Source organism: Varanus komodoensis, unplaced genomic scaffold (assembly GCF_004798865.1).
Source record: "Varanus komodoensis strain SLA01 unplaced genomic scaffold, ASM479886v1 scaffold56, whole genome shotgun sequence".
Classification (NCBI taxonomy): Eukaryota; Metazoa; Chordata; class Lepidosauria; order Squamata; family Varanidae; genus Varanus; species Varanus komodoensis.
The window spans coordinates 4,117,984-4,236,630 of NW_025336169.1; the positions used below are offsets into that span (position 1 = coordinate 4,117,984).

At 49.5% G+C, this 118,647-nt stretch overlaps 1 protein-coding gene across 5 annotated transcripts; it reads right to left on the reverse strand.

Annotated features, from left to right (window-relative positions):
• Nucleotides 1-6,280: 6,280 nt before the first annotated feature.
• NF2 (NF2, moesin-ezrin-radixin like (MERLIN) tumor suppressor) lies at nt 6,281-106,928 on the reverse strand. 5 transcript variants are annotated; one of them, XM_044449000.1, is made up of 17 exons: nt 106,892-106,928; nt 105,148-105,271; nt 86,037-86,162; nt 80,170-80,292; nt 78,599-78,682; nt 66,955-67,023; nt 65,240-65,322; nt 63,385-63,460; nt 62,834-62,968; nt 60,701-60,775; nt 58,621-58,734; nt 55,776-55,898; nt 51,877-52,094; nt 49,897-50,002; nt 42,433-42,563; nt 41,337-41,496; nt 6,281-7,424 (listed from the first exon to the last, which is right to left on the reverse strand). In XM_044449000.1, the coding sequence occupies exons 2-17, from the start codon at nt 105,259-105,261 to the stop codon at nt 7,356-7,358; spliced, it is 1,806 nt and encodes a 601-aa protein (XP_044304935.1). In that variant the 5' UTR covers nt 105,262-105,271; nt 106,892-106,928; the 3' UTR covers nt 6,281-7,355. The 5 variants fall into 5 exon arrangements, with proteins under 5 accessions (XP_044304935.1, XP_044304936.1, XP_044304939.1 ...); XM_044449004.1 differs by lacking the exons at nt 6,281-7,424; nt 106,892-106,928 and adding exons at nt 8,959-12,271; nt 35,279-35,323 and having other exon boundaries at nt 42,433-42,560; nt 105,148-105,749; XM_044449003.1 differs by lacking the exons at nt 6,281-7,424; nt 106,892-106,928 and adding exons at nt 8,959-12,271; nt 35,279-35,323 and having other exon boundaries at nt 105,148-105,748.
• Between the last annotated feature and the right edge of the window lie 11,719 nt (nt 106,929-118,647).

The following is a 118,647-nucleotide window of genomic DNA, read 5'->3' on the forward strand; positions in this document are numbered from 1 at the left end:
CGTGTCATCTGTGACCGGGAAAGACACATGCCTGATGGTGCTGCAGCTGCTGAAGATCCTCCTGCCGTGGCGTGGGCATCTTCAGCGGCATCTAAGCACCCGCCTCCCATCATGTCTCTGTGGCCCCCCAGCACCCAGGAAGGGCTGCTTTCACCTCCAGGTTTTCCCGCAGTTTCCACCATCGCATCCAGGGGGCCAGTTCTGGTTTGGACCACGGAGCTACGCATCTCCTCTCAGGGACAGCACCAACGGCACGTGCCGTCAGTCAATTTCTTGGTGAGACTCTCTGTCACTTTCGACATTGCACTGCATAAATGTTTCATGGGCATGTGGAGTCAAGCACTGCAAATCTTCCTCGGTCCCACATACCAATTCTGTGCCGTCACAGGAAGAAACGGGGTGTCTTACAACAACTCTTGCAGGAAATGAATTCATGCTGGGAGCCAGTTTCTCTGCAGCTCCATCAGAGTACGAGAGGAGCACTGCAATTTTTTCCTTGGCCTTGGATATTGCTTTTCCCATCAAGGAAATCTGTGCTTCTTCCACAGGTGTCATCGCTGACAGCTGGAGTGCTTTAATGCATTCACTGCTTCTGAGTTGTCTTATTTCTGCAAATGCTCCCGCTCTCTCCCGAGATGGGGTTGCATTTCAGCAAGCTCCAAAAGTGATTTTGCCAAGTCTGGAACCTCAAAACATGCTCTGCACTTAACATGGCATCGGCCATTTTGATGACGGAGCTGTTCAACAGCGTGGCCTTTTATCTTGGGGTTGATTAATTTAGAAGCTGGCTTCTTGAACACGGTTCTGCCCGGATGCTGCACCAGATGTGCTTGGCTCAGAGGTGGTGCTTTCGGCATTTGCAGCAGCAGGAGCTTCCCCCATTTCCCCCACAACTGCTGGCAGAGTCAGGGGCATTTATGGGCGCAACAGAAGGTTTTGCACTGGGATCAACAGAAAGCTGCAGAGGAGCGCATGGCTGTGAATGATTTCTTGGTCGCGGCACATGGCGCATGTCAGTGGGACTAGTGCCTTACCGGAGAGCAAAGCTGTCGTAGATCGGGATGCCGCGGCACTGCTAGACTGCAGTGTTGGGTCAGACTAGATGGCCTGGGAGGCCCCTTCTGACTTGCTCTGTTTCTGTGTTGCGGGGAGCCTCGCTTCGCACAGGCAGCCTTACACCAGTGCTCCTCGGTCAGGCCGGAAGCGGTTTGCTCATTCCACTACAATTGATTTACCAAAGCCATCTTTAGGTAGGATGGATCCAGAAGGGATTAACAACTGCCCGGCCATGTGGGTTAAAAGAAAACCAGATAACTGTTGCCACTGCTGTTTTCCTTCTGTCTAAAAATATCCCCCAGACACAGACCTTGTTCTTGCCCTCGCACAAGACGCTCCTTCTGAAGGCCAAGCGGCTGAGTGAAGGCAGCCCTGCTCCGAGCCCCGTCCGGCAGTCACTGCTCTCCACAGCAGCCCCTGAGCCGACTCTGTGGAGGCTCCTTGCCCTCTCCCTCCAAGTCCAACTCTTCTTCAACCTTCAATTACAACAGCAGCAACAATACAAGACACACATTTCCACTGCATTGTCCCCCAGTCTCCAGGGTTCTTTGGAGCTGTGTTCCTCCAGGTTGCCAGGATTCATCCTTTGCTGTTCTGAAGAATGTTCAGGTTACAAGCCTGGCCTTCAGCTCCTCCAGAGAGATTCCCAAGTTGAGTCAAGGCCTCAGCTCAGCCCAGCCAACGGCCAGTTCTTACAGAACGAGCATAACCGACGAGTTCAAGACATGCAGACAAGATTTAGGCCAGTCTGTGTGAGAAAGACAGGTGGGCGGACTCCATGCATTTCCTAGGAGTGCTGCCAACGAGACGCGAGGTTCTTGTTACTCTGCAGGATTGCCTGTTTTGTTCTTCTGGGAAAGGGAGTCCCCATTTCCTGTACTTAGAGGCCCTCCACCCCATGTGTTAGTGGTGGGCTTCAAAAGGCTCTCTGGTGATTCCCGGTGCATCCGATTCCAGACGTCTCACCAAGTGGCACGTACAATCGAGAAGACGCCTCCCTCCCACCCACGGCAGTGCTGCCTCCCAGGAGCATCCCGCCCTGACGTGCCCGTGGCCGTGGCCAGCCCCATCTGCTGCCGCCCGCGGAAGGATTTCCCTTGCTGAAAAGGCTGCCCTGGGCTGCAACCGAGGTTCCATTTGGGAGGGCAGCTGGGATCAGGGCCAGCATTCGGGGGGACATGGTCAGCCACCTGCCTGGGACCACAGTACCTGTTGCAAAGGCAGGCCTTGCCCACAGCCCCGGGGTCAGGAGTTGCACCAGCCCGGCCTGGCTGCTGGGGCTCCCCCTCCACACCCCCTCCTGGCAGCTGCAGATCCTGGCCCACCTGGACACCTGGAGAAGGTAGCCTTGAGAGAGCCCCTCCGCTTTGCCCATCTCAGTGCCTGAAGCTCCACTTTCCAAGCCTCCTCCTCCTCCTCCTCCTCCTCCTCCTCCTCCTCCTCCTCCGACCTGGGAACACTCAGCGAGATCTAGTGCCCCTCTCATTCCCAGCTGTGCCCCCTGACTTGTTCTCCTGCTGCACAGGTAAGAAGAGGAGGAAAGCCCTGCTGGACTGACCCCAGGGCCACCCAGTCCAGCATCCTGTTCACCCTGTGGCCAGCCCATGTGCCTGGGCAGCACCGTTTGCCTCCAGGCAAACACGATGACACACAGAAGCAGCCGAGAGGAATTTCAGCCCTTCAGAATGAGGCCAGAGCTGCCAGGCTAGGCAGCTGCCCAACACTGGGCGTCCAGGGAAGCGAGTGAGTTAGTGGCCCAAGACAGCCCGGGCCGTGCTGGTTGGGGCTAGTGGAAGCGGGAATCTAACGCGGGAATTCCCAGTCTGCCCATTTCTGGGAGTGGCAGCTCAAGTGCTGACTCTGTAACTTCTGTTCAGAGCTGACGGGAGAAGAAGGACCCGGTGGCTTCGGGGGTCCTGGGCCCTCCCACACTGGAGGCACTCGGCATGTGGCTGCAGCACCTTCTGTTTGGGACGATTTAACCTGGAGCCCTGCGTCTGGCAAGAGGTTGGACCCCCGGACGTAGTGGCCCCTTTCAACTCTCCTATTCTATGATTCTCAGAGAACCGGTCTGGTGTCGGGGTTAAAAGTGCAGGGCTGGGACCCAGGCGATCCGGGTTCGAGTCCCCGCTCTGCCATGGAGCCAACGGGGTGACTTTGGGCCAGTCACAGACTCTCAGCTCAGCCTACCTTGCAGGGCTGTTGTTGCTCCAGCAGAAGGAAAATGTTGTAAGCTGCTGTGAGTTCTTTGTAAGGAAAAAAACAGGATATAAATCTAATAAATAAATCTTCCCTCCAGCCTTTCCCATCTTGGTGTCCAAAGAACTCTCTCACCTAGCCATTCATTTGTCTTGCACAAATGAATGGCTTCCCAGCAGGGAGCAAACAGCACAGCATCTGCACACAAGCTGTTTCAACCGAAGGTCCAGGATCAGCCCTGGCTGGTCTTCTGAGCATATTCCCGAAAGAGGTGTGGCATGTTGGTATAAATTATTCCCTTCTCAGCTGCTGGGCATGCGTCATTTGTCGCAGTGGCCGTGTTGTCCAGATGTGAAAGCATCTGCCGGAGGCCTCTTCCCCTAACCGTGTTTCCTCCCTTCCGTTTGGTCCATCCCCACCCCTTCCCAGCAGCATCTGTGTGGCATCACACTGTATCAGCAAGCACAGCTGGACTGGGCAGGGGCCCATCCCTGCCTGCTTGCACCTGGAAGGCCCTGCCAAGGTTGTGTTCAGATACAGACGGATATATTAGGCTGTCTTTAAGGTGAGAACTCTCTCCAAGTCACATAAAATATGTTTTTAAAAAATAGAAAAATATACAGATGGGCAATGAATAAACATAGAATGAAATACCATAAAACCCCATATTTAAACAGAAAGGACCAATAATACCAGATTATAGCAAGACCTTCAAAGCTTTCCTGAAGACCTGCAAAGAGGAGGCCTAGCAAAATACAGATGGAAGGTGATCCCAGGGGGGTATGAGCCACCACTAAAAAGGCCCTCTCCCTTGTGCTCGCCAGCCAAGCCCTTTGCAGGGGTCGAGCGAGGTGGCTGAGCTGGGAGTGCAGGCAACTTGGGCCCAAAGCTTTTAAGGCCTGATCAGCTAAAACCAGCACTTTAAACTGGGCTCAGCATGCACTGGAAGCCAAAGCCGCTCCTCTTGTTATGGATGCAATCAGCTTATGCCCACCCACCGATATTCAGGCAGCTGCATTCTTTACCACTAAAATTTCCAAATGGTCTTCAAAGGCATACTCACGCAGAGGACAGGATGGTAATCCCAAATGGATGCCACTGGAGCATGGATGACAGAAGCACGCCAGGGGCATCCTCTGCCCTGAGGGAGACCACGAAGCTGGGAGTCAGAGGCAAGCAGAGGGAACGCACGGGCCTGCTGCCGATACACTGCCCTTCCTAGGAGATGGAAGCATAGGCAGAGCAGTGCCCCCAGCCCTGTTGAAAGGGGCCTGAGGTTTTTCCTCTTCCTTCCACATCCCTTTTTCCTTGTGTGCTGTGGCTTTTTGTAGCTGAAGGAGGCTCAGTGCCCCCACCAGATAGAATTATTTAAAATCATTGGCCATAGTAGAACCAAGGCACTCAGGAAATCCCATCAGAGTCATTTTCCCATTGCAAATGTCACTTAATCCATTAACTTCCACCTGCATCCAGGGAGGCCAGCCCTCTCCCCACTTTCTCAGCCACTAGATTTTAAATAATAAGGACTAGCAACATAGGAAGCTGCTATCTCCTGAGCCATCCATTGGTCCATCCAGCCCAGCCATGGTGACATGGCCTGGCAGGGCTTCAGGCCAGACCTGAAAAGCAAAGCTGGAACTTTCGGCAAGCAAAAGCAGCACTCAACTGCTGAGTTGCAGCCCATCTCAAACGCACCCCCTATGCACCGAAAGTACCTCTTGAGCAGAGAACCAACAGAAGCAGCCCTGCCTTTGCTTAGGAGCGAATTCCCTGGGAACCAGAGCCCAACTTCCCCGTGTGTTTTCCACCACACAGACACAAATGCAGAAAACTGCATTATTTATAACATGGAGGCTTCCTCGCTATGCTTGATGCTGAAATTAGGTCAGCATTTCGTGTTTAATCTTTTTATTTTTCCAAGCTTGCTCTCAACGGAGAACAAGGCATCTCCCTTCCTTCTCTCCACCCTCGCCTGTCACCAAAACAGAGTAAATTCCCTCTTTGCCTCCGCTCTTCTGTATTTCCTATCAGGTTTGCTAAGCAAGAGAAAAAGCCAGGTCATCCCATCTACTTTTCCTGAGCCAATTATTGAACGGCAGGGTTTGTACATAAAATATGACAAACAGAACCATCATCCTCATCAAAAGTTAAATTTAATCTCTGGGGGATTTTGTTTTCCCAAGTAGCTGGGACTGTGCAAACATGGAGAAGATAAACAACTCTGCTGGTGCATTCATTAAGTGACACCAGTAAGTCTGGAACTCGGAGTGCGGGTTGCTTGGCTTAGCGCAAACGCAGCAGAGAAGGCTGTTGGCTGTCAAGGCGAAAGGCCTCGAACAACCCTCAACAGCCGGCAGGAGCCTGTTGGTTAAATACAAATATTCAAAGTGTCCTTTCCAGCTCAGGCATGACTGCAAGCCACATGGGTCACATAAAATACAAAATGCAGGTGTGCAACAGTTTTGGGGAAGGAGATGATCAGTTGGAAGAGGCCTCTTCCATCAAGAGACTCTGGGCAGGGTCGGGAAACGGGGTCGGCACGGCCAGGCCTCCCCTGCAGGTCCGAAGTCCAACGGGGGCCCCTGGCAAGAGCCCCCACAGCTGCTGCTCCTCTTCCCCGCTGGAACCAGCTTGTTCACCCACTCCTCGCTCTGGCCCAGGTGAAGCTGGTGGAGAAGAGGCGGAGATGCCACGGCCCCCTCGCATCCTGGCTCTCCACCGATCAAGCGCGCAAGTGCGAGGAAGAGGATGGTCAGTTGGAGACAGTGGGGTGGGGAGACCCCCTAGGGATGGGGCCCATGGAGGGCACCTTGCCCAGGGGCCACCAACCCCTGGAGCTGGCACTGAGCGGCCTCCTCCGCTGCTTCTGCATCTTGGCTCGGAGGCCAGGGGGGCCCCGCGGCGAGGGGCAGCCCATCCCGATCCCTGCCTGGCTGGCAAGTGAGAGGCAGCGCAGGCACGTGGGGCCGACACAACGCATTCCCCCCCCCCCCCGCCCAGCGCCTCTCTTCGCCCTAATGCGCAGAGCTTTTGAGTGACATGGCTCCACATCCCCGAGGAGACGCAGCACTTCAAAACTCGAAGGGGACTATCCAGGGATCATATTATCTGGCAGAGAAACGCAGCTGCCTTCCCTGAGCAAAGGGGCAGGCGCCTGACAGGAAAAACAAGATTACGTAAGTATTGGGGGCAAGCAACGAGGAGCTCAGGCATTTGAGGAAAGGTTTGGAGACAAGAGAGATAATGAAACGAGTGCAGGGCCTGACGGGAAAGGCGCCGAAGCCGGCAAGCAGGACAGCGAGAGCTTGCAGCTGGAGAGGGCTTGTGCCGCGGCCGTCAAAGGAACGGGTGATGGCGGCATTTGTGTGCACGAGAAAGGGACAAGCGCCAGTGCCACTATTCACCTGGCATTGGGATACCTGCCGGAGCTGGCCAAGGTTGGCACGAGCTTTCAGGGATTGGAAAAGAACCTACCTGGGCAGGTGCAGCCAGCTTTTCTAGTCGAAACCGTCTTTTCAGGTCCATAAAACCTTGCCTGGGGTTTTTAAAGCCTCTCGGTGCACTTCTGCTGCAGCGGGCGAACACGGCCACCCCTTCACACCTGAAGGCTGGCTGACATGTCCCTGCTCACTCCTTAATGACAGCAGCTTCGGCTAAGCAACTTGCACATATGAAAGTCTTCATGGCAGACGAAATGTTGGGACCCGAAAGGAACTGAACTCTCGAGTGAGCGGATGCGGCCCAAGGGGCACGATCCACACTTGGACACTTTGCAGAAGTACGAATACTTTGGGGAGGGGGAACCAAGTAGAGGGATCAGCTCAACAAGAGCAGATCGTGCTCAGCACAGAATGCTGATCGACAGAGGGGCAGGATAGAAAATGGGGAGGTGTAATGGAGTCTCCTGGAGAAGGGCTTGGCCGGCTGCTACCCAAAACCACAAGCACTCCATTATGTTGCAGGCTACACTGGTTTCCCTAAGCAGGGCTTTCCAACTGCTGCCATCCACACATTCAGCTGGGAGCCGGGGGAGGGGGGATAGTTCACACACCTAAAGAGCAGTAACGTCTTGCGTGTGCAAATGAATCCCCGCAGATTTTTCAGTACAGGCAGAACTTTTCTCTCTTCTGAAGGTTGTGACTTCTGTGCCCCACGGATTGCAGGTGGGCCTAAAACAGAAGCAACAGTTGCATTAACACTATTTTCACGTGGCGGGGGGGGGGGTTGTTTTGAAAAGGTCTTCCTGCTTTATTGGTTAGGTAGAAGAGATCCAGAGTCGTGCAGTGGTTGTGTTCCAGAACAGGGCTGAAAGGATCCAGGTTCTGGTTTCTCACTCAGCCATAAAGTTCGCTGAGTAACTTTGGTCCACTCACTGATGCTCAACCTCACAGGGTTGTTGTGAGGATAAAACGGGACAGGGAAAGTCAGTGTGGTCGAGTGGTTAGAGCAATGGACTGGACTCAGGAGATCTGGGTTTTACTCCTTCTCTCAGCCATGAAGCTCAGTGGGTGACTTTGGGCCAGTCTCAGCCCAACCTCCCTCCTGGGATCATTGCAAGGGGAAAAATGGGAGAGGGGATCCTATCCAGGGCCGTGGGCAACTTGGAAGGAGAATGCGATGCATTTCTAGAAACAAATAGGAATTGTACCAGGCACATAAATAATCCATTTGCTCAGCTCAGTCTCAATGCATCTACCCAAACTTGCTGTTTATGCAACTACTACAAAGAGGAAAGGCTGCATCCCTGAGAAAGAAAATCAAAAATCAAAAGCCAATCTCATGTTGCAGGTTGGAGTTACTGGTGGGGTCTGGGAGAGCAAAAAGATGAAGGAAGGCCGCGGACTCCAATGCAGTACTTTTCAAGGAAGGCAGGTCACTGCAGCCAAGGGAAAAGCCGTCAGAAATCCTGGGTCAGAGCCAGCGTTTCTGTGGCATGAGATCAATGCAGCAAAAGGCTTCTTCCCCAAAGAGGGGGAGCAGAATTTCACCCTTGGAGACCCGCAGCGCTGGATTTCTGTCTCCATCTTACTTTCTATGAGGGAACAGGGAAGGGACAGAGAGGGGGAAGCCCATTCCGGTTGTGGCTTTTCATGAACTGACTTCTGGCCAAGCCACAGCCTGAAAGACCTCTGCAAAACTCTGATCTCAGATAAATGCAGATGAGCAGCTTGGAGCAGCCTCCTCCAATGCAAGATCAATTCCAGGCAACCTGGCAAGCCCCCCCCCCCCACCCAATCACACCTGGAATGCCTTGTGCGCTTTAGGAGAGACCAAGCAGTAAGCCTGGCGACCGGGAAGCGGCTGGCCGGCGCACGGGCAGCAGGGCGGCATTGATCTGCAGTGATGCTTGTTCACGCGCATCCGCTTTGGTGCTCCGGGACGGATCGTGCTGCTTGACGATTCGGGCCACCTCACCATGTTGTGCAACAGCTGACTAATTAAAATGTGTGCATGTTTTTGGAACAAATGAAGAGACAAGAGAAAGAACCACCTGCAAGCGCTCCCTCTCGAATGCTTGGAATTTTTATTTAAACTAAAACGAGAAACAATCAGTTCTGCAGAGCATTTAACAATACGCTGAAATAGAAGAAAGGGCTAGCAAGACCCTGCAGAGGGGAGCCATCAGCACCCCAAAAAGGGTGTGAGGGGAGCTTCTGATACCTGAATTTCAGACAGACTTAAAAAACGAGGTGTGGACACAGATCCATTCATTCCTTTATTTAAAAAAAATTAACAAGAGAACACAAGCATTAAAACAAGTCAAGGTGGGGGCTCATTGCACACAATCCTGGCTGGAACACCTGGGACAAGGGCAGGCAGTGGGTTCAAGGCCAGGTCCTGGGCCTCCAACACGCCTGAGGAGGGGCCTTCCATCCCGAGATCTTGCCCTGTAAGCCAGACCAGGCCAGGGGCCACTTCACACCTGAAGCGCCAAACAGGCCCACGGGTCTTTTCCACATGGCAGCCCCACTGCACCCCGGCTGCCCATCTACAGCCCAGGAGGTGCAAGGAGGGAGGGGGAAGGACGTGGCGGGAGGCGCTCCTTCGGAGGAGCCCAGGAGACCCGTGGCAGCCGGCCACGCCGCACACTCGCTCGCTCCCAAGCGCAACGGCCTCAAGCAGTGGTGGGAGCACTGACCGGGGTGGGGGGGGGCAGAGAAAAGAAAAGGGGTTGCCTTTGGTGAAGTGAGTCCCGCTAGCGGTGGGGCAGAAGGAGCGGCCTCCACCCTGCCCTGCCCTGCCCTGCCCCGCCTTGTGAGCAGGGTCTCAGCCCTTTGCCGAGCCCAGGCAAAGGATGGGCCCAGGGCAGTTTCTCAGGGTGCCAACTGTGCCTCCCGTGGGTGCCCAGCCTTAGCCTAACCGGCCGGCCAGCTGAGGGAGTGTGCAGGAATGGCACTGAATCGGTCCCTGCACCAAGGTTTCTGGTGTGCCCGTTCCAAGGAAACGGGCAATCAGGCAGCAATCCCAAGCCAGCCAGGACCAGCCACAGCTCCTTTCCGCAGCTTGTTTTCCGCTTACGGGTACAAACCCTGCCCCGCTTTTTGGAACTTGGGCATGAAATGTGAAGCTCCCCTCACTGGCAAGGGAAACCCTTCCCATGCATGCTCAGAGGCACGTCATTATGGCCAGGCTGCAGGCCACAGGGAGATGGCAAGGCCCGCTCCGTGGGTTAAAGGCAGCATAATGCTCCTTTCCAGGACCGAGATCTTCCCTGCTGGAAACTGTCTTCGAAAGCACAGCACGAAGGATGAGGCTCAGAATTAACTGCTGTCTAGCAGGGCTGTCTGGACTGAATGCCGGCTACCAGGGTCGTCTGGATCCAGTCCAACCACAGCTGAGAATACAAGCGCTGCAAGTTTAATCATCTGCATTGAAGCCTCAGGGGAAGTCGCAACTCCTGCCTGAAGCGCTGCTTATCTTGCCTTAGGAGTGGAGAGACACCCTGGTCAACGGCCAGTCCATGCGCCCATACAAATGTGCAGGATTTGGGCCCGGGTTCACGCAAGACACCGGCGGGAGGGAAAGAATGCCGGCACCCAGAAACTGTCCGACACCTAACCGTGTTGCTGCAGTCTGGCAGAGGGGCAGAGATGTGGCCCCAGCTCCCATCAGCTCCAGCCAGCGTGGCCAGCACTGGCCATCTGCACTGGCGGAGGCACTCCTGGACTCATCCGAGAGGTGGCTCGCTTTTACTAGCGAGAGAGAGGGAGCTCCCAGGCGTAGTTCCCTTGCTCACTCAACAAGGCCAACCGCCTCTCCTTCCAACTATCTAGAAAACTCAGCTGGTGGTTTTTCAAGCTATTTTTGAGCTACTGTGGATACAAGAGGGAAGCCAAGCCAGTGCCTGAATCTGGCAGGAGCCTCAAGCGCACCTTGGACAGCCCCTTCTTTGAACGGGGCTCTGCTCAGCAGATTGCCGGATGCTGACTGGCTCAGGCTGCTGTCACTCAGAGCAGCCGGCTATCCCGGACTCCCGGCCACGCACACACTCGCCACTGCGGCTCCTGCTTGTTCGCTCATGTTGATGACCCCAACATTTGATAAATAGATTATACGATTATAGGGGAGAAACTAGGAGCATCTGCAATGCTGGTGGAAAACCGGAGCTGCTGCAAGTTCTGGCAAGAATGCAGCTTTGAAAACAACAGTAACTCTACCTGGGGGTGGGAAATCAACCTGCAAAGTGCCCCCTTCTTATTATTCCCACTGCTATGACACAAAGAGGCTGAGAAAGGAGGCAACGCAAATGAGAAAATGATAAAGAGGCACGTCTCATGGTGGTGTTGCGATGCATGCGCTTTAAATGGCCAAAGACTGAAATACTAGAAGCTGAGAAGGCAGGGGGGATGGTGAAGGAAGGAAAAGTATGCCTATTTTGATCTCTTGGCAGGCATCCCGTCAGAGTTAAGGCTTGTGTGTTTCTGCACAAGTTTTACATTTTCCAGGCAGTATGAAGCCACTGTATAGTGTTCTTAGTTTTAAAAAGCAAGATTCCAGCCCTTATGGTTGTACTGAAAATATTTAAAAAGACATGCCAGCATTGTCCATTAAAAATTCCAACTTCACAGAGGATGCAAAAGTCAGTGGTGAAGTACATATGTGCATATATAGAGAGTCCGCGTTTTCCACAACTCCTGCGTTGCAGCTCCCTGGGCCTTTGAATCTTCCGTATTTCTACTAGGTCTTCCACTATCTCGGTTTTGTTAAAACCAACACTAACATTCTGGAAAATCCCATTTCCTGGCATTAGAACCATGATGCAAACTGATGGGGGTTTTTTTACGTGGGTATTTTAATATGCTGAGCACCAGCCAAGAGGAGAATCTGACCTTCTGTGCAAGCCACAAAGATCGAAAGCGGAGCGCATTCCAGGTCCAGGTCCAGGTCCAGGTCCAGGTCCAGGTCCAGGTCCAGGTCCAGCCAGCCACTTTTCTCAGACTGGCTCCGTAAGCGGGAGCCGGCGGTCGCTGCAAGCCACCTTCCGGCAACGCGGCGGCTTCGCTCTGGTGGCCACACGGCACGGGCATTTCCTGGGCTGCCCGGGACGGAGGCTGAAACCCACAGAGGAGCAGTTCAGGCAGGAGCTGCCCCGCTTGGGCTGCAGGAGGGAGCTGCATTCACAGTGTCCCTAAATGGGGGCAAGTTGGGAAAGAGCAATGCTGATGTCCCTCACGTGGGAATATAACACAAGTCGCAATCGATACAAAAGCGTTTTTGGAAAAGGAAAAGGAAGGCTGCATAAGAGGGTATCATGGTTCTGCGCCATACAAAGGCTATTAAAAACTACGAAGGACGAAGCTAGAGAAGGTCATGTGGAGCTCTTCCGGCGGCCGACGCCGGGCTGCACCGGACAGAGGGAAGGTGGCGGTGCGGGTGGTGCCCCGCGGCCGGCTATGGCTGAGTCCTCAAGAGGAGGTTCCGCTGGGCGAGGGCTGGCTCAGGGACAGCAGTGCTGGCTCGCTTCCTAGAGCTCCTCGAAGAAGGCCACGCGGGACTTTGTGCTCTGCAAGGTAAGCTGGAGAGGCCGGCGGGGGGGGGGGGGGGGGGACACAAGAACAGACACACATCGTGAGAAACGGGGCCACGTTTCAGTTGCCAGCGCTTCCTGCGAGAAGACAGCCTGTGAAGCAGCAGCCAGGCCGGTGGGCAAAAGGCTGGCACGGGATGGAATGTGGTTTGGGCCGGCTGGTCCAGAACCACGAGGTCCAGCTGGTTCAGGGCCCCCGTCTCCACGGTGGCGGACCCCATGCACCCGGCAAGCCCACGAGCAAAGCGGGAAAGCTGAGGACTCTCCCCTGCCCCCTCAGCAACTATGCTCCGATGCACAGCCTCTTCCCCGCTTTTTATTTTTTTAGACAGAAAAAAGCCATAAATACAAACACAACAATAATAATATAACATAACAAGAACACAATAATTAAAAAAAGAATAAATGAAAGAGTGCACCCACTACCCTGGAGACCAATACTACCATCGTACACATACTATAACAATTAGTAACATACAACGTGCTTCAATTATACCCACATCCCCTGCAGAAATTCATATAATCTTGATTGGGTTTACAGCCTTTGCCTTCTATCAGTACTGCTTTTACAAAATCTTCCCAAATTTCATTATACTCATTTGCTTTCATTAACCCTTTTCAAATTTTTATTTCTGTCGTCAGTTTATCACAGATGCACAGCCTCCTGACAGGGAGGATGCATTGAGCCACCAATGGCTCCTGCCTCCCCCTCCCCATGAATCCACTGCCCCCCACCTCTCTAAAGCCACCTTGGCCAGTGGTGGCTGTGCCCTTGGGACTCATGGCCTGGCGAGGAGGAGGATGCTAGAAAAGCCGTCCTTGGGTGGAACCCAGGATTCCAGCAAGCCCATGAGAGTGATATGGGGTCAAAGGGGCTTCAGAGCAGCCACCTCCAACCTGGTGCCCATCAGAGCTGAGGAAGGCTGCCTCAGAGCGCACAGGGCACGGCCCAGGCATCAGCACAGCAATCTTCACAACACACCTGTGAGAAAAGCCCCCTTGGGTCCCCCCGAATGCCAGACTGGTGAGCGCAAGGCTGAAAGGGAAAGTGGCTTGCCCAAGCCTTGCAGGTGAGGTTCTGGTGGATGTGATCCTTGACCTTCAGGGGCTCAGCCCCTGCACCTCCTCAGCTCCCACTGCACAACACGGAGAATGGGAATGCGACCCCCACTGGCCGTGCCGGCCAGGGATCATAGGAGTCGTAGTCCCCCCATCTGGAGCAGCTCTGGCTGGGGAAGACTGGCCCAATCACGAAGTGCAGGGTCGGGTCTTGGGAGGGGCGAGGGCGTGGCTGCAGAGCATCCAAAGACAAACACCAGCGCCAGACTCCTCCCTCTGACACCCAAGAACTGCCCCCAGCCTGCAGTGTGATGCGGGCCGTCCCTGGGCTTCCCGCAAGCACATGGCTGGCGCACTGCGGGGCGTGGGAGAGAGAAGGCGGGACAGAAAAGTAGGCCCAGTCAGCCCTGGAAGGCCCCCACGGCCCCCTCAGGCTCGAAATCAGAGGCGCAAGGACCACAGAAAGACGCCAAGCGCCGCAACCCACAGAGTCCCGGCTCCATCACAGGAACTGCAGCCTTCCCACGTGCGTCAAGCCCCCTTCCCGCTCTCTGTCTGAGCCAGGCTCAGCAACCTGTCTAGGGAAAAATGAGTCACCCTGGACAGGGGGAAAACGCACTGAAATATGCATGGTACTGGAGAGGGGACGGTGTGACACATCTCGACAGAAGCTGCAGCCATTTCATACGAATGCCAGGAATTCTGAACTGCGAATCCTCGGGGGGGTGGGGGGAGGAAGCTGCCTGACTCGGTTTGGTCTGCTAGTTCGTCCTTCTAGCCCCTGCTCGAAGTGACAGCAGCTCTCCAAGGTATGGGGAAGAGAAGTGGCTTTCTGACCACCACCTGCTACCTGGCAGCCTTTTGACCAGAGAGGAACCCGCGGCCTTGTGCAGGCAAAAGCCGTGCTCTGCCATGGAGCGACGGTTCTCCCCGTTTCTCACGAGAAGGAGTTGATGCCAAGCTCACGAATGACGAGCAGGGACAAGGGAGAGAGGCTGCCGTCTCGTCCTGCAGCCAGGCGACACCAAAGGCAGCCCCCTGCGGACCCTGACATCTTCAGCCTTGCCCTCTCCATCAGGAATGGAGGTGGTCCAAACGAGCCACAGGCGCAAGCTGGAGGGTTCATCAGGCCCTCCAAGGAAGGCACGAACGGCAGCTGCAGGCTGGACCCCTCCGTTCGGAGGCTGTGGGAGTGCCCTGCACATGATCAGCTTTCTCCTTGCAAGTCGGCAAGGGGCGGCATAGAAATGTTTTAATAAATAAATAAAATAAATAAGTCTGGTCTCCTGTCACTGTATCAATTAATCCAGACCGTGGGGAATTTCCATCATATCCTCTTGGTTAAACTTTCCCAGCCCTGACTTAGATCCAGTCCTGCCTAGGGATTTGGGAGAAATCCTCAATGGATTCAAGTGAGTCCAGATTCCTCAGAATGTGAGCCATAGATTCTGGAACAGACCAGCTCTTCCCTAGTGATGTGGACAAAGAAAATTTACCCAGCCTTCATCAGAAAATGCACAATCATCTGTCCAAAAATGTGCATTGTCCCATAGACTAAAGTATGAAAACATGCATTTTGGAGGGATTTGCACAAAATCTGATTCTGCCAAGGAACAGAGAACGGAACGAATGGCACCAGGCAATCCCCAAGACTCAGATGGAACAGAGTTCACAGCATCCATAGATCCTTAACTGTACCTTGCCTCCTGCCACGGGGTTTTCATTCCAAGCCAAGTGTTGGGGCCAAGTCAACAGGGACTGGCCTTTCTGTCACTATCCTAAACATCTGGAGGAGGGGCACTGCTCCAAAACCATACCCTTGCTGCAGTGCTTCCGGATATTTTGCGAGCCCTCTGAGCTGAGCCTGGAAGCAGCACCCTCTGGATGTGCAGCTCCCAGCACGCCCCAGCCCTCTTGCATCCTGTAGAGAACTGCAGCCTGGAACATCTGGAGGGCACCGGATTGGGGAAGGTGGCTCTGATCAGTCGCTCTTCTAGCAAGAGGGGTCAATTACAATGGGGAGGAGCCCCACCCAGAAGCAAGGCTGTATCCAAACAGAGAGGATCTGCACAAACAACCGGCAAGATCACTTTGGTCTCCCCAGATCTTTTCATTCCTGGGGGATGAAGCTCGGAGGCTCTTTCATTAGCCACGAATAGAAGCGTCGGGCAATTGCGGCTCCTTCTCCCGCAGGGCATCAGGGAGACAGAGACCTTCGCAGTGAACATGCCTCCCAGGCCCTCCAAGACTCCTGCCTTGCGCAAAAGGGCCTGGGCGGGCACAGGGCAGCGCCTCACGCCACACGAGTGCCTTCGCCCACAAAGACAGCAGCCCCCTCAGTCTTGCCCTGAAAGGCTTTCCTGCCACTCTCCCCACCCCCCAGGGGCCAGGCTTCCTTGGAAGACGTGGCCGGCTCTCCAAGGCGGCTGCTCTGAATCGGCAAAAAGCGCCTCCTCTTCCATCAATATGAGAGGAGCTCTTGGGAACAGCCTTGCAGAAGGCGCCAGCAGCCGAGTGAAACACCATACGGGGCCGGAAGGATTTGGGCTCCACTAGCAACTGCTAAGGCAGCCATGGAGTGTCCGCTGCACCCGTGAGCACTTTGTGCTTGAGGTGTGTGTGTTTTAAAAGACCTGTTGCCACCTGGTAGTGTTGCAAAGCAAAGCAAAGCAAAGCAAAGCAAAGCAAAGCAAAGCAAAGCAAAGCAAAGCAAAGCAAAAGCAAGACTGCCTGAAAAGCCAGGCGCTCAGGAGGCGCTACAAGGCTCTTTGCCTAGCCCGAAAGCTTGGACCAGCCTCAGCTGCTCTGCCTCTGCTCACTTTTCCTAATCCAGTATTAATGGTACTTTCTAAACCACCCCCAAAGCCCCAACCCCGGGCAAGCAGCAACGCTTGAAGCTCCGTGAAGCCCTCCGGAAGCAACTCCGACGCAGGCGCAGCCCACTGAAACGCCGCCATGCCTGGCCGGCCCTGGCTGTGGGAGCTCTCTCCCCTGCACGCAGAGAAGGTGACCAGGCTCAGCGGCAGGTGTGTGGGCCGGTGCTGGGAAACATGTGCCTCCTCCAGGCCCTTCAGTCTCATCCCAAGAGAGTGCCTGGCCAGCAGTCACGACGACCGACCGTGGCGAGGTGGGAGGGGAATGACGCAGCCCGCCTCGGTCCAGGTGCGCAAGGGAAAGATGACGGGGACAAGGGAGCAGGTGCAGGTGGGAGGGACCCCGGGGTCCCTCCACTGCTCCGCAGGGGCAACTGGATCAGGATCGGGCAGGCAGCGCCTCCTCCCCTGGCGCCCTCTCCTCTGCCAGCCAGGTGGGCTTCAGCACAGGGGCAGCCATTGCAGTGCCAGCACAGGGGGTCACATGCCGTCCCGTCTTGGCTCCTTCCAGCAAAGAATCCGGTGCGTCAGCCTCTGCTCACTGTATCCTTGCCACAACCACCCTGTGAGGTAGGCGAGGCTGGAAGTCACCTGGTGAGCCTCCAGGCCAAGTGGGAGCAGATCCGCGGCCTCCTGAGTCCCAGGCCAGCACTATGGCCTGGCTTGTCCTCGTGCAAATGCACCAGTTCCTTCGGGGCAAAGGGGTCGCCCCACCCACCAGGGAGGCACTTCACTGGCAGCACAGCGGAGGGTGAAAGGAAAGGGAAACGCAGCCCCTAGGAGGACGCTCAGGTGGATGTGAGAGGAAATGACGGCGGGCCTTATGAGATAATTATCTGATCTGATTACCGCCTCTGTAATAGGCATCCTGGGATTTAGGATGTTTTTCAGATTAGCGAATGAGGAGCGGTGCATCTGAAAGGAGTTTCATTAACGGAGAACGCTTTGGCACAGGCAGTCAGACGAAGCGGAGCGTGGCGCCGGGTGAGGGACTGGCGTTTTGCTCCAGAGGATGGAGTCCCGGAAGTCACGCGGCAGCCCCCCCGGCCCCCCCGCTGCTTCGGAGCCCTTTGCAGATGACCTGCTCCTGAGAGGCGCAGGCTGCAGGTAGTCGAAAGGGCTTTTCCTCTGGCCCAGAGCCAGAGAGCTGCCGGCACTCAGAGCAGAAACACTGGGCCAGACAGACCCCGAGCTGACCTGCCATGAAGCAGCTTCCCGTTACCCGTTTGCAGAGGGAAACCCGGACCGAAGGCGAGGCTCGCGCAGAGGCTTAATGCCCTCTGCTGGCACCCAGTCAGCTGCTCTCGGCTGACCCGGCTCTCACTCAGCTCGGCGTTACGCACGGCCTTGGGCAGCGAGGGCCTGCGATCCCTGCCGCGTTGGGCACCCGCCTAAAGCACAAAGCAAGTGAAGAAGAGGGGGCACGGGCACGAGGAGCACGGCGGGCAGCCTTCGCCTCCTGTCCTCCGGCTCTTCAGAGGATGAGGAACCAAAACACCCCCTTTCCTCTTCCTTCAAGGTTGCCTGTCCGAGGAGAGAGAGGCAGCTGGCTCTGCACCAGCCGCAAGGCGACAGAGGCTCACGGAGAACCCCCAATGCCAGCTCTGAGGCCAGTGCACGACCCCCAGGCCTGGAGGGGGTTTCTGAGCCTTCGCGCAGTCGGGGACGCAAAGGGGCCCATCGCGAGCAAGGCCGTAGCAGGCACGCGTTCCCTTTGGGGGTGCCCCACGTGGGGGCATCGCCCCAAGCCTGCCTGGCATTTCGCCCCTCAGCCTTCCTCTCGCACGCCTGCCCATCGCCCCCCGCAGAGCTGCGCTAGGACCCACCGGGCCGCATCCGGGCAAAGGCCGGCCTGTGGAGTTCAGGAAAAGGAAAGACAATGAGAGGAACCCCGGGAAAGGCAAAGCCACCCACAAAGCTACATCACCGGGAGAGGAGGTGGGGGAACAGGCGCACGGGGCGCTTTTCAACAGCAATGAAGTCTGCCCCGGGACAACCCTCCAGCCTTCTGGAGAGGACCACTCAGCCTTCTCTGCATGAGGCTGGCAGCTCACGCACCTCAGTGGCCTGTGTCGGGCGGGCTGCTGCCTGCAAGGCAAGGCAAGGCAAGGCAAGGCAAGGCAAGGCAAGGCAAGGCTGCCCCTGAACAGGCTCCCAGGGACTCACACCCTCACTCGGCATTTCCTTCCCAAACCACCCGGCAGTTGCCGTGGATGCTGGTCCACGTCCCCTTCCACGTTCCTCTCCACACACCGCCAAACACTGGGTGGCCACATGCCGCTCCCAGGCAACTACTGGCTGGGCTGGGCTGAGCGAAGATGAAGGGAAGGGATGTGTGTGATTCCTTTCACCACGGATGCAAGGACAATGTGTGTGTGTGTGTGTGTGTGTGTTCCTGTGCGTGCGTGCGGCGAGATTGTGAAAGCAAGTCGGTGTGATTAAGAGCAAATTACATTTTTGTCACAGAGAGAAAATTGATTTTACAAGGTGGTATTGTGTGATGATCTTCCTGCAGGGAGCGAGGGAGGGAGGATAGAAAATGGACTCTACAATGCATCACCAGGAAAAATCAAAGAAAATATAAATAAAAAGAGATGTCAGGAGGAAGAGGAAGGCAATTCAGCAGCCGGGACTCAACGGGGATCGGGAGGTAAAGCAAGCAGAGGCAGGCAAGCCTTGGTCCTTCCAGCTGGAGTGCCTGCTTGCTTTCCAAGAGGCTCCCTTTCTGTTACGTGGTTTTACCTAACCTACAGCTCCACCGCATTCAAGCCAGTTTTACAGCAGCCAGCGCCATAAGGGCAGGTACGGAACTTGCGCCGGCCTTGCAAAATGGCACAGCATTGAAATGAGACCACCGAATGCCTCTGGACTCCTTTCCCCAAAAAGCTGAAGCAGAAGGAGAGAAAGCGCCAGGGAGAGGCTAGCAAGCCACCTCCGATCCTCCAGAATCAGGAGCTGGTGTCAAGAACCTCAGAGGGGGCTGCCTTTGATCCAAAGCAGGAGCAAGTAACTGGAGCCTTCACAGCTAACTGACCCAGGTGGGCTTCAAAAAGAGAAGCCGGGAAAGACAGCCGTGTGAAGGAGGTGCGTTTGAAGCACCCCACAACGCATCCTGTACTACATGGCCCTGTCTGAAGCAGCTAGTCTCAAAAGAAAAGCTAAAAGGAGAGGCTGACATCAGGCTGCAGTAGCATAGATTTGCACGCAACATTTACTTGGGCCTTACGAAATATAAACATTCAATCTTCCACCTTTTTTTCAAGTGTGCCACCAGCCTCGCCTCAAATTTCAGCAGCATAAAAAGTTAACGGCATCTCATTTACCTGTCACTGGCAAACTATTCAGAGACCGTCTTTTGTACCGAAGGTCACCCTGATGTCTCTGCCTTCTCCTTTTAACACCACTTTTATCTTCCCAGGGTTCCCCTTGCAAATGAGGCTTTTCATGGGTGTGCTTCTGCACTATAATTGGAAGGAAAGTCAAATTCCTCTGTGCAGCACGGAGCTGAAATTCGGCATTCAGGAAGCTTCCTCTAGTGAGGGAACAGCCAACCTTTAACCAGGGTTTCAAAGCAACATCAAGCCAGAGGAGCGCGGGAGACGCACAGCTGGGGTGGAGCATGAATGGCTTTCCAACCTCCACATCCATTCGCTCCGGGAGTGAAGAGCCCTTGACGCATAGGCCAGCAGCAGGGCAAGCAGCGAGCCCTGTGTGGGCCGCAGCATGGCCTGTTCGAACCGCAGGCCCAATGCCCCCCTCCCCCACTGCCCTTATGGGGCCAGAAGGGTCTGTGGGATCGTGCTGCGTTGTCATCCCCGTGCCCCAGCATCTCCAGCGTGTGTAGGGGCTCCCCTCGCCTTGCCCCACCAGACATGGTTTAAGGCTTGAAATGATGCCTGGGGCGGAGAAAGTGGGAGGGGGCCTTTTCCCCTCTCCCGTAACACCTGGACCCAGGCTCGTCCCGTGAAGCGGACTGGTGGGAGGTTTGGGACAGATCAAAGGAAGGACTTCTTCCCATGGCGTCTAGTTGAGCCATGGGATTCACTGCCATGGGGCGGTGGCCGCCTGTCTGGATGGGACCATTCATGAGGGAGGAGGCTATCGGAGGCTACCAGCCTTGCCGGCCACGTGCTCCCCCTTCCCCAGAGGGGGCCTGCCTGCAAACACCCGCTGCTGAGGAGCTTGGGGGAGGGGCGTCTTGCACGCACCCTGCTTGGGGGATCCGGTGGGTTTGCCACAGGTGTACGGAGTGCTGGACTGGATGCACCTTTGCTCTGATCCAGCAGGGCTGTTCTTACGTTCTGATGTTCTAAGATCTGCTATCATCTGATGTACTAGCAGGACCCTTATGGCTAATGGCAGAACCAGGGAAGCAGCCTTACACAGAGTCAGAGCAGTGATCCTCTAGCCCAGGATTCTCTACCCCAAACTTCTCCAACCCAGTGCCCTCCAAATATTTTGGAACGCCTTCCAAAATATGAAACTTTCATCAGGGTTGGGCAGCAAGGCAACTGATCAAGGATACTGGGCACCCAGGCAACAGGCCTACATAGAGCACTTCAGCTGTGAGGCAGTACAGGAATAAATACATACATGCATTGAGATGTGAACACCTGAGGGAACAGGAAAAATGAATGGGGACCTGTTTTCCCTCTAGCCTCTTTTTAATTTTTTTCTGAATTTTTTTGGGTTGGGAAGTTAATTTCTTTTAAAATGATGAATGAAGACTTTTAAGACAAGGTATTAATAAATGTTATTCAGCACTTGCTTCCCCCAGTAATTTCTAAAAACAATGTAATAAAACTTTTACAGAAGGACTAGAGATGTAAAATTTCTGGAAATAACGATGCCGGGGGGCACGTATAATTTAGATTCCAAAAAATTTGGATTCCTCCCATTCCTTATTAAAATTGATATAATGTATGTTTTGCTAACAGACATTTAAGAAACCCTCCAAGTTGTGCTCAGTTTCCCAGTTTGTGACTATTAGAGTCACCATAACAAAATATGGAATATTATCTGGAGGGCACCTGACTGGGGAAGGCTGTCCTAAAGCAAGAAAGAGACTTTAGATCTGCTAAGAGCAACTGCAAAGACCCACCGCACATTTGGTATTATCTCCCTAATTTCAGAGTGTCCTTCCCCACCCTGGAAAGAAAGTCTTTTTTTCCTCAGGGCGTTACGATTTCTGGAAATGTTACATCTCCTGGTCCATACAGACTGGCACAGGATGTTTGAAAAAGCCCCTTCCCAAGAAGGATGCTGGGGATAGAGTCTGGACTCTGTGTGGCTGCCCGTGGCTGCTCAGAAGCAAATGCAGCCACGACTTCCTCATGCGACGCATCTCGCCACTTCCACATATCTCCCTTTTGCTATCGAGCCAGATTTAAGACTTTAATGCTCAGCTAATAAAGCCCTAACCAACCAGGACGGGACCAGGATATCCGAGTGAACACCTCCCCACATATAAATTGGCCCAGCTGTTGCAATATTCCTCGGAAGCCTTCCTGGTCTTGCCACTGGCCTGCAGAGGTCCATCCAGAGACAACCAGGGACAGAGCCTTGGTGGTGGTGGCACCCGCTCTCTGGAATACCCTCCTCCAGAAACAAAGCATGCATGTCGGCATGTTCGTGGGCATTACTGCAAAACGGCAAAGGGCTCATTAAACCAGTGGTGCCTCCTTTGGGTGCTCCAAGCATTTTCGTCTTTCTATTGTTTTTAAATTTGTTCAGGCACCATCCTGCACCCTCCAGTCTCACTGCACTCAGTGGCTACTCTTAGTTGTTCCATAGAGTGCCAGACAGGGGAACAACGGGAACCACGCTGGGTCGCCCTGTCCCTTATCTGCTTGCCTGAGGTGCATTCGAGAAGAGGCTGAACCATGGCGCCCTTGGTGGGGGGTCTCCGAACAATTAGGCGGACCACCCAGTGATGCTGGGAAGCCATAGGACTGTGTCCTCATTGCATTTTTAAACCTTCACACAGCTATTGGTTTTTACTCCGGTTTTATACGGTCATTTTAAACTGGAAGGTTTTATATTATGTTCCATCATGCCATATTTTATGGTTTTAATTGCTGTGAACCACCCAGAGGGCTTTGGCTATGGGGCAGTACAGAAAGAGTATAATTAAAAATAAAATAATAAATTACAGTTTAGACACAAGTTGCAGTCCTTTTTGTCTAAGATTTGCCTGGACAGTTTGCAATTGTATAGCAACTGCTTTATGATTGTCTTTAATTCATGGCCACCTGTTTTAGTATAATTTATATTTGCAATGCAATTTTAATACTGAAAATCGCCTGGATGTATTAAAATAAATTAGCTAATATTCTGAATCTGGGGCTTTCTACATGCGGTCCCTACAGTCTACCACCTGATAAATCACAGGGTGCCGCTTTTCCCCGGGTCAAGCCACGAGTCCACAGAGCCACATGCTGCCTATGAGGTCTGCTCCAGTCCCCCGCACGAGTCCTTCCCGCCCTGGTCTTAAGCGGAAGGGTGCCGTAAAAACCAGCCGCAGAAATAATGCATTATTAAATCATAAACATGCAGATGGCACTTCAGAACGCTCAAATCACTCCATGAACATTATCCGAGTAGCTCTTAAAACCGGCCATATATACTCTTGATGTTATTATCCCATATTACAGATGCGAAGCCTGAGGCAGCTCCCCTGAGACAGCCAAATGGGTTTAACAAGAACCGGATCGTGCTCTCGGCTCCTCAGCCATGCCAATTATGTCTGACATTTGTCTCGCACCTTCCTTTAAAAATCAAAAATGTACTAAGGACAGCTGGCAAACATACAAAACGTAAAATAACCACTAAAGCCTAATCAAAAGGCACTGCACATGAAGAACAGCGATTGGAAAGGCGACCTCAGCGCAGAGAATGACAGCAGAGGGAACGGCTGCTTCCAAGTGAGCCTTTAACCCGGCAATTGCTTTTGCCCATTCACAGAATTTCTCAGTGGCTGCAGACATCTTCGAATCACAACCCACCAGTGTCTTCCAGTGCATCTTCAGTCTTTTTTTTCTTACTGAAGAGAATCAGTTCATGAAGAACAGACAGAGCAGCTGCATTGTGCCTCGTGATGGGAGCCTCGGGGCTCTCTGCCTGAAAGCGCCCAACCTTTCCAAAGCAAAAGGCAAGGCAAGCAGTGATAGAGGCAGGAAAGCTGCTACAGGTCTGCTGTTTCGGTGCCAGTGCATAAAAGGCCCTGCCCCTCGCATCCACCCACCATGCTTCGGGCAGTGTGGCAGGAGAAGGCGACAGAACAGGTGATCCCTAAGGGATACCAATCATGGGCCATTTGTCTGCACTGGAACTGCAGATTGCACTCAGCAATCTGGGGAGTGCACCAGCGCCAATCATAGGAACGCCAGCATAAACCACAAGGTAACGGCTGGTGCACACTGGTCCCCTGCTTTTTCAGGAGATGCTGAAATGCATATAAGGGCCAGCAAAAGATGGGGCTGACCCAAGACATGCTGCACCCTGAGCCAATCCCACATTCACAGGCCAGCTGGAGCCATTTGATCTCATTATAGCTATGGCCACTATTTATTTTCTGTACTTATAGCCAAAAAGGCTCCCAAGGTGGCTCACAAAGTAGCCTGAGAGTTCCTGCCCACCGTTCCGGAAGCAAATACGGGGCATTGCGGCAGCATCCCCTACAGGGTCTGGAGGCAACACAGGGGAAACACAGCCCTGCGCTCCAGCACAGGGCCACCACTGCCCACCCTCTGGCAGGCGCTGTCCGGGGGGGCTGTCTCCCTTTGCCTAATGGCAGGGATGGCCCCGCTGCAGAACATGCGCAACGGCCTCCAGGACCACGTGTGCCTGGAAACACAGAGTTCTTAGAATTCCTGAAGCCAGGGAACAAAACTGCTTCCCAATTTTCGGAGAAACCAATGGGGTGGGAGAAAAGACGTGAACTACCCAATGCCCGCTTTTAAACCAACAAAGCACTTACTTTAGGAACACAGTGTGGGTCATGTGACTGGCACGTAAAATGGGCCACTTGGTGGCTGGGAGACATACAGCCTTCGGTGTGGGCATCGCATGGAGCAATAAAAGTATGAATGCTCAGGTTTTGTGCAATTCATAACAGAAAGTCCATACAGGCTGGAGTTTGACATGCAACCCAAAGTAGTTTAGTAGATTTTTCATTCTGGCCAGCTGGGGAAATGGGGGTTGGATTGCATGACATTCAGAAGTCAAACCATCAGTACGGACATTTTTATCATCTGAGTTTGGATACTGTATATTGGCCTCAGCATTATGATGCAAAAGTTTAGAAACCCATAAAAGGGTTGTCGTGAGTTTTATAGTAGAATGTGAGTGCCTGGCACAGAAAGTTTGCACGCCTGTGCACAACTGAGTGGCGTTTGCTTCTGAGTAAATACACTGAGGAGGAGGCTGACGCTGCCACAGCAACTCTGCAGAAAGCAGACTTTCACGGCTCCATGTCCTTCATGGCCGTGTTTTGAAAATACTTGTACAAACTCCACTTTGTGCTTCAAATCGCTATCAGAAAGATGCAGTGTCTGATGCCAAGCTTCCACGTCAAGCTTTACAAATTTCAGAAAAGGAGAACGTAAGAGCAGCTCCCCTGGACCAGGCCAGGATTCCATCACGTTTGGCACTGTCTTCACGGAGTGGCCAACCAGCTGCTCACAGGATCCCACAGGAATTTAACAGCACCCTCTCGCCCATGCTCCCCAGCCACTGGCATACAAAGGCGGTCTCTGCTCCTGGAGGTCACTTACAGCCAGCATGGCTAGCAGCCACTGAGTGTCTTCTCCTCCGTGAACCCGCCCTATCCCCTTTTGGAGCCACCCAGGCGGGTGGCATCTCAACTTCTCGTGCAAGGCAATGCCATACTTTAACTCTGTACTTGCCCTTCTCTGTCCTGAATCTCCACCAATCAGCTTCACGGGATGAGCCCTTTGAGTTCCAGTATTATGGGAAAGGGAGGAAAATGCCTTCTTACCCGCTTCTGCAGCCCAGGCATCATTCCGCACATCTTTCCCTCCTTGCCTTTTTTCCAAGCCAAACAATCTCAGCGGCTGAATTCTTTCCTCATATGACATTGCTCGAGCCCCTAAAGCATCTCAATTGCCGTTTTCTGCATTTCTTCCAAGTACAGTGACCAGAACTGCACACAGTTTTCTAACTGCAGGGAGACCACCAGTTGTTTGGGGGCAGTATAATTCTGGCACTCTGAGCTTCTTCATTACGCACAAGAGGAGTTTGCCGCCTTCACTGCAGCTGGATGCAGGATCGGCATTTTCACCCAGCTGTCCGCTACAAGCGCCACTTCCCTTTTTTGGTCAGTCACTCTTAGCTTAGAGCTCATCCGCTTCTATTTGACCCTGTGAGTTTTTGCCCCAACTTGCTTAGTCTAAACTGCACTTGCTGCTTTGATGCCCATCCTCCCAGTTTGGAGAGACACTTTTGGGGCTCCTCACCACCCCTTTTGGTTTTTCCCACCTGAAGAACCTGCTGCCATCTGCACACCTTGCTGCTTCTCTGCTCACTCTGCATGGGCTCTCTGGGCAATGTACAGTTCCCATCATGTGTGAATTTGAGATCATGTACAAATAAACTTCACCCAGGTCCTCTCACTTCCTGGCAAATAGATGGGGAAGAGATGGAGGCAGTGACAGATTTTACCTTCCTGGGCTCCAAGATCACCGCAGATGGGGACTGCAGCCAAGAAATTAAAAGATGCTTGCTCCTGAGGAGGAAAGCTATGGCAAATCTAGACAGCATACTAAAAAGCAGAGTCATCACCCGGCCAACAAAAGTGTGTATAGTCAAGGCCATGGTTTTCCCAGTTGCAATGTATGGCTGTGAAAGCTGGACCCTAAGGAAGGCTGAGTGCAAAAGGATTGAGGCCTTTGAATTGTGGTGCTGGAGGAGACTCCTGCAAGTCCCTTGGACTGCAAGGCGATCAAACTGGTCAGTCCTAGAGGAGATCAGCCCTGACTGCTCTTTAGAAGGCCAGATCCTGAAGATGAAACTCAAATACTTTGGCCACCTAATGAGAAGGAAGGACTCCCTGGAGAAGAGCCTAATGCTGGGAACAATGGATGGCAAAAGAAGAAGGGGACAGCAGAAAATGAGGTGGCTGGATGGAGTCACTGAAGCAGTGGGTGTGAGCTTGGGTGGACTCCGGGGGATGGTGGACAGGAAGGCCTGGAGGAATGTTGTCCATGGGGTTGCAGTGGGTCGGACGCGACTTCGCAACAAGCAGCAGCAGCATGAATAAACTGAAATCACTGGTTCCAATACAGATTTCTAGTTACATCCCTTCACAGGGAGAACTTCCCATTTATTCCTACTCTCAGCAAAACAACCTGAAGGTTTCTATGAGCTGAAGAAGTCTCTCAGTTCACTCCAGGTGTCAGTTTGTGCCTCGACTGCATGGCTGCATTTCCAAGCTCTCATCTGTTTTTCTTTGTTGCAGAAGATGGAGAAATTGGAGGCAGAGTGAGAGGCCGAGTCAAAGGCTCTGGGGCCTGAAGGGTCAGCCACAGAAACGGCATGCCTGGCAGGCCCCTCTTCGGACCTGAAGATGTTCTACTCGTGCGAGTACTTTCACAACATCCAGCATGACGCCTGTTTAGCAATCCAGACAAACGCGTGCTTTCCCTCACTGACTTCGCCGCCCTTGAACCTTGGACTGAATGGGGCTGCAGTAATGCAAGGCAGGACACTGCTCCGCCTGGACCGCTGCCATCCTGAACAAGAACCACAAACCCTCCGCCTCAGAGGACCCAAACCTCCATCCCCAGCGAAGGCTGCAGAGGGAACAGTTCAGGAAGAGGGTTTGCTCACAGGACGGAATCCCAAGGACTGCACCTCGCCGGAATAATCCCAGGGGCTGCTTCCCCTTCCTCCATCGGAGCTGCCCTTGCCGCGGACACTCCCGTGCCATTGCAGTCCAAGGCTGCCGAGACAGACGGCTCTGTCTGGCCTCTGGCCCCACTGAGAGCTTTCCGTGGGGGCTGATCGCTTTCCTCACTGCCTCTCTGAGAGGCCAGACCTAATCTGATGCCTGACAAAGATCCGACCCATAGCAGAACCCTGCCCTGCAACCTGCCTGGCAGCCCTGAGCACCGACAGAATCCGTCGCCTCAACAGGCAAGCCCAAGCGGTCTGCACCCAATCCCAAGCGAAACGCCAGAGGACAGCACTGGTGGGCACCGAGGCCCTTCACAGGCAAGGTACCTGCCATCCGCCCAGCTCTGCCGACAACCCATGGCTCAGCTGGTCCCACTAAAAATCCAGAGGAATGGTGTGGCGACGCCAGAACCTCTCCTCAGGACTTACAGATGAGTGTAACTCGATCCTGAGGGGGCGAGGGATGTTATGAGCGCTAGTGAGGAGGAGCATGTAAGGGTGGCTGGCTCGCCCCCGCTCTCATCTCTGAAGCAAAATGCAGGCCTTTTCTGCTTGAAGAAGTACGACCTGAAGCAACTCCGAACGCGGCTTGCTGTTGCTGAGCATTCAGCACTGGTTCATCAGCCCTGTGGACGAGAAGCCCTGAGGTCAAAGCGAGCGAGGGAGCGCACAGCCTCCCCTCAAGGAAATGCCTCGCCTCCAATATCCTGCTGAAGTCCATAGCAACTAGTCCCGCTGAAGCTCAGCCAGCTGGAATTAGTGGAGCCAGCCGGCTGCACGAGGAGGAGATCAGCGGTGCTGCCTGCTCTGTGCCCACAGAGCTCATAAAAAGGGATTAGCATGTTAACCACATAATTAAACATGAAAAACTGAGAAGACATCTTACAAAGTGGGTAAGAAAACTCAGAGGTCACAAAAACAGATCTTGTTCATGCATCGGGGCTTAATTATGTAGAGGCCTCCATCCAGACTAGAGTTTCCTTAACTTCCTCATTTCATAGAAACATAGAAACAGAGCGAGTCAGAACGGGGCTCCCGGGCCATCTAGTCTGACCCCTGGCTCCAGCCAGCTCTGCTCATGACATGCCCACCATGTGCGTGCCCAATTTCCATTGGGTCATAAGAAGTACTCTGCTGAGAAAGGGAGGGAGGGGTCTTTTGCTAGATGCAAGCACTCTCTCCCAGACAGAGAGGGAGGGCCTAGCAGAGATGGCAGTGGAAATGCACAACAAATGCAGGCTTTCAAAGAACCAATCGCAACAGTTTTCACCCGAGTCTGTTCACACATTTGGCAGTCAGAGTACCTGAGGTGCACAGTGTCAGTACCTGGGAATTAGCTGGGCCCAGACTAGAAAAATGAGGAGCAGTCGACTGCCATGGTAAGCAGGCAACTTACAGAAACAGGGGCTGGTTTATGGGGGACTTCGATTTCCCCAGCATCTGTTGGGAGAGCAGTTCTGCTGAACGCAGCCACTCCAGGAGACTCCTGGCACGTGCTGCTGATCACCTCCTCCAACAGAAAGTGCAGGAAGGGCCTTCCTTTCCTTGACTTGCTCCTACGCAACTGGGAAGACCTAGTGGACAAAGTGGCAGCTATGGGAACTTTGGGGGGAAGTGAGCATGGCATCCTCGGGTTCTTAATTATAATGGAAGCAAAAGCCAAATGTTGCCAGATATGTGCCCTAATTAAGAAGGCCAATTTTAACAAACTCAGAAAAATGGTAAGCAAAGTCCCACGACTCTAATGGGAAAAGGAATCCAAGATGGGAAACCTTAAAAAAGAAAATCCTGACGGCACAACTACATGCAATTCCAACAAGGAAGAAATGTAAAAGACAACAGAGGAAGCGCATGTGCTTCACAAAACGCTTGGAGATGACATAAAAACAAAAAAGGACATATATAGGAAGTGGAAGGAAGGCCAGGCTAAAGAGGAAGAATACAGGCAGGTAGCACAGAATTGCAAGGGTGGAGTCAGGAAAGCTAAAGCTAGGAATGAACTGAGGCTAGCAAGGGATGCTAAAAGCAATTTAAAAAGCCTTCTTCGGATACTTCCAAAGTAAAACACGGGGGGGGAGGGTTCAACTACTCAGTGTGGACGGCAAAATGCTAACAGATGACAAAGAGAAGGCAGAAGTCCTCAGTCTTCTCTCAAACATAATATTTATGACCTTCCCGATAAAGGGGAAGTACAAGCTGAAGGCACAGGATGGCAGCTCAAGTTTGATAGGCAAATGGTCAGGGATCAGCTAATTGGGCGGAATGAGTGCAAATCTCCAGGGCCCAATGACTCCATCCCAGAGTCATACAGGAGCTGGTGGAAGAACTCTCAGGACCACTGCCTGTTACCTCTGAGAAATCATGGATGACAGGAAGTACCAGGTGACTCGAGAAGGGCTAATGTTGTCCCTGTCTTCAAGAAAGGAAAAAATAAAGATGAACCTGGGAACTACAACCTGGTCAGCCTGGCATCAATCCCTGGAAAAATCCTGGAGTGGGTCATAAAGCAGTCGGTCCGCAACCACCTTGAAAACAATGCAGTGATTAGTAGAAGCCAAAATGGCTTTCTCAAGAACAAATCCTGCCAGATTAATCTGATTTTGTTTTTTGACTCCCTGGTGGACTGTGGGAGTGCTGTGGACGCCATCTATCCTGACCTTAGCAAAGCTTCTGGCAAAGTGCCCCATGATGTCCTGAGTAGCAAACTAGCAAAAAGAGAGCGAGGCGGAACGGTCAGGTGGATCCACAACTGGCAATGGAATCAGACTCAGAGCATGCTCACGAATAGCCCCTTCTCAAACTGGGAAGAGGAAACGAGTGGGCACTGCAAGGCCCATTCCTGTGCCCTTCAACAGTTCTACTAATTAACATTTGCATTAATGATTTGGATGAGGAAGTGCAGGGAATGATTATCAAATTTGCAGATGACACAAAATTGGGTAGGATCTCAAATACCCCGGAAGACTCAAGAGTCTCAAAATAAATCAGAGATCAAGTCTGAGAAGCAAACATTCAGCCCCATCACGTGCTCCCTGCTCTACCTGGGAATCCATGCACAATATCTTGAGGCCTTTTTGCCACTGTGGATGCTAACTCACGGTGTTTGTTTTTTTAGTTTGTTTTGTTTCTTATTGTAAGCTGTCCAGAGACGTTAGTGACGGACGGGGCAGAAAAGTTTTAGATAAATAAATAAACTTAAGAGGGGAAAGGTGAGATACCGGCAAATCCACTTTCAACTCCAGACAGGGCAACCTTTCCTTCCACTGACATCATTCCCCTCCAAGACCAGATGAAAGCCAAGCCTGCCTAAATATATTCCTCATCCTATTTGAGGAATGCTTTTGCAAGACAGATGGGAAGCATCTCTTGTTGTTTCTCCTTCACTTCTAGGTGGTTTTTGGCGCCGCTGCCCACCAAACTGTTCCAGAGAGGCAATGGAAGGAAGCGCATTGCTATGTTTCGGCTTTTACCTGGACAGACGGCTCCTGACAGGGATGCCTGGGCAATATTCCTTGGCTCTGCAGATTCTCCAACGTGGGGCTGCCCCAGCATCAGTTTTGCTCCCTGTGTGGCTAGCATGGCTTTCCTCTGTTCCCGGGGTTGATGGCATACAAGGTTTTTGGGCACCGCCCACTCAAGAGGCCCATAACCGCCAGGACTCAGAGACTCGCTGGCATCCTGTGCAGAGCGAGAGGAGTTTTGCCCCCCCCCCCCCCGCTCCTCCCGCTCTGCACATGTGCCAGATGGGGGCCTTCTGGATGGGGAGGGAAGGAGAGTGCAGAGACCCAGCGTATCTCCCACGCCTGCCTCTGTGCTCCTTACCCCTTCTGCGCTCCAGAAAGCCAGGGCAACTTCTCGACCTCGGAGAGGCTGCTGGCACAGTTCTTTCCATGACAGCTGCAGGGGAGGCAGCAGAGCGTCAAAGCACGGATTCCCAGCTCCGGCACTGGAGCTCCATCTCCAGCCCTGGATCTAGGAACGCTGGATTTCACATGGCCCCAGATGCTGCCTAGAGACCAAAGGGTCACTCCCTTAATGAGTTCGCTTCACTATTGCAGTATTTCATGCTAACTGGGAAGACGCAGTCTTTTCAATGTCTTTAAGTTTTTGCATGTTAAATATTTTACATTATGCATGTTTTATTGGAATCTTTGGAAATCGCCCAGAGAGCTTTGTCTATTGGGCAGGGTAGAAATGAAATAAATGCAATTCCACAGAACTGCAGAGTTGGAAAGGGCCAGTAAGGCCACTGGTCCAACTTCATTCAGGACTCCAATTTAAAGAATCCCGAGCAGATGCCTATCTCGCTGCCTCCAGCGTGGGACAGCCCACGACCACCCGAAGCCATCCGTTCCATTGCCCAATGGCACTAACAGTCAGAACATTTTCCCTGATGTTTTGCCAAGATTTGGATTCCTGTAACTTAAAGCCGATTAAGCTTTTCTCCGGGGTGACTAAGAAAGGGTCCTGGCCCTCTGTGTGACAAGTTCAGTCTTCTCTTCTCAAAGCTCCACATTCCCAATTCTTCCAGTCTCTCTGCATACAGCTTTGTTTCCAGTCCCCCAATCATTTTTCTTGCCCTTCTCTGAACCTTTTCCTTACATTCACTCTTATTGCATCATGCCTGTCTCCTCCTCATGCCATCCTTCTCCCATCCTAACTGCCGAATAAAATGTAGACTGGAAGCCCCACAAATGAGAGACCTGTTTGTTTGCTCCTTTTCTGCATTTCTTTTTCCTAGAAAGGTTAGCCTGAAACATTCCTCTGCAGTCTCAAGGAGTGGAGAAGGTGTCACACAACATACAATTTGTACCACTTAACAGTAGTCAAGAAGGTAAGTCCAACAGGTCTGTATAGCTCATAAAAAGTAGCAAAAGCTTATTTCCACTGTTGATTTTAGCATCAAGGAGAAAAGAAAAATCTTAATGGTGAACACTACCAGCTTGGCTCTAGAGTAAACTTCAGCTTTGCAGTCTCTTTCTGACAAGACATATGGATTTTTTTAAAAGTGCCTAGTTTTTTGTGGGTTGGTCAGAGTAATTTATAGACTACATTAAAAAAACACTGACTTGAGAGAATTTAACATGAGGTAGGTGCAAAGAGGTTCAATGTAACTTTTAGCAAGGGCAGAATTTTTTTTCTAAAAGGAAGGCTCTTAAATGATTGGAAAATGATCATCTCCAGTATCAAACTACATAAAGCTATTACTGTAAAATATTTTTAGATGCACATACACACATGCTGCAAAGTGAAAAAGATTCAACATTTCCCAGTTCACCAACTGCATCATCACAATGTAGCCAACACCTGCACAAGGACAGCAATTTGATCTGCCCTTCAGTGCTCTGCCACCAACATTAGTGAATGCCACAGTTCCACAATACACAGCAGGTGTACGAAGCATGGAAACCCTCCAGATGTTATACTGCAACACCCATCATCTCTGGCCACTTGACTGGGACTGATGAGTGTTGGACTCCATCCACCTCTGGAGACCAAAAGTTGCTTGCCCTTGTATAGAAGTCAGCTTCCCGAGAATCTTAAAAACAAGTTTCTAGCCCTGAATATATGATTTAACGGGCATAGGCAACACCTGGCAAAGTTTCAACATTCAGAGGGTGGAAAAGATTTTGTACAAGGGATGAGGCTTTTGCATCCTGTTTGGCTCTATGGTAAACAGAAGGAGAACATATTATGCTCAGCAGGGAAAAGTACAGAATAAGCTACGCCTAAAATGCAGCTTGTCTCAGTGCAACGGCAGGATTAATTCTGTAGCATGAAGTGCACACAAGATCTGCTGAAGCATTATTGCCCAAGAAGAATGGCGCTTTTATTTGAAAGCTTTTGGTAATTTGGGCAAAATTGGAGAAGTGCTAGCAGGCATTAAAAATGGCGAGATGAAAAATCGCAAGTGTACATCTAAAGCAAGTTGTGCCTCTGACGGACATCTTGGTTGTTTTGTCACTTCTTCATTGCTAAGACTGCTTTGGGGTCTCTGACAAGCGAGGGTCACCAGTCAGCACGTGAAGAAAGAAGCAATTCCTGAAGGGATGGATTCCCACAAGGGCTGCAAGAGACGTGAATGCAACCAGGCCAAAACAGGAGAGGTGGAGCAGAAGATCCTTGCGATACGAAACTGAGAGCAAGCTCGTCACATGCTTTCAATACCAGGCAGTCACTTCACGCTGCGGGCTCACACGTAACGGCACAGCTGCATGAAACAGATCGGCCACTGCATGGCAGCTGCCATTACCCAGCGGCAGACGCTCTCGTTCAACACAATCTGCAAGTCACTTGCTCCCATGTACAGCCATTTGGAAACAAGGTCAAGGAAGGTGAGAAGGGTAACTCTGCATCATTAAGGCTGGAAGGGAAGCAAGTTTCCACAGACTTATGGGGGGCAGAGCAAGGGTGGGGGGGGGAGGAGTCAGCGAGAATGGGTCAGTTGAAGAGCCGAGCCAAGAGAAAAAAACAAAGACAACAGAAATGCTCACAGAAGGTACTTGGGCCTTGCTCGGTCAGTCACTAGCCCAATTTTTTTGGATGGGCAAGGTTTTTGCAGACTAGGCCTCAGATAACTGGGTAATTTAACATCACACCTTCCCCGCAAAACAAAAACACTCAAACCAATAAAATGCTCATCTGAGTCATGGCCAAGATGCGAGCGAGAATCCAAGGTGCAAACATGTCACTTTTTGTTCCTTGACAGCCAATGGAAGGTTTGTACCACGTGGTACAAACCACATTGTACCACGTTTGTTCCTGAGACCAACCTGCCTTCAAAGCTGACCCAATATTATGATTAGTTACACAATCGGTGATCTATCAGTTCATCTCCTGATGTTTTGCACTTCAGCTTTCAGCATTCACGACTACTCTCAGGGGCTTCTGGGAGCTGAAGTCCAAAGCACCCGTGCTGCTATTTTCTGCTACTGGTGGTCCACAGTGCTACTCTTAGGCAAGCAGAGTGGCTACAAATGGGTTTGGAGCAACCTGTCCCACCGAAATTAATGTTCTGGGGAACAGTAAGCAACTGGGTAACCATAAATCTTTCCATCTCTCCCCCCCACGCCAAGAATTCATTTCTACCGAAAACACCACCTCCCACCGCAAGAGAAACCCTTTTGGCAATGGTGGCAAGTTGCTCCAGTTCAGGCCGACCCCACAGGAAGCCTCTTAGTGGCCTTCCTGCCTGCCTGATGCTGGCGTCCTTTGCTCTCCCCGCATCCCTGGCTGCCAAGAGCAGGCGACACAAACTGCGAAATGGGAAGCAGAGGAGCAAGCGGGCAGCCCATGGTGAAGGCTTCCACAGGCCACGGAGCTGCCCTGACGTGCCGGACTAGAGCGTCAACGGGCAGCTTCAGGAGGCGCCAAAAGAGCGATCGCAACTGCCCATTTGCTGAAAAACAGTGAGGAGATGGGTAGGAGAAGAGACACGAAGCAGCTTGCCCTGGCTTGACCTCTGCCTGGAGGCAGTGGTTCCCCTCACCCAGAGGCGGAACGTACCTGTGCGCACCCCATCGCCTCTTTTCCCAACCAGGCAGAGAGCGTAACGTGCGAGCGTCATGCGCAGTGAACTTCACCGCTAATCCATGCTGGGTTCCCCCGCATAAGCGTTTTGCGGGGGCAGAGCTGCGCTAATCGCGTCTCTGCAGGCACAGCTCTCCACATGGAGCACCCTTCGCACACTCTCCACCGCTGTATACGCACCCCTCTCCCTTTACACCCGCACGATGTACAAACCGGCTGGCAGTGTCTCCCAAATGCCCGCATTGTTTAACAGCCGGTCTCGCTGAAGCGCAGAAAGCAGAGCAGTGTTAGAGCAGCTCCCCTCAGCACCAAGGGGTGTCTGCCAAGGGCTGTCAAAGCGTCAGCCACGTTGAAGGTGGGCCCAAGGCAGAGAAGTACCCGAAGGGGAGAGGCACCCACCGCATCATGTGGCTTGGGAGCCCAGACGACACGTGACCTGTGGCAGGTCACTAGTTCTCACAAAGCGTTCCCCCCCCACCGGCCCGCCAAGCTCCCCGTCGCCTTTTGTGGCCCTGAAAGGCAACTGCAGCAGCGGGTTTGCCAAGGCAAGCTCATGCAGACGTTAGTATGAGAGAGGACCGTCCCGTCACCACACACAAAGTACCTTGAAATAACCTACTTGGAAGTCTCAAATGCAGATAGGTCTTCTGCCCTGGGCTTGAGGCTAAATCGGCAAAATGGGAACAAACACAAAGAAGGTCCTTTGTGAAATCAGGAGGGCCAGCGTCCCAAAGGTGGATTCCTTACAACACTACGGGATTCTGCCTGGCGGTTCCAACCCATGGGCACGGTTCCCCAGGAAACCCACTGCTGTGGCTTGAGCAGCAGGACATTCCTGTGGGGCCGTGCTCCATATTAATTCAAGGGGATGGTAAGACTAATCGGATGTTTTTTCCTCATTTACTAATACGCCAGAGCTGGCAGCTGCTAAGGGCTGGTCAGCTCAACTTGCATGCGTGGGGGATCCCTTCTTTGTCCTAGCACTAGACATCGCTCAGCGTGTGATTGAGAGCAAAGATTTGCCATGCAGGCAGACATGAGATCTGTTCCGATGACTGTCCTTGGGAGGAGGTTTATTGACAACACTTACATACGCTCGACATCTAAGCACACTCTGGAGCAGTGAACAATAAAAGATAACAAGAATAAAACAACCCTAAATTAAGATGTTTTTTTAAAACAGAGCACCAAATTAAAAACATATCCGGTTGATCAAGGAAGTCTTCTAGAAATACCGATGCTGTAAACAACGCAGTGTTGAAGCGGGGTGTTTCAGAGAAAGGGGGCCACCGCACAGAAGGTTCTTCTCTCTTCTCAGGTCCATGTGCCATCTGTCTGTACCATCAGATGACCTCAGTGATAGGACAGGCAGACAAGGGAGAAGGCACTCTCTTGGATATCCTAGTCCCAAGTAGTTTAGGGCTTTATCCATTAGTAACAAAACCTCAAACCTGGTTTTGTTACTGATAGCAAATAAGCAACCAGGACGGTTCCGTCAGCCAATGGCCTGCATGCTGGAAAGTGCAGCTCCTGGCACAAACACGCTGCTGTTTTCTGGCCTAGCTCCAGCTTCCAGACCAGCCTGAAGGGCAGCCCCACATGGAATGCTTTGCAGCACTCCAGTCTTGAGGTCACTGGTACCACGGGGGCCGAGTTATTGCTGTCCAGGAGAGGCAAGAGCTGGCAAACCAGCTGCAGTTGTTAAAAGCTGCACCAAGCTGCCAAGTTGTCCATGGGACTCCGGCGACACTGATGCAAGCTCAGCTTTCACCAGGCAAGCCTGATCAAGGCAAGCCCTAGTACTGGTAGACACAGGAGAAACCCAGAGAGGTCCACACAGCACGTAACTAACATGGGCTGCCCTTAAAGATGGGGAAGAAATTTGGGGAGTTCCTGTTTTCGTGCAAACTTGGATAATTTCATTCTTTTAGGCCACAATGCAAACTAAAACTCAGTTTTCCGAATTTTGAAACACAGCCCTCCAAATAAAAAAAGAAACATAAAAGAAAATGTTCAAATATGCATTGTACTGAGAAACTTATTGGCAAAATGTATGTATTAGGGGAAACGCACACAAAAATGCTTATCAGTTTTCAGCAAAACTCTTTTAAACCTCTCAGAGTTGGGAATGAACTGAGCTTAAGACTGGATGAAATGCCAGGATCTGAGTCAAACCCACGTTAAGAATGGAAAAATAAGAAACTGGAGAGGAGCAAAGCTGACAGGAATTCTCCATCCCTAGGTGCTGCATGTGTGCATCGACAAGGCTTAGATTGCTTTAAAGACAGGCTCAGGGAGATGCGCAGAGGACAGCAGCGGCTGGACCCGAGAGCCACAGTAGCTCAATGAAACAACCACGCTCTGAAGCTGGACACTGGGGCCAACTGCACGCAGGCCCTGCTCGTGCGCTTCCTGGCAGCGCTCGCTGGCCACTGGAGGGAAGAGGCAGCTAGATAAGATCGGCTGCTGGCCTGCTCCTACATTTGTGTGTGCCGAATTTGGGAACGGTCAGTTAGCTGCCTCTTTCTATTTAAAACGTTGGTCTTTCTTGGCTTGCGGAACTTGGGTCAGGGGCCAGACTGAAGGGACAGGCATTCCCTCAGCCACCACCCCCCACAGCCTGACACAGCAAGCTTACACAAGAGCACTTCCGGCAGATATAGCTTTTTCAACCTGTTTATGTCAACCTGCAGCTGCTAAGATTTCCCTTTTCTGAACTTCTGCTAATGATTTCTTTTAAAAACCAGGCGTGTTTTTCGCATCTTAGATTGGGAGTTAAGCTGGCCCTTGGGTCTGAAAAGGTTGCCACTGTTGGTCTACCTCACAAGGCTCTTGTGGAAAAAACATGAGAGAAGGGATAGGAAAGAAATCAGATTGAACTGATGAAATGAGGCAAGGCCAACAGCTCCCGTTTCTTGTGCAGAACAATCCATAGCAGCCTTCTCCAGCCTGTTAGCCTCCAGTAGCTGTGCTGGCTGAGGATGATGGGAGCTGCAGTCCAACACTTCTGGAGGGTGTAGGTTGGGAAAGGCTGCCCCACCAGCTTCTTACAACATTTGCTCTACCTGAAGGCTAAAAGAGGAGCCTGTTGCTTAAAGAGGAGACAAAAGCCCTGGTGATTTAAAGATATTCCAAAGACTTCTCTATACTCACCAAATAGTCTTATATATGCAGTTATCATTTAGCTGAAATGGGAGCCCTACAGCAGGTCAAGTGCGCAGAGATTGTCACAAAAGAAGGCCATTTTAGCACAAGAAGTTTAAAATAAGCATTGGTTTTGCCTTGTCTCCAGTTTCATCTGCCTTGAATAGGATTCATAATATGGGGAGGGAGGCATCAAAATGATGTTTGAAGGGAATCTCTGTTCAGGACACTACTGTGGGGCAACGAGAGGGGAAGGATTCTGCTTTCATATCCTGCCTGCAGGCCATCCAGAGGCAGGAAGCCAGAAATCTGGACTAGCTCCACCGTTCTTCTACAAGGCTTTCCGAATGCCACTATGAAACGATTGCATTTCCCCCCTGCAGTTCTAAATGGTTTTCTGCCACAGCTCTTTTCATTTATAAAAGGAGATCTCCACTCCAGAACATACATGCTGCCTTTCATTTAAAAAGAAATACATCAATTAGGGCCACACAGCAGCAAAGCTGTAAAAAGGAGAGGGGGCTGAGAGACAAGCAAACCTCAGCACAGCCCACACCGCAACAAGCTTCCAGACAGCAGCACTTTCCACTGGCACAGGGTAACCCAGCCTCCCCACAGCTAGATGCCCTCCAGATGTTGCAGAATGCACCTCCCCAGCACTCATGATGACTGGCTAAGTTGGCTGGGGCTTATGGGAGTCACAGTCCAAAACACCTGGAGGGCGGAGAGAGGGGGGCTGTCTCTTGCTCATTAAGCTTTCCAGATAAATTCTTCTGATTCTGAGGAGGTGGCAGGGGATGGGGAGGCGAGAACTTTGAAGTTCCGAGGCTACCTAGTGAAGGTTCTCGGGCAGAGCTAAGAATTGGCTTGTTTTGAGGGGGGTGGAAGGCTTTTTGGGAGGGGAGGGGGAGCAGAGGCAAGACCCAGGCCTTGGCTCCGTAAGGCGGAGATCCAAGAAACATGCTGCCCCATTAGGGGGTCTCCCTCAAGCAGCAAGAGCCACCCCGAGAGTGGAGTCTGAAGCCCTACTGAGAGGCAGGGAGTGCAGGAAAGTCCTCAGTTTGGATTCAACTCTTTACATGGGCAGATGCTTCTCCCTCGACTTTAGGAGCAATCTGTTAAATTTCAATAAAAGAACTGCACTTCAAAGGATTGTCTTACGTTTGATAGCCAGGAGGGAAGATGGAAGGGTTGGGCTCCTGACCAAGAAAGGACGTCAGGTTGCAGAAGGCTGCTGGGGTGGATTGCTGAAATGTGCCACACCTGCGGCTGTCTCTGAAAAAGGCCCAGAAACGTCAACTGAGCCACATGGGGCAGCAAGACTGTTAATGGGGACTGGCTCATGAGAAAGGATTTTCCAGCTGGCACCCACTCCAAGTGCTAGTACTATTGTTCAAGACTCTAAACGGCGCGTGGCCAGAGTGTCCACAGGACTGCCTCCTCCCATAGGGAGCTACCTGGACCCTGAGGCCGTCTTCAGGGGTCTGTCTATGGGAGCCCCTTCCAAGGTCATCACCAGGTTGTGGCACGCAGAGGGAGCTCTCCAAAGAGCGGTGCCGGGCAGGCGAAGACCTTTCAATTTTCCCAGCATTTTAACAGTTTCACTTTTTAACTTTATTGCATCCGCTGCTACGCTTCTACCCTGATTCACTTGCTATCATGACTTTGTTGTTTTAAATTAACGTTTGCCTGTGCATGTGTCTTTTAAACCTTTGTTTAACTTTTGCTAACTGCCCAGAGAGCCTCAGCTATTGGGTGGTGCATGCACACATACAGCCAGCTTACAGCTCTAGCAAGCCATTTTATTACTTCAGTTTACTGTACCACTGACAAGATTTCCTGGCTCCTGGGGTCCACTGAGCCTCTTCAGTCCTTTGTGGAGGGGCAGGGGAAACTATCCCTTGTGGTGGCTTGTTAAAAAGGGGGTGCTTCTGCAATCCCCTGAGCATGCACAGAAAGAATGCCCCTCTCCTCAGTGGTCCTATTGCGGCTCCACTCCCATCAGCCTGGGGCCACAGAGGACACCCTGGCCAATACTGCATCCGTCCCACTCCCCTAACACAAGCGCCACCCTCAAGTGGCCAAGGAAAAGGATGGCTGGGCAGAGGCGGGCACCCTGAGCAGGGAGCAGGTTCTCTCAGCGTTGTCCCAAGCGGTCCCATTTGTGCAGATGCCCTGACCCCCGCCCCCTGCCCCCATCCTGGGAGGGATGCTACCCTTGGTCATCACTGCTGCAGCAAGAGCAAGACTGCCCCTCACAACATCCCAAATGGTAGATGGACCGTGCCCACTCCAATGGGGCCGGGCCAGGGAACCTGGCATGGCAAAAGCCCCCTCCCCACACGTGCCCCCTCCCGGCATAACGAGGCAACCCAAAAGGCTTCTTCCGTCCCTGCCCGCCCCAGTGCAATCAGCGAAGGATTCAGCTCAGGCTGGCAGCCGCCATCCTCTGCTTGGGGGCCAGTTCCCTTCCAAGCATGGCCTGTCGCGACAACTAAGTTCTTCGCAGTTCCTAGCGCTTGGGTGCAGAGAGCTTCCCTCTGGCTTCCCGGCTTGCCTTCTTCCGCCCATGAATCAATTTAGGACAGCTGGCCCACTTACCAGCACGTTCATTTACAGCCCCCAGAACCTGCCAGACACAAGGCCCTGTTTTTGATCAAACTGCTTGTTGTGCAGCAAAACTGTTCCTGGATTAAATCACATCAGTCCATGTGCAGATAAGAACGCGCCTGATTAAATGCTCCTGCATGTCAAAACTACACATCAAGAAGAAAGGTTCAGGCCAGGCTTTCTACCCGTAGGGATTCCTCTCTCCATGGCAGAGCATTCGCTCCTGCAGTCCCTCAGCCGCCCTCTGAGGTGGTACAGTCCAGAACAGCTTTAATTTGCGGAGGGGGTAAAGTGGGCCTTCAGGGAACCTCAGAAAGGAAGCCCAAGATATTTGGGGAGCAAGGTTCTTTTTGGGGGACAGCAGGCCATGCAGCTGGGGCAAGGACTCTGACTGCGGCTGTTGGACATTCACTGCACACAAGTGTGCAACTCCGAAAAGATGTAGCTACCCCAAGGACTGCCAAGCTTCATGCGGAGCAAGAACCTGGGGATTGGCCCAAAGAAGCAAAGGAACAGGGAAACGCGGGTTAGGACAGCCTGAGAGCACGGCAACTTCTGCGGAAGGATTCAGGAGGCTGTGGAATATCCCTATGATGCTTAAGGCCATGAACCATTCGAAAATAAGAAATGTTAGCAGGTGTTTCTTGCTTGGAACTTCTAACACAAACTGCTCCTTCAAAACATCTCCCTGCACCAGAAAGCCTAGAGCAGCCTTGCCCAACCTTGTGCCTTCCAGACACGTATGAACTGCAACACCCAGAATCCCCAGTCAATGGACCTGTTGGGTGGGAACTGCGGGAGCTGCAGTCCGAAATGTCCCTGAAGGCCACCAGGTTGGGAAGGCTGGGCTAGACAGCCGCAATTTCACAAGCTCAGCCAGCTCCGTTTGGTAAAGCCCCCTAACACAGCAAATGCCCCAGTACCTTCTTAATGGCGTTGTGCTTGCTACTGCCCCGATCGCTGTTCTCGCTGTGAAGTATATCCATCGCCGTCTCCCTCTCCTTCAACTTCAGAGCCTCAATTTCCGTCTTCAGCTCATTCAGCTGCTCCTGCAGGTGCTTGCTCTTCTCCATGTACTCCACCCTGCAAGCAAACCAGGACAAGTCTGCCCCACTCGTAAAACTCCATGATTACGCAGACATGGCTAAGCTGCATGCCGGGCTCCCTATTTAATTATCCCTGAAGCACTGCCTGGGGGGCGGAACTGATGGCAGTGCTCTGAGCGGCACCAGAAATAGTTACTGGGCCATCTTCCCCTGCTTCTCCCCGTCCACAGTTCGCAGTATCTGGACTGAAGCAGCTCGAAGCGCTGGAGCACCTGGCCAACCTTCTCACCACAGGCAGGCGATCAGATCTACCCATGGGAAGCCAAGGATGTGCAAGGGAGCTGCGCAAACGTGTCCACCTGCCGGGGCCGCCAAGGAGGCTTCAGTCGGCCGCTCGGCTTTCTGAGCTGCTTCTTTATTCATTCAGATGACACAACGAGGAAGGACAAACCACTGCCCAGGCGACATTTGGGGTTTCTATGGAAACCAGTGCTCCTTGCAACCAGGGTGGGCAACCGCCTTCAGCTTGGGGGCCAGATTCCATTCCTGTGTGTACACAGTCAAAAGCAAAGGGGGCACAGCAACACCCACATTCTGTGGCTTAAAGCTCTTACTACCAGTGACCAAGCTCAGGAGGGGTGTTTTAATTTTTTAGAATTTGGGGTGGAGCAGGGAGAAACTGCACAAAAGCTGGGAACACCACCCCATCAAGGGTCGGGGAAAGGGCTTTGGGGTCTGGAGAAGCACGTGTGGCTCTTTGGAAAACCCAGAAGAGCCAGATTTGTGCCCAGACTTGAGGCTGGCCACTTCTGCCAGGGGGTTTAGGCTCAGAATGCCAGGTCCTTGGCTACTAAAAGCCATTTCTGGCAGGACCTCTGTGCGTCAGGTTAACTCTCACAAAGGCCTTCTGCGCTGCTTCCAAGCAGCGCTATCCGCCGAAATGTTACTGCTATATAGGTTCAGGACAACGCACTTTTCTTTCTCTATCTCCATGGATAATCTCTTCATGTCGGTATCCTTGAAGTCAAAGGACAGGCTTTCGCTGATGAGGCTGAAGGTCGGCAAATCGGCGGGCATTGTGGGTGTGCTTGAATTCATGGGCTGCTGAAGACGAAACAGAGATTAATCACCGGTGCAGGTTAACAGCAGCTGCCTGCTCAAAACAGTTCCCGGCTGATGAGGCAAGAGCAAAGAGGCAGGGCTTGGCGCAGGTTTAACAAGACAGAGCCCTGGCAGGCGCTTGCAGCTTTGTGTTCAGCCTGGCACACCAGAAAGGCCCAAGCTCTTGCAGCTCCCCCATATTGGGAAGAAAATGTGACCGGAACCACCATGGGAAACGCACTGCAGCAAAACACCAAAACAAGTGTCCGCATTTTCTCTGCATGTGCACCCACATGTCGAAACAAGCCAGTTTCACAGCTTCGCCTTGGGAGATGTACCTTGAGGCCGGGGGGCTCCCATTCCAGAACTGGTGGGCCAACCCCCCAAAGAACTGGCGGCTGAAGAAGGGAGAAAGAGGCCAGGAGCAAGGGGCGTGGCCATCTGCAGCGCTCCGGAGGGCACTGGAAAGCCTGGAGGGCTGGATCTGGCCCCTGGGTGTGGGGTGCCCTGCTCCTGCGTCAGACGGCCAGCTGCTGTTGCGGAGCCGCCCTCTCAGGCCGCAGGCTGTGAAAGTCCCACGAAGCCTGTGAGGGAGCTGAGCCTGGGCTGCAGAACAAAGACAACCCACCGGAATCGCTTCAGCTGGAAACGATCACTCATCCTGCAGCTGTTTCACACCTGGCACACTGTTGGCAACACCTGGATGTGACCCTGCTTTTGTCCATCTGTTTTTAGAGCACTGGACTGGGGACCGGGGGGACGGGACCCCCATCCTCAGCCATGAGGTTCTCCCCGGGTGCCTTCGAGCCAGTCACTCACCTCACACCTAACCTGCCTCACAGGGTTGCTGTTGTGAAGATAAAACTACGGAATTATGCAAGACACTTTGTGTTCCTCACAAGAGGAGAAAAAAAAGGTGAGGTGCATATAACAACAACAACAACAACAACAACAGTAGAGCAACATCCGAAAACAGTTAAATGCCCCCCATACTTTCCTAATGCAGGAAGCATAATGAATAGCCACGGCCGCCCCTGGAACACTGAGGACTAGCACAAGGTAGAAGAGTGCTGAGTGAACAAGCGTTTCACCCACGTAGCCTGGACTGATTTGGCTTACACTGCAATTCAAATGGACACGTTTAAGGCTAGGAAAGAATCCCAAGGTGGGCTACTGAGGCTTTTAAAGCAGGGGAATTGCCTTAATGTGTCGCTTGTGGCTTAACTCACTTGCTTCAATTGCCTGGAGCGATTTTGCCCCCGCGATGCCTCCAGCAAGGCCTAAGTGCTGCGAGCTGCACAGGCAAATGGCGTGGGAGAAGATGGGAGGATGGATGGTTCTGCCTTGCAGCCGGACGCAAGCGAGGCAGCCTTTTGTGCTTTCCAATTCTGAAAGTCCATAAAGCTGGCATTTATTCAGAAGTAGGACAGTGCAACGGAATCCTACCCTCAAATTGGTCCGAACAGCCAAGCTGATAACCATAACTCTCCTGGACAGCTGTTGTCAAGGCGAAAGTGCTTCACAATGAATGAATTTCACAACTCACTTGAAAAGCCGACAGCTCAAAAGTCACCATCAAGCACTTTCTTTCAGAAGACAGAAGAGGAGCTGTGGGTACCAAAGCTACAAACAGACCAATATAAAATGCTTTTCTTGCTTGATCTGTGCACGGCACTTCTAGGAAATGGCATCTTAAGTGTGTGTATGCAGATTTCCCACAATCCACTCTGAGGCCCCTGTGGACGCACAGCATCACCCAAGAGCACTGCCTCACACCTTCCACTGACGGAAATGCACCTTCTCCACCTGCTGCTGCCTGGTGGAGCTCGGACTGGGCTTCCTCCCTGTGGCCATGCTGTGACTATGCGTCAATCTATTCATGCAATAAATAAATAGAAGGGAACTAATATTGATCTGATTTGGAAGTGATAATTATGGTAGAGCTGCCCAAAACAGCATTTGCCTTTTTTGCAGCCACATCACATTAAAAAACATAGAAACATAGAGCAAGTCAGAAGGGGTCTCCTGGGCCATCTAGTCTGACCCCCGGCTCTAGCCAGCTCCGCTCATGACATGCCTACCATGTGTACGCACTTGAACACCCTCACCAATGGGGCCTCCACGACCTCTCGTGGAAGCCCATTCCACACCCTCGGGGTCCTAACTGTCAGGAAATGCTTCCTGGCATCCAAATGAAACCTTGGCTCCCTGAGCTTTGCTCTGTTGGGGCGAGTCCTGCCCTCCTCTGCCGGGGAGAACAGGTCTCTACCCACCTCCGTGTGACACCCCCTCACATACCTGTATGTCACCAACAGATCCCCTCTGAGTGTCCTCTTCTCCAGGTTAAAAAGGCCCAGTTCCCTCAGTCTCGCCTCATACAGCTTTCCCTGCAATCAGCTCCTATTCAGCTTGTGATCTACAACCATTCCAAGATCCTTCTCACTTGCAGTACTGTGTAGCCAAGTATCCCCCATCTTCTAACTATGCATTTGGATTCTTTTTCCTAGGTGCAGAACTTGGCAGTTGTCCCAATTAAATTCCATTCTGTCTCTTTGATGCAAGTATAAAGAGAAGGTTTGCCAATATGCTTCTTGACTTTCTGCTTCAAGCAGCAGGCTGGCTTACCTATTGCTAAGTCAAGTTTACTCCAGGATGGCTATGTTGACAACTACTGCTGGAAGCCACGGCTTTTCAGAACAAGTGTACCTAGCACAAAGATACATTTCTGAAAATTTAAGCAAGACATAAACAAAGATCCTGCGGAGAAGGTAGCAGAGGGCTGCATAACAAGGGGAAGCCATTTTCTTCTGGAACATTTTTGGCTCTGTTGCAACTGGGGTGTGCAGCCAAGCCACCATCCTGCCGTTATCCTTAGTTCTATTTCAGCTCTTGGGCAAAACTCTACTTGCAGCGTCTGCTGATTAACGTCCAGTGAGAACACAGCGTGCAAGCAGGACCAGAAATCTCTGCTCTGTTCAGTAACGATCAGAAAAATGTCTAGCCAAGGACATGCAGCTAGACGTCTTCCAAGCCAGGATTCCTCCGACACCAGGACATCTAGCACAGCAGGGCAAGCTGGAGCTGCCAGCTTGGCTCACCTAGGCAGGGAACGAAACTCTCGGAGGGCCAAACAGTTCCCACTCATCCCCTCCCGTTTTAATCCCACAGAATTGCTCATGCTGCACTTCCAATATGCAAAGCTTTTCACATGCCTTTTCATCATTACATACTGAGAGGGAAGAGGGGCTGAGAGGCACAAGGCCTGAGGAAGGTCATGTACCCGGGGCCAGTTTAGGGGTGGTCCTGGGGCACACGTTTCTCAGGGGTGGCCCTGCATCACTGGAACCCTCTCCAGAGAGAGATGGATGGCTAAAGATGTAGGAGAACTTCGCCTTTGCTCGTAAAACATACGAGCATTTGCTCAAAGCAACTGCCAGTATGGCTCTGACAAAAACATTCACTAAGGGCTGGGCGGGCCCTCCAGTTTGAGTCGTGCAACTTGACCCATTCAGCTTTGCACAAAATTCCCTCACAGAATGAATGAGCCCCACTTCCGTCTATGGAGGAAAGTTGTGTGAAGTGGGGAAGCTGGGCAAATTTTGCATTTGGACATTGCAGGATTTACACTGTGTTCCTGCTCATGCACTTGCACACATGAGCAGGAATCAGGCACAAGACAAGTGGAGAGGAAATGTCCAAGCGATCCTAGTAATCTACGAGCAGAGCACAGCTCACCTGCCCATCCCTGCACGGGTCTCCACCGCAGCTCGCTCTTAAAGTTAGAAGAAACCCTGCAGCCATTTGGTGCTAAAATCCTTCGCTGCTTTGCATGCTGTGTGTGCCTCACTGTGGGCAAGTGTCTTTCTTCATCTGATTCTGGGATGTCAATGTGCATCTTTACGGTGGGAAGGGGGCATCTCTCTCTCTCTCTCTCTCTCTCTCTCTCTCTCACACACACACACACACACACACACACACACACACAATGAATCTTCATGTTCTGAGAGTTTTCTAAATGCATTTCTAAATGCTCTGTGAGAATGGCAGGTTAAAAATCCCATAATCATAATCCCATAATCATAATAATAACTGAAGTGAGATTTAATCCAGGGGCTATAATACTGTTAACTATAATGCTGAACTTGTACTCATTAAGTGATAGCACAACCTGATGTATCATCATAAAAACCATGGGGGGAAAAACCAAACTGATCCAGAGACTCTTGTTTCTATGATCCTAAACCATCTTTAGCCTCTATTCAGCTCCGAGGCCAGCCCTGCGCCATGTTTCACGGCTTCGCGAAACCCGCTCTTTGGTTTTTTCCTCCAGTTCTCCACTCTAGCACCTTCTCTTCATGTCAGATTGGCGTTCCGGTCCCTAAGCAACCATGTCTATGAAGTGGCAGAAGAACCCCTTGGAGACCCAAAAAAGCTAATTAGGCAATCTGGTGGCTGGCACCAGACCTGTTGTCGGCTCTGGCAGCCACCAAATGAAAAAGACAAGCAGAGAGTATTGGTTGTAAAGCTTTCTCTGATGAAGCACACCAGCAACAAGTGTTCAACTCCGGGGGCCTCCGGCTAGAAGTGGCAGACTCGTTTCAGTACCACAAGTCAATACTCTTAAAAGCTTCTGGATGGTTGCAGAGAGCCTCGGAGAATCCAGGGGGGAAGGCCATTAAATTCAGGCCACCTTTGTTCTGCTTGTTTAAACACTCACTCAGGGTGATGCAATATCGAAGATAAATTGGGAAGGCAAGAGGCTCCGGAATGGCTGTAAAAATCAGCCTGTTTATAGGGCTTATTTGTGACTGCAAAACTTGGCTCGCATCCTCCTCTTCCTGCAAAAGGAGCCAACTATTTATTTCTAAGGAAAACATACAAACAAACACATCCCACACTTCCGGAAGTCTTGGTTTTATGCAATATTGGAGTGGGGGTGGATACAGAACATGATTGCCCTTAATTATGATCAAATCAGCTTTCCCATACTGTACAGTGTTCTTGGTATTATAAAGATTTGCAAAACCTCCCTGCCAGTATCAGCAGTCCCCTCAAATACAAGGTATCCTGACCAATCCATCAGCCTCCACTACAAACTTGCCCACCTTGGGAAGAGTTATGGGATAAGTAGTTGCCAGAGGAAGGAGCACTGTGACGTGCTGCTTACAGCCTGCCAATAGCAAGAGGAGGTGAGAAAACTGGCACAGGTGCTCCCTGGGAGGTGAATGAGCCACCCCGTATCCACAACAGCAGTTCAACCAGCTTCCAAGGCAAGGCTACAGTGGCCTTCCCCAACCGGCACCCTGCTGATGCATTGGACTATACTGCCCATCATCCCCAGAGCACCACACAGAGAGGGTGCCAGCTTGGCAATGGCGAGACTGCCCTTTGCTGTCTCTGGCAGCAGCCACATTCCCATGTCCAACACAGGAAGGGGGGCACTGACAGCACCACAGCTTTCTGAATGCCGCAGCGCTGAGCCACCCGAGCACGGGGCGGTCGCCAGGCAGCGGGCCAAAGCAAGCCGCCTCGCGACTTCACATGCGTCATTCTGCACCACAGGAAGCTGCTTCACGCTGAGCCAGAGCCCTGGTCCATGCAGCCCCGCTCGGGCTGGCAGCAGCATGCCCCCACCCTGGGTTCCAGGCAAGGATCTTTCCAGCCTGAAGCAGATGCTCTTCCCCTGAGCTGTGACTGCCCCACCGCCCCGCCTCCTCCCTCAGCCGTTCACAGCGCCTGGCCCATCACCACCGTTCAGCCTGCTTCTCCGCCCACGTCCGCCCAGTTCCTGTGCGGCCATCCTGACAGGCTCATGACTTTCCCCTAGGAGTACGCAAGTGAAACCTCCTCGGGAGGAGGCACGGCTCAGTGGTGGCGAGCACACCTTGCATGCAGACGGCCCCAGCTTTCAGCCGCCAGCTAGGTTGAGAGGGAACCCACCGAAACCTGGCGCACCACCGCCAGTCTCCAACATGCTGGGCTTTGGAGGGCCAGAGGATGGACTCCGTGGAAGGCTGGGCTTCCTTGGTCCTCGACCGGGTTGCTCCACTCCCCGCCCCCTTTCCCAGCTTTAGTGTTGAGCCAGTTCAGACAGGGATGCCGGTCTGCACAGCTGCACAGTGGCTCTCTACAAAGGGAGCGCATGAGAAGCTAAACCGAGTAAGTGGACCATGGGGCTGCAGAGAGCCCCACAGTGCCTCATCCCTGCTCCACGGCAACAAGTCCTTCTGATTAACACATGCAGCCATTTAACGAGGCACCACGTTTTGCTCCACTTAAAAATCCATCGCCTTCCAGTTTAAGTAGAGATCTTCTAATTTTTCTACTACTAAGAGGATGATAAAAGGATTTCAGGAGTCAACTACCTGCTAAAAATTACAGGAACAGATGCCTAAATCTCACTAACTCAAAACAGACTGATTGCTCTCACAAAGCACACAGCGGGGTAGTCCAGTGAGAACCCCAAGATTAGGAAGACGCTCTGGTACCCCTGGTGCCTTCAGTGAAGGAAAATTGCCACTGCCTTTACCGTGTAATGTGGGCAATCAGAGCATGAAGAAGAAGCCTTGAAAATCAACGTTTTCCTTTTCAGGCGGGGAGCAGAGAGGTTTTAAGACCTCAAGGTAGGAGCAAGAAGTGCTGCCAGTTCCTGCTAAAAGCCTTGGAAAGTTTTGGCATTCTCCAGACTTCTTAAGCGAATACGGATCAGCTACTCCTTTTGTCTCCCATCTCCCTGGCTTTGCAGGTATATTTCTCCCAAGACTCTCAGAAAGCCCTCACTATGAAAATCAATATAGTTCTGGCCATTTTTCTTAAGCTCCAATTTAAAAATGCACAGATTGTTACATCCACTCTGCCTGTGTTTTGTGGATTGTCAAGTGTGTTTGACTCATTCCACTGCCATCAGTCACACTGATGAAACTGGATTCTTTTCAACTTACTGAACTTGTGCTCCTGCACATCTGTGTAAATGTGTTCTTGCGAAAATACACAAATCTTTCCCCCAAATGCTAACTTTCATGCTTTATCCTATGAGGGGAAATGTGCCTTTAAAACATTCGTATTGTTCCTGTGTTTCCATCTGCAAAAAGGCCAGAGAGTAAAAACACTGCCGGCAAGTCATGGAATGAATTCATGGGCCAGAGTCCCAGAGATCTGAGCTCCGCTGGATGGGCTGCTTTTTCCTCCAACCTCCCTACTCCAGCTGCAGCATTCAGGAGCTGGGATGCATCTTGGAGGTTTTGGTGGAAACTGCCAGGGATGACCAGTGTGGAATCACCAGGAGTCCACGTGGGGTGGGGAGGAGAGCATTGCACTGGAGCAAAGTTGTTCTTACAGCATAAGATGACTGGCTGGTGATCTCCAGAAGTTTCTGCTTGGCCCTCCGCTCAGCGTCACGGGCTTCCTGCAAATCCTGCTTGAGCTGATCTGCTTCCTTCGCCCTGCAAGCCACAACAAGAGGGAGTTGTCAAGGCCAGAGCTGGGCCACGATGAGGCACGTCCCGCGCTCCACTCACTAGGCCACCCTGAAGCTGCACTTTCCCACAACAGCAGCAGCTGGCTGAGTGCTGCCCAGGAGAGAAGCCAGAGGGGGCGTTTGGTTGGTTTTCTGTCCATGGCAAATGCTAAGAATGTTTTGTCTCCAGGAGTAGAAGCTTCTATCGTCTAAATTCTAGTCTAACGCTAACAAGCCCCCCATGCAAGCAAAGCAGCACTTCATCAGGACGCTCAAGTGCTACTGCCTACCCCTTGGACTTGGCAGGTCCTTCTGCAGCTCTCCGAGTAGAAAGCTATGGCAGAGAAGAGGGTCCGGGGAGGAAGAGGAAAGACGTAGTGAGCAAAACACCATTTTCTAATCAGTATCTGGCAACAGGAGTTTGGCAAGGGAAGTGCAAAAACAGCAAGTAAAGGGAAAGTTATCAAGCGTGCGAAGACAGAAGCCCAAAGAAAGGAGGGGTGGGGGGGGAGAAGGCATTTAGAATGAAATTTGTGCTATTGTTAATTTGCTCACTAATAAATGCAATTTATGCCAAGAGCCCCTGGCAGCAGCCCTCTCATGCCCGGAGGATCAGCGAAGCAAAAACGTGGAAAAAGCCTCATGATTAGTCGGGGAGAGCAGGGAAAGATCTGTAGCATGATACTGGAAGCAAAGGAAGGGGGAGTAATGAATTCTAGTGGAATATCTAGAGGCAAAAAACTTAATTAATGGCATCAGAATGCTTTGGAGAATACAGTGTGTGTTTCTTGAGAAGCTGAAGAATCAGTCTTTGCCCAGAATTAAAGGCTAGACTCGATGACACTTCTCTCCACTGGAGTGCTCAGCAGAAGTGTGTGGGGGTGGCAGGTGGGAGAGATGAGATGACAAAAAGCTGTCCAAAGCATCTAGAGAACCCCATCAAATGGTCCTTCTGCTGGACCACATGGCCTGTACTGAACTGGATAAACAAAACATTCTCGCACTCTCTCAAGGTTTCGAAGCCCTTCACAAGCAATCCTTCTACAACAGGCCTGCAATATCCCATGAGCTATCCCAGTGCTGCTGTTCTGATGCATACTTTACTATTATACTGTTGCAACCTTTTGAATAATAAGGTTATAACATGACTTTGTGATCAACTTTCTAAACCATAAAAATCAAACAAGTTCAGCATTACACAGATTCGTTGATAACATGAAATTACTGTGATTTTATTTACTTCTGTTCTCCTTATGAAGTAAATAAACAAGACCCATGTGCCCCAACTGTTGCCAGAGGCAGAGGACCTGCATAATCTCAAAGGGGTGGGGGGACACATCCGTTGATGCAAGTTGGAATCTGGTTTGTATCTAGCAAGAGCCAACCTAATTAAGTCTGCCTAATGCCCTCTTGTGCCTCCAGTCTTAAAACACTGCGGTTTTGCCACCATGCCCTGAAATCTCTCACTCTCTCCCCCTCAAAACCACAGTAAGTATTTCAGAGGTGCCATAACAACAGCCAGCTGGGGGTCGGCAGAACCAAAGCAGCAGCACAGTGGCACTGCGGCTCCACGACGGAGCACACGGTTGCCATGCAGAAGGCCCTGCTTTAACCCCCCGCTGTGTCCAGGTGGGGAGAACGTCAAGGCAGCAGGGGTGGGGAGGGCCTTTGCTGGGGGCCCCGGAAAGGAGATGCTGCTGGAGCAGACAGCACCGGCCCAGATGGACTGCTGGTCCGACACGGCATCCCAGTTCAAAGCAGCGTTCCATCTAGTGGCACAACTGCTCCCATACGAAGAGGCGCACAAACGCTTCTGAGAGGACAAAGCAGGCGAGCGCTGCACACTGTTCCCCACGTCACCTCCGTTCCGATTCCTCTGCCATCTTCAGCGCCAGCATCTCAGCCTCCAGGACTTTTTGCTCCATGAGCCGCTTCTCCTCCTCTGTTCGGATGGCCGTGGCCTTGATCCGCTGCATCTCCTGCTCCGCTTCAGCCGCTTTCTGAGCCAGGAGCTTCGCTTCCTCCTCTGTGATCTGAGCCTTTTCAGCCAGCAGATCTGCTGTTTCTTCGGATCTCATCTGGACAAGAGGGGCAGAGAATGGCGTCCACATTTGACACAGGGCATTTCGCACCAGTCCAATGGACCGGGGGATCACGAGTCCCTTCCTAAAGAGAACTCTGGCCTTCTGCTCATGGGAGTGGTAGCCCTGCAGCTCTGGGGAACGCACAAGTGAACGCTCCACCAAGGAGGAAAACATCCGTGCTCACAGAAAATCAGGAGGAAGCCTGGTCACAACCCTTCTCCTGCGCATGCTTACTTGCCGTGTTCCAAGAACGCCTCCTCCTCCTCCAGTGGAGGCGTGCTCAGTCTGGCAAATGCGGTCCAGCTGCAGATTCACCAGCTCCACAAGAACCAGGTCTCCATCAACCCAGCACGAGTCTGAACGACGTTGGAATCCAGCTACTGCTTGGCTTCTTCGCCCACCTGCTCTCCCCCTCCCTGGCTTTTCCCCTCTATAGTGGAAATGACCAGAATGCTGGATGTGCTTGTCTGTGTGTCCTCCTTTCATGTTATAACCACTGTAAACCCTTCTGGCAGAAATCTGAAGCTCCTATTTTCGGCACTCCTATTTTTGGCACTTAATGGAATTTTAATCACTTAAATAATGGTATTAGTTTTCATTCCAAAAATGAAAAAAACCAGTTTACATGGGCAGGTGAACTTCTGTTCCAAGCAGTATAATTCCATCCGTCTGTTTCACCAACCAACCCACCCACCCCATGGCTAGCTTTGACCAGGCAGTCGTGTTCTACGCTCCCAACACCCTGAAATCTAGATCATGTGGCCTAACTTGTCAAAGAGGATTAGGTGCAAAGCAGCCATCTGAACGCACACTGCATTTCTCATATCAGGGTTACAGGGTGGGGCACGGGGGCTGCAATCCCGCTCCGTCCGTCTCTCTCCTGCTCATGGGGTGTCTTTCTCCTGCTTGGCCCTGGCTTACCAAGCAAGCCAAGAGGAAGGCCGCACATGCTTGCGCACCTAGCAGATCCCCTCTTGCGCTCGTGCAGCACACAGAAAACCCACAAGTCGCACTTGCAGAAGAGGAACTCTGCTTGGGCAGCATTTGCACGGACTCAGTTCCTGGAGGATACCCGTGCAAACACACACTCAGCGCGCTTGACACCAGGTCACACTGCGGGCGGCAAGCAAGTGGGCCAGTTCCAGTCGGCTGAGCCGGAAGTAGATTCCTCGCCCATCCCTGGGGCCGGGGGACAACCTCCAGTGCCGTGAGGTACTTCTCCTGTCCTTGGACAAGAGATGGTCTCTAGCAAGGATGAAACCAAGGAGAGCAGCAGCATCCACTCAACTCCCAGACTTCCACGTCTAAAGCCTGGACCAAAGCACCGCAGCAGCTCCCAAATGAGAATTTCACAGGGTTCTCTCTTTAGTTTCCCTTCCCTCCGAATAGGTGGGGAGACTGCCTGCTCTGGAGCTCCCACTACCGGAATCTCCCTTTCCCCAGTCGTTCCAGCCAGGACAGTCCTGGGATGTTGGAGAGTCGTTCACCCGAGGGTGGAGGTACATCCTCTTAGCGGCTAGGAACAACCTGCCGGAGACGACAGCACCTGGACCAGGAGGCAAATCTACCAGTGCAGCAGTGCCTAGTGAATACCTGGCTGGGCTTCTCAGCCTGCTGTCCATGCCCACTCACTCTGCCATTGCCAACCCTGTAACTGCAGAAGTAACAAAACCTCTCAGGAATAAGCTCTAATGCCTACAGCAGGAAAAGACCACTATAAGGTAAAACAGAAAAGTGCAACTGCTTTCCCTTTTAGCTACCCTAAAAATAACCCCCGCCCCCGGGGTCCTGACCTTGCAGACACAAACTAGACTTAGACTTTTGGAACCCTGGCTCTATAAAAAACAGAGATCAAAGGGCTTCCTAAAACCAGGGTGGGGCCTCAGCCTGGGTAGAAACCTCTGCAGATGATGATCGTTTGGTCATTCTCCCAAAGCTGCTGCATCTGCCTCTGACACATGCCTTAGTTCCTTGGCAATGGCACGACTGCCCATCTCTCCGACAGAGGAGCATGGGCTTGGAGTTGCTCAGGAGAGGTGTGCAACTGGGATTTGCCACCCCTCTCCATTTTCTTTTTACATGAACTGCTGGGATCCAGCACTGGTTATACGGTTGCTGGCACACACCAACTCTGCAGCGCATCAAAGGAAGGGAGGGCCGCCTGTTCTGGGCTGCCAACTTCGCCTCTGTGAGGACTGCAAGGGGGAGGTAAAGACACAGCTGGTGAAAACTCCAAGGGGACATCAGAGATCAGCACCCTGAACCCCATCATCCTCGGAGGGGTCTGACCCTCCTTTTCAGCAACGGATCCCAAGGGGGTAGGAGAAGCCTCAGCCTCAGAAAGGCATCAGGAAGCATCCCTCTCCCCAGATCTCAAGCGTTGCAGAGGAACCCCAGAGACCAGCTCCCTGCCCCAGAGGAGGCTGTGCTACTGCCCTCGGACTGAAGGCTTGGGCCATGAAGACAGAGTGTGAAAAACAGCCTTTCCCACTCCTCAAGCTGGACCAGCCCTGGGATCAATCCCTCAGTCAACACAGAGGTGAAGCTACTCAACCCAAACCCCAGTAACATTAAGCCCCAGTCTTGCTCTGACCTCTACTGGAGCAGCACAAGGACAATTCCATCTGGCTCCCAGCCCCCCTTAGGGCTTTCCATGGTGCTGATCGCCTTCTGCCCTGCTTCCTGAGCAACTTGATCCCACCTAATTCCTCCACAAGATCTGACCCCCAGCAGCACCCTGCCAGCCAAGCTACAACACAGAGTATCATCAAACCCATGGCCTGAAACAGGGTAGGAAAAAGCCACAAAGAAGCAGAGGCCTCCTGAAACCCCTTGGGGAGGGGGGCTGCTTTATCTACAGCAGGTTTACTGCTCTTTCGTGAACTGCGGACTAACTGCTGTCATTTGTGCAAGCTGAAGGAGTGTCATGCTAGCTTTGAACTAGGGGTGAAGAAAGGAATAGCCACTGTTTGCTCCCCGCAGCATTCAAAATGGTGTCAGCCTGCAGGAAGGAAAAGGGTAGGGCACAGAAAAGTGCATTAGGAGAACTGCGACCTTCTCAGGAACACTCTTTTCCTGCTTGCAGGGAACAGCTGGGAAGCAATCGCATGCTGCAGCCGAAGGTCCTGGAGACGAACACGAGAGACACCTTCGCATGGCTGCTCCTTGCCACAGCCTCACAAGATGTCCCCTCAGCTCCGTGTTCTTTGGCTCCTCACCTCTCTGTGCCTTGTATCTGCCTTGCTCCAAGTAGACCCTGCCTTGTTCCAGCCCATGCCGCTCCTGCCATGTGCTCACCCAGGAAACTGACCTTGGGGTTGTTTCTGACCTGTGCGCTCTCTGTGTGGCTCTGCTCCTAGGCTCTGGCCCCTTGGTGAGGCCCCACCCTCCCGCTTGATCCCACCCCCAGACCTGGCTTTCTGCCCATCCCTGCCGCTGCCCACAGCTCGGCCCTCACATGCCTTTGCAGAGCGGCTGCCACGAAATGTGAGCATGAAGAAGGAGCTGCACTCCCCTTCTCAGGAAAGGCCTCCGCACACACCAGCGGGCTGGAACGGGAACAGAACGCTGCGCTAGAGGGACCGTCCATCTGCTCCAGCACGGCCCTCCTCACTGCCTTGGTGTTCATGGGACAGGGTCACTGTCCGGGTCTGAGATCAGCCTGAGGAGACCTACCAGGGCTTCATTTGCCATGGTTGCCTCCTCCTTTAACTGCAACAGCCTCCTCTCCAATTCATCCCTTGTCCGCTCTGCTTCTTCTCTCATCTGCTTTTCTCGGGCTAAACGCTGGCGTTCCAGCTAGTGGGGGAAGAGAGGGAAGCAGAGAAGGCACAAATGTTAAGAGTAACCTATGTATGCAGATCATACGCATCCGGCACTAAAAAGAAATCCAATTTATTAGAACTATGCAAGTGACAGAATTCATATATTTACTCGGCACAATCAGTTCTGCTTCCATGATTCAGAACTATAAGAGAATGCATCAGTTTTTGTAAGGACTGAAGTGATTAAAGGAAGGCAAGGCACAGCTGGGGAAACTCAACTTGGTGCATCCCAAGACTTCTGAATTTTTACCCGAGACTTAAACGGTTTGTGCACCACTATCCTTACATGCCCACCTAGAAAAGCAACAGGCTTGCAACCTCTGTCTACCAGAACTGGAAGGAAATGGGCCTTTTGTAAGACGACGAAGAAACATTCAGTGTGACCCTAAACTGCAAATGAGTGCAGGCACCCCGACGTTTCAGCCAGCACCTGCTCACTGCCTTGGTTCCATCCTTCCCGCACCCCCTCGCTCGTGTGCACAGACACAGGTACATGCACGCACTTCCTGCCATAAGAGCGGGAAGCATTTCTCTCTTCCTTTTTGAACCCAGGCCCTTATAATCACAAGATGAGACAAAGCAGAATTGGCCGAGAGCCTAACAGGACCCTTAGTTCCTTAGTAACCACTCGCACCCAGCAGCAACCGACAAAGCTGGGGACAAGGAGTGGCTGCACGCCACCTCTCTATTGATTATCTTGCTGCCCAATTAATTTGTTCCAAAGGACTTCCAGCTCTCCTTGCCATTAACTCAGACATCTCTCCCTCTTCTCAAAAGCATCAGCCAAGCACTGGGCAAGGATTTATTCTTTACTGAACCCACCTTAAACCATCATCACCTGAACCAAACTGAAAATGGGTTGAAAATTGTCCTTGCAGCCACTCAAGATGACGCTTTTCTTGGCTCGGCAGTGCAGCCTAAGGCAGGGACCCTCCCCGCCCTCCACCCCTGCAAAGCTCACAACTGCATTCCCCTGTTCCTCTGGACCCCCTCAAATTTTATGGAAATTGAACTGCACATGTGTCCCCCCGCTCTGTAAAACCGAAGAGAGCATCCCTTCGTGCCCACAGCACTAAGCTCTAAGCCCCGAGCTGTAGCACCCCTGACATGAGCAAATCCAAGAACAGTGCATTAACCTAGCACTCCACAAGCTTAGCATCTCCTGGCACAGACGCGCACTCCACTCCAGAAGTGGCAATCTATATTCTGAGCAGCATCGTACAGATTAGCTGTGTGGGTTTCAGCAAGTAGAAAAGGTCTACATGCAGAAAACAATGATTCATACAATCCAATTTGCTGATATGCGCTCATTGGCTCCATGCGGCTGCCAACAATGTGCTGTGACTGCTGGCTGGGACTGACCCGCAGCGAATAAAGCAGGCCAGGCCCAGAATTAGCATGCAGGCCGCATGCAGCAGGAAGTCGCCGTGCATTTCATCACCATCTAATTAGGACACGAGTGCACGCTGCTCCCCCACCCAGGCCCCGTCTTAATGGCAAACAGCCTCCCCATGACAGAGCAAACTTATGAACAGCACAGCTCAGAGACGGGATTACACTCGGGGGCACCTTTGAAGACTGACACGTGCTGGCATGTGTGAACGTGCGCACATTAATGCTACACGTTTATTTTCTGACAAGCTGCATGCTTGGAGAGCCAGTGTGGTGTAGTGGTTAAGAGCAAGGGACTGGGACTCAGACGATCCGGGTTCTAGTCCCTGCTCAGCCATGGAGCCAACTGGGTGACTCTGGGCCAGTCACAGACTCTCAGCCCAACCTACCCCACAGGGTTGTTGTGGGGATAAGATGGAGGAGGAGAATAATGTAAGCTGCCTTGAGCCCTTCGTAGGAAAAAGGCAGGATATCAATCAATCAATCAAATGCTTGCTATGGAAAGGGCGAGAGAAGGAAGAAGGGGTATTCCTGAACTATCAAGGAAAAGCAAAGCAGGTGCCAAAACAAAGGTACCCATTTTTGGTGAACTACCCCGCAGGAACAAGCAGTTATCAAAAGAAGAAGGAAATGTTTATGCATAAGGACCACCACAGATTGTAACTGACTGCAGGGTAAGGGCCTGCATTTAGAGATAACAGACGTCGACTGATAAATTGTAAATTATCTGAGTAAAGAAATTAAATAGAGTAAATAGCTATTAAAATATATTAAATAGGAAATGCTGTAATATATTAGATATACTTTGCAATATATAATGAGTAAATAGATGAAGCACAAAAACAGCGGATTTGGGAGAAAAAATGTCACATGTAGTGACAGGCATGGGAAATAAGGTACCAGTTCTAAACAGGTCCAACACTGACCAGCTGAAATCAGTCCTTTCCTTGGAAAAACAAAGGCAGTGCAGCTGGCTAACCCAACCCAAGCGCACCCAACCAAGCAACAGAGCAGCAATTCCCAACAGTCTGCATGGGATTGAGAGTCTCTAAAGCATGGTCGATGTTGACATTTACCGAAATGAATTCTAGGAAATCCTGAAAGGACGCATTCCTCGAACATGACCCTATTTAAAGCACTGTCAACATTCCAAGGCATATTTCTCAGATTAGGGATACCTGCAACATTTGTCTGATCTCTTGCATGGGAATGCCAACATTCACCAGCGTTCAAGACATTCACCATAACACTTACGTGCAAGGCCAATACAACTGAACGTTCACAGAATTCTAAACCTCTCTCACCTGCTTCCTGGCCTTCTCCTCTCTGGCCTGGGCTTTCATTTGCTGGACCTCCAGGGAATCAGCCTTCCTCCTCCTCATGAACAGGTCATGGTTCCCAATGCACAGCTGAAGGATCTGTTCCAAGCAGAGACAAGAGGAAAGGGTTGGGCAGCTCCTTTTAACATGGTGTGGCATTTGAATAGCACCTTTCTCCCATCTATCCTGATGGGTGCTTGATCATCCAGCACGTGGAGTTTGGTTTACTGGATACCGGTATATCCTGCCTCTCCTCCAAGCACGCCAAGGTAATGTCCACTGGATCACTGCCCCTACGGGCTATGTCCGATGGGAGCTGAAGTCAGAACATCTGGAGGACACCAGGGGGAAAGGCTGGTGCACAAGATCCTCCTCTCCATCTGTCCTCCCACCAACTCTGAGGTTGGTGGGCTGAGGCAGCATGGTCCACAGTCAGCCAGTGAGCTTCATGATGGGAACCCAGAGCTTTCAAGTCTCGGACTGATCAAGACACTGCAGCTGCCACCCCCTTGACTCTTCTCCATGCCACCACGGTTGTGCCACTACAGTGTGGCATGGAGAAGAGTCCGAGGGGGGCCTCTGCGTGGCACCTTTCACATCTGGAGATGAAAATTCCCACATAGACGTCCCATCATAGGAACAAAGGGGGCGGCTTCACGCCAGGTCATTCCGTTGGCCCTTCCAGTTCCGTTTGGGCTACACTGACCGGCAGAGGCTCTCTGAGGTTTCAGACAGGGGTCTTTTTGTCCAGTCTGAACCCTAACCCTGAAGTAGGGAAGGAATCGTTCATTCCGGATGCCCTCATCACTCCTTTCTCTTGGGCACACAGATTTAAAGAGGACACTTAGAAAAGTGATGCTATCTTGCTTGCTAGGTTTTCAGGAGTCCTTGACAGGCAAAACTCAGGAAACCAAGGCCAAGGGCCTTACTTGGTCCAGAGGATCAGTAATGGACCAAGTAATCAGTTCCCTTGACAGTAGCCAACAGCAGAAGCATCTAGGGCTCTGGTTCAGGATATCCCCACGGAGGAATGCTCTCTGGGGTTTTACAGGATTGGCACTGTAACTCAAGAGCTGCAGAAGAGCAGACAAATTTGCATTCGCCACACAGCTGGGTCAATAAAGTGTTAAACTCGTCAGTGAGTGAACTCAGGAAAACCTCTAGGTGAACCGGAAGAACGCTTCCTCCATGAGGGCCTTAAATGGTGACCAGCAGCCGTAATCAGAGTTCCAGAAGAGGAAAACAGCAGAGGCCCCAGAAGAAGCATCTTTCCAGAGAGCTACTTGTTTTCCACACTCTTGGAGAGACAGATTTCTCACTGGGATCAACCAAATGACTCAGAGCCCTGCTCCTGCAAGAACTGTGGCTTGTCCCTTTCATGCCGAGCTGTTATGAGAGATAAAGAACTGCTCACATTTAGAGAGCCGCTGCCAGAGCTAGCTGACAAATAATGCTTGAAAGAGAGGCGTGTGACCACAGTCGGTCAATGCCTATTCCTTGTCAGGGCAGTGTTCCCACAGCCTGGTTCTGGAATGAGCCAGCAGAAACGTAGGGAGCGGTCTTACACCAAGGTAGGCCACTGTGGTCCAACCCTGACTGGCAGCCGCTCCCTGGCGTCTCAGGAAGGCACTTTCCATAGCTCTACCTGGAGACATTGGGGAGAGATGCGGGGACATTCCCGCAGGCAAAGAAGGGGCTCGGAAACTGAGCCGCAGCCACAAGTGGTGCCTCATAAAGGAACCAACAGAAAGTTTAAATGGCTGCCGTGGGTGGAAAAGCCCTAGGAGGTGAGGCCGAAATGAGAACAAACGCTGGGGGTGGGACAGGGGAAGGGAGAGACAAAGCTTGACTGGGCAGCTGACAGGCAGCCACTCCTGACCTTCATTTCTGCTGGGCCCACAGGAAGCAGCCTTTGGCCCATCGTGCATCACCCAAGGGCACTCGGCTACCTGCTGCTCACAGCACACTGGCATCCCCCAGCACAGAGCTGCGAGTGGCCCCCTGGGGAGGGAGCCAGCCTTGCTGCTCCGCCGACGGAAGCCCCAGCGCCCACCCTCGAACCTACCAGTTTATTCACCCTCAGCTTGGAGGAGTTGAATTTGAAGACGTCGATCTTTTTGTCCAGGGGCTTTATTGTAAACTGTAAAGGAGGCAGAAATGGTCGTGCTCAGGTAGATTTAAACTATCGCCACAAGAATGGCCAACATCCTAATGGCCGACGAGGCTGAACCCAGTCACGAGAGTGCTAGGCAGAAGCACAGGAAGTGCCAGCCTGCCGTCCACATGGCCCAGAACGGCCTTTCGGGCTCTCCAAGTTTCAGGCGAGGTCGTTTCCAGCCCGGCCCGGAGATGCCAGTGCCAAGGGGAAGGCCTGGGCCCTTCAGCATGCAGGGCACGCGCTCTGCTGCAGAGCTGCAGTCCCTTCCCCAGACGAGGAGCACACCCACACTGGCTGACTGCCAATGCAGCTTCAGGCAAGGGACAGCCAGCGCCCTGGGGGTTGAGGAAGTTCAGCACTGCAGGTCTTCTGCACCTCCAGGTGCCCCTCACACCCCACATGCTGGCTGCCACAGCCAATCTGAAGCACCAGTAAGGGCTGAAGCACAAGGGGGAGGCCATTACGGGGTGGTGTGAACGAGTGCCTGGAACCAAATCTGCAGCCACTGCAGCGAAACGAAATGGCTCTGTGAGGTGGCGGATCAGGAGGCTCGCACTTGGCCCCTGGGGAAAACACAGCGAAAACCGCAGCCAGCCACCTCTTGCCCAAGAGCGACATGAGCGGCAGGGGCTCTGCTTGTCAAGGCCTGGAGAGCGGCCAGGATTGCCCAAGTTAGCCAAGGACTGGTGGTTCGGTTTGGCAGGTGAGCTGGCAGTCTGCAGGGAGAGGCGACCTGCCGCGTTAATTCCGGCTCCTGCAAAAATCCCCCGGTTTCCTGCCAGCGACGGGGGATGGCCGCAGTTCCAGGCAAGCACTTGATAATTGCCACACCAGATTAAACACCTCTGATGTGTCACCGAGACTGTCCCATGCCTCCCGTAAGCCTGTTTACCATCATGTCAGATCTGACTTGCAGCCCTCTTATTGCTGGGCTTATTGACTGTCATCATAAAAGATGACAGCTCCTTCCCTCAGGGGGCAGGTTTATTACAATCCATTATGTTCAGGGCCTGGCAGACAAGGTCTTGGGCTCCCAGTTCCCGGAGGAATAGCCCCATTTGAAATCTTAAGTGGAAAAGACCTGTGCATAGACAGCCCAAAGCCTTGTGTACCCAAAACAAATGATAAAATGATCATTTATCCTTTTAAAAAAGAAACAGACTATCACGTACTAATTGCTTAAAGCTTCTGAAATGAAAGTAGCTGACGTGGAACATTTTAAGGTCTTTGCCTCAGTAAATAATGCCTATATATTATCTGTACACAGGCACACAGATACACAAACACACATGCACACAAACTACTACTTTCTTCTGCAAAGCACTATGTATACCGTACTTAAAGAAACATGTCCTTATTTTCTAGCTCTTTGGACAAGTAGAGAGATTCTCTATTTATAGCAAAAACTGGCTGTTCTGCTTCTTTACTAACTGCAGAGCCCAGGAAGTGGAGGCATTCTGGGGAGTGCTGCAAGTTCAGATCCAAAGGCTCTCATCACACATAAACACCACGAAAGGGGCAATTACAGGCCAGTGCAAAGACATGCTAGGGCAGGCAATCCCAGCTGATGAGCTCTCAATCTGCTCAGTCTAGCATCCCGAGCCAATTTTAATTTTAAAACCCCGTGTCAAATGGTTCTGTAAGAAAAACACAAACAGCAAACTGCTCCAGGGCTGAACGCTTCCATTCTTTCTTCTTTTTAACTCCCCTGCCTCCCCAGAGCTGCCTTCCCCATCTAAGTGCCTTCCAATGTGTTGGAAGTTCCCGTCGTTTTTAGTCCTCATGGCTAAAGAAGTATTTCTAGAACTAATTCAACAGCTAATTACTTAAGGATCCAGAAATAAAAGTAAGTGGTGGAAACTTCACTGGGTAATGCTTAAAAATGATGCACTGAGGATAAAAGGAAAACATTGGGAAATGTTGATCTGGGGTTGAGAATTCTTCACTAGACCTGTTGAATCTTTAGTCAGAGTATCTTCTAGCAAAGCAGATTCAGAGCTTTGTACGGAGACACCGAAGGGGCAGCAGGAATAGGCATACCTCCTTATCACTGTAAGAAACGTTCCGAATCTCATTCCACGGGAAGGAAATTTTGGGGGTCAGCTTGTTTTCTGGATCGTATATGTGGAGACCCAAGGCATCGACCCCAAGCAACAGCTCAGTTCCCTTCTTATTCTAAAAGGAGGGAAAAAACCAAGAGGAAGAACAGAACATGCCATTTCTATTGGAATCTGCACAGATTTGGCCGAAACATCCCGCCCCACTCCGTCCTTGGTTCTACTGCATCGAGCTGGTCAAAGCAGGATGGCAAGGGGCAGGGAGAAGCAGAGACGCAGGCAGGTGGGCCCTCCAGGGCAGAGTGGACTGCCGTGGCAGGGTCCCATCCTTCCCCCTCGGGAGAACCCCTCAACGGCCCTTCCTGGCTGCATGTGAAGTCTCCATGGGAAAGCAGCTGGGGCAGCTGAAGTCCTACCTGAAGCTTTCTTCTGCAATACGAGGGGAGGCCTGTGCCAATCAGCAGCAGGAGCCGATGCCTGCTGTGACCCATAGATGAGCCCTTCCAAAAGGAACAACCAAACCAGAGACCTTACCCGAATTGCAAAGTAATTCACGCCGTACATCTCAAGATCCTGGGCTATCTTCAAGTACTCCATTTCAGCTTCATCACTGCAGGAGGAACAGAAGGGAGAAAGTTCACAGCTGCAAAAACTTGGCAGGAATAAGCTGCTGTGTACAAAGCAAAAGACCAAAGAGACCAGCAGGCACTTAGCTTCACAAGCGCAGGACATCCCAGAAACAGGATTCTGTTCTGGCGTTAAAATTTTGTTTACAAGCAAAATCAGTACAGATCTAAGGCAAATCCATCGGGCGGGCCTGCTGTCTCATAACAGCTATTCAAACGGAAGCAGGGCTAAAGAAAGAGAACGAAAAACCCTTTCCAGCAACAAAAATTTCAGATCTGCAGCAGAAAGAAAAGGAAGTGCTGCCTGTGGTTGTACAGCCAGGAGGAATGGAGGTGAAGTGAAATGAGAGAAGCTGAGACATTAAGGGCTTTATCCTGGCGCAGCCTTTGCCAGCACAGTGCCTGCTTGATGTTTTCTACTAGAACCCCATCATCCCTGACCACCAGCCATGCTGGCTGAGACTGATGGGTGCGACAGTCCAAAGATCTGCACTTGGAGGTGCCTGGCTCTACAAAAGTCCAACGTGCGAATCTTTTTTCACACATGTGTAGCATTCTCTAGTCACCCTAAAACACATTTGTCTCCCATCTGTATACCAAGACTTCAGGTTTGTCAGAATACTGAGGACTTTCTTTTCAAGCTTCTAATTCTTGGTTGTGAACAGACAAACCTACCCCAAAAGTTAGGACCATAATGGCAACGAGAGGACAAAAGTTCACACTTCCTAATGAAGATTTGCAACACGAAAGAGGAGCAATGTTATTGGTTCAAGGCCCAGACAGCAGCATGCAAGTGAAATCCACACAGCCAAAACCGCACGGCCCGCACAGGCAGGCAGGCAGGCAGGCAGTTTGCTTTATCCGCATGTTTTGCAGAATGCAGTCCTAGTGAAATCCTCCTTCAGTGTGGGGTGAGACACGTGCTTGGTCCATTCCGTAACAGTCTTCGTAAAAACGATTAAATCACATTAAAAGTGCATGGATGTGCACTATCTTGTAAAGAACACCTTCTATCTTGCATTCGGTTACCCGCAACAAAAGTAAGGATCTTGGAACACACTGGCACACAGATATGCTGGGTAAACTTTGCAGCCACCTGTTCTGCTCCAGTCTGGCTTTCTGATGTTCCTTGATGTTGTTCTGTAAAGCCCCAGTGCCGCTATGGACAGAAGGGCTGCCAGTGAAGAAGACTGCCATGAGTCACCGAGCTCCGTTTTCTCCCTCTGTCTCACCACACACGCACACGCCAGCTGCATAGCTGAAAGTGCCTATCCTGCAGTCCCAGACGGCGTGAGGGCAGGGCTCCTGTAAGAACAGCCCCCCAGCATGGGTCTTTTCTGTCCAGTGGCCACTCTCCCCCCCCCCCAGAGGTGGCAAACCAATGAGAGAGATCCACATGATCCAACCTGCCCATGTGGCTGCGCTTCTCATGCAAGACCGGGTCAAAAGGAAGCCACTGACATGTGGTGTGAATGGGGCCACAGCCATGCCACTGCAGGGCATCAACCACCTCCAAGCTGGCTGCTTTTCTTTTCTTTTCTTTTTTAAGTAAGTTTTATTATTATTTTTCTACTAACAAAAAGAAACTAAAAACCATCAGTCATCAGAAACATCAGACCTACTGGGTCAGCCCCCCGTACTTTTTTTTTATAGTAATCTGTAAACATATTTAAGTCTGTGCATAGTCCTGTTTCTCTAGCCAATAATAAAAAGAATTCCAAGTTTGATAGGAGCAAGCTGGCTGCTTTTCTGAAGGGACTCACCTCGTCCTGCCACGGTGTTGGCCATACCAGGCAGTGATTCTTTCTTCCCACATTTCTGGGGTCATTTGATACAGGTTGATCACCTGGGAGTGAGACACAGGAGAGGAAGTTTACTCAGCCCCACCTGACTTTGCTTCAGCAGGAACTAGCACGATCCAGTGGTCCACCCGGCCAGGTCTGAAATTCCTCCTCAAGCACAAAACATCGTGAGGGAGCACGTGCAGAGAGAAAAGAGCCCTCCTATTTCCTGGGTCATACTGGGAGCTGTCGGACTATTTCTGTCCGACGGTGCATAGGATCACACCCTATGGGATGCTGTAACCTTTCAGCCACGGTGGCTTCCTTCCGCAAATCATTTAAGTGGAAACATGGATGCACGGATGGAGCATTTGGACACCACAGCTTGTGCACTTTTCCCAATACACGCATTCACCTTGACCTCAGAAAAACTAAAAACCTCTTTACAGTGGTACCTCAGCTCACGAACACCTCAGTTCACTACCAAATTGGGCTGTGAACAAAAATGTCATTAAAAAATTGACTCAGGTCGTGAACACCACACCGGGGAGATGTGTGTGATCGTGCTGGGGCAGCGGGGAGACGGCCAAGATCACACCAGTCTTTCCTGCAGGAGCACAACCGTGATCTCGGTCATCTCCCCTGCCAGCACGATTGCGCCGGTCTCCCCCCGAGCGCTCCTGCGATCACTCCCGTCTCTCCCGCCCCCAGCGCACCGGGATGACGGGCACGTGCAGGCATGACAGGTGTGACTGCAGTCGTGCTGGGGCGGGGGAGGCTTGTGCTCAGTGTTGGGGGGGTGGCCATGATCTTTGTTGTTCTTTATCACTTTGCTTCACATTTTTCTGATTAAAAAAAATGGTTACAGAACGGATTAACCTTATTTACATTGAACCTTATGGGGAAATTTGACTTGGCTCACAACCAATTTGGGTCGCGACCAGTCCTGGGACAGATTAAGTTCATGAGCTGAGGTTTCACTGATCGCTACATTATTGGGATTATTTAAGCCCTGAAATGCAGAGACTGGAGGACTCCACGTGTCTGCTTTGTATTAACAGGGGAAAAGTCCTTCCTTTATCTTTGATTCCTCACCATAGATCTGAGATGAGCAAGGGAAAGCCTTCCTTATCTCCCACAGAGGATCCAAGATAACAAAGGGGCTCCCTTGCTACCACTGGCATGGGAAACCCAGCCAGAAATGTTTGCACAAGTCACATCTTTCATGCCTCCCGCCGTAAAGAAAAAAAGAACAACCCAATGCAACAGAGCTGCAAGTCTCTCTGCCTTTTCTGTTCATGAACGTTTGTGAAGCACAACTGGAGACAACAAGGTGGAAGGCACCATTTCTAGAGGGAGGCAATTCAAATGTTCCAGTATTACTTAACATTCATCCTACACACAAGGAACCCATAAACTGCCTTAAACAGACCATCTAGCTGGTCCATCCAACTGAGCATTGGCTTTCCCAAGCAGGATCCCTCCTGCAGTTTTGCACCGCAACTCCCATCAGCCCCAACCATGGGCAACATTGGCTAGGGTTGATAAGCATGGTAGCCCAACCAATTTGGAGGGACCCCTGGTCTGAAAGGATAATGCACACTAACTCTGTCTCCCAGCTCTCCCTGGCAAAAGTAGGGATCGACTCCTGAACAGCACGGCTGGGCAGCATCTGCCCGAAGGCACAAGATCCTTACCCGTTTTGGAAGCAACTCCTCTTGAGCCAAGAAGCCGCGCTTGTGGACGCTGGCATCGTAATCTCCAAACTGCAAAGACATGTGGGCGTGTAGTGTGAGAACAAGGGCTGTGGGGCACAGCCTCAGTTCACAGCAAGACAAATGGCTTGCACGGAGAGAGCAAGCTCCTTGCCAGACCGTCTGCATCATGCCGTGGGCAATTCTCTCCTCCGTTCAGGGCAGTGCAGGGTGGCCCAACACGTCTCTTTGGCTGTGCTGGGGTCAAGGCAGCCACCTCGCTTTTCTGAAAGCTTTCTGCTTCTCCTCCCAGCCCTCAAAGATCTTCAAAACAGAACTGACTGTACTCTGCCCCTGAACAGCCTGAAATTCTGCTTCAGTGTAAGCACAGTCCTTTTCCTAATTATTACAAAGTGTATCGGCTTGAAAACAGAATATGAAAGAGTCAAGATGCCCCAATAAATGCCCCCCATCTCCCCCAGCTACCCAAAATTCTACAGTGGGGAAAGCTGTGCTCTGCAGCCCACAAAAGTGACACAGTCCGCCGTGTTTGTATGCCACTTCATCATCTGTTCTGGTTCTGCTAGTCATAAGGAAAAAGACTCAACGAGGCACTGAAAGCCTGGCACCCCAACATCTCTGGCTTTGGGGGTTTCACAGGTGACCACTTATACATTTTACGCCTATGAAATAAAAGCTGGCCGATTCGTGTCAATCCACGAGGGATGGTCATGAAACCTGGACTCCAAGAAAGCGTGCTGGCAGCAGCGGCTTTTTGAAAATTTAATGGAATGTGTGAAAGACAGAACATGTCCAACCTGAAGGATTACAGAGAACCGGGAGCCCTGAAAATGTAAATGAGGAAGAGAAGTGCAGCTGGATTTGGAGTGACTGAAGAGGGCAAGGGCAGGACAGGAATGAGCTGCTCTTTCATTTCTCTGAGAAGTTCCTTGTGGCAGTCGACCTGGAAGTCGCAGCATGCCAGCCCCCAGGGCTCAATCCCCCAAGCCCCTGCAGGGCCCAAAGGCTGCCGAGACCCAAAGTTTGAAGCCAATCCTAGCAGCAATACTGGCTGCATGGCCTTCTTCCACTGCCTGCCTTCCAGTGCCATGTTCTGTGCGCTAGAGACCCTCCAGGTCTCGACAGCGGCTGTGCCTGAGCCGGCAAAGGAAGCGGTTAGCTAAGGGCAGACGGCGGCTGGAGGGCTTGCTCCGGCTTTCTGCAGACCCTGGGGCACACTGCAAGACACCAGCAGTGCCCCCCACCCCAGGGAGCCACCTTCCCACCCCTGCCACCACCTCCTCCTCTTTCTCATCCCTGCGTCCACTTGCTTGCCTCGCAGGCGAAAACCAGGGAGCAAACGAGCAGCCACAGCAGCGCCTCCTCCATGGCCTGGGCCAGAGCTGGGGGCGGGCAAGGAGGCAGGGTGCCTGCAGCGACTCCAGGGGGCCCCTGTGTGGGGGCCCCTGAGGGGATGCGGGCCCTGGGAAGGTGCCCAAGCGTGGCAAGCCCTGCTAATGGCTTGACCTGGGGGCTAAGAAGCAGCCCACCAGAGGGGCCTTACCATATGCAGCAGGGCAGATGGCAACAGGTCTGGTCCCTCTCCCGTGGATTCCAGTTAATGTATTTTGGCCACTGACATGAAAGACTTTCCTTGCAAGCAAGATTTAGATCGGCAGCGGGAAATGCTTCAGACAGCGCTCTGTCTGGCTGCCAAAAGCTCTTTTACCTAAATTGGGTCACTAAAGAGTACCAAAGCATTATTCATGTGAGTCCATATGATCCATCATTCTGTGCCGATACCCTTCAAATAACAAGAAACCCAATGAAACAATCGCTTTGAAAATTGAGAATTCAGGGCAGCTGCCCCTGTAGCACGCTGCCAAAGAGACACTATACAAAGGGGCATGAAACAGCCCCCTCCGAGCAGGTGATACGGGGGAGAGATTTATAAGAGAAATATACCGGAAACATTTTGATTTGATTTTGGCTGTCGATGCAAGAACCGCAATGTCCTGCCATCAACCATTTATAAAGTCAAGACGTGCTTTCCTGCAGCAATTAACCCCAGTACATAATATTTCCTCCATCTCTACAGTCTCCATGAGGGCTTGGCTCCAATGGCAAGCCAGTATGGTATAGCGGTTAGAGTGCCAAGAGTGGGACTTGGGAGAGCTGGGTGCTGCTCCTTGCATGGCCATGAAACTCGCTGTGTGACCCTGGGCCAGTCGCTGACTCTCAGCCCAACCTACCTCACAGGGTTGTTGAGAGAGTAAAACAGAGAGGAAGACCATGTAAGCCCCCCTTGGTTTCCTTACAAGAGGGAGAAAGGCAAGATATTAATAGTAATCAACAACACAGACCAGAGGGAAGGAAAACACAACCGTCCTGCCTGTGCCCAAGAAAGGAAAGCAATCCCATTAAGCTGGTATCAAGGTGTTAAATGGGTGCCTATTTCTAAGGAGTCTAGAAAGACAGAATTCTGCCCAAGGAGATCCAGCCAGGAGCTGCACCAGGCAGTTTGTGCTGTGCTGACTAGCCAAGGAGGAGGACGGCACCCAACAGCCTCAGGTGCAAGTTTGCAAATCGGGGAGATTCCCCCAGGTGCTGCCCACATCTCTCCTCCAGCAGGCACCTCGCATCCCAGCCACGTAGTCAGCAGGCAGACTGCCGCTGGAGGAATCCGGTTTACTCAAGAGGCTGGCACGGGGGAAGTTGATGGAACACAGCCAAGATGGGAAGTCAAGAGCCACCCTCAATCAGCCTCTATTTAGAACGTGCACAAAATCTCGGCGCTCGCAACTGGCACCCACACATCTTCTTGGCTGTGCAGCCACTCCATAGCTCGGGCAGGGTTGGTCGGGGTGGAAGGAAACGTAAGGCGGAAGTGCTGCATTTGGAGCCAGCACAGATGTAAAAGGAAGTGTCCAATCAGCATCTGACTTGGCCTTCAATTCCTGCAAGAAACGCGCACCTGGGGAGAATCCAGCCACCAGCAGACGCTGGCCTTAGGGGCAAGGGCTGGCCCAAGTCTTCTCATTCCAGTCTAAGCAAGATTAGTTGGCATTTCCTGGCTCTCCTCTTATACCAAGTTCAAGGCTAACATAAGGATTATGGGTAAGGCTGTGGGCTTTAAATAGATGAATCAGAATTACATCAGTGTCAACCATAGAAGTAGGAGAGGGAAAGCAGGAGAAGGAAATCTGATAAGTACATTTATTAGTATCTGTATAAGCTCTAGGGTTCCTTTCTGTATAAAGCTTCCAGGGAAGCATACAACTGATAACACATTTACCAAAAAAAAAAAGCCATAAAAGAAGAGACATAGCAGAATCAATCCAATAAATTTCAAAACCAAAACTGGTTTGCAAACATGCCAAAAAACATCCTGGTCAAATAAAACGATCTTCACTTGGCATCAAGAGACAGGGTAGGTTAGCGCAGGCTGGAGATCTAGATTCAAAACCCCAGTCAGCCATGAAGTGCACTGGGTAATTTCATGCACTCTTTCGCTGCGTTCACACAACTCAGTGAGCAATCCTACATTCCCTGCTCAGTCCTCTCACTGTTGGCACTTAGTCCATCAGCCACTGTGCCTGACATTTACTCCCAAGGTCCACTGCTCCCCACCTGTTCCTTTCTCACTGGTCCACACGTACAAACTGGATAGTTGGTGTGGTTCCTGAAGCTGCCACTCTTTCCAAAGGACTCTGTGGTAGTTGCATACCAGGACCACAGAAACTATAATCCTGGGTTCAGACAACACAACAAGACATGGTGGTACAGAGAAACCATTGAACACACCATTGTTCCTTATCATGGTTTCTAAAGGCTAAACTTACCATGGTGAGATACCATGACTAGATTCAGACAATGCAACATACCAACAATGGTCATAACTGGTAGTAAACCACCAGGCCTCGTCATGTTTTCTTACCCCAGCCATTGTCTCTCAGTCTACCCTACCTGATGGGGTATGTGTGGGGATAAAATTGAGGAGGGGACTGAGAAAAACACACAAGCCTTGTGTTCCTTGGAGAGAAAGCAGGAACAACAACAGTCCCCCTGACCCTCAGTCACACTCCTCGGGAGTGGGCAAGCCATAGATTCAAAATGGCACAAGGGTGACTAGCAAAAGACCTTCAGTGCAAGGGGAAAGGGTTTCAGGGAGAAACAAGAGCAGCTGGATTCCTATGGGCCCTGTGGATTGCACAGGAGATGCTGCAAAGGAGTGGCTCCGGGAGGCGGCATTTGTGAAGGTGGTCCCTTGCAGAGCCCTCACAGGGTGAAGCCGCCTCTCACCTGGGTACCACTCAATCGCAAGAGGGTTGCCAAGGAGCATGAACCACCTCCAAGAAGGACTGGAAAGTCAGGAGAGATCTTCCGCTATGAAGGTCTCACACATGGAGAGTTTCTGGCGTACTCCTCCCTTGGATCAGGCTTGGTCAATGCAAACAATGAAAGAGATCCAAACTGAACACACCATTTCACGTCCGGGCTGAAATGCTCTGGCTTTTCTTATAAAGATTAAGGCTACTGCTGACAACATTCGGTTAACAGCAGTTTCCTTTCCTTTAACACTAAATCCTCTGCGATACCAGATTTCCCTGAAAGTAAGAGCTAACCAGAAAATAAGTCCTAGCATGATTTTTCAGGATGCTCGTTAATATAAGCCCTACCCCAAAAATAAGCCCCAGGTAAGATCATCAGCCAGAAGGATGTATTTAGTACATCCGTTGCAACACAATTTGGGGTTTGGAGAGTTATGATGATGTTCCAGAAGAAGATGACATGACTGTATTTGAATAAATGTAGATTTCTGTACATGAATGAAGGGATAAATGTAGATAGTCGTACATGAAAAAAGAAGACATCACCTGAAAATAAGCCCTGGCGCAACTTTTGGAGCAACAATTAATATAAGACCCGGTCTTATTTTTGGAGAAACACGGTACCAACCTGCCTTGTGTTCATTGAGGCCACGTTTGTCATTGGTTAAGTTAGCATAATGGGGAATAGTCTGTAGTTTTATGTTCCTAAATTTAACAAAAAGGAACATATTTGAGAACCTTTCCATCTTGTCATGAGTGGCAACTTCTTTTAGTTATCCTGTCTTTAAAGATGCACTGTCACCTTCCTTCAGAAATCACAAAAGGGCACCTTTGCTAAGCTATTGCAGTAATTAGAGTTGGACTGACTAATGAAGAACCAAACCCACATTTAAAAAAATAATCTTGATATCCACCAGCAGCCTTGCTTATGAGTTTGCAGTACAGTTCAAATGTCCCTGGAGTGATTTGCCAAAAATGCCCCTGGATGAGGAATTGGGATACAAATGGCGGGGGAGACAGCATAAACTCTTCAAAAAATGGTGGTTCGGGTAATTTGGCAAACTTTTAGGCCAAAAAACGCACACAAAGCTTTTCAATTAAATTAGATCTTCAAAGGTGTCAAGAAAACAGTTCTTCTTGAACGAACACTGATTCATGTTTATGTTCAGACTTGTAGATTGTCTTTCAGTGACTGAGACATCTGGTTTCCTTGCACCAAATAAATTTGTTCACATTTATATTCAAGATACTGGAGTGTTATTAGTTTTAGAAATAACAAATGGGGTTAGGAGAGGAAAAACACTGGCAAGAGCTGGGAGACTACAAATCCAAGAGCCCAGAAGAGGCAGAGCCACGTACCATGATGACTCACACATTTAAGGGAATAAAAACAGTGTACTTATTGCTTGGGAAAAGGGCATTTATTATTTTTAATATCTGCTGCATTTTTCAAGGATATCTAGTCTTGGGAAAAGGTCAAGATGGCATGAATGTAATGCGGGGTGGTTAAATAAAAATCTGCAGAACAGGTAGCAAGTCCTAGAACATATGTTTGTCTTCAACTGACCAACATCATTATAGGCGAATTACATTCAATTGCCTTCACCTTTGCTACTCTCAATTTTCCCGTTCTTCCATTTCCTCCCCCAGCATTTAGATATAAAGTTCCTTGGGGCAGTGAACTGTCCTCTGCTTATTTTACTTCCCGCCCAGCACTCTATTAAAGTTATTATTTTTATTACTGGGAAAGATCTATCTTTTATTCCCCTGAAAGTTTGACAAGCTGCAGAATATAATTCTAAGCATTGGTTAGGTCAATTAATTCCTAGCATGGATTGCTACTAGCCAGGTGCCTTAAGGCCAGGTACAGGGGCTGGAGCACTGGGCTGGGATTCTGGGGATCCAATAAGCCCCCCTTGGGTACAAGGCTCACAGGCTGCTTTGGGCCAGTCCTTGATTAGTAACCTAAACTACCTCACAAGCTTCTTGTGAGGATACACTGGGGAAAATAAGGATCATGCGTGTGACCTTGGGCTCCTTGGAGGAGAGAAGGAATAGGAATGCAACCAATAAATATGTGGAGAAAAAATGGCTCTTGCACATTCTTCAAGACATTCAATTATGATCTAATGTGGAATATCAACATGCATAAGTTCAACTAGGCCAACCAGTTTTTACCCTGAGACATGCCTCCAAAAGCTGCCCCCATCATGTCCACGTCCTTATTTTCCCCAAGTAGGGGACCTTAGGAACCTCCAAATTTTCTGGAATCTGCTGGCACAGATCTTCCCACATCTTTCTTGCTGGATACAGCATGTCATCACCACTCTTAATCCATCACCTCCTTTGATCCCTGGAGGTGGAGACAATGACCCAGTTTGCACAGCACAGCAACCCACAACGAACAGACGATGCGTTGTTGACAGGATGGGCGGGAGCAAGGACACTACAGACCGGCAGGCTGGCTACTCCTGCTGTGACAAACAGCCCAAGTCCCACCTCTGGGTCCTCTCTTCCCAAACAAACCAGAGTTCCGGGTTCAGAAACCATGACAAACCTCCCAGGAATGGGAATCCCCATAGGTGGGCAGTGCCAGCACATCAGCTCACTCAGTGTTGGCTAAGGATGAGCCTCCCAGATTCCACGCAACAAAGCAAAACTGCACCAAAGCAGGTGAAGAGCTGCTGTTTCTTCCCAGTCGAACAGCCCTTGCAACCGCTTATGGAGGCCCTCCTTGCACTGGGGCACAAGCAGGCTGAGAATCCAGTGCCTGAGCTGCTCCTGCTTACATTTTGCCACAGCCTTCTTTCCTCCTTTCTCTTCCCACTTGGTGGGCTAACAGGAAAGGGGCATAACATTAGGCAGAAGTCAACAGGTTGCTCGTACTGGCTTTTCTGATCCCCAAGCCTTCATCTTGTTACATGGGAGCCACGTGTACGTGAGCAGCTCCCATCTGTGGCTGCTGCAGTACTGAGCCGAGGCTGATCACACAGACCCTCACCACGTATTCCACACCTTACTGATTGGGGCATGTGTGTGGCAAATGCCTGTCCCCCACTGGAGTGGACTGTTCATCTGCTGCCCCGGGTGAATGAGCCACTCACAGAAAAGTGGCTCCTAGGCTCACGGGTAAAAAGCCACCTGCCTGCAGAAGGAAAAAGACGAGCTCAGCCTTCCAGGGATGGATGATGCTCTTCACACGCATTTCAACGCTATCTCAATCTGGGGATGTGTCACTGTATCAGAGCTGAAGTGGGTTCTGGGGCTGTAGGGCCAGCCTTCCTGAACAGCACAGCAGCCCTTTGGCAGGGGTTGAAGGGCATCCGTGCAAGCAGAGAAGGCAGGACTAGCACAGCCAACAGGCGGGGAAGCCCTTCTGCTGCAGCAATTCCAAGCCACAACTGACGGAGGAAATTCTGTTCCACTGTAATGCTAATCACCCAAGAACGGTCTCTGAGCTCAGTTGACAGAAGCCAGCAAAGTCTACTCAGTGAAGCTACTCTTTGGCAACTAAACAGATTTTAATTTGGGTTTGGCTTAAACTAGCCAACTATTATTCTTAATTGCCACTGAACTCTCACCTCAAGAGAGGTTTTCCCTCCTTTGCACCAGGCTTCTGCCAGAGGCACCAGCCGAAGGAAGCGTTGTGCTGGGCATGTCAAGTGCAGCAGTTTCCAAGGAAGGGAGGGGTACCTGCTCTTGGAAAGCAGATTTATAAAACCACCCTGCCTACCGTGTCTCAGGGACGCGTACGACAAGATAATATTGCCAACCATATGGCCAGGAGATGAAATGAACAAACAAGAGTGCCTTTGCAAGAAAAAAACATATGGGTCTTACATAACTGTATGAGCCGCGCATACAGGACTAACGATTTCTGAGCTCAACAGGTAGACGCAGGTGAGGTCTGCTCTGGAAAGAGACTTTCTGCCAATTAAAGCTGCTCTGCACACCTCCTGCTTGAGAAGCACAAGATGAACGCCCTCATCCAGGCAGCCCAGCAGCAGGCAGCACAGGGTGGCTCAATGCAAGGCATGCACGCCCTTCATCAAAACACTTGCTGAGGGAATCAGCTGCTCCCACTACTCGCTACGCTACTCGTTCACTAAACCAAGAGCCGTGATTGTAAGGTAAAGTGCATTAGTCACCACTCACACAAACAGAAAGAATACGGCTCATTACAAATAATCACTTATCAATAGTTACGTCTCCGGAATCATCTTTCCATGGAACTGAGCTACCCCAAGCGGGGCTGCTTTGTTTGTGCCGAGACAAGGTGATGCAAGATCACGCGTTTGTTGAACAAAGGAGCTGAGAACATCTGCGAGGGAGAGGCAAGGAAAAAAGGCACCATCCATTCCCCTACAAGCACAGCTGAACTGTTATGAGATGGAGAATACTTGCAAGTGCGAAGGAGCTTTGAATTGTTGTAGAGCACAAGCTGAACAGGAGGCAGCTATGGGATGGGCTGCAAAAAGGGCAAATGCTATTAACAGAGGTATCACTTCCAAATCACATGAAGTACTAGTCCCCCTTTACTCAGCACTGGTTAGGCCTCATCTGGAGTCCTGTATCTGGTTCTGGGCACCTCAACTGAAGAAAGATGCAGACAAGCAGGAAAGGGTTCAGAGGAAGGCAACAAGGATGATCCGGGGACTGGAAACACAGGAGAAATTGAGAGAACTGGGCACGTTTAAGCCTGGAGAAGACCGAGGCGAGATAGGATAGTGCTCTTCATGACCTTGAAAGGCTGTCACAAAGAGGAATCATAGAATAATAGAGTTGGAAGGGGCCAAGAAGGCCATCAGGTCCAACCTCCTGCTGTTGCAGACCACCAACTTACACCATCCCACTTAATGACAGGTTCAAGTTCCAGGAAGCCAGGTTCTGCCTGAAAAAAGGAAGAACTTCATGACTGCTAGAGCAGCATGACAATGGAATGAATGACCTAAGGAGGCTGTGGGCTTTCCCACCCTGGAGGCATTCAAGGTGCAGCAGGGCAGTTATCTGAGAGGGATGGTTCAACTTGGAGTCCTGCACCCGATGGCCTTCTGGCCCCTTCCAACTCTACGATTCTATTATTCTATGAAGGGAGGAAGAAGCTATCAAAGATGGCGAAAGTGAAGCCACAGGAATCTGCACATCTCTTTTATGACAACACTTGTGCCATAAGGTGGCTTCAGAAGCTGGACCATCATGTGCACAGTGATCATGTGCAGCAGTGATCTACCTGCTGCTCCATCAAGAGCTTCACTGGAAATTTATTTTGAGAGGCAGGCAGGCAGGCAGGAAATTCGTCTAAAAGAGTTTTCAAAGCAGGGGGTGAACAGCAATCTAAGGGCCCTCCGCACGGCTGCTTCCACTCCAGTCTTATCCAGTCTTATTCAGAAATGGCTAGATGTTCATATGAGAAACCTTGTCCATGAATCACTGAATAGGAAGGAGAGTTGGATGGGGCCAATACGGCCACCAGGTCCAGCCTGCTAATATACAAAAACCTTAATTCTACATGTATATCACACAGACCCTTAACAGCAGCCAGCACCTTCTGGGGAACCAAGTAAAACTTCATCTGAACTCAGAGAGGAATAACAGGAACTGTCCAAGTGTGTGCAAGGTGACAGTGACCTACTGCTGCTCCCAGTACCAGGTACTGTTGCAGGATGAGTTACCTGCCTAGATGAGGCCTGCTTCTCTTGTTTGGGACAATTTCCCTTGGAAGAGCAGGTCTGCAGTCTGAGGGGTGCTCTTCGATCCATCGTCGTCACTGGAAACAGCCCACCTTTTACCCACACTGGTTGCTGTGCCAGCTGCAGCCCACCGGGCCAGAGATGGCCCAGTTATCATGCTCGGTCACTTACGTTCTGGTGATCTTCAGACTGTACTGTGTAGGATTTCAGACTGTGGGTCCTGGAGAAGTTCTGCTTTGCCTCTGCTGTGGTAAGAGCTTAGTGCTGGTAAGGATCAGGTCTCACCAGGGTTTCAAGCAAGTCAGGTTTCCAGGGAGACAGGAACCGGACAGCACCATGGAGAGCGCCAAGCAATCTTGCCAGCCTGTTGCTCCAACAGGCGGGGTCAGACCAAGCCTCAGAACAACTTGGGCTTCCTCAAGGTTCCCAGATCAGTCCTCTACATAGCAGCGTCTTCCAGGTGCAGCAGGACCACAACTGCTATGATCATGGGCTTTATGGGAGTCGTGGTCCGAGCACACCTGAAGGGCAGCATCACAGAGAACGGCTGCACTAGATCCTCCCACAGACTCCATGAGGACTTCTCCTTTAAAGGACCCTCCCTGCCTTTGGCTGGAACAGCACAGAGACACCTGGGGTGTGATTGCAGCTTCAGAAAGATGCCCTCTGAGTCAGAGGACAACAGTGCAACCCTCAGCAGGGGCAGAGGTCCCACTGACTCTGCTCGGGTTGAGGGCCTTGAGTCAAGAGGGGTGTCCATGGAAACAAACAGCTGCATCCTCTTCCAGTTCCTCAAAATCTGTATCAGGGGAACTAACATTGAATTGATCTGCAAGCTTCTGTTACTGCAGCAGACAGCAGCAAGGAGCCGGGAGTATCCATTATTTTGAGCTTAATCAAGTGCACTGGCTTCTAGTGCATTTCTTGGCAGAGTTCAATTTACACCTTGACAGCAGTCTGTCTGAAGCACATGCATCTCCACAAGAACCTGTCCAGAATCATGACGGCACCTTCTCGACATGCCCACCAAATAAGCGTTGAGGAGTGGCTATCGGGAACAGGGCCTTTTCGGTGCCGGCAGCCTACTTCCGGAACACCCTCCCTGAAGGGGCTCAACCTGCTGCCTACTTTGTGGTCTATTCAGCACACAATGAAGACGTCCTTATTTTCTGAGGCCTTTCAATCCACTATTAGAAAGTTTAATCTTGTTTTATCACTGCTATCACTGGACATGCACGTGGTAGGCATGTCATGAGCGGAACTGGCTGAAGCCAGGGGACAGACTAGTTGGCCCGGGAGGCCCCATCTGACCTGCACTGTTTCCAAGTTTCTATGCTATGAGAGCTGAAGTGCCTATTACGGCTTTATGTACTTTTATTTTCGATCCTTTTTGCAGTTGACAGCTGCCTGAAGTGTGCGACATAATTATCTTTAATAAATTGTATTTTATTGGAGACAAAATCGGCATACGGTACTTAATAAATTTTAAGAGCTTTATCACTGATGACGTAACTGTGCCACATACTTAATTATAATGTAGCAGTTGACATGTGGATGAAACAAAACCGAGTTAAAGTCGGACACAGACCGGGAAGGAGAGCAGCCCAGTTCCGCCCCCAGCCTTACCTTGGCCTGCACTGCATAGGAGGCAAGGAGAACAGATGCCTCAGGAGGACAGTAAATCTTCTCTTCCAAGATCTGCTTTTTTACCTGAACAAAACAACAAGAAACAAACAACAGCTCTAAGAATGGCAGCTTCAACAGATGGCTACAGTTTTCTCCCACTGCAACTGTGGCTGCCTACCAGCCGGTTAATTCTCAGTCACAATTCTCAGGCCGCACTCCTAAAAACACTCACTAGAAAGCAAACCCCTGAACACCGTGGGGTTACCTTCAAGTACCACAGCACCATTGCAGATGAAAACTTCAGGGTCCAAAGTCCCACCAGCACTCATAAAAGATGACGACAAAGACGACTTGGCTGGTAGATAAAAATCAAGTAACACTTATGCAAACACCACAGGCAACATCAAACCCAAAAATCTTCATTCAAGAAGCACAAGAGCAGCATGTTAAGGTGTGCTAAAGCAACACATCTGCAAGTACAAGTTCCTTCTTTTGCTTAAAAACAGACCATCTGTAGCACCCACAACTTAGACTGGATTTCCCAAGTTGTGTATCACCCGTCTGAGTCGGCCGTATTCAGCCACGCACCGCCACGAAGGCCTGCTGAGCTCCCACGCTAGAGAGACTTGCCCCCCCCCCCCGCAACACAAACCACTTGAAGGGTGACTTCTCCCCTCCACAAGGAGTCTGCAACCCAAGACCCGGGAGCCTCGCAAAGCTCTGTTGACACATAGAGGAGTGCTGCAGACATATACAGTGGTACCCCTGCTCACGAACTTAATCCATTCCACGACTCTGGTCACGACCCCAATCGGTCGTGAGCCAAGTCAAATTTCCCCGTAAGGGTCCATGTAAATAAGGTTAATCAGTTCTGTGACTATTTCTTTTAATCACAAAAATCTGAAGCAGTGACAAAGAACAACAAAGAGCGCGGCCATCTCCCTCCCCCAGCATGACCGCGATCACGCCCGTCTTCCCTGCACAAGCACAACTGCGATCGTGGCCATCTCCCCACCCCACCCCCGAGCACAATCGTGCAGGGAAGACAGGCGTGATCGTGGGCACGCTCATGCGGGGAAGAAGGGCACGATCGTGGCCATCTCCCACCGAGCACAATCACAATCGCACAGGGACGCGATCGTCACCCAATGCGGAGTTCACAACCCGAGGCATAATTTTTCTGAAATTTCTGTTTGCAACCTGATTTGGTTGTGAACTGAGGCATTCGTGAGCCAAGGTACCACTGTATAATCTTGTCCATTTGGCAAGCAGGCAAAGTGGCTCCAGGCCATACTACCAAAGCCACCTGGGGGTCTTTCCTGGGCTGCTGTGGGGGGAGTGCTCTTTTCCCCACTCATCCCAGTCAAACAGTGATGCGGTGTCCCACATTCACAAGGGAGCTTTCCCATACAGGGAGCTTCAAACTCACCTCGTAAATTCAAATAGAACACAAAGCTTCTTGATACTGGAACAAGGGGAGGGGGGAAAAAACAAAGCAAAATTTCCATTCCAGCCTGAAAACGCATCTTCCCCGAGCTGAAAAAGCATCAGCGTCTCCTACAAACACATACCTGAAGAAAGAATAAGCGCTGAGTCGTCTCCTGAACAAGTTCTTCCTCCGCATTCTCTGGATAGAACTTGGCCAGGAAATGAAAAGTGACTGGCTCCTCCTTCGGGACATCGTGGTCCAGGACCTGCAGAGGCAGATTGCCAGTTAATCCCTCCGAGCTGCACAGGCTCCACCTCTTTACAGCTGCCATGCTGCTCATCTCTCTCACCTGGCCTGGAGAAAACTGCGTGCAAATGAAGGTGACTGGAAGGCAAGGAGGGACAGACAGGAAGAAGAAGATGCTAAATCCATTCCCTCACCTGCCACTTTTCTTTCTCAAATGAGAGCTGTCTTTCTCCCTGCCATCTTCAGTTTTGTCTCAGCTCCCAACCAAGAGGAACATGTAGCAGAGGGAGACTCCCCGCTCTTCCCAGACACTTTAAATCAAACCATTCCAACCCCAGTTTTACAGCAATTCACACTAATCTGCCAAAATAAGGTCTAGTCCTATATACAGCACAGAAAAACTAATTCCTACCTAGAACCATTCAGACATGCTGATCTGAAGTCAAGATTTGGAAGTTAAATCACCTTATGATTCCACCCCTTTCAAAAGATAGTAGCTCAGAAGCAGATGCTGGATGCTCAAGTTCACGTCTATGCTGCAAACATGAGCTTGTGCTCCGTTGTGCGTGCTCTAATTCTAAGTGTTTAATATGCCTTTTCACTTTTTCTTTCGAAAGACTGCTGAACTGCCTGGAAGTCCACAGAGTGATAAACTGCTCCTGACAATCACTATAAAAACGTTCTGCTCTTCATCCTGGTATAGTCTTGCCCTGATGCTTTGACGGCATGAAGTCTGATCGTTAGGGAACTGCAGTGTGGACTAGAGCCCTGGGTTACTAGTAAACAGATGCGCTGACTTGGCACTGCATTGCTGCTCGCAACAGCTCCTGTTAGCAGCCACTGAAAAGTCTCATCAGTCAACGCGAACACAGCAAGCTAGAAGGAACTACACACCGAGTGAATGTTCTAATATATGATCTGCCTGGAACCCAAATGTCACTGAATTTCAGCTGCCTGAAAATTGACTTAAGTGCAGGAAACCTGTTTCCGCTCAAGCTTGCCAGTGGGAAAATTAGCCAGTGGTACATGTGACGCAGATATGTTAAACTTGTCCAAAAATGTAATGGCATGGGATTACGTGGCAGAAGTGCTACAAGAGTAGAAGACAATGACCCAAAGTGGGCCCCATCTGAATTCAACAGGCTTACTTCTGAGCCAGCATGCTCAGGAGTCAGCCGAACAAGTGCTAGGAAAGGAAGACCCTTTTGCCATTAAAAGGAAACAGGCCAAAAGAGACCACCCCATAGGGGCTCATTACCATAAAGATATCATAGAATGTCCTGGTGTAAATGCTAAAAGGGACCTCACACTTTAATGACCATTCAACAGCAATCCCATGTTCTTTGAACCCAGCCTCACTGATTCTGAAACTGGGATATTATAGATAAGGTGACATGAGTTTAAACAACTGAAATAAAAAGGGAGAGTCTTGCTTGTTTCAATAAATTTCCCAGTCTGGTAGCCTTCACGACTGTTGGACTCCATACAGCTCTCACCATCCTGGCCATCTGCCACCCTGGCCACGGATATGGGAATTGTAGTTCAACACCTCCAGAGCTGCCAGACTGAAGGCTGTTTATGCTGAATGGCTTTGTTTGCTCCAGCAAATAAAAGCTACCAAGGACATGCATTATTGGGCAGACGGAGAACATGGTCATTCGTGTTCTTTGCCTTCAGGAGCAGATTGTGCAAGTAAGCTTCCCTCTCGCATCACCTGTCTGGATCTATTTGAGCATTTTCCCCACAAAGCTACTCAGCTTTTGTCTCACACTGGAAGCTAAAAATAAAATAACTATTTAAGATATTAACTGCATGGCTACATAGAAATGTAAACTTTCTAGATAGTTCGAAGCTATGAGGGGGAAAAATGGATGTGAAAACTTGAAAAATAAGCAATGCTTCACTTTTAGTGCTCTTTACAGATCTAAAGTCACCTAGCTGCTTTGGGACAGCCTTCTCCAACCTGGTACCCTCCACATATTTTGGACTTCAGCTGCCATCAACTTCAGGCAGCAAGGCCAAGGTTCAGGAATTCTAGGCATTTTTGTCCAAAACATCAGGAGGTTGCAGATGGCTGCTTTCCGGAAGCTAAAGCAGGCTTTGTTTTCCTAAAGTTAAACCAGGCGGCTTGGCATCACACATTAAGCCAACCTGCAGGTAATTCACACTGGACTGCTTATCTGCAGAACAACTCACCATACACCCAAAAGACAATCAGGTTCACTGGGCTTGTTCTGTACCTCATCCCCACCTGGGCCTGCAGCCAGTGTCCCTGTGTCCTTCAGGTCTTGCCTCCCCCTCCCCATTCTGATCATGATCCTCTCTTGTTTGCTGGCATCTTTTCAGAGTTTCAATTGGGGCCATACCTCTCTTTTTTAAATCACAGCCCCAACAGGTGTGCAAATGGTGAAAGTTTTTCAAAAATATCCTTTTCAGTCCTTCAGAGGTACACAAGTGCGTACTTCTGGCTGTCAGAAATCTATGCAGTCTTGTCTGCTCAATGTCCTTGTAAGTTTCAGTTGCCAAAGGAAGCAAAGTGCAGTTGGTAACACAGATTGAAATTGGCAGTGCAAGACCTTTGCCTCCACCTTCTTCCCTGCCAGGAAATCTGCATAAGAAATGTGCAAGCTTTCCAGAGAATTAAAAAACAAATGCTTGGAGGTTGCAGAATGGGGCACCAGTAGCCCAGTTCATTCCACCCCATTCAGTTGCTCGCTCACTCACTCTGGCTGTGTGTGTGTGTTTTCAGGACTGTCAGCAATCTTCAAAACCACAGAAGTGGTCTAAAAAGGAGCTACAAGAAGAAGTGCATGGCAATGAGAATTCATCCCCTTTCTGGAGAATTCAAAGGCCTGAGAAAGAATTAAAATGTGGAGAAAGCAAAGAATATTTGAAACCTAAAGGACCACCCTCTTTGAGGGCACCAAATTCTGCCCAAGTGACAGCTCAGCAACTGTGAGCAAATGAATCTATATGCAGTCTACCCAGCCAATTTCCATGTATTTAATCAAGAACACTTTGACAGCTAAAACTCACCAGGTCTTCAAAGATAAGCCACAGATGCCGTCCAGAGACTCGCAACGTATTGGATGGGGTAAAAATACCCAGATAAATAATGTACACTTATACGCCTCAAGAAGACAGGGAACAAAATTATGACAGTATTTGCACAAATTTCTGGGAGTGAGTTTTGCATTTTAAAAAGGACGGCAAACTAGTGATGGCTAATCCAAAGGGCTGCTTGGGCATCAGTGGAAGAGTTGTCCTTGGAAGAAGCACAAGTAAGACAACAAAGGCAAGCCTTCTTCCAAACGCTTGCCCAGCAGTTCAGTAGCCACACCCAAAACCGCCCATGATGAATTTTGTCTCCCAGGTTCAGGTGACACAACCACCTGCAGGAGGCTGAACAGCCCCTCAAGCAAGCCACGCAGCGTCAGGGTGGCTTGCTTCCCCCAAATACACCACCATCCGGGAAACAGTCTAAGTTCAAATGACATGTCAACCGATCATGCCATGGGTTGCCATGCTACGCAAAAGTTGCTCTTGTGTATTAATTGGGTTTGTTCATAAAATCATAATTTTATTTTCAACCTCTTAAAAGTAACATCAGTTAGAAAATTTGCACTTACAGTCTGAATAAACTATACAGTTAACATACCACACATCATAATTGTATTGAACAAACCAAGATATATATCATAAATTTAAGGCCTTCATTTTATGCCTGACCAGAGGAAATGTCAGCAGGTAGTCCCCGCAGCACCAGGCCAGAAGGAGCAGGAAGGCAGAGGCAGACTGATATACAGCCGCTGCTTCTCTCCGAAAGGGAGTTTACGGAAATTCCTAAGCCTATTCATGTTCCTCAGGTGAAGCTCAGGGAAATCTGATCTAAAGGAAAAGCTACCAAGATTTTATGAACTTGGAAATGCTCTACTTAGGAATGGTAAACAGTCTAATTTAAGAACCTTTAAACAATCTCAGCCTATTATTTGAAGATACATTTTATTCACCTTTGTAAATAATCAGTGGGAATGAAGATCCTACTATGTGTTCATTTTGAAAGGTGCTCTCTAATGGAAACATCAATCTCACTACAGGAACCAGAGTACTGAGTTTCTTTTGGGTAAAGAGGCAGCAGTTAAAGACTTTTATAGCTTAGGCAGTGATTCCTGGGGGTGAGGTCTAAATGCAGAACTTTATTAAAAACGGTGGCAATTAATTCTACAGCCCAAGCCACAGGTTTTTGTTCGAGGGAAAAAAGAAACACAGGGTGGACAATCCATACACTGCTCCATCTTATCTACTGACAGTGGTGGGGTAACCTACAGTGGCTTTTTTCCCCACACGTTTTGGGTTAGAACAAGAGCAATGGAGCACTACTTCATCCAGCCAGAACAAACCCAGAAGCAAAGGACTCTGCCCAGAATGCACATATTATAATACCGTGACTCCGTTTACTCCATTGGAAAATTGGGCAGGTTGGGAGATCATTAAATATTATTGGTAAAAGGTAGAATAATTTGAATATGGAAAGTAAAATATAACTATGCTAGGACTCTCACAGGGAGGATTAAACAAAAATTCTCCATGATGTCATTATTACCAGCTGTAGTCTTTGTAGAAAAGTGTTTTATTTATTATTTACAGAATTGAATAAATACAGTTTTTAGTGCGAAGTAACAGCTGGATAACAGTATCTTGTCTTAAATTCAGAATGAAAGTATTTCGTAATTCAAAGCTGTCCAATTTTTCAAAGAAATAACATTCCTTGGGAAAAGAAAAAGGAAAAAGAAAAAACTTTTTTCCCCTAATTTTTTTCCAGTTTCATTCAGTACCTTTACGTCTTCATATCCACAGCTACATAGAAAAACCCAAATAAATACATTAGCTTTGGCTTAAATAATTTGAACTCCAGGGCCAGTATGTTTTTGCACAACAAAAGTATGAGTAATAGCATCTGAGCATTCAAAATGTTGATTCGGCAAGCTGCGGGTTAATGAAAGGCAAATCAGGAGTTAATTAACTCACATATTAATTAACCCACAATTTGCAATACTCAGGTGCAGACCAACAACTGCTTCCACATGGCCCTCACTTCTGTTTTTAGTCGACAACCTTCCATCACCTTGTGAGTGTGACATGTGGACCCACAGCACTGGGGCTAAACCACTCCACTCACTCACTCGATGGACTACCTAAAGTAGGGAAGAATGGGGAAGTGTGCACTCTTGTTCCGTTATAGGAACAGGCGTGTGCGTGCGTGCGTGCGCACGTAAGCAGGGAGGGTTCCAGCGACATAAGATTAAGCAAGGACAGTGCCGGCTCTGCAGAATCTCCCTAAGGAGATTCGCCAGGCGCCTTCCTTGCACTCCTTTTGATGCCAGGCAAAGTCCTACCTCTTTAAAAGATGCTTTAATATCCAACTGATGCAATCATAATCTCCTTGAATTAGTTCAGCCACATTTATATTTATATTAGATCTTCTACTTGTGTCAGTTTGTAGTTTACTGGTTTTTATTTATAGTGTATTTTAATTATCAGCTGCCTAAAGATGACATCAGGGAAATAGGCAGCTTATAAATGTTATTTATTTAATAAATGGTCTTGCAGGCATATTTCCAGGTTCTGGCAGCAAAGAATAAGTTATACAAGCAGGTGTCATGTTGCTGAATCCTAAATGCCAAAACCATCCATTCAGCCACTGCAGTCCTGTTATTTTCCTTCTGTGTACAGACATTTTTCAAGGGAAAGGCATATTCATACCTTCTTGTCCATTTTGAGCCATGCTACCGTGTCCTTGATCATGTACTGCAGTCCAAAGAACCACGTCTCACGGAGTCCCACTGTCCTACATACCAGGTCAAACAGGTCCTTCCCCTTCCATTTTACCTGGAATGAAGAGACAAAAGTTAGAAGCTCCTGCTCTCACATCAGATGCGCTTCAGTTTGCATGTGGTCTTCTTTATCACCACTATTAGGAGAGAAAAAACAGAAAATAACACACTTAGGGGGCAAGCAGAGCAACACAGAACCTGTTGACGCTATAAGGCAGGGGTGCTGAACTGTATTTCCGTGGGGGGATGACTTGCCTCCCCTGTCCCTACAATTATCTCTACATCAGGATCACTGGAAGGAGGCCAAAGTTAATGCCTCTGCCTGCCCGCCCTCCCTCCCCACCACACACACACACACACACACACACACACACACACACACACGAGTGGCATGCTCCTTTCATGAAATTACTGCATCGGGCTCTCTGGGATGAGGCTCCAGCACAACACACACACACACACAAGACCACAAGGCAGAGGGTTGGTTCCTCACTGTTAACAACAGAATTCTGCCCATCCCCTGCCCATGTAGTGGCTGATCAGCTGAACAGCAGGAGAGAAAGGGAAGGCCACTCTGGGGTCCCACAGGCTGTGCAGAGGTTGTGCATGGGTTACGAATTGCCCACCTGTGCTTCGTGGGGTGACAGTCATTCCATTCGAGACAGATACCATTCATTTGCGGGGTTCATGAAAGGAAGTCCACAGTACAGACTCTCAAGCAGCCAAGTGAGCAAGGGGCAGGACCGCATCAAGAAACTCATCCGCAGCTTGGGAAACGGCGGCAACCCAAAGAGAAGCGCCCTCCAGAATGGCTGCATATCAACATCCCCATCAGCACTGCTAAAATAAAGCTTTGCTTAAAAAAAAAAGCTGGTAATGTGGAACCAAGGGGCCAAGGCAAGAGAGAAGCTTCTTTAAAGCAAGAAAGATTCTGCTGGTCTTCCACCTCCATGAATCAATAAAATGGCAGGTGGAAACATATGGCCAGTCGCCAAAACCATAAGGCAGAAGAACCCCCTCCCACCCTGCCAGCATCGCTCAGTCTCAGGATCCCCTGCACAGCATCAATATTAATCTTTACGCAGAGCACAACCACAACCGCTCCGACGGGCTATGGGTTCTCCAGCTACTATCACATATTGCCCCCAAGTGGCTGCTCGTCTCCACATCACGAAGGAGAGATCTGCAGAGCTCGCCACGCTGCCCAGCCCTCTCCCACACAAGCAGCGTCCCGGCGAAGTGCCCAATGGGGCAGTCCTGCAGACTCCCTCACCCCTCGGATGCCCATCGGGGCTGCAATAATGCCAGGCAGACACTGCAGGCCATCCCCCGGCCCCTGGGACGCTGGCCCCGCGGCCACAGTTCTGCGCTGAAGAGCAGTGCTGGCGGTCACTTGGAGAGAGCAAGGCGTAGCAGCAAGTGCGCGTGCAGCCAGAAGCCGTGCTCCAAGGCCCCGGTCCACAGTGCAAGGGGCACGGAATCTGGCCCACAAACTCCTGAGCAGCTCTACCTACGCAAGCAAATCAGAACAGGAGAGCAAAAGTCAAGCATGTCAGGCAGAACATTTTCCAAAACAGAAAATCTTCCTGTGCTTTACATTTTTCAGCAGGACGTTTTCCATTTTATAATTTTGATACTAACAACGAATGAATGCCAAATGCAAATACAGCACAGGGCAAGCTGGCCGTTTCAGAGCGTTAGACGCGTGGATGCCAGCATGTCATGGGCAGCTAAAAGGTACTGGCCTTCACGGGTTGATTCTGTTGTCAATGCCAAAGCCATCAGTTTTTCCTTACATTTAAATAAGCATTTTAATTTTTTGCAAGCATTCAAATAAAATTGTCGACCTGATATACTACTCAAATTAGATTAAGTGATGAACATGATTATTCTTCCCTCGAATATGTCATGTCAAAAACATGTTGGCTTTTTAAACTTTTCTTATTTAATAGAGATAGTAAAATAAGCATCCTTAAATTAGAGTACCCTCGAAGGTGTTTTATTTATTACTTTCTATTGACAAAAGCAAACAAAATACTTTCCAACACCAATTCCAGTTGGAATTTTTCTGGGAAACCTGCATGACGCCGCACTCGTTTCATTTGGGCTTGTGCCTGGAAGCCTCCCAGAGGCCCACATGCTCTGCCCGTCTCCCACCCCCTTGCTTGGCATGGCCTTCCGTATCACCCCGTAAAGCAGCAGCCCTGTGGCAAGGACACCTTTGCTGAGTGGAGCACAGTTCATGAACAAGTCCCCTGCTGCTCTTCGGCTCCAAGACATGCCCAAGCATGGACAGCCAAGTCTGTAAGAAACAGCCTTGATGGCTGTCATTCATCCAGGCTAATGCGTTTTAGAAAGAGGGTATTTCCTCAAGGGTCTAAATTACACCAGCATTTGGGGAAAGGGTTGTTCCTCCTCTTTTTCTTCTGTGGAAGACTGTGCTTACTGCTATTGTTTCCAAGATAGATGGAGAGTCTGTGTGCAAAGCAATTCATCCTTTTGCTAAAGAAGCAGTGAAGAGGTAAAGAAGGCACTTGCAAACACAGGCCGCTGCACTCTGGCAAGAACGGCTTTCAGCCACAGATGCAGAGCGGTACCCTGTGGAATCGATGTTTTCAAACTCCAGTTGTGCTTTAGACTACAAACGACAGAGAAGCCGTCCCTCACTGGAGTTCAAACACATCCGCAGACTGCAAATGAATCACGGCGTTATATAAGCCAGTTCAAAACCTGTGATAAGTTCTTAAAACATTAAAACATTGTGTTCACTCACAGAATTGGAATAACACAGCTGGGAAGGGTTGCGGAGATGCACACAGCAATTATCTTTTGCAGCCCAGGAAGATTTCTAAGATTCATTTAAAATATTGATTGTCAACATTTTACAGAAATGCATCTTCCCCCACAGCTGCAATTTGGCCCCGTGCACATAAACTAGTGTTTCTATGACTGTTTATTTATTCTATTAAGTTTTATGCCTCGACTCATAAGAGCAATGACATCAATTTAATGGCTGCTGAGAGAGCAACATATTCCAAGCTGGATTTGTGCATGCCAATCAGCTCAAAACACATTAAATTTCTTTTCTTTTTTTCACAATTTAACTAGTTTAACTAAGATCAAGCTCTAATGACATTTGTTTGTTATTTCGAACAAATTTGTTAGTATTCTGTATTTTATGAAAAAGAGATTCAGAGAATGGTTTCTTAAGATGGCAAGGTCCATCCTTTAACACAAAGTTTTCTGAACTGCTGCAATGACAGTAAAACCACACTTGAATGCCTCCTGGAAAATTCCCAAGGCAGGCCCAGCCTAACAGGTATTCATGCTGCGTCAGAACTGTTCACAAGATGGGTTCAATGCATAAAAGTATCAACTGGAAGAAAGCATTCAGATTGGTTTTATAACATTAAAAATAAATGTAGGCATATGAAAACAAGGTTTATAGTACAACTTGGAAGCTCCAATGTGCCTTTTATGCAAAGCAAAGCTCCCAACATTGATGACAGATTGCTTGGTGAACCAAAAAATGTGGAATGGGGCAGGACACACAGAAGTAAAAAAACTGCTTTGTGTGGTTTTATCTCGTACCCTACTATGAAAGGGCTCTACCCTTTTAGGTGACCTAGAATTTTTTTAGATAGAGCAGAAATCAAGCCTGCCACGAAGTTCCTGTTAGTCCAGAACACCTTAACTGTAATCCTAAATGTAAACTGATCACCAAACTATTCTGCAGAGCCATACAGTCCACCTAGCACATTGCCTAATCAACACAGGTCCCAGTGTTTCACTTTAGCTTCCAAGGCTACATCTTCATTTTATAAAACTGCTGCACATCATCCCACCTGCAGAGACCTACCTGGCATCAAGCAGGGCTAGCTCAAGGCCATTTTAGAAGCCAGGTGGCAAATGCTCATTCGAAGCATCTGCACCTGACCTGAAGGCATTCCAGAGCGCCCAAATGCAGAGCCCAGCTGTGAAGGATCCATGCAGAGGTAGAACGTACGGTAAAAAAGTCCTGTTCCAGGCTTGGAAGGCTGCAGCCCAAACACTGGCTGGCTACTCTTACTCACTGCCCAGAATGCAGCTTCCTTTGCCAGTCCTTACGTTTAACCAACAATAAATAATCTCTCTAGACCACCCTTCCCCAACCTTGTGTCTTCCAGACGTGTTTGAACTGCAGTACTCAGAATTCCCAGTCAATGGCCCCACTGGCGGTCAGAATGCCTCTGCAGGCCACCCGGTTGCAGAAGCCTGCTCTAGACATTCACCTCTGCCTGTGGGAATGAGGCTGTCGTACAGCTTTCCTTGTTCCTTCCACCTACTTATCACTAGACAGAGGGGGACTTTTTGCCCTTTTTGCTTGGATCTGTAAAAATCAGTAAGCAGAAACATTCAGACACTTTCTGTGAGCCAGTTCTCTCCCTCATTCAGCACAGAAAGACTGGCCCCGAGTTCCTCTCTGCCTGTATATTACAGCAGCTCTAAGTCACATCACTTTTAAGTGTAAAAATGTAAAGTGAGAACCCAACAGGTACATGAAGCAGGCTGCAGTCAGAAAGTTTGGTTGCTGAAAGCCAAATCAGCTAATGTTACAGTTTCATAAACCTGGTATATGACCTTGGATGGTCTATCTAGGAGGTATCACAGAAACCTTAATAGATGAAGAGACATGGGGTGAAACCTCTCTCAGGTATGCCCACCCAAAATCTCTGTATAGCAAGAGGGTGACTTTGAGAAGAGAAGTGTCTACTGGATCCATATCCTGGTCGACTAGATCATCCAATCTTCACCAAGCCTTGAGCATGAATTCCTGAAGGTGAGTCCTTGGGACAGGGCAGGAGTTTTGTTGCAGTATTGTGTTCCCTGAGGCCAAACCTGAACTAGCCAGGGTGGGCTCTGAGATGATGAAGAAGTTCCCAGATGGTTTCCAACATCTGTGTCACCATTCATGGCTGCCACTTGGACCAGTTCCAGGTATCTTCTAGTCCCAAACATTCATCTGGCACACTCTGACCTGGTCTTTTGCTCTCAACAGAAGGAGGATAACTGAAGATAAAGGAAATTTATTTCCCCATTTCACTCCTTGATTGGGGCTTTGCTACCAGCACTCCAGACCTTTGAAGATGGGAAAGTCATTAAGAGGAGAGTCCACCATATTGGTGTTTCCAGCCATTCTTGAAAGGGGGATCACAGCCCTTGAAAATGTAGGTTGCCCTTGGGGTTCTTTTTGATGAACGTTAACACTGAATGTCCAGAAAACAGCTGTTGATATGAGGTTTGGGGGTCATAAATGGCTATTTCCTTACTAAATTGGTGTGCATTTATAGAAACGGACCCATTAATTTATTCTGAGAGCCATTTGAACATTTGTTATTTTTCTGCCTGCTGTTTTAAATTGTTAAATTTCTGGCCTGGTTCACACAAAATGGCACCCCCAAGTATGGTTTGGATTGTGGGCTGTAACTGAATAATGAATGGGCTGTTATTACATGTGACCCCAATGCTAAGGTTTCACCGGGGGTTGTTCACCATTGTTTGCTTTGGGGTTGTCTGGGGTTAACAACCTATTGTTAAATCATAGGGCAGGGTATGCACATGATAGAACAACCCATGACTCAACAACTACCCATGATTCAATAGCAACCACTTACTCAACCTGGGTAGTCTGGGTTCTCATTATGTGCAAACCAAATCATTTTTTTAAACTTCCCGTTATTCATGTTAAACTCCTGGGAGATAAGTGTGATACAATTGTTTTAATAAAAATAGCAGCTCCCTGCCATATGTGCTCAGCAGCAAGTCTGGATTTGCCTCTGAGGAATGTGTGAAGAACCCTCTGAAGGCAAGTATGGCCAACACCATGATTCAAATGTGGAGGGTCACAAGTCAACCCACCCCCCCGTAAAATCAACGTCTTGCAGGAGAGTAAGAGCAAAAATCCACACTTCTCCCAGTGGCTGTGAGAAGATTTAGCACAGAAGAGACTTGAGGAAGGGCACTGCTATCTCAGAGTAGGCTTGTAATCAAGGTTCTTTCCCCGCCATCATCTAGAGTTGTGGCCAGAATAATATAATAAAGCTAAATTCTCAAAATAAGAACTGCATTCGAGGCGCAGTCACAATTTAAAGTGCAAGACTGCAATGGCTCTGCTACCGTCTGGGTGTAATGGGGCTTGGGGCGCCCACACGCCCCCTTCCTTCCACTGCCCCGATCCAGCCAGCAGCAGGAGAATGAATGTTCCCTCCTAGGTGGCCCTGTCATATTCCATTAGCTTTATCTTAATGTAGTTTGCTCAATATATTTGCAAATCTTGGAGGAATACATGGATGAACTCTCATATAAACAGAGCTAAGTGCTGCAAGGCAGGTATTTTGGGGGGTTGGGATTTATGATCTTTACTAAGTGCGGAGCGCTTGTAATTTATCAGCACCGAGTGTTTTAAGTAAACAGGAGCGAGCGCCGGAGACTCAGCAGTCACTCGGCAGAATGGGGTCGCTTCCAGTTCAGGTTATTGGTGTAGCCTCCTTCTCCACCCAAGATGTCAGGTGGGGAGAACCGATTAAGAGCATGTACATTATTTATTAACCTGCAACAGGAGTCATTTGCAATTGGCAGGCAGCCGAAGTGTCACTCTGATAATACAATTTATGTGGGCGCAGTGTCCTTCCTACAAGCATCACCCAACTGCTTCTCAGGCAATTATAGCTATAAAGTTGTGGAGGATACTAAGAGAGGCGTCCCTCGCATTTGTGTAGACACAGATGAAGCAGGGGAGCAGAGAGGGCTTGCAGGTCCTGAATCAGCCCTAAATTATTTAGAAGGCCGTCAGAGTGCTTGAGTGTTTAAATGGTTGAACTGGGGAGAGTTCCAGGTGCTACTCAGTCATTAATCTCGCTAGGAAACTTTGGGCCTTCCTACCTCTTCGGTTGCTGTTGTGAGGACAGAATGAGGATCACATTCACTGCCTTGGGCTCCTTGAAGGAACGGCTGAATTTATAGGTAACGATAAATACCCAGGAAGAGCTTAGGGCACCATACAGGTGGGTTGCCCTTTTTACCTTCGGCATGCCCCTGCGAGGTCAGCCAGCTGGTTTGCTTCATGGCTGCCTAGGGATTTAAACTTAGGCTTCTCTTGACCCAGCTGGGCATGCCACCCACCACTCCAGCCTTCCCCAACCTGGTGCCCTCCAGATGAGTTGGTCTCCTATATAGCTGGCTGGAGAATTCTGGGAGTTACTGTCCAACACACCTAGAGGGCACCAGGTTGGGAAAGGCTACATTATGCCATGCTTTCAACTTAAGAAAGTGATTCTTATAAAGATTTTCTTTTTAACGATGCTACTCACTCTCCATTCTACCAGCTTCAAGGGCAGTATACAAGAATTATAGTGCCATATAATAGAAACAACCCATCATACAACATAAAACTAGGAAGCAACAAAATCATATAACTGTGGACAAAGACAAATGAAAAAACCTCAATTTAAATTTTCAACTTTCAATGTCATGCCCTGGCATTTTAATGCAAATACAAATGTCTTGCTCAAAAGAAATTGTAATGCAGGTGCCCTTCAAAACTCCCTGGAGAATGTTCCATGGTGGGGCTGCCACGATAGAAAATACTTTCTATTAAGCAGGTAGCCACCTTTCCTGGTGCAGCAAATGATTCAATCAGATATGTGAAGTAAAACATAATTAGATGATGATTAGCAAGCCATTTGAAAGAAAAGCACCATCATGAAATGTAGGACTGCACCCCCATTAACTGGACTTCCCAAACTGGCAGGATGCAGAAGGTTGTGGGAAAGCCACGCTGGACAAGACCAAAGCCCTACCTAGCGCATCCTTTTGTTCATGCAAGAGCCAACCCGTTGCCTCTACACGGAGCCACAAGCCAGATGTGGAGCAACAGCGCCCTCCTCCTCTTTTTCTCAGGCAGGCTTTCTTCTACGCACTGACAGACCTTGGCCCTGAGCGATCATTTCATCTACTAGCTCAGCGCTGAAGAATTCCTCAAAATGCCCAGGGGTTGGGAATGAAATTATCAGGAGGTGGCATCCGAGCCTCAGCTCTCCATCGCCGCCATAGCAAATCTCACCATGCAGAAAAGGCCTGCACTCCAAACAGTAACTAGGCCTTCCATAAATGCGGTGCCCTCCAAAAGGGAACTCAAAGTCCCCAAATCCTGACCCTCGGTCAGCCTAGCTAGGGCTGATGGGAATTTAAGCCCAGGTTGGGGAAGGCTTTGAGTTAGTAAAACCCATCCCAGGGTCTGCTGAAAGGGCGAGGACCACAATGTTCATTGCTTATATGCTGCAGACTATTCACTGCACATACGCCTCTGCATCCGGCACTGTGACATGGTATGGACCACTCGAAATTATTCGGTTTCAAGGAAGAATCCGTGTGTGCTTTCTAGTCGCTGGTGATGCTCAGTTGCTCTGCTGCTTTGTCTCCCTGAAGACTACAGCTAAGATCCAGCTTCAGCATGATTTCCACACACTGCGCAGGAATTCCTAAACGAGCATCACAAGAAATACAAGAATGAAGAGGCTGTGTGAGACCAAGCCACTTGTCCTATCAAGGAGGCTGCCCATCACCTCACACAGCTCCCTCTTCCAGGTGACCTCTACTGTCTCTGCGTCAGATGGGATCGGATCATTGCAGTCACTAGCTCTACAGAGGCGGAGAAGCGTGAGTCCTTGCAGGGGTACCACTGTGTCTCTGCATGAGCCAGTGCTTTGGCTTGCCGCACTAAAGCCAGGAAGATCAACCAGTTTCATTCAGAAACACAGCACACCGGCATCTCTGAACGCTGGGTCACCCTCGTCCACTCAGAAGGCAATTTTGAGATGGAAAGGGGAACACAGTATCATGTTCACGAACATGAGGAGTCAGGAAGACTCCAATTCAAACCTCAGTTCTGCCACGAACGTACTGTGACGCCTCAGCAAACCATAATCTTAACCTCAGTTTAGTCCCTTCCTAACCCACTCTCTGCATTAGGGAGGTATTATTCACCTAAGTTCCAAGGTTGCTGTAAACATTACAAGATAACCATTTGTGAAGCGCTTTGAATGAAAACTCTGCAGGAAGACTACTTTAGTGTAATATGGTTTCAGTGATAAAATGACACCAAGGTCCTTTGAAAAGGCAAGAACTGTTTACAGAAAACATTCCACACAGAGAACAATAAGAGCCAGCATTACATCTTCCAGAATTTCTTCCAAGAAAAGTATATAAGGGGGTTAAGATATGAGCAAAATATACACAAACATGAAGGTACAGGGAAAATGCCTACATGGCCCATCCTCCTTTGAAATGTGCAAGGTCAAAATCTAAAAAAAACCTAAACTGATAAAACATTTACTCTTTTTTCTTTGGTAAAAATTAGCAGCTCTCTTCATCAAGGGGCGAAAAGAAAGTTCTGTTCTATTGTATATTGCCTAGGAAAATTTAGAGCATTTCACAACAAAATACCTTAGAATTCACAGTTCCAAGGAAAGAGCATCCAAAACAACTTATATAGGGCATACTAAAAAACCAATTGCTGTGCTGAGCATTAGCAGCAGGAGGTGGAGAAGCAGCTACGGAAGAAAAAACACAATATTTTAGTGTTGCTGAGAACTAACAGAGGGAATCACGAGAGTCCCTTTAATTTCCTTCTCCAACAAACAGATGTCAACAAATTTAAAGAACTACTTAACTATGCCACACACAGGAGCTGTGAAAAACTATTTTTATTTACTTATGATGCACGACAACTTGATAATGACTTTTTAATTAAAAGCTATTTCTGTTAAACCTCCAAGGAGACAGCAAACACGGCAAGGTACAGCAACTGAGGCACCTGACTGGCCTCTGTGTCTAGTGCAGACTGAAAGAGACAGACAGGTAAAAGATAAGACCACTGAAGAACCAGCCCTGCAACAGCACAGAACGGAGATTTTGCTGCAGAAAGCAGACATGAGGAGAAGGCGGTTATTTTTAACCCAGTGTATTTATCCAACATCAAATTTCAGTTTGCATCATGGGAATCTTGCCAGATCACCAGCTGTTTTCCAATGATGACTGAACCGGGCTCAGGCTTCTTGACAGCCGTGTGAATCAGACTATTTTGGTTGCTTCCTTTTAGTCAGAGGGAGCAGAATCACCGTGTTAGAAAAGCAAGTCTAATCCCTGTTTCAGATCCATACCGGAAACTGGAGTTTATTGAACATATAATTATTTTTTAGGCTGCTTTCCTACTGTGAAGACCCACAAAGTGGATTATAAATGTTTAAATCATTAAAAGCAAGCATTAGAGAAATACAATTAAAATCAGGATTTTGGAAAATGCAGTTTGAGGACCAGCATTGTCTAAGATTGGGATACGTCTATTCCTGGCTTTCCTCTCTCACGCCACACGTCCAACACTACCCTGCTGCAGACCTTGCCGGCATCACAGGCTGAAATGCAGTGCTGCTTGCTCCAATGGATGCTCAAAATGGATTTAAGGTTTCGATTGTAGGTCGGAACCGAGTATAAGAGAAACACTAAAATAAGGTGTTCTAAAAGAGTGCACAAAAAAAACAAGTATCAAAATAAAGCGCCATACGGATGCTGTGCAAGAAGCATTAATCAAACGGGATGCAAAGTCAGGGAGTGCCAGGCTTCGGCTTTTTATGCACAGTAATTCCCACACCGTATATAATGTCTGAATCTGAGAGTTGTGTTTCCTGAACTGTGAAAGCCCTTCGATGCATTATGAGTAAGAGTTATAAAAATACGATCGGACGTGTACTGCATATTTTAAAAATTCAGCTATGGCCATTTAAGAAAACACGGTGCAACAGAATCCAGGGTCTTTTACAAAACAAGGGAACGCTATCAGCCACTTCACAGAGGTCATTTCAGGTTGTGGCAAAAGCTAGTATCGCTTTTTCCCCTATCCAAACAACCCCTGCAAAATACACTCGAGATCGCAGATATGCAGTCTTGTCCTTTTCAGCATTTCTCAGACTGTGAGCCTGGACTCATCAGTGATGGCGCTACAGAGTCCCCAGTGCTTCAGGAGTATTCCAACGACAAACTTTACAAACTGCCGGGCCAATTTCAGGCCAAGGAGAGGCATAGCTGACCACTTGCTCCCACCACACACTGGTGCAGGAGCCTGTACAGATCACCTCTTCTGAACACCATGTTCATTCTATAATTGCCAAAGCCACGGGAACCATTTTCCCCCTCACATTATCCAGGGGGAGTAAAAATCATGGCTTGCTGTTCAGTCCAGGAGGAACTGGTGCTTTTTTCCTGGGAACAAGCCCATACGGCACAGGGCTGCAGAGTATTTTCTGGGCGGTGAATTTTACCCTCGAGCCCATTTCTGTTTGATCCCTCTGGCACAACATTGCCCCCCTGAGAGTGCAATGGAAAGATCCAGCTACGGCTGCATGCATGTTGCTCGAAACTATGAAGCTCTAACCAGTTTTATTATGAACCCAAAGCTTAACCTCTAAACTGCTGCTATTCGTGTGCCAGAACACAGTTCTGTTTTCCGTGAGACCGTTGTGACTGCTTGGTCCTGGGAGGTGCAGCGGACACAGACGTGGCCTTTGTTCTACGCTGCTTCACTGACTTTTACAACGTAAGCTTAGAAGGAACAGAAATCTTACTGTAAACTCCTTTGCAATCCCTCATTCATTCAGTTCTTTGTTCTATGCTATGGAACATCCACACTTGGAGTCTTCCTCCAGTGTGACCTCAACAAACTGCCTGAAAATGAATCTCTGATTAGCCACTGCATCAGGCAATACATAGAAACATAGAAGCGGAGCAAGTAGGAAGGGGTCTCCCAGGTCATCTAGACTGACCCCCGGCTTCACTCATGACATGCCTACCGTGTGCATGTCCAGCCTATCCTCAAACTCCCTCACCGATGGGGCCTCAACCACCTCCCGTGGAAGCCCATTCCATCCATACACTGATGAGGAGTTATCTACCAAGAACTGCTGGGAGTGAGAAAGATGGTTCCTTTGGATGCACATTCTCAAGGACTGCTGGCTGGCCTCCAGAGGAAGAGGAAGAAGAGATGCAGGAGGGGCCTTGGAATGTGGGCCATCCTCAGACATCGAGGAGAGAGAAGCAGAGACCTTTTCCTCAAGGTCAAGACTCTCCAGAGGGCAGGCAGTCACTGGGAATGGCCAAGAGGTACAGCTGGCAGGAGGGGATTTCGAGCAGAGGAGTTTCTCAGGCACAGACGAGGTGGGCATGGCTGTCAACCCCACTGATGCCTCGCCAGCAGAGGAGGGCGGCCCCATTAGAGGGCTGGCATGCAGAGAGGAGACCTGTTCATTTCCAAAAGGCATGCTCATGTTCTTGGAGGCAAACACTAGATTGAGTCCAGCAAGCCACTCTGTTCATGCGCAGAGATTCATTCTGAACATTTGTGAGTCTGGAAAATGCTTTGGTCAATAAAGAATGATTTGCAAGAAAGGTCTGGGGCTTCTCCTTTGATGTCTTCAAGAGAAGCATATTATGACAGGCACTATGGAAAAGCAATGATTTTATAATATATGGAGTTATGATTCATCAAACTGAGCAAGTTAAAGTACGTATGATAAGTTGGATGCAGAAGTTTGAGGAAGAAATATTTTCATCAATAGGAAACTTTGTGGATGAAGGATATAAAATTCACAGGTAGTCAACTAAGAGAAAATTGGCACAAGGTGTGTTTTAATTAGTATAGTGCACCAAAAGATATTAAGAATCAGTTGAGAATTTTAATGGAAAGTGCTGGAAATGTAAAGAAGCAGGCAGGACTTCTTAGCATATGTAGTGGATGTGAATAAAGTTTAAAATTTTGGGAAATAAATACCCACAGAAAAACAGAAAATTAACTTTCCTATGAATGCCAAATATGCTACTGAATATCGTACCAGAAATTCTGCCAAGGAATATGGCAGAATTATTTCAATAAATGCTTCCTCCATCTACAGTCATAATTTCATCAACACTGAAAGCAAAAGAGCCCAACTAGAGAAGACTGGAAAAATAAGCTAGCTAAAAGGTCAGTGGCTCTGAATGTATGAAAGGAGGAATGCCAGCTCACAACAACCAAGACAGGTAACCAATTTCAGTAGTAGCTCCTAAACAGGCAAGGTATGAGGTTAGTCTTGGAGGATTTGCCAGGTGGAGATGGTACCCCTGTTCCTCTGCTTGTAAAGCTTATGCTTTAACTCAAGACCTACAAAAGCCCTCACTGCCAGGAGTGTTCAGGACAGGAATTTCACTGGAACTATAGTGGCAGCTCATCGCAACATGAATTCCGAGCTGGAAAAAACATAGAAAGGGAAGAAATTCTTAAACACATTTACGCAAGTCAACTGGACACCTTCATCTGGAATGCCACATGCCACAGTGGTCACCTCATGCCAGAGATACTATTCCAAGGACAATGACAGAGATGGAGGGCAGGGGAAACTTTGCCGAGAGAAAGCAAAATTGTTTGCTTAATAGCAAATAGATGAGAGTGGCCCGATGGCCTTGCCTTCTATATTTAAACCACCCTTTGCTCTTCCATGTATACTAAAACTAAATATATTTGCACTCTTTGATCTTTCCATATCAGATCCGTCTGGGTAGCAATATTGGATATAACAAGAAGCGAATTTCCTTGTGTATTACACCAGTAGTTCATTAGGACCTCAGTGGAAGGAGTGATGATAATTCCATCTTGAAACAAAGCTGCTGGTTAAGGTGTTTTACAGCAAAAGTAGACAGTTTTTAAACATGGTTATACCCTTTTTCAATTTTGCCATAATATAATTATTTTATTTATTAAAACATTTTTATGCCACCGCATTCGCCGAAGCCTCGGGGCGGCTTACAACAATAAATTAGATCCATTAGATAAATAAAAATTAAAATATATACATTAGAATAAAAAAAATACAATATAAAATAAGCCGCCCTGGCTTAATAATAAGCTTTAGGGTGCTTGTTTTGTATAGAGAAACAGGGTTAAATGTTTATAAATCTGATAGTGGAAATAATTCCCTTAACAGAGGAATTCCTTTAACTCGATTTACAATCCTGTGTGTACGCACAAAGGAGAACGGCCCACTAAACCCAGAAAGCAAGAGCGGCGTAGTGGCGAGAGTGTCGGGCTGGGACTTGGGAGGGCTGGGTTCCAGTCTGCTATAAAGCTCACTAGTGCCTCTGGGCCAGTCATGGACTCTCACCCTAACCTACCTCACAGGGTTGTTGTTGCGAAGCTAAAATGGAGAGGTGAAGAAACCTGTACACTGCCTTTCATCTTTGGAAGAAAGGAGAGATATAACTGTAATGCACTAACAACTCACCAACCGGTCTTATTTCTGAGTAGATAAAGGGAGGATTATACCACACAGGGTCGCCGTTACCTGGATCGACCAATCTTCCTGCACCCATTCCACAGACTAGCCTTTCCAAGGCTGGTCCAGGCTGGACTTTGCTCTCCAAGAGTGATCTTGTAGAATTTCACTCGTGCTCCTGTCAGGCTATTAATTAAAAGGCAATTTTATGTTTTACACTCTGCCCTGCAGAGTGTTCCGCTCACATTACAAACCGTTCACAAAATTCATCAACTATATTATGCTTGATACAATACAATAAAATCACAAGACAGAAAGTAAGTCAGAATTCTGTGTGCAGTAAGGAAGGTGTGCACAGATGACTGGCAGCCAATCACATTTGCTGACTTAGAATCCCATCCCGGCTGATGGGCACTGACTATTCAAAAGTGCTTAAATTACAACAGTACTGATTATTTTAGTAAAAATATCAGGACTATTTTGAACTAGTTAATATTTTTTGGCTACTGGGTGTTAGTAAAATAAAATAAATAGTTTCAAATTATTTTAATATATAAACTACTTCCTCTAGGTTGAAAATTGACATTTCTTTTTTAAAAAATGTACCAGCGTTTAGGGACTCTGGAGATTAACTCGAAAAACAAAGCAAGGCTTTGATGCAATCAGAGGTCCTTTTGCACCAAGCATGGCCTGATATAATTACATTTGCACAGGGCTTCCCCAATCCATTTTAATCCTAGCAGTGCTATTCATTTACCACCAATTAACACGCAGAGGTGACACAGCCCTGCTCCCAAGGGCTTAGAGGTCAAAGTGATCAGGGATTAGGGAAGGAGGACAGCAATACATTAAGAAGGAACTTGCAAATGAACAGAAAGGGATGCTGCAGCAGTTGGGGGTGCCGGGGTTCACAGCGGCTAAGCTATCCCTGCCCAGGTGTGGCTGAAGCTCTTTCTACACTTGGAACCACAAAGGAAAAGGCAGGACAGAAATCAAAGCCAGTCTTAAGGCTGGAGCATGTTCATACAGATCCTTCAAATCATCTGGCCCTAAACCTTTTAGGGCTTTACGCATCCAGGCCAGCTCCTTAACTCGATCTTGGAAAGAATTTCCCATCGATACAAGTTAGGCCAAACAGGAGGTCTATACAGGCCTTCCCATCAGCCTAGTGAACCTGCTTCCTTCCTGGCTATTCTATTCTAAATGCACCTACAGCCCTCAGAAATGTGGCACCCCAAGCTCCCTTCTAGCAAACAGGTGTTAGAATGGAAGGAGATGTCACATGCTCTGCTAGTAATTGCAGGCATCTCTGCATTTCATGCACAATCAGTTGGCATTTCTGTGACTATTTATTTTCAGACTAGATTGAACTCCCTAATGGATGGGAGTTATTTACTATTGTTAATATTTATTTAAAATATGTATATGCTACCTATTCCACCAACAGCATCCCTAGGCAGCTCGCACAGTAGTTAACCCATGGCAGTTAACTAAGGGCAGAAGCAGTTTAAGTAGTCAAGACTACTTTTCATGCAGTAGGCAAGATAGTCGAACAACTTTTCACACGGTCCCTCAGCAACTGGGGCACGTAGGCAGACCGTCTGCCTCTGAGCCTGCAGGTAGCACAAAGCCAGCAGGACAGGTAAACACAGATAACCTCCTTCTCCACGAATGTGTCCAATCCCTTTTAAAGCCACTCAACTGGTAGCCATCCCAACATCTTGTGGAAGTGAATTCCAGAGTTTAACCCTGTGCTGTCCTTCCTTTCATCCGTCCTGAACCAATCTGCTTTATGGATGAGACTGGGTTCTAGTATTATGGGAAGGAAGGAAAATGCCTCCCCTCCACACCATGTACAATTCTGTATGTTTCTGTCTCCCCTTATGCATCTGTTTTCTAAGGTAAGCAAGCTCAGCTGTTGCAACTTCTGTTCACAGGGAAGCTGCTCCAATACCTGGATCATTTTATTTGCCTTCTCTGCATTTTTTTCCAGCTTTACAGTGTCCCTTTTCGGCTGCAGCAAGTGGAACAGCCCACAATATTTGAGGTGTGGTTGCATGACAGATTTTTATAAGAATAGGATGGTCTTGGCCGTTTTATTTTCAATTCCTTTCCTAATTATACTTAACATGGGAGTTTGCTTTTTTCACAGCACCCATGTACTGGGTTGACCTTTGCTTGGTCATACAGAAAGACTTGGAGCATCGCAAGAACAAAGACTCGCGCAGCACCTTAAATATATTTATTCAGGCATAAGCGTTTGTGGATGCTGGACACATGAAGCGCTGTCCCCCAGCTGGCAAGCAGGGTGGAGGGAAGAGGTGGACTGCATGGCTGGAGGAAACCAAAGTGCAGGCCGGCACAGACAGATGATTAACTTCATGACAACAGTGATTACCCTAATGGTCACCAGCACCACGAGAAGACGCCCCGCACTGTCCACATGCTCTAAGATCATATTTTAATGCTTATTTATGTGTGTTCTGCAACACAGCAGCAAATCAAACGCTGACAAGCAAGATACCTGCTGGTTTGCTCTAGTGCAGCCCCTTCCTCTGCTCTTGGGGGGAGCTAGGGCTGCAGGCACTTTCTTTCCATGTGGCATGAGAAGGTGCTGTTGTCGGCTGTGAGCTACCTGTGCACAAGGTGAGGATCAGGTGAGGAAGCCGCTGGTTTGCCTGTCCCCTTGACAGCACAGCCGCTACCACCACCTCATCCTTTTAGAAAGATCTATACCAGCCCAGATTTTAAGATCATCCTGGGAGGCAGTCTTCAGGTGCCCCCACTCAATGAGGCAAGGAGGATACCTACTGAAGAGAGGGCCTCTTCGGTGGTGGCATCCCACTTGTCAAATGCCCTTCCTGGAGAGGCTCACTGGGCATCTCTTTTGGCACCAGCTGAAAGACCTTTTCCTCTTCCCAACCTTTGAATCCTTCAGTTTTCTATGTTATGTGCACATGTTTTTACATCTCTGCACCGCTGGAGGCTTTTGTCTTGCCTTTAGCTTGGTTGGGTGCTGTTTTAAACAGATGGTTTTCACATTCTGTTTTACTATGGGAATACATTTATAGTTTGAAGTTCTGTGAACCAGCCAGAGACCTACATGCACTAAAGAAACATAATTAATGAAGAAAGGTGGGTTCTCTGCATGTTTTCTTTTCTGTACAGAACTGCACAATAAACAAGAGCACTCCATGAGGGCATGACCCCTCCGGCCTTCGAGATGCTGCTGCTGATGCTTCTTCTTCCCGCAAGAGGAGGAGTGACAGCAGAGCAGTAGCCAGGCAGCAGAAACATGGTGACTTTCAGCTTTCAGTGTCTGCTACTGAATATGTGTTTTCAAAAGTATTTTAGACTGTGCTTCTTTGAGTTTCTTTCTGGGGTCCATTTGCCTTGGCCCAAACTCTAGTCAGAGCACTTCTAAAATAAAGACCTTGCTATCAAACTCCCTCTGCTGGTCTGCACCTCATGGACAGGGACTGTTGTGCCAAGCAGCTGAACAGGAAATCCATTAGCAAATTCGGCACTGGAATATGACCTCAGGAAACCTTGAGAATTTCTAGCTCAGCATGGAAATGGCCCCTCTTTCAGACTTTATGTGCACTACTGATCTTGCTACACCTTCTTCCGCACCAATGGAGGCTAGTCAGAAATGAGTCACATTCAAAAAGTTGGAGTTTTGATTTGATTCGTCCTGTATTCACTTGTATGCTACACTTACAACTATCTCTGGCATGAGTTGGCACCGATGACTCACTGTGCACTTTCCCCTTCCTCTTTCTGTACTGAAGGTATGCATACCTCTGTGCTAAGATGACTACCTGACCAAGTGGCTCTGGTCCCATGAATAACCTTACACACATCTTTTCCAAAGGCATCCCCAGGTAAGCATAATGCCAGAATAAAGCCACACTCCTGAAAGCACCAAAAGACTTTTTTCACTAAGACCAACCCCAATTTAAAAGGTTCATTCCCTAGAAACAACTGCAAGATGCAACGGAAAGCTCACTTCACTACAGATTCTTTGCACAGCTTTTGGAGAATTGCATTTCCTAGCAATGCTAATGGGCACTTTTTTTTACTTTAAATTTTCACAATTAACTGTGCAACCATCAGACAAGCTGGCTGTACCAGGCTCAAAATGAACATTAATGCTGTGGGTAGAAGGGGTGAAAAAGCAACCAGGCCTTGAGCAATGATGAAAAGCTATCTAAATAAATATTTGAAGAGGTTCTTCAGACATATATCTGGGAACATTCATTATTTTCATACAGAATCCAAGAAGAGAGCTTCTAAATTCATTATTAACTATTTGATTTCCAACCAAAAGCTCTTAATGAGCAATCCATACACTTTCATCGTTTATGTCCACAACCATCTTTGATCTGTATCACCTCTCACAGCCTGCCTTCGGAACAGTGGGAGAGAAGTTCAGAAGGCATGATTTGAGGAGAAGCTGCAGCTGACTGAGTTAAGCATTTATGTTCACACACCACTATTTCCCAACTCCAAGAGTGGCTTCTCCTGCATCTGCACATCTGCACACACGTTTACCTCTTTGCCACCATATGTACACTAGCCAAAATCAATCAAGCAATTCTGAAGGCCACATACAATGCTAAGAGGCTACACCAGCTCCCACTGCCTCCGAAGAATATCCCTCGAAAGAGAGACCTCACAGGGAGCACGGCCACAAACCATTACCTCGCAGTTGAACTCCATCTCCGCCTCCATGGTAATGATCCGCACTGTGAATGTTTTGGGCTGCTTCCTCTTCAGAGAGCTGAAACTCATGCGAGATGCAATGGCACCAGCCATGGTGAAAACCCTGGAAAGCCAATCCAATGACCAAGGGTGCTCTTGGGTCCCCCAGCTCCTCCAGGGAAAAGTCCGTAACAAAAGGGTCAGCTGAGTGGCGGAAGGGTATGACTCAGATGCTACCCGGAGGGATCCAATTTAGTCCACTTCAGGCCTTTCCTTGGGGAAAAGGGCTATGGGTCAACACCTTTAACGTGTCTCCCGCTCTTGCTGACAGCTCCCCTAATTTTCTCTCCTTAGTGATGGGAGCATGTTGAGATGGGGACATGCAAGAAAATGGGAATATGGAGCACTGCCCTTTCAAAATGGCAGCTCCACAAAACTGCTTGGACTACCCAATGAGAGCAATTGGGAGATTTTTATGGGAACAGCTTGCTCTGAGATGAAGTTCTGCTTGGCCTTCAGAAGCTTTGAGATACTGAAATCCTGCCAAACAAAGGGGAGCAGGGAACAAGCAACGGGTAGTTCAATATTTTATTTATTTATTTATAAAATTTGTATGCCGTCCAATTACTAACGTCTCTGGACGGCTAACAGCATAAACAAATTGACGACCCACTCTGGCTGCAATTAATAAAATACAAAAATAAAATTCGATATTAAAACTTATTAAACTATTGATTGAATAAAAAGGTCTTAACCTGGAGCCGAAAAACATACAATGATGAGCCAGTGTCAAATCCCTTGCCTGTAACTAGGGAGAGGGGAGAAAGGTGCAGGTCAGCACTCCCAACATTACTTGGGAAAGAATGCGGAAGGACCTTCCAAAGCTGCCACAAGAGCTCAACTGGGGATGGGGTTTTATTTATTTTTTTAAAAGACACACATGTTTTGGAGAAGAGGATCCAGACCCTACAGGGGAGGTTATTGTGTATCCTTGGGGGAAGTGAGGAGGCGTCCTTGCAAACACACCGCAGAAAGGTGCAGAGGGGAAAGGGCAGGAGGAGGAGCAATTATTTTCAATTGTTAGGGGCATAACCCAGAAACCCCATATAAGAGGAGAGGCTGGCAGGGGGAGATGAGTGGCGACTGGAGGGACTGCTTTTCCTCGTGGGAGGGGGAGGAATGATACAGCACCCAGAGCTGGAGGGAAGGATGGACCCTGCTAGGGCCCAGTGCAACAGGTACGCTGGAGGGGGTCTTAGGATGCCTCATGCAAATGGGGGAGGGGATCAGTGCAAGGCAGGAGCGGCTGATACCTGGGAGTGGGGAGATGGGAGGGAAGAAGAAGCCTGCCAGGACCCCTTGGACTACGTATTTGGGGAGGGCGCGTTAAAATGCCTAACGCAAACGTGGGAGGGGGCTCCTGAAACGTTATCCACCGGGGGAGGTGAGATTCGGGAGGGGGGCTGTAAGGGAAGGGGCCTGCGATAACCCAAGAGAATAGCTATTTGGGGAGGGGGTCCAAATTCCCGGGGGGGGGGTCAGGGCCTGCTTTTGTGGGGGGGTCCCTCTGCCTGAAGGCTGGGGGACGGGGGTCAGGGCTTGGGGGCGCCTTGCCCCAGAAACGAGGGGGCGGGGAGGAAGGCTCCTCCGGGGCGGCCTCTGCTCTAGCAGGGGACTCGCCTCAGGGCGACCGGCGACCTCTACTCGCCACCCGCTCCCTGACTTAAAAAAAACTGCCCCTCACCTCAGCCATCACAGCCTAACTCGCCACTCCTCGCCCCTCTCCTCCCATTGGCTAAGCTCACGAGAACACCCCACCCCCCCCTCGGAGGCGGGACGTCGAACTTTTGGACGCCCTCCTAGGCAAAGGGCTACGGTAGAAGGATAGGAAGGTCGGTGAGATAGTTCCGGTTTCTATGTGAAACAGAATGTTGTTGAGCTGGAGGGAAAATATGCAATGAAGAAGGTCTCGCCCCACAACACCGCTCCGAAATTTCTTCTGTTTCCTTTACAGAGACATAAACTGGATCGTTTTATTGTCTTCGATTTCAGGGTATCTTGGCAACAGTTTTTTTTCACCCCCGCACGCGTTCCACAAGAACCGGAAATGCTGATACGCTTTAGTTGTGCCTGTGACCGCGGAATGGGCAGGGAAGCCTCGGATTGGTTGCTGCGCGGCCATAGGCCCGACGAGCTCGGAATTCCCCCGCTCGGTCCCAGCAAGACCATAGATACAAGAAAGAGCGGCTCCCGCGTTGGGAAAAGTGAGTTGGTGGGAAAGAGAGTCCAGGCTGGGAATGAGGCGCCCTCTTGTGAAGGAAAGTATGGGCGTGAAGTAAGCAAGCGGGGAAGAAGGGGACATGGGAAGAAGGGCAGCGAGTCCGAACTGGAGCAAAAGGAACAAATTGGTGGTGGGATTTATTGCCTTGTCTATTATTACTGTTATTATTAGGGTGTAATCCTTTATGGTGGCTGGGGCACCCTGGGAGTCGTGCGATTTTTTTCCCCTCCTTTGGACCCTGCCTCTCCACCAAGGAAGCTGAAATCATGTATTAAAATGCAATTAAATGCAACAGTAAAACAAAAGCATTAGAAGCACTGAGAGCCAGCGTAGGGTAGTGGCTAGCGTGCAGGACCGGGACTCGGGAGTTCTGAGTCAGCTCAGCCATGAACCTCGCTAGGTAACTTCGGGCTAGTCACATGGTCTCAGCTTCACCCACCTCACAGGGTTGTTGTGAGAATAAAATGGAGTGGAGCACAGCTTGGTAAGCTGCTGTGGGTTCCTTGGAAGAGAAAGAAAAGCTGGGCATAAATGCAATGCAATCATAAAATCACACCAAAATGAAGAAGTATACAGATTTTAAAAAAAACAAAACAAAACCACCTTAAGCAGCTGTCCTGTGCTAATTTCTCTGAGAGGAAGTCCCATTGAAGGAGGGGGCTTAGCTCTGACCACAAATGTACTGTTACAGACGCAGCGGCTTTCAATGCACTATTCTTTTGCTTATAAGACTCCTGGGTGATGCTTAATCTTGGCTTCAATTGCTCCAACTTTTTCCTAGAAAAATGTACAGCATATAATTCCTAAAGGATAATGTTGCCCCTGAAAGTAATCATCTAACGGTGTGATCCTCTGCATGAAGAAGGAGTGAACGGTCTGCTGATCGAATTCGCAGATGACACTAAAACTGGAGCGGTGGCCACAACTGAGGAGCAGGTACTCCAGATCCAAAAGGATCTGGACAGACTATGGAAGTGGGCAGGAGACAACAGGATGGTGTTCAAGGTGGATCAGTGCAAGGTCTTGCACTTGGGGCATCGGAATAGCTGTCATAAGTACAGGTTAGGTGACAAGTGGCTGGAGAGCAGCACTTGTGAAAGGGACCTCGGGGTGCTGGTTGACTGCAGGCTGAACATAAGCCAGCTGTGTGATGCGGTGGTCAAGAGGGCGAACGCCACCCTTGGTTGCATAGCCAGAAGCGTGGCTTCTAGATCGAGAGAGGTATTACTACCACTCTATACAACTCTGGTGCGCCCACAATTGGAGTATTGTGCTCAGTTTTGGGCCCCTCATTACAGGAAGGATATAGCCAGGTTGGAGTCAGTGCAGCGTAGGGCCACAAGGTTGGTGGCCGGTTTGCAGGGGATGCCTTATGAGGCGAGACGGAGAGAACGGGGTCTCTTCAGCCTGGAGAAGAGGAGACTCAGAGGGGATCTGTTGGCGACATACAGGTATGTGAGGGGATGTCACATGGAGATGGGTAGAGACCTGTTCTCCCCTGCAGAGGAAGGCAGGACGCGCTCCAACGGAGCAAAGTTCATGGAGCCAAGGTTCCATTTGGATGCCCAGAAGCACTTCCTGACAGTCAGGACCCCGAGGGTGTGCAATGGGCTTCCTCGAGAGGTCGTTGAGGCCCCATCAGTGCGGGTGTTCAAGGATAAGCTGACGTCCACATGGTGGGCATGTTGTGAGCGGAGCCAGCTGGAGCCGGAGGTCAGACTAGATGGCCTGGGAGGCCCCTTCTGACTCACTCTGTTTCTATGTTTCAAGAGAGGACCACTTTTAGCCCCTAAGCTCAGAGGTGGAAAGTGATATTAAAGTAGTTTGTAAATACGTGGTATTTTCCAAGTTGTGGGAGTCCCCAAACAAGGAAATAGGCATTCCATACATAGAGCCTTACTTCATATCTTTCCATCAAGAGTGTGTGGTTTGGCTCACTTGCATGAGCTGCCAGAAATGGGAGTGCGCTGCTCTCTGAGCTCGGTAAATATTGATATTTGTGACACATCCTGTGTTACTACAACCTGGTGGCCGGTTTAGAAGAGAAGGTGCTGCTGAGCATATACAGAGCACCATTCTTAGCCAATCTCAGTGCTTTGGGGATTAGAATTTAGGAATTCTAGCTAGGAAGATTTAGTTTCCCAAAATGTTTGAATTTTGCTTGCTTGTCTTGCTGGGAGTTCAGGTCTTTTCTCCTTTGCAATATGCCTATTGCCCTAGAAGGTGGACTCCGCATCTTAATCCTGCTAGACTATGCAGGTTTAGGCAGGGAAAGACCTGCAGCTCCCCGCTTTTTTCCCTGTCTAAACTTGCATAGAATTGTGTCTTTAATCTTATGCTTAAGCATATTTGTAGAAGCCTCATCAAGAAAACCTCCCAGGATATGGGCTGGGCTCTTAATTCATCAGTTCTCTAAAACTGGTTCAAGGATCCAGCTCTTACTGCCAAGAACTGTGCCTTAAGCGAGGCGCCTCAGCTTCTGAGAAGGGAGAGAAAGGGCACAAAAGCTGGGCAATTGGAGGGATGTAGCCATCTAGTGACCCCCAAGGGCCGGATTTGGCCCATGTGCCTGGAGCTCCCCACCCTGAGGACACAATGAAAATATTTGCACCTTCACAGGGTTGAGTCGCTTATGCACATCAAGGGGTGGCGATGCCACCTAAACCCATTTCATGGCAGCACGGGAAAATGCGGACAATGCAAACGGCCGTGGGGAGACGGGGTTTCTTGTGCAAGGCACTGCCTCCTGTTGGGTGGCCATGTGTTCTGCAGAGGGCAGTCCTCTAGCTGAGGGACTGCCCAGCCCAAGCCAGGCTTAAAGACTGCAATGCCCCCCAAAGAGAGGGCAGACCAGGGGCTGCCGAGTCCACAGTCTCCAAGCCCGTGAGGAGCATGCTGGTCACCCGGTCCCAGTTCGCCCAACCATGTATTTCCGTTTAAAAAGTGGAATTTATTTCTAAAGTGTGCCTGTGCGGATCTCTTTAATGAGGCCAGTATCTGTCCTCATTTCTGGGAGTTCCCTTGGGGGTGGGGCAACACAGGCCTTTCCTCCACACCTGACAGCACGGGGAGGGGGGAATAAAGGAAGAAGAAGTCTTCTTTCGGAGACTCCATGGCAGGACCAGCAACGGGGCGGCTTCCATTGTTCCAGTGTCAGAACGCGTCATCCAAGTTAAACAGGAGCAGCAGCCCCTCTTGCCCAAGAAAAGGAGCGGAAGGCACCTACAAGACCTGGATTTGTAAGCACTTATATTAGAAATAACATAAAAAGCAAGGAAATGAAAGAAATGCTGCCTTGTAAATCAAAAGCACTTTTAAAAATCAATCAATCCAAGATATTCCTATATTATGCCAGTTAACCCAGTCCATAATGTGGCACCACTGCTGCGCACAATACAGCTTGCAGGAGGAAAATCAGGGATCTGTTTCTTTTTCCAAACATTTCTCCACCAGATTGCTTTAAGATATTGTGCTTGGCATTAAACCAAACATAAGATATTAAGCATGATTATAAAGCACAGTCTGTCTGCCTCAAAATGAATAATCTTAGAAGGTAACCTCTAAAATGGTGGGGGAAATGACTTTGTGTTTTGCATTTTGCTTTCTTAATGAAGAACTTAAAATAAGAGCTGGATTTTTTAAAGCTTTGGTGCAGCTTTTCCTGACCTGGCAACCCCCCCCCCCGCAAGTTCTGCCGCCTACAACTCAGGTTCTGCAAAGGTTTGTGTGTGCTTTCCCCAACCTGGAGCCTTCAGAGGTCTTTGTTACAACTGTCCTGGCAAGGAATGGTGGGAATTGCCCAATACATCCAAAAGGCACGAGCTCAAAAGAAGCTGGCTGTCACACAAGTAAAGTGACAAAAATACTGGTGGATTCAAACCGTCCCTCAGAATATCTTTGTGCAGCTACCAAGCCATTCCTTCAATATGGGTCACCTTTGATAAGAACAGAGATAATTCACTTTTTCAAGAGCTTTGTCAGGAGCAATTGAACCTCTCCTTAGCTGAGAATAGAAAATAAATCAGCCCAAGAGTGGATTTGTCAATGTCAGACTTTATTCCCCACGTCCCACAGTGCTTTCATTCTCGTTTAAATCGAAAATGCAGTTGCTGAACGTGTCTACATATTTCAGATTTCCGTGGCTGCAAGTTGGGATTCTGATTGTTTGTTTCCCTTTTGAATTTTGGAGTGGCAGAAAACTCAACCTATCTCCACTGTTTAGGAGGTGGCACTCAAACATTACAACAATCTTTGATTGCAAGACCTTTTAAAAACAGTTCCAAATGGGGGGATTTTTGAAATGTAGATGTAGTGGGGGCAGATTGGTAAAAACTCATTCCAAGAGGTAGACTCAGGAATGACTATATTTTTTGAAAGGAGTAAACTATTTATGGTCACTTTGCATTGCTGTGCTTCTGTCCCTTTGAGCCATGCATGTGGAAATAAAATACAATAAATAAAAATCATATGGAAGTTGGTCGTTTCCTCAGAATCCTAGGAGAAACTTAAAGCTTCCAAGCCCAATACAAGGGGCTGCTTTTGACCTATGCAGTTCTTGCAGCACATATAAAATACTAGGACGAATTGCATCCTATGACCTCCGTTCCGTGTCATTTACTTCGGCTGCCTTTGAGTTCCCAGGTTCAGGGTCGGCCTAGCTTTGACCTTCAAAGCCCCCAAAATTTTGGGACCACATTTTCCGAAGGACAACCTGTGTTTGCCCATCTAGGATCAGGACCCAGGGCCCACTTTCTGACCTGCTGGGGATATGGCGGACGGGATCCAGCTGTGGCCTCACACCTCTGGAATGCCCTTGTGGGAAATGAAATGTTACTGTTACTAAGTGTTAAGTGTGAAAAACAGGAATAGGGCAGGATCATTGAAGTCTCTTAAGGCCAAAAAGCCTGAGAAGCAAAATATGTAAATGGTTGTTCTAAGAGTCATAATGTTTCTTATATAAAAAGTTCCAAAAAATACCAGAGAGGGTAAAAGTGGAGGGGGGGGGGCAGTGGTCAAACTGTCACCTTCAGTGGAGGAGAGCAAGGAATTGATTACTTTACAACTGGTGATAATGAGCCTGGAGGAAGGCCTGTTCTCATTATCTCATCCTCCCCACAAGATTTAAGAAACATTTTGGCCTCTAGAAGAATTCTCAAGGCCAAGCTGTCCTGCTGAACTTTTAGGCATAGAGCGCAAGCGTAATAAGTTTATGAATGGTAAATGACACACCTCTCATAGGCTCATTAGCATGAACATGGGATGTATGAGCGGGAGGGGGGAACATATTAAGGAGTCGTATGATGTAGGCGGATGGGGAAGATTGTGACTTCTTAGTAACCAGACAATGGCAAAGCGGGGATAGTATTGAGTGTCAGAATCCCGGAATCTCAATTTGAGAAGAGGGAATAAAATTCGGGTTCGTGGGAAAGACCAAGCGTCCAGACCATCTGAGGCGTTATTGTATTTCCCAGGTTCCCCGCGGGTCTGTACTCACGATAATGCATTACCATGCAGGCAGAATGAACTGTGCTGCAAAACTTCAACACAACTAGAGAGTTTTTTATACACTCCCAGTCACATACAGGTACAGGGCAATTGATGACAGAATGCAGAGATTACAATAAGATTCTGAGGTTGTCACATACAGAACAGATAAAGGAAGGTCAGTCAATCACACAGTAACAATGAGATTACAATATTTCTAATTGCCTGTATTGACACTTTAGTTTAGTAGCTTGAACCCATCTCCAGGTCTGCTTAGACATGTGAATTCAAGCTACTGAAACTATGCATGAACTCAAGACTCTTATCTACTCTAGACATGCTGAATTGGCCAGGGCGCATGGAGCCTCTGGGCTAGGAAGATACTTCCTTGAATTCCAACAATGACTATTTACAATGTATATTTGGACTGAATGGCCTGTCTGCTGTAGCCCACAGCTAAAGGCCGTTTTAAACAGTGACTGCTTGGTTTTGAGAAGGAAGGCAGGATTTGATCCCACAGTGCAAAGGCACACAGAAGTAATGCTTTTCAGACAGGATTTATCCAAATTTTCCCAACATGAGCATCGGGGAAAGGAATGTATAAAATCTCTTGTAAACAGTAAAAGATTGCTCTTTGTTTCTCAGACTACTGAGGCCTTGAGCCAGCCTTTGCAAACGCTTTTTGTATGGAATAAACTGCTTGTACCCACTCGAATCCTGTCTCAAGGAGTTTTAAATCTCACACCCTCTTCAAGGAGTTAGAGCTGGTTGCCAAACTGCTGGCTTTTTAATACAACTCTCAAGACTTCTTTGCTCCAGTGTGCATTTAGTGCTTTAAAACTATTTGCTGCTGCAAACTGAATTGAGAGACAGTGGGGTATAGTGATTAGAGTCTTGGACTGGGACTCGAGGTAGCCTGACTCTCAGCCTTGTGAGGATAAAAGGGAGAAGAGGAAACTGGAAGCCAACTCGGGTTCCATGGAGAAAAAAGCGTGATAGAAACATATCCATGAATCAGTCCCATCCTTTATAGTGTTGCAACCTGCCTTGCCATGGCTCTGATCCTGCAGCTTAAAGGACCCGCTGCCCTAAAGAGCTTCCGCAGACGCCCCTGGCTTCAGGTGGAGCGGGGGTGTTGTCTGAGGCATCGCAGTTTGGAACACAGGAAGATTTTGAGTCGGGCTGTTGTTATGATGTTCAGTATTGCATTTCATCCATAACCCAACTTTTTCCCTCTTGTATTGCTCCATCTGGTCCAGAATTACCAACCCGACCGAGCATCAGCTCCCCTGGCCTTCAAGCAGGATCCGTTCCAGCAATCTGGGACCCTCCCGAGGCAAAGCCACGCTCTACGGACTGAGCCGTGCCCCCTGTCGCGTGGTGTTCCCCAAAAGCCCCCCTTTTACCTCCCTTGAGCCCCTTTGATTCTTGCAGGCATTCAATTTTGTGGATCCATTAGGCGCCACCTCCGCTTGTGTGCACAGAAAAGACGGACAGCTACTGACATTTGCTGGCCAGCCTCTTCCTGGAAAATTGTAGCACCCAAAAGTACACAGACTTTTTTTCCAGGGGGAGCATGGCTTTTTTTCTGCCTAAACATGCATAGTGTGACATCTTCTGACTGTTGTTTTTAAGCTGGTTCTTTAACTGTGCTCATGTTTTAGAAACATAGAAACAGAGTGAGTCAGAAGGGGTCTCTTGGGCCATCTAGTCTGACCCCCAGCTCCAGCCGGCTCCGCTCACGACATGCCCACCATGTGGACGTCCAGCCTGTCTTTGAACGCCCTCACCGATATTGGCGCCCGCACAGGGACTTGAACCCTGGACCGTCAGATTGTTTCATTGCCTCTTGACTTTTATTTGTTGTGCTCTTAAAAAAGAGCTGCTACCCTGAAAGAATTGCTTATTTGATGAGGGTTGGACTATGAAATGAAATAAAATTATTTACATTAGCCATGTTTTTGCATAAATATTTCAAAAATATAAAATTGGCATGCAATATCAAGAAGATTAAACAGACACCACACACACCAATGCCAACATTTGGACAATCGAATCCATAAAAATTACAATTTCAAAATCACGTTTGACTTGATTTTAGTTGCTACTGCTAAGAATTGGTTGACTGCACCATCCCAGCTTGCAAGGAGGCACAGAAGTCAAAATTAACTCTTTACATGCATCTCTATAGAAAGAGCAAAAAGCAAGTGTTCCAACTCTCTCCCCAAAGGGACATGCACAATTTTGTAAGGGAACTCCTCTGAAATAACCCTCAAGTTACACTGTAGACACGACATTAAGCTGTGCACATGCAAAGACCTTCTATATTTTGGAACTGTTCGTGTAACCCATATGAAATGTCTTTATATCTCAAAGGAGTGAGACTAAGACTGGGTTGTTTTAATCAAGAAAAGGCTGGAAAGCTGAAGAGGCCGGAGCTGCTGTTGCTGCAAAGGCCCTTGCTGACTTGGTCTACATGTCCGTGTTGGGAAAATTCAGATAAATCCTGGCAGAAAAGGGTTGCGCTATGCGCCTTTGTGTTATAGAGTCAGACCTGCGCCCTTCCTCAGAAAGCAGCCCAGTTCCAAGCCAGGGCACTGCTTAGTGCTGCTGTTGCTTTAAGAGGATGACATTCATCGCTGGCCTGAGAAGCTGCTGGAGCTGACAGGATCCCTGGGGAAATACCTGAGACAAGGGTGCCCCTTTGTTTCCCAACGGACGGACCGCCTAAGCCCCTGGTCCCACAGAGGGGAGCGCCTGCCGAGTGTGGTTGCCAAACCAGACTTCCTGAATGGTTCCTCCATCAGACACATTTGCATGTTTAAATGGACAGAGGGGCTGACCTGAACTGTCAAGAATTTACTAGACTAACTTATCACTACAGCAATCAGTGATGTTTTCCATACTATTGTTACCAGTAGCTTAGAACATTACCTCATGCCTAAAGACATCAGGATGCTGTTGGACTAAGATTATCTGGAAGCGTCACACTCTGTATTGGTGCATGTGACTATACATGGGCTGTGATATTGTGGTTGGCGGTGGGGACCTTGCTGCTGTAAGCATGCTGTCCTAAGTAACCGCAGGGGGCTTGGGTGATCTCACCAATGACAACACCAGTTTCAAGATTCAATCTTCCCTGCGACTCCTCTCCTGGTAATTAATTCTCGCCATTAGTAAAGAGGCTCTGACAGGAAGGGCCGTCTTAACAGCATTACGGGCCCCGGGCAAAGCAGTGTTCTGGGGCCCCTACGCAACTACAGCTACTGTTAATTTTGGAAGTTTTCCAATTTTCCAAGGGTGAACATAGATTAGTATGGGGCCCACAGGCAAGTGCCCATCAGGCCCATGCGATAAGATGGCCCTGCTGATGGGCAAATCCACAGTGAGTTTGTGTATATACACAACTGGATTGGCACGTCATTCCAGGGTTTTGGAGATTCTGCACATGAGCTGACTCTTCATGTCGTGAATACATGGACCAGCTGAAGAGGACATTTTGGATTCTTGTGTTTGAGGATGGATTCAAAGGGACACTTGAACTCTGTGGCTCTGTAGCCCGTTCTTGTCTTGGTGCCGTGGCCAGGGACGTGGGGTACACAGGTCGTAGTATTTTGCTGTTAATGTAATTGTTCACGTACCTGAAAACGGCTGGGGACCAGACTATCCAGAGGCAGTCTCCTGCCGCAGGTACCTGCTTGGCTCTTTAGGCCATCGTCAGAGGCCCCTGACCTGGAGCCCCCACCAGAGTGAACTAGGTGGCTCTCTAAGGAGCTTCCCTTCCCATTTGGGCACCGGGTCCTAAAATAAAATCCCCCAGTGGGCTCTTTTCAGACTTCCCTCTTCTCCCTGGCATTTTAAGAGAGCTAGTTCTAAGTTGGTGTGTCAGTGCTATCAATTCTGGCACTGTTTCTTAGTTTGCATTATACTCTTGATGACACTTTCTGGTATTTTCTATGTTTAACTGTGCATTTTAAGAGACTTCCAAAAGGCTTTTGACAAAGTCCCTCATCAAAGGCTCCTGAGCAAACTAAGCAGTCATGGCATAAAGGAGAGAAATAAAGATCTCATGGATCACAAACTGGTTAAAGAACAGAAGTCAAGAGGGTGGGAATAAATGGCAATTTCTCCCAATAGAGAGAGGCTACCAGTGGAGTCCTGCAAGGTTCTGTATTGGGGCCAATGCTTTACAGCCTATTCATAATTCATTTAGGAGTGGGTAGTGAAGTGCCCCAGTTTGCTAATGAAACTAAACCTTTTAGGGCAGTCGAAACCAAAAGGGATTGTTAGGAGCGCCAGAGGGATCTCCAAGTGGAGAGGCCGGGCATCCAAATGGCCAGTGCAGTTCAATATAAGCAAGCGTAGAAAAATGCATGTTGGGGAAACAAATCCCGACTGATGGGACCTGAGCCGGCAGAGACTGAGCACGGAAGGGGGCTTGGGGCAGTGGGGGGCAGCCCCATGGAAATGTCGGCCCAGCACTCGGCTGCCGTGAAGAAGGCAAACTCCGCCCCAAGCTTAATTAGGAACGGGACAGAAAATAGAGCTGCCAACATCTTGCTTCCTTTACACAAGTCTTGGTGCAGCCGCACTTGGAATATGGTGCGCAGTTCTGGTTGGCTTAATGGAAAAAGGACATTACTGAGTTGGAAAAGATATAGAGAAGGGCAACAAAATTGACTGGGGAGCTGGAGCAGCTCCTCTGTGGGGAGAGGCTGTGACAACTGGGCAGTTCGGCTCAGAGAAAGGGGAGGAAGGGGAGGCATGATCCAGGTGTCTAAATAATGCGTGGTATGGAGAAAGTACAGAGGGATACCTTTTTCCCTCTCCCATAACACTTGAACGCAGGGTCATCCCAGGAAGCTGACTGGTGGGAGGTTTAGGACCTATCTAGCTATCTCTACACTGCCCAAAAGCCTCTCTGGGTGGTCCACAAAGGTAAAAAGAACATCACAAAAACAAGAACAATATAGAATGGATCCAATGGCCTTCTGGCCCCTTCCAACTCTATTATTCTATAATGGTCAAACAGTAAAACAACAATCCCAAATACAGTGGTACCTCAGCTCACAATCGCCTCAGTTCATGACCAAATCGGGTTGCGAACAAAAATTTCATAAAAATTTTGACTCAGGTCGCGAACTCCACATTGGGTGGTGACCATGATCGCAGCCATCTCCCCCCCCCCCGCCCCGAGTGGGGAGATGGCCGCGATCGTGCTGGGGGTGGAGGGGAGATGGCCGAGATCGCGCCCGTCTTTCCTGCACCAACGCAACTGTGATCTCGGCCATCTCCCTGGCACGGCACAATTGCGCCCGGCTCCTCCGCCCCCCAGTGTGCCAGGATGATGGGCGTGATCGCGGTCGTGCTGGGAGGGGGTGGGGAGATGGCCGGGCTTGTGCTGGGGGTCGGGGAGATGGCTGCGATCTTTCTTTGCCACTTCACTTCTTCAAATTTTTCTGATTAAAAAAGTAGTTACAGAACGGATTAACCTTATTTACATTTTACATGGGGAAATTTAACTTGGCTCATGACCAATTTGGTCACGACCAGAGTCCTGGAACAGATTAAGTTCGTGAGCAACTGTAAAACGGGGACAACAGGCTCGCAGCAACCACAATCAAATTGGTGCAGAGGTACAGCAGCAATCCCAGATAAAATGCAGAATAAAAACTGAGATGAAGAGTTAACTATTAAACTACTGGGCAGATAAAATATTTTTTTTCCTGGTGCTG

Bases quoted from the DNA above. Each gene is read 5' to 3' on its own strand.
- NF2 (XM_044449000.1), bottom strand. From the start codon at position 105,261: ATGGCTGGTGCCATTGCATCTCGCATGAGTTTCAGCTCTCTGAAGAGG. The intron at 62,969-63,384 runs GTAAGGTCTCTG...CCCTCCTTTTAG, and splicing joins TGAATTACTTTGCAATTCGG to AATAAGAAGGGAACTGAGCT. The intron at 60,776-62,833 runs GTATGCCTATTC...CCTCCTTTACAG, and splicing joins TTTCTTACAGTGATAAGGAG to TTTACAATAAAGCCCCTGGA.